Raw genomic sequence first — 144179 nt, forward strand, 5'->3', positions numbered from 1 at the left:
GCGTATTATCTGTATGCTAGGGTTGTGTAACGCCAGTCCTTGCTGTTCGAAAGACCATGATGGGACTTGGATATGTTCGTGAGTTGCACAACGCTTGGGACTTTGCAGGATCCCTGGACTAAAATTACATAATGGTATCTACTTTACTCTGTGCTATTTGTTTGCTCTTGCGCCTCATTTGCCTCTGAGGGAGCTCCCTGTAATTCCAAATTCTCCTGCCAGGAGCAGCGGAGATCAGATAGTATCGCATCCCATGCTGCTGTCAACGGCAATGTACGTATCCCTATGGCGTCTTCAGGGCGGAGCGCTACACTCTCTGCCTGAGCACAACATACTACGGGGTGTGTTGTAAGAACTTGCCTTGTAATATGTTGCATTCTTCAGCAAGCATGTCAAATGGCATCAGTTGTTTATCAAGGTACAAATCCCCTAAGGTTTGGAGGTCTGCTTCTTCCCATAAGCGGAGCTCTGCCGCAGTGATTACTTGAAGCTGCCTGGGCGTGCCAAGTATGGGCAGGGAAGGTGCTTATGGGGTGACAGCTTTCGTGAGTCTTAGGCTACAACGGAAACAGGTGTAAGCCACTTTTTCCATCATTTGGGTAGGTACTACTCCTTTCCTGCCAGGGTGAAATAGTGTTATGATTTGAGGGTGGGTATCAATCCCACCAATGTCCACAGCACACAAGCTTGGAAATCTTGTGCTTGGAGTGAGAGGGTCGGTCACGTGGGGGAAGGAAGATGGCAGTTTGATTCCGCCATAGAGAGCTTGCAACCTCGGCTGCTCCCGCTGTTGTTATCATGGATGTTTTGTACCCGCCGAACGAGAGATGCTTGGAAAGCCACTGATGCAGATTTACGCGACTCAGTGTTCTCTTCGACTCTTTAGGGCTGCTTGGTGGTATGCGGGGGCGACTCGCTTGATATAGCACTATAGCTGCTCTTTAATACGGAGGCCGCAAGGTTCACGAGGCCTGTGGACGAGTATGGCTCCACCACAGGCCCGAAACCAGCACACACCCGCAGGACGTCGCATAACTGGTGACCTGAGAGGGAGCTTCCAACTTGGTAAACCCGTGCTCAAACTTTTTCAGACCGGAAAGGCGTCAGGCATTATCCAAACGTGTGCCGCTCCCCCGCTGGAGCAGACCATGGCGGCGGCTTTGATGGAGGCGGCGCAGCCGGATTGAGACAATGTTGCAGTTTCTTCTTTTCACGAAGGTCAGAGTGAGGACGAGAAAAACGCTGCACCGATACAAGGTAACCCGCCAATCTTACAATCTGGACCTGACGCACGAGGAATAAATAGCATGGTTAATGAGGCTATAAACGATACTGCTTCGCATAATTCTTCTGCAAACTTTGCCTTCATCACGTCCCAATTGGAAACAATATTTGCGGCTCCAAGCATTGTTAGAGACACTAGTAGTGAACACGGTAATGAGAACTCTGCAGTGAAGATGATAGATACTGCCCAAGGGGGGATACACTGCTGCACGGGAAAATGGAGCCTAACGGAGCTAAAGGAATTAATGATCAAAGAAAGGGAAGAGGATTCTGAGAATGAGGGGGATAGAGAAGCTGATGGCGCAACAGAGAGGACCCAGATCACCACGCTTCTGATCGGGACATTGATTTAATAGAAAATGATTACGTCGATAAGCCTATGCTGCTCACTTCTCCTTCTATCCCTGCTACGACAGACATTATGGGAAGTTTGAAGTGTAACCCCAGATTAAACGGCGCTCAGAAAGATAAGCAGATAGCTGCAACCAGTGCAATCAATAGGGGGACAAAACTGAAAAAGAAACAGAAAACTAAGGAGCCTTCTACAACACACTCTAATGTGGCAAAATTACAAGATCTTGGTGGGCGTGCTAGTAAGGTCAGCCCGCTTCGAAAATGGGTTACAGCTAAGGGAGAAGTCAAAGCTATTATATCAAGGCTGTCTGGCTCAATATCTATCAATGACTTGTAAACATCTGCTACTGCGAGCCCTGACACTGTCACCCAATCCTGTGAAGCTCCTAGTGGTTTCCACTCGGTGGGTAGCGAGGAAGGCACTTTGACAGATCTTTCCTTTGTTACCTCATCTACCCCTATAAAGGGCTATTGCTAAGGAGCCCTCATTATCTACTATTTTTCAAGCACTTCATGAACAGAGAACTGAGATGCAAAGCAGCTTTAACCAAGCTAGAATAGTTAGTGGTTTGATACAGCAAGGACTGCCTGAGGTCTCGGTCAAAGTAGCTGGCTGAACGTAAGAAATAGCAGAACTACATCAGCGCCTGTCGAACACGGAAGATATCGTAACAACAACTGGAAAGACAACGGAAATACATGATGGCCAACTTCTGTCTCTTAAAAATAAAATTGAAGACCTTGAGAATAGGCAATGTAGGAATGATTTAAGACTCTTTGGTATCCCTGAGGAAAAAGAGGGTACTGACCCTTGGGCCTATATAGTTCAGCTGTTCCAGAAGTAATTCCCAGATCTCTCTGACTGGAACTGGGACTCCCAGATACAGCGGGCTCATAGACTTCCATTAATTTTAAATCAAGAGTCACGAGCTAGTAGGCAACATCCTCGACCTATGATCATTTACTTTGTAAATTTCTTACTAAGACTAGCAGTCTTCTTTCAAACCCGCCCAGGCACGGCTAATCCACTTACATTCTCTGCTAGGTCAGGTCTCTGCAAAGTAACAATGGAGAGGCGTTGGAAGCTGCGCCAACTGATCGATCCTATGGAAGCAGCTGGCGCACAAGCATTTCTTCAAGCACCAGCCCGACTTAAAGTTCTACGTGGGGGCCATACCTGAACCTTTCATGCAGCTAGAGAGGCTCAGCAGATCCTTAACTCTTGAAGGTCACCGGAGGAGAAGGCTCTCTAAAAACTGAATATATATGATGGATTTTTTATATATATGATATCATCTCGTGTTACTTAGCCTTTTTTTCGAATTCATTTATCTATTCTGTCTCTTATTTTCTTGGGGATGAAAATTGGACAGATTAGATACAGGTAGAAATTCACTTATGATTATATTTAGGATTATATGATAACACATGCAGATATATGGTGTTGAATTTCTTGACTTCTTTTGGGCTTTTTTTTGGAAGGAGGGGCTTTCCTTGATAAGATTTAGATCATGGCGGGGTTAAAATCCTGTGGGCAGCACCCAGGGGGTGTACAAGCTCTCTAGTGGCTGTCAGGTCCATCGACAGTCTGTCTGGGGTGATTTCTTCTCTAGGAAACGGGGTGGGATGGGTGGTCTCTTTCCTGGGAGGGCTGTGGGGGGTTTGGGCCTGCCCCTTGGTTGTTTGGGTGGCGGGGGTAAATGTAAAAATATCAAAAGGAGTAAACAGAAGAACTATCTGATATGGATTACGTTACGTACAGTGTTACACTGAGATCAGGAGTCTTTGTGTCTTTAAAAATGTTTCTTCGCCTGGTTACAATTGAAAATATGGAAAATAGACAGAGACATGGAATGGGGCCTCTAGGATACTACATGTTACATATACTATATAAATGGGGTTAATCAAGTACATATGTTGGAATGTGTCTGGTCTAAACTCCGCCAGTAAGCGTCAGATGGTATGTGAAGAGCTGCGAAAATATAAACCTCACATTGTTGCTCTTGTTGCGACGCATCTTTCATATAAAGATAGACAGCTGTTAAAACAACTGGGCTATAAGATAATCGAATGTATTTTCCAGACGGTCTCTATCAGAGGAGTTGCCATTTTAATCGACAAACGGCTCGACTACACCCTGCTTAGAGCTTCTCATGATAACCGAGGTAGGTGGCTAATTGTACAGTTACTTATTAATGGCCATAAATTTGTATTATGCATTCTGTACGGCCCATATTCAGATGAGCCATTTATGTTTGAGATGCTATCATTAGATCTTTTTTATTGGCAGGGAGACTTAATCATTATGGGAGATTTTAATTGCATTATGAATTCGAATATAGATTCAACTAATCGAGGTGCCTCAGCCAGAATGAAGAAAGTAAGGGCTGCTATTACGGAAATGGCTCAACTGCATGGTCTTAAAGATGTATGGCGGGCACTGCATCCCCTACAGCCTGAATATACTTATTATAGTGCACCTCATCGGCAGTATTCAAGAATTTATATGTTTTTGGTTAATGATACAATTTTGAATATAGCCAAATGTGAAGTATGTCCTAAGATAGTATCAGATCATAATCCCATATTGTTGTCACTTATGCTTAGCCCATGTAATAAACAAACATGTCAGTTTTCTTTTCCTCGCTATCTGCTGACGGATATGGAGTTTTTAGCATTCATGAAGGATAGCATTAGGAATTTCATCTTAGACAATGAAGACTCTGCTTCCCTCTTTTCTATCTGGGACTCACTTAAAGCTTACATAAGAGGAGCCACTCAACAATATGTGTTTAGGCAGAATGGCAGCAAGAACTTGGCAACTAAGGCTACTAGGGAAACTATTCGACAATTAGAAATCGCACATGCTGATGAAATTAGACAAGGACTTATTCTACAGGTGACAGCGTCGGCATATTCACAAACTTAATTTTAATTGAGAAACATATCACACTAGGACTCTAAAAGATAAGACGGCGGCTAGCTATAATATAAATCGCTCTCTTCAATATGAGTATGGCGAACAAGTAGGCAAAGTGCTTGCACATCAACTTTCGGATAAAAGGGCGGCACGAGAAATAAAGGGCATTAAAGGCGATGGGGGACACTCTATACACAGCCAGAGAAGATAATAGAGCAATTTATTTGATTCTGTAAGAAACTATATAGTAGCCCCAATGTGTTTGCCGAAATATTTTTTACTGATTACATAGAAAATTTTAATTTTCGTAAATCTATCCAAAGACTTGAAGTAGAACAGGCAAATTCCCTTAATTTAGATATTACGGCTGAAGAAATAGCTGATGCTATAGGGGCTCTCCCTTCTGAAAAAGCAGCAGGCGAGGATACCATACCGGTAGAATTCTATACAACGTTTAAGACAAGCCTGATTCTCCTTATGCACAAAATCATGAACCGTATTAGTGTGTGTGGATTGGTACCTAGCTCATGGGATATGACAAACATTGTCTTCTTTTTAAAAAAGAACAAACCGAAAGAAGAGTGTGGGTCATATCGCCCGAATACTGCCAATGCGTCTCGCACCCTACATGGCCCAATTAGTTTCTGATCAACAACATGGCTTTATACCCGGCAGGGATACGAAAGCACACGTGAACACTACTTTACTTGCTTTTGATGCTGCCTCTAAGCTGAACCTGGATATGGGGATGGTCATGCTTGACGCTGAAAAAACATTTGACCGTGTAACATGGGACTGTCTCTGGGCCATACTTATTGCGTATAACACCATGGCCATTTCTATGGATGGATCAGAGCCTTATATAAATGCCCAAGTGCCAAACTAATTTACTTACACTACCAGTCTGCTTCTTTTATGATACTTAGGGGCACTCGGCAAGGTTGTCCTCTCTCCCCTTTACTTTTTGCCTTATACATAGAAACTTTTATTAGATCATTGTTTGCCAACTCATCCATTTTGCCAGTTTTTTTAGGTTCTGGCAAACTGAAATTACTGGCTTATGCGGACGACATAGCTGTTTTTTCTACGGATCCAGTCAAGGCTATCGAGGCAATTCAAACTGAGGCTAGGACATTTGGGAATTTTCCTGGCTACAAATTGAATGTAAATAAGACAGACTATCCTCAATTACCAAACCAGTAGGGAGGTAATTGGGGTCTGCTCAGTAGCAACTTACTTAGGTGTACAGATTACCTCAGACCTGGGACAGATCATAAAGCTGAATTATGATTCCTTCCTAAAACTTATGATCTCCAACATGAAGAACTGGCATAAATTGCCTATTAGTATCTTAGGACACTGTAACATTATTAAAATGATTGTTCTACCAAAATTTCTTTATTTATTTAGCGCAATACCATTGAGAGTCCCGAATGACTTTTTTTTTAAAAACTTGAGGGGGCTATTAGCAGTTTCATATGGGGCTATAAACAACAACGGCGCGCCATAAGATACTTAAAGCTTCCCTATCAATACGGAGGAATTCAATTACCTGACTTTAAACTTTACTTTTGGGCCTCTTTCGCAGGTCGCTTACAGGACCTTCTCTTCCCTAGCATGCAGCACTGCTGCTATAGCCTTGCTATTGGTAGTGACAGATGAATGTTTTTATATAGGATCAATGATCCAAATTACTTCAAAAGAGTATGGTTTAAGACTCTTAAGGACATAGCATATATCTGGCGGGAGATCACAGCAAATGCTCTCTGCCACTGATGCATCTTAGTCTACCATTATGGACCAATCTCATGCTTCCGGAAATATTTCAAGATACTCAAGCTAAACTGTGGGATAGATACGGTATTAGTCAACTTAGGTATTTGTATACTAACAACGGGTTTCGTACGTTTCAATATTCACAGGTGCTATCCGGTATCCCCAAGATTATGTTTTACAAATACCTACAGATTAGAGACTGCTTGTGGGGGCGCAGAGTTATAAGAAAACCTAGGGGATCGGATATATTGACTTATCTGCACTCATATGCGAAATTGACTATCAGCAAGACCTATCAGTTATTCTCTCAATTTTGAGAGAATGATGGTTCAAAGTCGGCATCTACATGGAGTGAGCAACTGGGTCAAGATATTAGTTCTGGGGATATTGAAGATGCGCTAGAGACTTTAGATGAGGCAGTATACTCCACTAATTTAAAGTTGCAACAGTTTAAAACCATATGCATGCTTTATTACACTCCAGAACGAATCGCTAGGTGGGCATCTGTTAATGGTACTAATAAGAGCGATAAAGGCAAATGCGCTAAATGTGGATTGGTGGGCGCAGACAGCTTACACATGTTTGTTACTTGCTTAGACTTGACAGCCTTCTGGATAGATGGTACGCATATAATAGGTGGTCGCTTGAAGATTGACATACAATTTACATAAAAAGAGTGTATGCTTGGCTATAAGATAGAGCTGGACTCTGGATTAAGATCACTTATATTGGTCATCATAGTAACAGCGCGACTATGCATTGCCCGGGCTTGGGTCTCCAAAACACCACCTAGGGCTCTGGAACGGTGGGCAATGCTAAGGGAAATATTTGAAAGAGAAATGGCTATAGCTAAGAGTAGGGGCAATGTTAGGTATTAATGTGATACTTTATTATATGGATCTTCTCACTTATTTTACTTGTGTCTATTTTCCCTCTCCTTCTTCCTGAACAGTTGGACTTTTTTTTATACATGTCGTGAATATTACTGTTACTGATGTATGGTCTCTATGTTTACTCCTGGAGATAAATTAAAAAAGAAAATTTAAAAAAAAGGAAATCTTGTGCTTGGAAAGCAGAGTGCCAATCAATTTAGTGGCAAGTCGAGCCCTTCACTAAAATACAATAAACCATTTCCCCCCCCCCCCAAAAAAAATGATCTGAGGGTGGGTGTAAACTGGTTGTTGTGTAGCGGAATCTGTGAGGTGTAGGCCACTAACCCATTGGGCCACCCACTGCATCTGTGCCGCCAGGTAGTAGTGCTCCATGTTGGGCACGGCTAGCCCGTCACGGTTAGTTGGCAGGTAGAGTTTGGTCAGTGCTACTCTGCTACGTGTGCCATGCCATATGAACTGTCGCATATCATGCTCGAACATGCGAAAAAGCTCCGGTTTGATATATAGGGGAACATTTATGAAGTGAAAAAGGAGCCTTGAAAGCCCCACCATTTTTAGGAGCACAATTCGGCCCATGGTTGTCAATGGGAGAGTGCACCAGAATGTCATCTGTGACCTGACTGCCGTTATAGCGCATGTGAGGTTTCCCTCTAGGAGGTCCGCCAGCTCTCGATAGATTTGGATTCCTATGTAACGCAATGCTGCCTGCTGCCAGCGTACCAGTGTTTTGCTGACCAACAATGCTGGGTCAGGGGTTGACTCAGTGAATGGGTACAGGCTTGACTTCCCCAAGTTTACTCGGAGCCCTAATAAGGAGGCGAACTCTGATAGCGCTTTTTCTATTGCTTCGCACAGCTCCCTGATATCCCAGAGATATATTAACAGGCCATCCGCATACAAGCGTGCCGTCACCCAAGGAGATACCCCAGTCCTCCTTTGTTTTGTGCAGGGACTCTGTTAGCGGTTCAATGGCCAATGAAAACAACAGGTGGGAGACCGGGCAGCCCTGTCTTGTACCATGCTCAATTGGAATCGACTTAGATATGTATGGGCCTGTTTTGATTTTGTCAGTAGGCTGCATGTATAGCAATTTAACGAGGCTTAGGAAGTTGGTTCCTAGACCATAACTGTTTAGAACGGCGAACAAGAAATCCCACTCTAGCGTGTCAAATGCTTTTTCTAGGTCAAGCTCTAGGCAAGCTGAGTGTGCCCAGTACTCCCTTGAGTAGTAAGCTACTCTGAAAAAGGGTCTCAAGTTCAGCGATATACAGCAGACAGGCACAAAACCATTTTGATCTGCGTGCACAAGATGTGGCACTATTGGGGCAAGCCTGTTTGCTAATATTTTGGCTAGTACCTTGTAGTCCGAATTTAATAATGGTAGCGGACGGTACGAACCTAGCATCTCCGTGTTTCTGTCTGGCTTAGGCAGCGAGACGAGCAAGGATTCGAGGGGCGTCGCCAGTAGGATAGATGCTTCCTGCGAGCTGCTGTATAGTGAAACTAATTGCGGGGCTAAAGTTGTCTGGTATTCTTTATAGTATTCAGCTGGTAGCCCGTCGGGCCGTGTGCTTCACCTGTAGCTAATGCCTGTATTGCCAGCTGTACTTCTAGGAGTGTGATCAGCTCATCACGTTCAGCTCTCTGCGCTGCGAGCACTGAGGGCATGGACAGTGGGGACAAGTAGGATTCTAGCACTGCAGCTACTACGTGGATAGCTGACCTATACACCCTGGCGTAATGGGCGGTGAACTCACAGTGAATGTCATGCTGGCAGGTCAGCAGCTGGCCCATCGTGGATCGCAACTGTAGAACCGGTTGTTGTGTGCATTCTTGCCTGATCAGTCTTGCTAATAATCTGCCCACCCAGTCGGCTATTGTATGAGTGTATGCTGAGTGCGCGGCATAGTTTAAACATCACAGTCTTTCTATAACTTCAGCGTGTTTATTTGTCCAAAGCCTGCTGTGTGCCAGTGTTTCATGTTAAGTCAGTTTCTAGGCTGGTGAGTGTGTCCTCGATGCGTTGTGCCTCTTGGTCTAATTGGCGGTGAATACTCCAGCTGAGTCCTAGGCACTGCCCTCCGACTACAGCCTTGCATGCATCCCATAGCAATCCTGCATCAGAGACCGAGCCTACATTTGTTTCAAAGTAGGTATCTATGCCGCACCTACCGAGGCCCTAAAGGGGGGGCTTCCAGCACTATAGGTTTTAGCCTCCACAACTGAGTTGTGTATTCTGTGTTGTCCATTTGTAGCTGTAGTATGTGAGGGTTACGGTACGAATGTGTGTGGCCAAGGTAGTCTGTACTTGTGCAGATCTATGCGGACATGTAATCCGTGTGGGTGAAAATAGTATGAGTAAAGGCGTGTCTGTGGATTTAGCGTCCTCCATAGGTCTACTAGATCCCAATGGCGCAACTACTCTCCTAAGACCTTAGCATTAGATGTGGCAGTGGTTTGTTGCAATGGTGGGAAGGACCTGTCTAAGCTGGTATCCAGCACTGCATTGAAGTCTCCCCCCAAGAGGCAGGGGATATCACACCAGCGCGACGGTATTTCAGATAACACAGACCAGAAGGCTAACTGCTCCGTGTTCGGGGCATATATGGATCCTAACACTATTTGCCTCCCATTCAGTCGGCCTTTCGTCAACACAAAGCGGCCGTGTGTGTCTATTTCTGTCTCCTTGGGTGTGTATATGGTTCCTGAGCGGACCAATATTAGAGCTCCTCTGGCATGGGAGGAATACCCTGTGGCGAGTATTTGTCCCTTCCACCTGCGTTGTAATCTATGAATCTCAGGTTGTGCTAGGTGTGTCTCTTGCAATGGCGCTATATGGGCTGTTTGAAGCTTGAAGTACGCATAGATTTCGTATCCGCGTTCTGGCGTGTGAATGTCTCTGACATTCCAAGTAATTATGTTAGTGGGTGGCATATGTCAGTCATGTAGGACAGTAGTACGTGCAAGAGGGTGAAACAGCGATTATATTTTAGCATGTTAGATGCACACTGCAACTATGCTAGTTGCGGTTGCATCGGTGTACGAGGCATCAAACAGCAGAGTAAACAGTATGTGATTTAACTGGGGGAGAGCAGAGGGACAAAGTGTGTCTGCCCAAACAATGAACAGTGTCATGTGGCAACTTCTGTCTGCTCGTGCCGCGTTACTCGGGGGGTGGGGGGGGTTAGGCCTACAGGGGGTTGGCATGTGTTTGGGCCCCTAGGTCTGTGCTTAAATGGGCACCATGTGCATTTTTCATCATGCATTGTGGTGCAACTTCGCTGGGGGTTATGACTGTGGATCAGGGGCGCATGCTGTAATGTGTTGTATGCATATATGTTGAGGTGGTGTGCAATATGTGTATGTGCTCAGTTATTCACATAAACAATTTGAAGTCTCTGCTAGCTATCACACATTGTCATCTGCTGTTTGGGGCGTCACTGTTGGGAGCTTCTGTGAATCTTCGCTGATTGGCCATACTGCGGACGAGCTGTCTTCACTGAGGGATCGTCCAGAAGAGACGTCTGTGTCTTTGCTGGTTTGGTGGCCCTGTATAGTCGCTGCCGTTTGCAGGGCCTTGTCGCTCTTGTAACACTTGTTCTAGGTTGGGAACGGCATGGAGCAGTGCTGGAGCCTTCCTGGGTCGCGTACGGTTTCTTCACTGGTTTCTGCTGGCGCCTGAATGCTGTTGCTATTGTGTCGCTTACTCTGTGATGTTGGATGCCCTCCTGCTTCAAGCCAGTTCCACACCTCCTCCACAGTGTTAGAAAAGTGAGTGCAGCCATCTATGGCTACTCATAGGCGGGCTGGGAAAAAAAGGGAATATCTAATGTCCAACTCTCTCATTCGTTTCTTTGTTTCGGTACCCCCAAGGCATAGTCTGGGAAGAAGAGGACTAACGAGTTGTCTACTCTGACCTCCCCCATCTTGCGCACTTCTCGAAGGACTGCATCACAGTCTTTAAAATTTAGTAGGCAGAATAAGAAGGGTTAGGGTCCTGTGCCCGGTGGCGGGCGACCCGTGGGCACCCTGTGGGCTCTTTCTACTGCAAAGAAGGTGAAGTGTGTTTCTGCTGGCATCAGGGACTTCAACCACTCCTCCGTGTATGCCACCGCATCGCGGCACTACCCTCCCTCTGGTAGGCCTACCACCCAGACGTTGTTGCGACAGGAGCGCCCTTCAGCATAGTCCAGTCTGCGCTCTAGCGTGTGCATTCGTGCTGTGAGATCTCGTACTTCGGCGGTCGTGGCCTTGGTGACTAGGAGAATCTCCTCCATTTCTGCTTCTATTTCATTGAAACTTCCTGTTAATTTCCGCATGTAGTAGTGTGAAGTCAGACTTGATCTTATCTATGCGCCTCTCCAGGGTTGTGCGAGTTTGTGCCAGGGAGACTCCAATCTGTGTCACTGCCTGGAGTACTGAGTCTTTCTTGGATTCCAGCAAGGGAGCCCCTGAGGGTTCCGTTGTCTCATCGTCTTGCCGTGGTTGCTTAGTGGTCGCAGTTGGTTGTGTGGCTGCCATGTCCATCCCTGCTCGTTGTCTGCCCATCTTTACGGCTGACAGTGTGAGAGCTATGCATGTCTCCGGTTTGAAGGCGGGCTGGGTTTTGGAGCTTCCTTGCACTGCTGAGCCTTGGAGTGCCTCGCTTTTTGAGCACCCGCTGCTTGGAGGAGTGAGCCCGTGCCGTGCGTGCCTGTGCGCTGTGTTTGCTACTTCAACCGTCCCCTTGGGCTACGAGCCAGGCCTCACTTCGATGCTGCCGCTCTAGTTCTACTTGCAGTGAATCAGGCGACTTCGCTTTACAGGTGCCTCATTCACTGGACTCAATTGTGAACTAAAAGCTCGGAGGGTGCATGGTGCACCGAGCACCTACCCTCCCGAGCTCTGGTGCATCTCCTGCGAGTGGGCCTAGGCTCGACACAGCCCCCGGGCTGCTTCGGACGTTCAGTGCAGAAACAACGTGTGTTGCTGTGACCGGGTCACTTCAGGGTATTGTGCTTCGACCCGCGGCCGCAACTCGGGTTTCTCAACACCTGGGCTCGCGGTCTCTGAGAGGAACCCTTGTCCTCTGCGTATGTCACAGTTAAGGTGCAAGCCTGGATCAATGAGTTCCCAGCTATTGAGCACCAGACCTCACATCATTCTGTGCATCGCCACCTGTTAATTTATTGAATATACTATCACGCATTGCTGAAAAACGCCAGAATATCTTCACCACCTTAACCAAAGAACCATCATTACTGCGGCTCCGGACCCTCCTGAGTCCGCGTACGGCTATCCTTTTCCCGCAAGCACTATCCAGGCTATTTTAATTGATTCAGGCTTGCACCTTAACTGTCCTGATGATGATCCTATTATTGTTTTTAAAGGACCGAAACGTCGATTAATGTAAACAGTTGGCACGTTAATCGCATATGATAAAAAAACGTGCAGTTACTGTTTCTCTAAGCTTGTTAGAAATTGTGCTCAATATTCCACAAGCTACCCCGTCTTGCCTGATATGTTTTTGTTCTAAATGTATTTTGTCATGTGTTCATGTAGGATGCAGGATTGTGTCCCACGTAATTGCTACGTTTGTATTTTTGTTCTTTGACATTTTTGATTTATTAAATTGATTGTCCAGCTAGACACTCACATTATAGTACTGATTCAAGTCTATAATTATCCTATTTACTCAACTGTTGCGTTTAAGGACCACTGTTCTAATACTAAACTGTTACCCAAGGTCCTTATCTACCTTCTGGGTTCCCTTGTTTCTGTAAAAGTCTGAGTCCATTGAAGGCAGCCTCAATGAGCAGACCAAGCTCTTAGTGAGGTTGACCAAGAGATTAGATCTAGAGACCAGACTCATGGCCGATAAAGAGGAGCAGAGATGGATTTAGCTCCCATCAATAGTCACTTAGGGTGAAGTTGAGTTTGCCACTTTAGTGTGTGGCCACCCAACTTAAATAAGTATTCATAATACCCCTGGATAAATGGGACTAGAATAGAAGCCCTGAGAGATACAGGTGCCAGTGGCACCATGGTGAGAGACACACTGGTTTCCCCAGAGCAATACCTGATCTGAACGTTTTATCCAGTCACCAACACTGACAATGTTACTACTAACCATGCCATGGCTGTGGTAACATTAGACGGGGGAGGAGAGAGTGTTACTGGCCTGAAACATGTAGTGGTTTCTCCAAAACCTCCAGCTGCCTGTCTGCTTGGAACTGGCTTGAGACCTCAGCATAGGCTGAGGTAGAATTGAAAACCCATGCAGCAATTCTGGGCTTTCCTGAGATTGTGTGTGTTAAGACTAGAGCACAGAGGCGAAAACAGGGTGAAAAAGAAGTGTTGGAGACTGAAAGAATGGCCCAACCTTCAAAGAGTAAATGTAAGAAGACCGGGAAACCGGCTTCTGAACAGCCAAAGACTCAGGACCCCTCTTCTCAGGGAAAGGACTTGGAAGCCCCCAGAGGGAACTAAGCCCATGGAACTTGAACCGTATCAGGTTGAGCTCTTAGGCCCAGGCAGGGGGGGGGGGGGCACTGGGGAACAGGTGTGCCTTGGACAGCTGACCGGTCCAACTCTTGAAAGCCAGAAGCAGCAGGCTGCTGCACAGGAAAAGGGAGATGTCAGTGGCACCCACAGAGCCTATTTAGAGGAAGGATTCCTGTATACGGAGACCAGCAACCCCAATCCTGGTGCCACTAGGAGAGTGGTAGTGCCTCAAATGTACAGAATAGTTTTTACTAACTTCGGCTCCTGACATCCCCCTAGTAGGCATCTTGGCCAAACCAAGACTTGGGAAAGGCTAGTTAGCCACTTACTGGCCTCAGAAGTGCGCAGGATGGGGGAGGTCAGAGTAGACAACTCGTTAGTCCTCTTCTTCCCAGACTATGCCTTGGGGGTACCGAAACAAAGAAACAAATGTGAGAGTTGGACATTAGATATTCCCTTTTTTTCCCAGCCCGCCTATGAGTAGCCATAGATGGCTGCACTCACTTTTCTAACACTGTGGAAGAGGCGTGTAACTGGCTTGAAGCAGCAGGGCATCCAACATCACAGAGTAGGCGACACAATAGCAACAGCATTCAGGCGCCAGCAGAAACCAGTGAAGAAACCGTACGCGACCCAGGAAGGCTCCAGCACTGCTCCATGCCGTTCCCAACCTAGAACAAGTGTTACAAGAGCGACGAGGCCCTGCAAACGGCAGCGACTATACAGGGCCACCAAACCAGCGAAGACACAGACGTCTCTTCTGGACGAACCCTCAGTGAAGACAGCTCGTCCGCAGTATGGCCAATCAGCGAAGATTCACAGAAGCTCCCAACAGTGACGCCCCAAACAGCAGATGACAATATGTGATAGCTAGCAGAGACTTCAAATTGTTTATGTGAATAACTGAGCACATACACATATTGCACACCACCTCAACATATGTACATATTACAGCATGCACCCCTGATCCACAGTCTTAACCCCCAGCGAAGTTGCACCACAATGCATGATGAAAGATGCACAGGGTGCCCATTTAAGCACAGACCTAGGGGCCCAAACACATGCCAACCCCCTGTAGGCCTAACCCCGCCCCCCCCCCGCCCAGAGTAACGCTGCACGAGCAGACAGAAGTTGCCACATGACACTGTTCATTGTTTGGGCAGACACCCAAAGGCTCCCTTAATCCCACGGTTCCCTTTGAGAGGGTATGTGTGGACATAGTGGGTGCACTGGAACCTCCCACAGCCTCAGGAAACAAACGCGTGGTAGTGGATCATGCCACCAGGTATGCTGAAGCAATTCCCATTAGGACTACTACAGCTCCTGCATCAGCCAAGGCCCTCATTGGTGTATTCACCAGGGTAGGGTTTCCTAAGGAGGTGGTTTCAGATAGAGAGTCAAACTTCATGTCTGCATACCTCAAACACATGAAGAAAGAGTGTGGAGTGCCATACAAGTTTACTACACCCTATCACCCATAAACCAATGGTCGCGTTAAAAGGTTCAAGAAGACCTTGAGGGGCATGATCATCGGGTTCCCTGAAAAACTCAAAAGGAGATGGGATATCTTCTTGCCATGCTTGCTTTTCGCCTACAGGGACGTGCCTCAGAAAGGAGTAGGGTTTTCCCCCTTTGAAACTGTTAGGCCATTCTGTTAGGGGACCACGCTGGCTTGTTAAAGAGGGTTACGAGAAGCCTCTCCAGGATCCCAAACAGGATATTGTAGACTATGTATTATGCCTAAGTACATAGAAAAAGCTTCCAAAAATCTCAAGGCCGGCCAGGAGCTCCAAAAGCACTGGTATGGCCAAAAAGCTGCACTGGTAGAATTCCAACCAGGGAAAAAGTTGTGGGCTTTGGAGCCTGTGGCAAGAAGGGCCCTCCAGGACAAATGGAGTGGCCTTTACCCCATCACAGAAAAGAACAGTGAGGTCACCTACTTGGTGTACCTGGGCACAAGCAGGACCCCCAAAAGGATGATACTGGTCAGCAGCCTACATTTTTTTCATGATTGGGCTGACATGACCATTTTGATGGTTACTGATCAGGAGACAGAGTGAACCTCTCTCGGACCTCCTCTCTTACAACCCCAAAGATGGGTAAGTAGAGCGAGTTGTCTATTCAGATACCCTTACTTCCCAACAGCAGGCTGACAGTAAGCAAGTCTTACAACAGTATGCTAAGCTCTTCTCCTTGACTCCTGGTCAGACAAGCTGGTGTACCCATGATGTGGACACTGGGGACAGTGCACCTGTCAAGAACAAAATCTATCAACCTTCTGATCAAGTTAAGAAGAGCATCAAAGCTGAGGTCAGCAAGAAGCTGGAGATAGGGGTTATTGATCCATCTGAGAGCCCCTGGGCTAGCCCAGTGGTTTTAGTACCCAACCCTCATCCACAGGGTGGAAAGAGAGAAATTAGGTTATGTGTGAACTATAAAAGACTCAACTGTCACCAAGACAGATGCTCACCCCATACCAAGAGCTGATGAGTTGATAGACAAATTAGGTGTAGCTTAATTTCTTTTACTTAACTGCAGGGTACTGGCAGATTGGCATGGCCCCAGGAACCAAAGAGAAAACAGCATTCGCCACACCTGATGGACACTATCAGTTTACTGTTATGCCCTTTGGTTTAAAGAAAGCCCGTGCCACCTTCCACAGGTTGGGGAACCAAGACCTTGCTGGATTGGAGGCCTTTAGTGCAGCATATCTTGACGATATTTCTGTCTTTAGGTCCACCTGGCAGAATCACCTGATCCACCTGGGGAAGGTTTTAAAAGCCCTGCAAACTGCAGGCCTAACTATCAAGGCATCCAAATGCTAGACAGGGCAGGGAACAGTTGTATACGTGGGCCACCTTGTTAGAGGAGGCCAAGTGCAAACTTTACAGCCCAAGATGCAGGCCATCCTGGACTGAGAAGCTCCAACAACCCAGACCCAAGTCAGGGCATTCCTTGGCTTGACTGGGTACTATATGAGGTGTGTGAAAGGCTACGGATCTATTGTGACACCCCTCACAGAACTCACCTCCGAGAAGAATGCCAAAATGGTAAACTGGACAGTTAGCTGTCAAAAGGCTTTTAAAACCCTGAAAGAGGTAATGTGCTCAGCACCAATTCTCAAAGCTCCAGACTATACAAAGCAGTTCATTGTGCAGACTGATGCCTCTGACCTAGGAATAGGAGTAGTCCTATCCCAGACCAATGATGAAGTCCAAGACCAGCCTTTTGCTTTTATAAGCAGGAGGTTACTCCCCAGGGCGCAGCGTTGGAGTGCCATTGAGAGGGAGGCCTTTGCTGTGGTTTGGTCCCTGAAGAAGTAGAGACCATTCTTGTTTGGCACTCACTTCACGGTTCAAACTGACCACAGACCTCTCAAATGGTTAATGCAAATGAAAGGTGAACATCTTAAACTTTTGAGGTGCTCCATCTCCCTACAGGAAATTGACTACAGTAGAACAGAACTGAGACTGCCAATAACAATGCAGATTGACTTTCCTAGTCTCATCCCCTTTCAGGGGGGGGGGGGGGGGGTGTTGTGTAGAAAAGTGACCCTTTTTGCATGGCAGCCCTCCACTCTTTGCATAATGTTGATGTACTTAGACTGAGTGTGATTTGGGTTCCTGCCAACCAGGTACCCAGGGCCTATGTTATTTCCCTAAACTGTATTGTTGCAAAACACTATTAGCAACTCTCTGGCCACATGTAAGTCACTTGTAAAAGGTACCAAGGGCACTGTTACCAGGGAAGGCCTCTAAGGGCTGCAGCTTTTATTGTGCGACCCTTAGAGGGCCCCTACCTACCTACCTACCCACCCACCCACCCACACACACCCCCATTGCAGGCTGTGCGGTTAGGTGCAGAACAAAGTGAAGAGTCGACATGGGGCACATCACTGTGTGCCATGCCTATAAACCAATGCCCTGGCATAGATAAGCCACGCCTCAAGCTGGGTGCGCTATAGCAGTGGTGAGGGTACCAGTGCATGAGCCCCGTACCCCTGCAGTGTCTAAATCCATTCTTAGACACTGTGTGCAGTAATGCCATAAAGAGTATATGGTCTGGGAGTTTGTCATTACAAACTACACAGCTTCATAATGGATTTATTGAAAACGGGGACGTTTGGTATCAAACTTCTCAGCACATTAAACCCACACTGATGCCAGTGTGGTATTTAATGAAAAATGCACTCAGAGGACATCTTAGAGTTGACCCCTGAAAAACGACCTAACACTAGTGTCCTGGCTGAGTGGCTGCTCGCCAGCGCCCACCACCAGACAGGTTTCTGGGCCCCTGGGTCAAGAGCCTACTGCTCTCGGGGTCCTGAACAAAGCACATCCCGGGACGAGGTGCCTCCTCTCCCAGGATGGGCAGGGTCAACAAAGGGGAAGCTTTATTTTTCAGCTAAATTTGAGATTTGCAGGGAATTCTGGATAGGAGAATGTTGGGGAACCCACACAAGCCAAACCTCGCTGGACTCCCCCGGGTATCTAGTTTCCAGACATGTGTGGGTTTGGTAGATCTCCCTAGATGGCCGACGAGCCCCGGGCCAAAAACAAATGGGACCCCCCTTGCAAAACCAGGTTGGTTTGCGATAGGTAATTTTGATTTCACCCCAATAGGTTTTGGGCCCTTGCCTGTCGCAGGTACTTGACCCACTCACGCAAGTAAGGTACTACTTCCGAATACTTCACTACCATGTGATTTCGTTTGTACCCGACTTTTATCTATTCTACTGTGCATGTCACGCACCCAGCCGGGTTGCATTGTTCACCGGCTTTGGGCTGTTCACTTTGTCAACGCGATTAGCTTCAGCCCTGAAGAGTCGTGGGATTACCTTCCCTGACGAAACACGTGTCGGCTGGTTTTGCTTCCGAAAGGAATAAAGGATATTCATTATTACTGAAGATTTTGATTGATCTCGTTTTCTCCACATTATTCACTGGATTTATGTATATGTGTGCGCAGGATTGTACTGTATTGCTTTGTTGTTGGGTTCGCCCCACACACATTAAGGGGTTTTAAGGGTCTCCCCTTCCTGTTTAGCACCATATTTACTCGTCTAGCCAGAACACCCCACACGCACACTTGCTGAGCGCCACCACTAACTATACACTTAATACCTTTCACACAATTTTTGTACAAAAAACAATAAGAATCACTACAATTACAGTGAGACAAACCTACCTACGGCCTACCACTGGCGACCAGGGATGAGGCGCGGGTGGAGGAGGGCCTCAAACTCTCCTCAGCAGCGGCAGCTGGGGCTGAAGGGTAGGACACACAGGCGGTGCTGTGCGGCGAGGGGAGCGACCTGCCTAAGAAGGGTCAAGGGTCGCTCTCCTCACCGCGCAGCGGCCGCCATAAGAAGGGGCGGTGGGAGGGAGGAGGCAGCTGGATTCCCCTTGGTGGCTAGTTTAAAAAAATTTATAGGTTTGCTAGGTTTCCCTAGGTGCCGGCAGAGCTAGGGTTCAGAATATAAAGCTAGGCACTTTACAAAAAAGGGTCAGTTTTCACTGTGAAAATGTGGTGTGTCCATGTTGCGTTTTGGGACGTTTCCTGTCGCGGGCACACGGTCTACCCACACAAGTGAGGAACCATTTTTCTCGGAAGACTTTGGGGAACGCGGGGTGGGTGGAATTCTGTGGATCTACACAGATTCCAGAACTTTCCACCAGAGAAATGCGAGTAAAAAGTGTTTTTTTCGACACATTTTTAGGTTTGCAAGGGATTCTGGGTAACGGAATCTGGTGAGAGCCAGTCAAGTCACCCCCTCCTGGATTTCCCTGGGTGTCTAGTTTTCAAAAATGTATAGGTTTCCTAGGTTTCCCTAGGTGCCGGCAGAGCTAGGGTTAAAAAACTACAGTTAGGCACGGTGCAAAAAAAGGATCATTTTTCACTGTGAAAATGTGGTGTGCCCACATTACGTTTTGAGCCGTTTCCTGTTGTGGGCACTAGGCCTACCCACACAAGTGAGGTACCATTGTTATCAGGAGACTTAGGGTAACACAGAATTGTAGAACAACTGTTATTATCTATTGACTTTCGATGCATTTCTGCCTTCCAAATAGAAGACAATGTGTAAAAAAGAAGTCATTTTGAAAAAAAATGACCTACAATTCTCATGCTAGTATGGGTACTTCCAATTTCGGAAATGTGCAAATATCTACTGTTTCCAAACTCTATATTTTGTTCTCAATTCAGAAATACACAGGTGTCTTTCATACCGATTTTTCCATGTATACATTTCCCCAAAATAATTGCTATATACCCGGTACATAATAAAAAACCATTGCAAGACGCTGATCAGTTATTGGCTCTGGGTTCATTGGGTTCTTGGTGAACCTACAAGCCCTATATATCCCCACAACCAGAAAGGTCTAGCGGATGTAAGGGTATATTACTTTCAAACAGCTGTCATAATTAGATGAAGTTACAGGTGAAAATGTTGACACAAATGGCTGTTTTTTCAACTAATTTTCAATTTTTCCTATATTTAACTGTTAGTTTCTATAAAGAAACCTTGAAGGTTCTACACAAATGACCCCTTGTTGAATTCAGAATTTTGTCTACTTTTCTAAAATGTATAGCTTTCCAGGATCCATTATTGCTTTCAGACCCATTTCTACCATTAACTGGAAGGAGGTTGAAAGCACCAAAAAATAGCAAAAATAGGCTATGTCCCAGAAAAATGCCAAAACTGTGTAAAAAAATGTTGGTTTTCTGACAAAAGTCTGCTTGTCCCTGAAAGCTGGGAAGATGGCGATTTCAGCACCACAACCCCTTTTTTGAAACCAATTGCAGGGAAAAAACCAGACACTTTCATCTGTAGCCCTTTTTTCCCATTCTCCACCAAAACACGAAATGTAGCTGTATTTTGGCTATTTTCTGGGTCCCCTCCAGGGAAATCCACAATCCTTGGGTACCTATACAATCCGCGTGATGGTGAAAGAAAGGACGCAAATTTGGCATGGATACCTTATGTGCTCAAAAAGTTACAGGGGCCCAAGCGCGAACTACCCCAAATAGCCCAAAAAAATCTTAGCGCGGGGGGGGGGGGGGGGGGGGGGGGAAGGCATAGCAGCAAAGGGGCCCACATTGTGATAATGTTTCTTCCTCTGCGGGATTTTGGGGAGGGGGGGGGGGGATTCTGCTGGGTTTCCCATCATCCGTACTGCTTGGCAGTGATTTTAATGTATGTTTGGGTGAAGTGATGGATAGATGATCCCAAAGACGAGGGGCAGGACACACTGTGGTGAGGACGTTTTTGAAGTATCTGATGACAGGCTTCAATCTGTGTGATGTGTGGCGGTAAAAGCGTGCGGGCATGAGGTTATACATTTTATAGTAGTAAATACCGGAGTTCTAGTAGGATTGACTACTTTTTAATTGATAAATTATTACTTACCAATGTTAAAATGATAAAACATGTTCCAGTTCACTGCTCCAATCATACTAGTTTTGTTAGAGATAAGACAATGGACAGAGTGCTTTTGTCAGATCTGGATCTAATACATGCATTAAAGGAGGAGAGTAGGTGTTACTTCAGTGTTAATTTGGGCTCAGCTCCCGTGAGGATAGTCTGGTACTCATATACGGCTGTGTGGCCTGAGAGTTCTTGCGAAATCAAGGCTTCATTAGGTCGAGAAAATTTAGAGAAGAGGATAGGGGCTTTGAAGAGGAGTTAGTGGCTATGGAGTGGGAGCGCCTGGTTTGCCTCCAGGAGCTGGTGCAGAAGTAGTTAGAGGCTGGTAAGAAAATGAGCAGAGGGTTTTCAGGTCATTGAGAGTAGAGTGAGGGCAAGATAGCATGGTAGCAAGCATGCTAATTTTGAGTATGAGGAAAGTAGTTGCAAGTAGCTAGTCTGGAAGGCGGGAGCGGATAGAGAACTGCATTACATTGAAAGTCCGATAGTGGATAGTAATGGTACGGTGTTAGGATATTCTGAGGAAATATTGGAATGCCTCTATAAAATGTTTGAGGACCTTTATTCTGAGAGGGACACTTTAAGGGCATCAGATTTAAGGGTTGATAGGGTTTAAAGTACCATTCCTATCAAGCTTAGAACAAGAATAAATATTGGAGGATATTACAGAGGAGGAAATTATTTTGCAAATCGATAAACCCTGGAATGGAAAGGTGGCAGGTCCTGACACCTTTCCTAGGGAGTGCTTTACAGCAATGAAGGAAATGATAGTTCCAATATGCAAGGTTCTGTTTAACCTACTATTAGCGGGGCTATCAGAAATTCCTCCATCTTGGAACGATGCCCTAATTTCTCTACTTCTGAAACCACAAAGACCCCAAGAGAGCAGACTAATACAGACCCATTTCCTTACCCAATTTTGGTTATAAGATATATACAGGCATTCTAGTGAGGAGGCTTTCCCGGGTTGTCAGCAAGACAGTGCACCCAGATCACAAGGGTTTTGTGCCAGTTCTGCAGTTGCATGGTTCAGGGGCGTAACCCCCCCCCCCCGCAGTCCCCAAGGTGCGGGGGGCCCCCAATGTGCTCAGGGGCCCGACTCAGAGAGAAGGAAAAGAAAACTCTAAAGATAAATATCTTTAACAAAAAAATTAAGTAGAAGGCTAACTTTTCATGGAATCCATGGAAGGTGAGGCCCTCTGGAGTGGGGCACCTCCAAGGGGAGGGGCAGGAGCCCATCTCTGCTGACAAAGAGCACCCTGCAGTCCTATCCGGTGCTCTCCAAGAGCAACAGCAGCAGCAGCAGCCTAGGTTTCACTTTCTCTGCTGCTGAATTCTCGCGTGCTGCCCAGAGCTTCGCCCAAGTCTCTCTCATTTCGAGTTTGTGTTTGGCCCTGGCAGAGCCATCGGCAAACTGCAGCCCTAACCTGGTTGAGATCCCTAGCAGACTTCCTTCAGTAGTTCTTTCTAGACGCGTTATTTTTAAACAAGATTTAAATGACGACCTTCAAGGGTCGAACTGGGAAAGAAACTCTCCGGCACCAAAGTAAAAATATCTATATTATGGAACCAGTTAGTTAGAAAGTGGCCCACAAGCCGTGGCAGTTTGGAACTTGAAGAGACACGCCATACAGGTTTTTAAAAGGGTATGAAAGGTTGAATTCACGAGCATAGCTTCGGGAGGAGAGTTTGGGGTGTTACACCCCCCAATAAATGTTTTTTTCTGATGCATAGTTGGGCACTGGTGCTTTCAGTCCGTTATGGTGAGGTGTCACTTGGATTTCCCCATGAATATTTACATACACACAGACAAAATCACACACAATCTCTATCCCTCTCTCAGTTTTGAAAGTATTTCAAATGTTTATTTTACAAAGTGTTGTAGTTTATCTCACTTAGGACCCCAACCAATCTGCATTCCTCCCTTTCAACTGCCCCTTAAGCCCCTTTCATGCGCTGTGCATGTCATAAAATGTATTGTAATATTATATGGGCACCTTCCTGCACAAAACCAATCTTGGGAAGCATATTCCTTTTTCCAAGTGTGCTGCAGAATCCAGCACACATAGAAAGAGGAAGAAACGAGAAAATAAATAGATATTTCTCCTGGTTACGCCTCCCCTGGTAAGGTGTATGTTTTTGCCACATCCCCAGTTCCTGTATATCTTGGAATGCGTCAAAATATATGGGAGTTGCGGGGGAACACCATACAATGCCCATAAAACACCTACCCAGGGCAGAGTATCGCAAACTAGCGATGTGCACAGCATTGCGGTACTCCAGAATTTTGAAGCCACTCAGAGCCACCCAGAGCGGCTTTGCGCAGCTTAAAAAAATCTGACTTGGAGGTGTGTGTCACGCATGTACCATGCTTCATGGTGCAAACATGACGTACACCTCTCATAAAGGAGGCTCTTAGTATTAGAAAGGCAGAGGTATGTTCAGCTAATTTCTGCTTAGTAATGAGGTGGTTTGAAATGAAATGAAAATTTATCCTAAACATGCACTACTACCCTGAGGTGTCTAGGCGCGCAAGCTTGCAAACTGGGCAGTACCAGGTTATGAGGCTGGCCGAAGGTTAGAAACTCCTAGAGATTGAAAAGTCAGGTTTTTTGTTTTTTCCTAAAGCAGAGAAGGTCTGATTCCTTTGTCAGGAATAAAGGGAGGCTGTTCCAGAAACGGGAGGTGCTGCCAATAAAACTTCTTGCGCCCCATTTTACTCTTTTTACTTTGGGAACAGTGATATTGCATGCTGTTTCTGAGCAAAGAGATCATGGCGGAAAATACCAGCGGAACCAAAGCCTAAAACCTTGTGGCCCTTCCTCATGAAGAGCCCTGAAAGCAATGCACAACGCCTTAAACTGTGTATGCTGCTCAATAGGTAACCAATGGAGAAGCGGAAGGGCATCTGAGACTGATTCTCTTTTTAGGTATGTCTAATAACAGGCGAGCGGCTGAGTTCTGTAGGACCTGCAGCTTATTTGTCTTTTTTTCTTATACTTACAAAAAGAGCATTTGCATAGTCAATCTTCGAAAGTATCAAAGCAGAAATTACAGTTTTTTGCAGGTCCTTCGGAATGAAAGAAAAGATCTTCCGCAAGAGTTTCATCGTAAAAAAGGAGGTAGATGTAATTGTATTCACATGCCCTTTGAAGGTTAGCTAGTTATCAAAGATAACTCCAACATTTTTTACCTTCGTGACTAGTGGCGGAAGTTGTCCAAGTTCAGGTGGCCACCAGTCTTGGGACCAGAAGAAGGTATCCTTCACAAAGAGCAGCACCTCGGTCTTGCCTGAATCCAACTTTAAGCAGTTTAGGGCTATCCATTTTCTGATCTCTTGCATACAGTTGTAAAAGCGCTTTGCTGTCTCTGAAATATTAAATGATATGGAGATCACTAATTGTGTGTCATCTGCATAGGTAAATGCAGAGAAGCCAAATGATCTAATGAGTTTGGCCTAAGGAGCCACGTAGATGTTAAAAATGGTCGGACTTAGCGACGAACCCTGGGGGACGCTGCAATGGAGAGAGGAGGGGGGATTTGAAATTATCAGCTGCGACAAGCTGGATTCTGTCTGACAGAAATGATTTGACTAAAGGGGGGGCTTTATCCTTCACCCCAATGTCCTCCAGTCACTTCAGCAGGGTTTGGTGGTTTACGGTGTCAAATGCCACTGAGAGGTCTTGTAGGACCAGCACTGCACTGCCCCCTACAGCCAGTGTCCATCTAATCTGTTCCGAGGCACTTATCAAAGACAATTCTGTGCTGTGAGGTTTCCTAAATCCAAATTGGCAAGGGTCTAAGTGGCTCTGGTCTTCGATGAAAGCTGTCAACTGTGAGTTAAGAGTTTTTTAAATTACTTTCACCGGAAGGGGCAATCTGGAAATGGGACGGTAGTTCCCAAGTTCTAAAGGATTTAGGTTAGCTTTTTTAATTAAAGAGAGAATATGGGCTATCTTCCAGACACTAGGGAATTTTCCTGACCTAATCATAAGGTTAAAAATTTCTTAGGTGGTCTGAAATAGTGCAAGCTACTAAATTAATGTTTTTCGGTGGGCATGGATCCTGCGGAGAGCCTGATTTAGTTTGCAGGGGGATGGTTTTAGTTTGGTACTGGGAAAGTTCAGCAAAAGAGGTTAAATGGACCTTACATTTATTATTAATAGTTTGGGAGTCACTGTGACATTCAATAATTTTAATTTGGATGTAGTTATGATCATCCAAAGAATTAGAGGAGAAAAGATTAAAAATCGACTTGACCTTATCTTGAAAAAAGGAGGCCAATGAATTGCAAAAGATTTGATCCATTCCCCGAAACCCCTTTTCGGGAGGTTTAGATAGCTGTTTAACAGTTGCAGAAAGTTCTTTTGTAGAATGTTTTGCTGCTTCTATCTTCTGAGTAAAGTATTTGGATTTTTCTTTAAAAATCAAATTTTTGTATGAGGCTAAGATAAGCTTATAACTATTTTTTTCTGAGTGCTCATAATGACGCCTCCATTTCCTTTCCTGCCTACGACATGCTTGTTTAAGCAGTCTTAGGCTTTCTGTGAACCAACGTTCAAAGGGGGGTTTCCCAGTTTCTTCTAAGGGGTTTGATCGGTGCAATTTTTTCTGTGGTGTTCTCCAGCCAACCCCGATATAGGTTAGTTGCTTTGTCGGGATCTGTGTTTATGCAAGGCAGTGTTTCTGATAAGATAGCGTCTAGTTCTATCTCCTTTATCAGATGCCAATTATGTGAGAGCCTTCTTGGATGAATGTTATTCTGAGGTGTCTTTAAGTGGGCTACATTAATATTAAACATAACTGTTCGATGATCTGACCATAGCAACGCTAGGACTGTTGATGTGGATAGATGTGGGCAGTCTGAAAAGATCTCATCAAGTAGATGGCCTGCCTGATGCGTTGGTTCATTTACCTGTGGTTTTAACCCGAGGCTAAGTAGCATGTCAGTGAGACATGCCGCGTCCGTGTTCTCAGAATTTAAGAGCATATTAAAATCACCTAGAATTGTAAGATCTGGTGAATCGATTTTTAAATCCAAAAACTGAGAGGAAGTGGAAAAGAAACCAGAACAGGTGCCTGGGGGCCGTTACAAAAGTATTCCATTAAAGGAATAATGTTTTGAAAGCTGAAATTTAAAGCAAAGCACCTCTACATCTTTTAGGCTATCAAGTTCAGAGAAGGAGCCTGTGAAGGACTGGGTTTGGCAAAGCAATGTGTTGGATCCTAATACTGGAATACCAAGGAGCCCTGCAGGTCACGAATGAGGTGCCATGAACACTTTCTGGGGTACCAGTGATGTTAGAATTGAGGAGCGCAAGGATAAAGAGCCTGTTCATGCACCATCTCCTTGTACAGAGCTGCTGTGAGTGTTCTGGACAACCACATACTTGATGAAGTTACTGGTTAATTCATTAGCCTACTGATTTATTTTCAGCAGTGCTACTGTACATATATTATTTTGCTCTCCTTTTGTAAACCTATTGATTAAACTTGTTTAATGCTAGCTTCATGGTCAGGACATGAATAGGTAATAACAGAAGATCACACAGTGTTTGAAAGAAGCGCCTGACAACTGCTGTTGGAAATGTTGACAGACACTGTGTTGGGAAGGTACGTCTGGCCAGTGACCAATAGGCTTATTTTTGTATTGTTAGTTGTTTCTCATGATGTCATCATGGTTACAAGCCACACAATCATTTCCACTCGTCAGTATCCATTTCATGTTATTTAATGTAATATAATTGTCTGCTTAAAGATCATGTAATATAATTTCAGGTGATGCCTTTAATTGGCAAATTAGTGCATTATATGTTATCTATGAGGGAGAGGTATGACTCTTTTCTGTACTGCACATATTTTGTGGTGAAGGCCTGCACTGATGTCTACCATGAAGTATCAACAGAATTTTGTGAAATGGAGACCTCCAGGCATATTTCTGCTTTGTATGCTCTGTTTGATAGGGCGGCCAGCACAGCTCCGTTCCATGCTAACCTGTTTGAGAGCAGGGAAAACACTTCTACTAATCCTGGCCATATAGGATTTGTCCAATGTTTGTTCTCACAGTTACTTATTTTGTCACTATATGTCTATACATAGCTGTATATGGATATGTGTGTGCGTAATTGACATTATTATGTATATACTTCTGCTTTTCAATAAAAAATAATGTAAAATAAAAGATCATTGAAACTCGAGCTGATAACTTCGGACATGTTGCACGGGTCATTACCGATCCATGATGGGTTTTAGGATTAACTTTATTGGGGGCCCCTAAGGTTTTGTTACGCCACTGAGGTTAGGATCCAAGTCACTTGCTAGAGGTACAGTAAGTACGAAGCTGGAGTATAAACGAAAGAACGGTTAATCATGCCCATGGCTGAAATGAAGGACAAGGAACACAAGATGTGTTCTTTACACATGGAAATGAAAAGCCCATTCAAATCACACTTTTCTATTTAATGGACAGAAGAATCCAATATATACAAATGTTGCGTGGAATTCACAAACACAAGAACTTGGGACACTGTTGCTAAATTGTTAGGCAGAGATGTGGAAAAGTGCACTTGTTACCACTTATGCCTCACTTCAAGTGAAACGTAGCAGAAAATTAGAAATCAACCTGTCCTGCATATTTACATTATCAAACGGGAGGCGTGATGCAATTTGTGAATTGCCAGTACATAAAAACTCAACTGCCCTCATAAATTACAAGCAGGAGTGTTTGTCAAGTGGGCACAGGGCTTTCAGGCTCTTGCAGTCTTTCAAATGCCAACATACGCTACCTCAGATGAACACACATTTTCTCAATTTTTGAAGACTTTCCCAGGGCTCTTGTTATTTTGGATCATTTACTTGAGTAACAGCCGAAATCATATCACCAATCCCATTTTAGTCATACATGAAGCAAGCTAAAAAACGGGTTAAAAAGAACTCGTCCATTCGTTTTATTGCAGCCTGGACATTAGAAAACAGGTGCTTGGTTTTCAATTCACTCTTGGAATTCTCTGGGTAATCAGTTTCATAACTCCACCACCAACGACTGAACTATTTTTTGCAGCCTGGACATTAGAAAACAGGTGCTTGGTTTTCAATTCACTCTTGGAATTCTCTGGGTAATCAGTTTCATAACTCCACCACCAACGACTGAACTATTTTCACAAGAAAGTGTTTTTTAGCTAAAAAAGACCCCCACAAAATATATTTCAACTGAAGTATTTGCGTCTTCCTCTCCTGGCACATTTGACCGTGTGCTGCATGTCCTTGTATGAAGAAGTCCATTGAAAGACGGGTCAGTGAGAGCCATGAACATGGAACCGCAAAAAAGTATCTCGAATGCCGTATTGTGTTGTGCTCAGAGCTCGTCGTGTTTCCCAGCCCCAGGTTCAGTGCTTGGCTTGATGAAGACCCCTTCCATTACTTTCCAGTAGTTGTTTGCATTTGGTGTGGACATCCCATGGACCTCTCTCTGCCCCCTGATGGGGTGGCTGTATTGTTCCCCTGTAATGGTCAAGTACACGTCCGTCCCTATATGCTTGAAGCGCACAGCTTCTTCCCGTTCCCAGTAGGTGTCGCTGCACTGTACAGTCCAGGAGTCCAGGTCATCTCCTTCCCCGTTGTCACCAAAGGCGCTGACTTCCTGCAGACGCAAAAGAGCATCATTAATGTGGGCAATACACTTATGCACCAGATCATAAGCAAAGGAAACATGGTCTTCAACACATTGCCACAGACCCGATGATGTTTACTATTAAAACTACTTCCATATTTCATGGCAGCACCTTGAGGTTGTGCCTTTCACTGCAAGAAATAACTCCGAATGAAAAAGGTGAACCGTACGTGATCATGAAGTTCTCGTTGTCTCTCCAAGATCAAAGTAATCTGAGTTAGGATCTATAGTTTACAACTGTAAAGTTCATACACTGGGCTCTAGAAACTGTTCAAGGTGCAACGGACTTGATCCTTTGCCAGTTTATATAGTCCTCTGTGAGTCTTTACTACTTAGAGAAAAAAACCATCCTACACAATCTTAAAACATCACAGGCACAATACCTTTCCCTACATGTCTAAAGTCTGCACTAAGTGTTTAGAAAAATTATAACTGAATTAATCAGAAGTTGTACCTATAGTTGTAGCTAATAAGCACATCCAAAAGGTTTCACCCAATAAATTATAAATTAAAACTGCCCATCCATTTTAACACATATACATACATATATATATGTTACAATTAATTGTAGTCAAACAAATCCTCACAAGGTAATCATTATTATTATGTAATACTTAATTGCCTGCAAAACAACAGATAAAACTGTACTAAGACAGAGTACCCACATAAATACAGTTGAAGATATTCAGAGAACTATTAGTCACAATTGTCATCCGCTATATCAAAAATAAGCAATGCCGACTCTTGGAGGCCAGCCTCTTAAATTTAACCATTAAGATTCTATCACTTTTAGAGACCCCACATAAAATGACGACAGGAGCAGTATATACATGCTGGTTTTCCAATCTCCTCTATAAAGTTGTGCAGTTGGTCTTCACAGTTTTGAGCCATGCCTTGTCCTTTGATTTTTAACATCAGACAGGAAAGTGGTTCAAATCTAACGAATTCTATTTTTATTTTGGCTGCCAGATTGGAGTCAATAAACAATTGTCTCCACTGAGTATACAGTCCCATGTCCCATTCGGTTTTGATTCCAAATACTTAAGACAGATCAGTCACATAGAATCAGGAGTACACTCTGATCCACCCATCTAGAGGGCTTTGACATCTTGGACCCTTGGCAGCTAGGCTTCTGCTTGATTTAATAAAGAGCAATGCAGATAGAGATGACAGAGCAGGGGTTATATTGTTAAACCTTTCTACTGCATGTCAAACCAATCTTTAGAACAGGCGCACGGAAATGTTACTCTCTGGTTTTTGGCAACCTGGTTTGGCTTCTTGTTTAAGGGTTCGCTCACAGGTCCTGTTCTAGCCACCTTTTCACTCACATAACTACCAGGTACAGTGTGGAGTTTTACAAGGTCCCTAGCTCTTGTATGAGTGTAATAAAATCCATGCCCATCCATTAACTTATGCAAAAACAACAGTTGATGGACAGAATGCAGAACAATGTCATACATTCACCTCAGTACAGAGATCTGGACCTAAATCCATTGTTTTTTTGCTCACCATGCCATTCCAGGTTGAACCCAGCCATATGCAAATCAGTCTTGACCCTGTGCCTCATGGGAACAGTCAACCGAACTGCCAAGCCAGGTCCTCCCTGGACTGGAAACAAGCATCCTAGGACCGGTTTCAGGGTTTCACCCCTCTTCAGCCAGGATAGCTGGATTCCAGTGGCATGGAGAGCACGGGACCCACGTCTGGGCATACCCGTCCCACTCGGGGTGACAAATGCAAAAACAACAATTGATGGACAGAATGCAGAACAATGTCATACATTCACCCCAGTACAGAGATCTGGGCCTAAATCTATTGTTTGCATATGGCCAGGTCTAAACTGGGGTGGCATGGTGAGCAAAAGAATGATGGATTTAACCCAGATCTCTTGACTGGGGGAGAAGGTTTTGATTTGTTCTGCATTCCGTCCATCAATTGCGTGACTTTTGCTTTCTCGCCCTAAGTGCGCCGGGTATGCCTAGACGTAGGTCCCGGGCTCACTGTGCCACTGGATTCAAGCTATCCTGGCTGAAAAGGGGTGAAACCCCGATACCGGTCCTAGGATACTTGTGTCTGGTCTAGGGAGAACCTGGCTTGGCAGTTCGGGCTGGACTGTTCCCATGAGGCACAGGGTCAAGACTGATTTGCATATGGCCAGGTCTAAACTGGGGTGGCATCGTAAGCAAAAGAATGATGGATTTAACCCAGATCTCTTGAATGGGGGAGAATGTTTTGATTTGTTCTGCATCCCGTCCATCAATTGCGTGTCTTTTGCATCCATTAACTTAGCTCATCGGATTTTATAGTAGCTCTACTGTGTCGTAAAGGCAATGATAAACTGACAATTGTTTGTTTAGGTCAGAATGCTCCAGGCTTCCTAAACAATTTCAACAACTGCCTTTTGGGTATCCAAAGATGGATGAATAATGGTATCCTCAAATTGAATGAAATAAAATAGAAGTGAACTGCAACTCGTGGCAAGAAAGAAGATTGGTAGCAAAAATTCATATGGCCTTCACACCGGAGAGCTTCTCCTATTCAACACGAGGTTAAATTGTCAGGCACACTCATCGGTGAGAACATTTCTCTTGCAGCGCAGATTGACCGAGTGTCATCCTCATACTTTCACAGGCAGCAAGAGACTAAAAAGGCTCCCATTTCTGCTCAAAGATCTTCATTTTCAGGGTTGTTTCAGCCTGCATACTTTCATATATTAGACCACTGAAATAGTTTGCAAATATTTCTTTGTGCTGAAGCTGCCATTAACAAGTTGCAGCAAATTTAAATCACAGAATTTGATAATGTTTGATAATGAAAACGTTTGATATTTTATGATGAGAAAACAGCTTTATGGCTCTACAGCAAGCAAAGCACAGACTTTAAAGTCTAGTACATGATCCATAGGATTTACTGAGGTTCAGAAGCATCTAGCTGAAAAGATCGATTTGCAGATCTGTGGAACTAGAGGAGTGATTCACGGTCATTTGCTTACAGGAGATGATCCAACTAGAACAGACTCTTATACAATTAAGCAACACACTAACCCCATACAGAGCTATGTTAATTGGCAAATAGAAAGCATAACGCCGGGGGCTATTTTTTAACCAGTTGGTATATAAAGCCAACCACAATGAAAAATCTTATATCGACATGACTGCGACCATCTTTACCCATTTCTGCACTTCAGCAGATGGTGAATTACAGCTCACCCAGAGATATGTCATGCCAATAGTTTGCTCAAGGACACCCTCCTGTTAATATTGGTTAGAAAAGGTGCAGGGTAATCATCTGAAAAAAATCTTAGATAGCTGCTTTGAACAAGGAACCGTCTCTATACTCAAGAAAGCAGCACTTAAAACCTACCTCCTCTCCATTCCAGACACCACACCAGACACTTTTGACGCAGGTACGAGAGAGCCAGCAGGGATACAACACAGGGTACAGTGAGACCACTATGCTACGGGACCAACATAGAAGTGGTGCACCGCTGGAATTTAGCAAGCGTAAACAGGGGGGATGTAGGGTGCTGTTGGACCATCCCCACAGATAGACCCGCAAGGATAGTACGCGTCTATACTAATCAGCACATGAGTTGACCTTTATATAAGACAATCAGGAAATGTTTCATAAGCAAGGTTGTCGCCAATGCTTTATACTTTCTTTTCTCACAAGTGCTCCTTTCCCGTATGATGAAAACGTTATGTAACTATGCTAACATGCTATGAAAGTAAGATGTAATGCACAGACTTTCATGTAACTTCTATGTATATTATCTCATCATATGATACATCAGGTATGATTTACGATGTACTGACTGTACGAAAATATTGAGAAATAGATTATTTTTTCAAAAAAAGGAAAGCAGTACTTGCACTGCTTAAAAAACACTTTTCTGGATGTTACACATTCCGGTCAATTTCAGGCTAGTTTCACAACTGTTTCCGGGGAACGTAATGATCATTCTATACCCTTTGCAAGAAACAACATCCCAGGACAAGCAACGAGTTGATATTTATCTCAGTTCTTGGTTGCATTCAAAGACTGTCCATCCGTGGCACTGCATGAGCCCTGATCCACTGAAGCGGTTAGTGACAGTCAACAGGACTGACAACATTCCTTGTTAAATCTTCTGGAACGGACAATTGTTGAGAAGGTGATCTCAACAATAGGGACTCAGCTTCTCCGGTAGTAGCAGTTACATTTGAAACATGTATGCTGGAACTTTCTGCGTTGAAGAATCAAAACATTAAATCCCCTCTAAGAGGGACTTGTTGAAGGTTCACAAACTCCCCAAACCAGGTATGCAGCTTTCTGGCCAGATTCAATACGCAAGTGCCCTGGCCTACACATCCAGAGGTGCACCCTTTGATTCTATATTGAAGTCGAACTCAATGGAGTCATAGTCCAGCAACTTTTTTTTTTTTTTTTTTTTTTTTTTTTTTAGGTACATCCGCCACGGAAAGAGGCTTTTTAAAAATGTTTTACCCTAACACCTGCTTTAAAGATATGACCAAATCACCACAGCTCTACGCTCATTGACCTGACTTACTCTCGAATAGAGGATCCACTTGTAGGCGCGGAGAATCAGACACAAATCCTATTGTGAAACAAGTGGCTCATTTCAAAACATCAAGTTTCTCTTTCTCCACCACATTTCAAGCCACCCACATTCAATCAGCTGCTAAACATCTCTTGGTGATCGCTGGTTCTCAATGGAAGAGACTCCTTTTTTAGCAGGTAAAATATGGATCTATCACCTATATGATCCAGGTATCAAAGACCATCACAGACTCAGTAAAGTTATGATGACGTGGCTGTGCCCACTCTAAAGGTCCTTCAACACACTACTTACTCTACCTGAACGTTCAGTCACATTAGCTTCTATGCCTCCTGGGTGAATGATGCCATAAATAGGTCAATAAAATAATCAAATATCTGCAAAGCTCTTGTTTATACTTTCACAGATTCAGGATTGCCATCATATCTTAATTTTTTAGGTTGCGCCGGGGCAGCCCTTGCGCTGTCTGGAAGATCTGTTGTATGTACTTTGTGGGATGTGGAGATCAGCCCTAGGACTGGTCTGCTTCAGTCTTTACTTAGGGACTTTTTTTCTGTTGAACTGCCTCTATTTAACTGTCTTGATAGAAAACGAGCAGTAGAGGTCAGTAAAATACCAGAATTGCTTTCTGCTTGTTGAACTTCCTATAATTGACTGCCTTGATAGAAAACGACCAGTAGGACACCAGAACTGCTTTCTACTTAGGGACTTTCTTGTTCTATTTTGCTTGCAACTGCCTCTATTTAACTTTCTTGATAGAAAACGACCAGCAGAAGTCAGTAAAATACCAGAATCACTTTAGCATTCCCTAGATTCGAGGCCATAGAAACTTGTATTTAACGAGCACCCGTAGACAATAATATTTTTTTCAAATCTTGTATTTTCAGTGATCTGATCACCGAAGAGGCGTAATTTTAAATTAAAAATAGAGCTTTGGACAAAACAATTTCCCACTGATAGGCAGTATTTCTCACCATGTGTTCCCATACCTGGAGTGTTCCGCAGTTTGGTGCTTACTTTCCCTCCATGTTAAAGAACAGTAGGTGTTTCAGCACCCAAGCTAATGTGTTGTATAGCTAAATACATATAAGGTCCCAAAGGCGAAACCTATTGCAATGCAAATGCTTGTATCAATTGGAGCCAATCACTGATAGGTCTATACTCAGATTCTGGGTTGCTTTTTTGTAGTCTCGAAATTAAAACAAAGTAAGACATAGGTTTTAAACAATGAAATGATTAATTTTATTCTCTGAAACCGCTACTTTTGTTCATATGAAGTTATATTTTAAAAACCTCACTTAAAAAAAAAAATAAAAAAAAAGAAGAAGTTTTGTTTAGATTTTTGGACACTATACCGGAAATGGATAAGAAATTGCAGATTATGTAATCTTGGTTATATTTAGTCAAGTAATACCTGTTGAAAAGTGGGTGCTTCATCTAGTTTCTTATAAATTAAAAGACGCCTATTTTGGAATTTCAGTAGTGTTTTATAATGTACAAGACGCTTACTTGAGCGAGCAACTGATAACCATACTTCAAAGTCAATCTCTGTTCAGACAACTTCTGGATCTCTTCTGCACTAGACAATCATACTTGCTCGTGTTAACCCTTTTGGTACTTGCATCAAGCCAATGGCCGACCAAGCACTACCTCCCTGGTTCGGCACACGTCTAATGGCCGACACCAGTTACGGCCCTCCTCTATTCCTCCGCTGCAAAGCACCAGAGTTTTCTTAATTGTTTTTTACTGGGGGAGACGTGGAAGGCTTTTCGCATCCCTCCCCATCATCTGTGACGTCAGCGCGCCGCAAGGTCGACTCTGTTGGTAATGGGCCTGCCCCTCACTGGGGGGCTTATTTTTTAAAAACAATTTGTGTGGTTTCCCTGGGGGGGGAAGAGGGTGATCGCCCTCCGAAATAAAAATAAAAAAATAGAAAAAAGGTAAAAATAAAAATGGCGGCAAAATTGAGCGGGAATCGGTCCTCCTGCTCAGTGGACGACCACCGGTGGGAGCAATTTTTTTTTTTTTTTTTTTTAATAGACAGGTGCTTTCAGTGGGGGCCACGATCGGCCCCCAGGGAAGTCATAACTATAAAAAAAATAGAGAGAAAGAGACCTTAAAAAAAATATATATATATATATATATATATTATATATATATATATATACATACATACACATACATACATATACACACACACCTAGATGTTGCTTATTTATATTATGCATCTAGCAAGCACTGACAAAGCCAATAGTGCTGGCTTGTAGGGGTAATGTTGCTTGTTGTATTATACCTGAATGGCATGACAGAAGTCGCAAAATACCAGTCGGGCAGAACCCTAAGCTAAGCACAGATTTTCAGCTTACGTGTTTTAAAGGCACACCCTTAATTACATCAGCCACACCTCTTACCTTCTCCCCCCAGCTGTTTTCATCCCACACAAGGCCCTGACACAGATCACCGTGCCGGCACAAATGTCCTACCATCCAGCGTTCCCCTTGTTCTCCCGAGTAAAATTATACCTCACTTGTGTGGGTGGGCCAAGCGCCTGTGATTGTTAAAGGCCAAATACATAGGTATTAACGGTATAGCAGAGCGAATACTAAGCGCTAAATTGTTTTAAGAATACGTTTTTCGCCGATTCTGCATTGGACAGCCACACAAGTGAGGTATCACTTTACTCGGGAGAACAAGGGGAACGCTGGGTGGTAGGACATTTGTGCCGGCACGGTGATCCCACACAAAAATGTGAGGAAGAAGTAATTTTTTCAGCTAAATTTGAGGTTTACAGGGGATTCTGGGTAGGGAAACGTTGGGGGATCCAAGAAAGCCTTACCTACATGGACTCCCCAGGGTGTCTAGTTGTCAGAAATGTGTGGGCTTGGTAGGTTTCCCTAGATGGCCGTGAGCCTGGGGCCAAAAACCCAGGTGAACCCCCCCGCAAAACTAGGTCATTTTGCGATAGGCAATTTTGATGTCTCCTCAATAGGTTTTGGGCCCTTGCCTGTTGCGGGTACTTGTGCCACCCACACATGAGGCCATTTTTTATCAGGAGACCTGAGGGAATGCTGGGTGGTAGGAAATTTGTGTCAGCCCGTGAGCCCACAACTTTCCCACACAGAAATTTGATAAAAAAGTGATTTTTTTTTTCAGCTGAGGTTGGCAGGGGGTTCTGGGTAGGAAAACGCGTGGGGGTCCACGCAAGCCATACCGCACTGGACTCCCCCAGGTGTCTAGTTTTTCAGAAATGTGTGGGTTTGGTAGGTTTCCCTAAGTGCCGGCAGAGCAAGGGTTCAAAGTCCACAGCTAGGCACTTTGCAAAACAAGGGTCAGTTTTCACAGTAAAAATGCAGTGTCCACGTTGCTTTTTGGGCAATTTTCCGTTCGCAGGCACTAGGCCACACAAGTGAGGTACCATTTTTATAGGAAGACTTGGGGGAATGCGGGGTGGGTACAATTTTGTGAATCCACGCAGATTCCAGAACTTTCCATCACAGAAATGTGAGGAAAATTAGTTTTCTTTTTTCTTTTACAAATTCAGGTTTGCAAGGTATTCTGGACAACAGAACCTAGTGAGAGCCAGACAAGTCACCCCCCTGCTGGATTCAGCTTGGGTGTCTAGTTTTCAAAAAGGTATAGGTTTGCTAAGTTTTCATAGGTGCCGGTAGAGCTAGGGTTCAAAATCTACAGCTAGGCACTTTGCCAAAAATGTGTCCGTTTTGACTGTAAAAATGTGGTGTCTCCACGTTGCATTTTAGGCTGTTTGCTGCCACGGGCACTAGGCCTACCCACACAAGTGAGGTACTGTTTTTATCGGAAGTCTTGGGGTGGGAGGCAAATGTGTTTTTGTTTGTTGTTTCTTTTTACAAAGTTTGAGGTTTACAAGGGATTCTTGGTAACAGAACCTAGTGAAAGCCACCCAAGTCACCTCCTGCTGGATTCCCCTGGGTGTCTAGTTTTCAAAAATGTACAAGTTTGCTAGGTTTCCCTAGGTGCCAGCTGAGCTATGGTCTAAAAACCACAGCTAGGCACACTGCAAAAAATAGGTGAGTTTTCACTGTAAACAAATTATGTGCCCACGTTGCGTTTTGGGCCGTGTCTTGTCGCGGGCACTATGCCTACCAACACATGTGAGGTACCAATTTACTGGGAGACTTCGGGAATTTATCCCTTCCAAATTCAAGACAGTGTGTAAAAAAATATATTTTCCAAAATGCCCTCTAATCCACATGCTGGTATAGGTATCCGGAGTTGTGTAAATCACCACTGCTTCTAAACTCCATATGTTGTTCCCATTTCGGAAATGCATAGTTTTCCTTGATACGTATTTTTCACTCTTTATATTTTACCAAGTGAATTGCTGTATACCCGGTACACAATGAAAAACCATAGCAAGGCGCAGCTCAGTTATTGACTCTGGGCACTTTGGATTCTTGGTGAACCTACAAGTCCTATATACCCCTGCAACTATAACGCTCCAGTGGACATAACAGTATATTGCTTGTAAAATCTGTCATACTTAGAAGAAGTTACACGTGAAAATGCTGACACAAATAGCAGTTTCTTTTTCAACTCATTTTCAATATGTTTTCATTTGAACTGTTACACTCTATAGGAAAACCTTGAAGGATCTACACAAATGAGCCCTTGCTGAATTCAGAATTTGGTCTACTTTTCAGAAATGTATAGCTTTCTGGGATCCATTATTGGTTTTACATCACTTTCTAGCACCAACTGAAATGAGTTTGAAAGTACAACAAAATAGAAAAAAATAGGCCATGTCCCACTAAAATGCCAAAACTGTGTAGAAAATTTGGTTTTCTATCAAAGGTCTGCCTGTTCCTGAGAGCAGGGAAAATGGCGATTTTATCACTTCAAACGTTTTATTGATACCATTTGCAGTGGAAAAAACAACACTTTCTTCTTCAGCACTTTTTTCCAATTTTTAACCAAAAACCCTATATTTAGGTGTATTTTGCCTAATTTCCGAGTCCCCTCCTGGAGAATCCAAAAACCCTGGGTACCTTTAGAATCCTCAGGATGTTGAAAGAAAAGGACGCAAATTTGACATGGATCTCTTATGTGGACAAAACGTTACAGCGGCCTAAGCGCAAACTACCCCAAATAGCCAAAAAAGAGCTCAGCACTGGGGGGCCTATGGCAGCAGATAAGGCATTAGACAAGCATGAACAAAAACTACTATGAAAAACTAGACGGTGAAAGAAAGCATTCATAATCAGAAAAAAAAACCCTATCAGCTGATCTTCACAGAAAGTTATCTCTGAATTGCACCAAGGATGCAACTGCCAGAATGAATTGAGCCATAAAATGCACATCCAGACCTAGGACATTTCCACCCTGGTGATTAAGGGATTATCCAATAATTGGCAAATATATACTTTGTGTTTCATTAACAAAATCTACATTTACTTTCTGAAGTACTACAAGCAACTGCAAAGGCATTGCAAAGCAGTCGAGGATGTCCAGTGGAACAGTATCGACACTGGCATAAGTGTAACGCATCATTTTCTCATTAAGATCATATTGGATCAGAGTAATACGTTTCAATTGAACCTTGCGGTGGCTGTGATAACACCAATTGTTTTTGTCGGCAAGAATCTTCTCCAGTATCGTTGTACACTGTTGAGAGATTTTAGCAGGGTGAAACCGCAGAGGTCATGTTGGTTTTAAATGGTGCAAGGTATTTTTTCAGTGTATATGTAACCTCTTACAAACAGATGTATGGATGAAGCTTAAAACGTTTTCACAACACTTTGTGCTGGGGTTGTAGGCTTGATAGCTACCCTCAGATCTCTTAATAGCCTGGCTACATATTCTGAAAGAGCTACCATTTTGAGATCTAGATCGGGTGCTCCTATGGAAATTACATGGTAGACATCAAGGATTTATTCTTCATACGGTTTGATCTTTAGTGAGGCATATGAATTTCATGATAAGCTGTAGTTGCTGCTGTAAATTTCATTTGGGGCAAAAGGATAAAGCAGAATCAAAGATCAACCACAAGTTTTTGGTAGTTTGTATGGGGGGGTGTGAACACCTAGGATGGTGGGCAAGCAAATGGGTATGTGGTACACATCTGCAAGTACATGAACAGCATGACCAAATGTCGGTAAGCCAACATTTAGGTAATTGATACTTAGCAGGTCACCACAACAATGTGAGGCAGGGTCGAAGTTCAACAGAACAGGAGCTAATGCACCAAACCTCCCACTTAGTTTATTTATAGCGCGAACATGACCAGAGCGGGTATCAGAGCGCTCTACAGGTGATACATAGTAACGTGATGAAAAGAGGAACAAACTGTGAAAACAGAACTTGTGGAAAGTAACCTCAATACATAAATTCAACAAGGCAAATACTATACATATGGGAGGAACAGGAGCCATGATAATTCAATTAGGGTAGCAATTTGTTCATAAGAAATGATGTAACTTTTTTTTGTTTTTTTAATGATGCAATAGAAGGAATCAGTCCAATTTTAGGTGGGAGTCCCAAACTTTCAGGGCAATACCCAAGAAGTCTCAGCTGCAAGGTTTCTTTGTATGGAATATCTGTGGTTTTAGCAGCAGGGGGCGGATACTTCTAGAGCATCTGTCTCCGCCACATTATTCTAATTTATGTGACAAGTATTTTGGCATGTTGTAGTGTATGGCTTTGTGAGTCATGCAAGCAAGCTTGAGTTGTATTCTTGCCTCATAAGGTAGCCAGTTCAGGGATTTTAGATCCGGGAAGATGTGCTTGTTTCTTTTAGTTCCATGGAAGAGTCTAGCAGCAGCATTAAGCGAGGGACTTAGAAGCGCCAACGTGGATCTAGGAAGTCCACCAAGAGTTGCGCTTCCATAATCCTACCTTGGAATGACTAAGGCTTGCTCCACTGATTTGAAGCCATCATGATGGAAGAAATGTTTTAATTTCCTTAGAATGTTCATTTGGCCGTTTGCTCCTTTGGTGGCAGCACTGATGTGTGCCTGCCTGCAAAGAATCAGACTACCATCTTTCCTCTGCGAACCCACGGAAATCAACTGAGAAGTGCCCCAAGGATCATCACTCAGCCCCACGCTCTTAAACATCTACATTGCTCGCCGCCATCGTCAGACAGCATGGACAAGCATAGTATCCTACGCCAACGACACCCAGCTCATCTTCTCCCTCACCAAGGACACAATCACCACCAGACTCAACTTCCAGGAAGGAATGAAGGACATTGCATCCTGCCTGAAGCTCAACTCTGAGAAAACAGAAGTCCTCGTCATCTGACCCACCCCCTCGGCATGGGATAACACCTGGTGGCCTACCGCCCTCTACAGTACCCCACACCCACAAACCACGCCTGAAACCTCGGCATCATACTCGAATCCTCCCTCTCCATGACACGACAGGTCAACGCCTTTGCCCCCTGCTGTTTCAACACCCTCCGAATCCTCCGAAAGACCTTCAAATGGATCCCACCCAAATCAAGGAAGGCAGTCACCCACGTACTCATAACCAGCATACTGGACTACGGAAACACCCTCTACGTCGGGATCAACAAGTCTCTGCTCCGTAAGCTGCAGACCATACAGAACACCACAGCCAGACTCGTCCTCGGCATTCCTCAGCACGAATGCACCACCCAACACCTACAGAACCTCCACAGGCTCCCCGTTGAGAAGAGTCACTTTCAAGATACTCACCCACGCCTACAAATGCCTCCACAACACCGGACCCCAATACTTCAACGAGAGAATCTCCTTCCATGTACCCAAGATAAACCTCTGATCTGCCGACCTCGCCCACGCAGAAACCCCGCACATTTCCAGAGCCAGAACAGGTGTAAGAACCTTCTCCTACAATCGCAGCCAAGACCTGGAACGAGCTCCCGCTCAACATCAGATGCGCCCCATCCCTGAACATCTTGAGTACATCTTCAGGAAGACGCTCAAGACCTGGCTTTTCGGCTGAAATGGAGCAACTTACCCCCATCCCCCCCACGTCTTGAGACCCTCACAGGTGAGTAGCACACTTACAATTCCCCTGATTGACTGATTTTTCAATTCCTTGTCTAATGTTATCCCTAGAGATTTAGTAGAATCAATAATGTGAGGAGAGCAGTTGAGGGCCGTTATATGCTTTATCAACAAATCAATCTTCGGTTTGTGGTTGGGTGGGACGATGAGGAGGAATTCTGTTTTGATAACATTTAGTTTGAGATGGTTATGCGTTAGCTAGTTCTGAGTATTTTGTAGAGTTGCGTTGAGGGACCTGATGTCATCTGGGGAGGAGATTTTCAATACAGTTGGGTGTCGTCTGCGTACCAGTGATATAGAATGTTGGAGGCTTTCAAGGATTCTGCTAGAGGCTCCATGAAGAGGTGAAGACAGTAGGTGAAAGAGGACCCTTGTGGAAACCTTAGGATGACCGATGTTACGACGGAAAGGGATTGATTAACCTTAACTCTTTAGGATCTGTTGGGGGAGGGGGGGGGGGGGAAGGAAGTGAACCAGTTTAGTATGATTCCTGACAGCACCATCCTATGCTCAAGTAAATCTAGTAAACTGTTGTGTTTATCAGTATCAACCGCAGAATATAGATCAAGAAGGATGAGAAGGCACACTTCATTTTTATCCAGCATTTTTAGAGCATCGTCAACTATGTGCATGAGAGCTGACTCGTCGGTGTGGCCTTGGCGGGCGCCAGATTGGAATTGGTCTAGAAGTTGGAATTGATCTACATGTTTGCAAAGTTAGACCCGAGCACATTTCTCTAGGTGATTCGCCAGGGTGGGAATGTTGGAGATGGGCCTGAAATTGTTATGGTCCAGGCCATCTGCATTAGGAAACAAATCGATGATGGAAATGATCCTATTATGGTTAACACAGCAGCCAAGAAACGGGATGGTCAGGATTAAAAAGCCATTTGATGGGTCAAGATAACGTACAGTGACGCACAAGTTACTTACCTTCGGTAACGATATATCTGTAAGAAACAATAGTAGTGATAGATTCCTTACCTTAGAATTACCCCCAGGCGTCAGACTGGATCCGGAAAGTTTTCGTAAACAGTACCCCTGCGCGTTGGTGTTGTGCGGCTCCGCGTGCATCGTTGGCGCCGGGATGACGTCGCTGGAGCTACTTAGATGCGCCCACGCGTGCTGACGTCAGTTCTGTACATGAGCCATGCAAGAAACTGACCACTGGTGCCATGAAACTAGGGCCCTGAAAGGGATGACCTTAACCCTAGAAATCAGTTCGCAGAACAGGGAGGATGGGTGGGGCGGTAAGGAACCCATCACTACTAATGTTTCTTACAGATATATCGTTACCGAAGGTAAGTAACTTGTGCAGCTGAAAGAAAACAGATAGTGATAGAAGCCTTACCTTAGAATAGATACCCCAGCAATACCAACCCCGGTGGTGGGTCTGCGAACTAAGATCACACCAGAAAGTCCTAGAGAACAGAAAGGCCAAAGAGGCCGTCTCGCCGAACTTGGCTGTCCAGGCAGTAGTGTTTGGTAAACGTGTGCAGCTAGGCCCACGTAGCTGCCTGACAGATGTCATGCAAGGGAACACCCTGTCCCAAAGCAGTAGTGGCTGCCGTCGCCCTGGTAGAATGGGCGCTCAGCCCCACCGGATGGCTCTTTTTAGCCAAACAATAACAAGCCTTTATGCACAGAACGACCCACCGAGAGATGGTCCACTTCTGCACGGGCCGACCTTTCTTGGCGCCCACGTAGCCAACAAAGAGCTGGTCATCCACCTGGAACTGTTGAGTGCGGTTCAGACAGAATGAGACCGCGCGTTGTGGGTCCAGACGGTGGAGCCTCTCTTCCTCTTTCGAGGGATGCGGAGGCGGAAAGAAGGTAGGCAAAGTGATGGTCTGCCCGATGTGTAAGGCAGTGACAACCTTCGGCAGAAAAGATGGACGGGTACTTAGAACTGGGGTGGCAGAGTGGGCTAAAGAACGGTGATGGATTAAACCCAGATCAGTTGACTGGGGGTGAGTGCTTGCAATGTTCAACACTCCGTCCATCATTCCCTTTGGTTTTCCCGGGTACTTAGAACCACTTTGTCCGGTTGAACAGAGAAAAGAAGGTTTAGAAGAAAGAGCCTGGAACTCACTCACTCTTCTGGCAGAGGTGATGGCCACCAGGAAAGCGGTCTTTAAAGCGAGAAGACGAAGAGGACAGTTGTTAAGTGGCTCAAAGGGAGCCCACATCAGATATGTCAGAACCAGGTTCAAGTCCCACTGAGGCATTATGAAGGGAAGAGGAGGGAAAAGAGGAGTAATGCCTTTTAAGAATCTATTTACAACAGGGGACTTGAAAAGGGAAGGCTGATCTGGAAGCCGTAAAAAGGCTGAAATGGCCGAGAGATAGCCCTTGATAGTGCCCAGAGCAGAGCCCTGCTGGGCCAAAGAAAGAAGGAATAGAAGGACCTCTGAAAGAGGGGCAGAAAGGGGATCCACGGCCTTTGCTGTGCACGATGTCACAAACTTATTCTACCGACTTATTCCACCGACAGGCATATACCGTCTTAGTGGAGGGACGCCTGCCTGCCAAGCTTACATCACAAACTTCAGAGGCAGGTCAGAAGAAGTCACCTGCCGCCGCTCAATCTCCACGCAAGGAGGTGGAGGCTGGACAGGTTCGGGTGGAAGACCGTGCCCTGTTGTTGCGACAGAAGATCCTCCCGAGGAGGCAGTCGTATCAGGGGATCGATAGCCATGCTGGATACCATACTCTTCGAGCCCAGTCCGGAGCCACAAGAAAGACTTGGGCCCAGTCGCGCTTGATCTTCTTCAGCTCTCTGGGTAGAAATGGTATAGGCGGAAAGGCGTATAGTAGACCGCAACTCCACTCGCATCGAAAAGAGTCACCTAGGGAGTGCCGCCTTGGAAATTCCAACGCGCAGAACTGATGACATTGCGTATTCTCTTCGGTGGCGAATACATCTAACCAAGGCTCTCCCCACTGCTGAAAGAGACCTTGCGCCACGTCAGAGTGCAGACGCCATTCGTGATCCTTCATGCACTGGCGGCTGAGTTCATCCGCTCTGGCGTTCAGAAAACCTGCCAGGTGTTGAACCACCTGGAAAATGCCCTGATGTTCCAGCCATGTCCAGAGACGCAGAGCCTCCTGACATAGGGTCCACGACCCCACCGCGCCAGGTTTGTTGCAGTACAACATGGCGGTGGTGTTGTCCGTGAACACCTGCACTACTCTCCCCTTGACAGAAGGAAGGAATGCTTTCAGTGCAAGTCGGATCGCCTGAAGCTCCAGAAGGTGGATATGAAGTCGGGACTCCGCCGGAGACCATAGTCCTCTGATCTCTGCCTCCCCCATGTGGCCACTCCATCCCAGAAGGGACGCGTCCGTCACCACTGTGTGTTCCGGGTGGGGAAGGGAGAGTCACCACTGCAATTGTTGTGCACTGCCCTCCGAGATCTGGACGTGATCGGACAGGTTGCCCTGATGCTGTGCCCACTGGAACTTCAGGTCCCACTGCAGAGCCCGCATATGCCAACTGGCATGATCCACCAACAGGATGCAGGAGGCCATCAGGCCCAGTAGCCGGAGGGTCACCCTGACCGGAACCCGGGATAAAGGCTGAAAGATCGGAATCATAGCCTGAATATCCCGGGCTCGCTGCTCGGGAGGATAAACCCAAAACTGTGCCGAATCCAGAACCGCTCTGATGAAGAGGAGCTTCTGAGAGGGAATCAGGTGCGACTTCGGCATGTTGACGGAGAATACCAGCAAATGCAGGAGGTCGGCTGTAGTCTGGAGGTGGGAGACAACTGCCTGGGGCGAGCCCGCCTTCAACAACCAGTCGTCGAGATAGGAGAAGACTGGGACCCCTTGATTTGCGCAGATGAGCTGCGACCACCGCCATCACTTTCGTGAACACCCAAGGGGCGCTGGTAAGGCCAAAAGGGAGCACGGTGAACTGAAAATGCTCTTGGCCTACCGTGAACCGCAGGTAACGCCGGTGGGCCGGCAGGACGGAATGTGGAATTATGTGTCCTGCAAGTCCAACGCTACCATCCAATCTTGCGGGTCTAGGGCAGACAAGACCTGAGCAAGTGTTAGCATCTTGAACTTCTCCTCCCAGAGGAAGCGATTGACATTCCGAAGGTCTAAGATAGGACGCAGACCCTTGTCCTTCTTGGGGACCAGAAAGTAGTGGGAATAACAACCACAACCTACTTCTGGCCCAGGAACGCGTTTGATGGCCCCCTTGGCCAAGAGAGCCGTGACTTCCTGCTGAAGAAGCGCATGATGGTCCCCCGACATGCGGTGGTATTGAGGTGGAGGCTGGAGGGGAGGGAGTAGCTCCTGCGGACAATTTGCAGCAACGACTTGTCCAAAGTGACGTCGCGCCAGTGGGGGAGAGGATGGCGAATTCTGTCACCCACTGGCGTTTGATGGGCCTGAAAGGTCGGACTAGGAAGGCTTTGCAGTGGATCCTGCGGGGTGGAGATGGACTGACCCGCCCGCTGGCCCCCTGAACTGCCTCGACGGTTCCCACGTCTGCAGCCGCGCAGTTGTTGCTGCTGCGCCGGCCAGTGGCCCTGAGAACATAGTGGGGCACCCCTTCCGTGGCCAAGGCAGAAGGCGGAGGAGGCCGAGTGGCCGACAGGCCCAAGGACTTGGCCGTGGCCCGCGAGTCCTTAAAGGACTCCAGCGCACTATCTGCCTTATAGCCAAAAAGGCGAATGACAAAGGGCATGTCCATCAGAGTGTTCTGGACATCCCCAGAGAAGCTAGTTGTTCTCAGCCAGACGTGGCGCCTAAGCGCCACCGTCATGGAAATCGCCCTGCCCAGCGAGTCGGCGGTGTCACGCCGACAACGGATGGTGAACTTAGCTGCGTCTCTCCCAGCAGCAATAGCTTGGGCAAGTACTGTTTGGGTCTCCTCCTGACAGCCAGGCAGCACCTGCGCAACCGCATCACACACAGAGTGGCCCTAGAGGTATGCGGTGTTCACCGACCACAGCCCTAAGCTGGCAGATGAAAACAGATTCTTGCCAAACTGTTCCAGCTTCTTGGATTCCATATCCGGAGGTGCGGAAGGGAACGCGCTCTGGGACGCAGAGGCTTGGACAACCAAGCTCTCAGGAGTGGGGTGTTGGAAGAAAGGGTTGCCCGGAGCTGGGCGATGGCGTCGGGCCACATTCCTATCCACAGGAGCCCCTGTGTTGGGCCTGGACCACATGCCCCAAAAAAGTCAGACAGTGCTTCATTAAAGGGCAGCAAGGGCTCCGAAGAGGTCGCCGCCGGCTGGAGCACTTCTGTCAGGAGGTTAGACCTGACGGCCACTGTAGGGAGTTCGAGGTGGAGGGCCTCGGCCGCCCTATGCAACACCACTGCGTAACTGGCTCCCTCCTCTGTGGCCACGGTAGGAGGAGACAGCATGCCACGATCAGGTGAGGTGTCAAGACCACTGGCATCCCCCAAATCCTCTGCCCAGTCCGGGTCATAAGCACAGTCTTGTGCGAGAGGGTCCTGTGGAACAGGCTGAAAATACGGAGGACGGACATAGGGAAAAAATGGTCACATCGGCTGAAACTGGGGAAGAAATCGTCCCAAGGAGCGGGCGACGTCGGAGGTGGTGCCGGTGGGGTCAGTGGAGGCGGTGCCGGTGGGGTCAGTGGAGGCGTTACAAGGTCAACCGGGGTCCGATGACACCCAGAGGGACAGGACCCCCAGTCGGGCCCGTGGGACCCGTAGGTGCACCGGCGCGGCCAGATGGCCCAAAGAGTCGGGCCATGGCAGAAAGAAACTCTTGCACCTGGGCAGGCGTCGCCAAAGGACCCGGGAATAGCGGGCAGACCGGCGGCGACGTGGCAGGCTCCGCCGGAGCAGCGGGGGTGGCACCACCCGCACCCTCAGCCACGTCGCGCGATGGGAAGGCGAGGAGCGACGATGCTTCTTCGACTTCTTTTTGGAATGCTTCGACTGACCTGACCCAGAGTGCGAAGACTTAGATCCAGAAGAATGAAGGTGACGGTCCTTCGACCTCCCATGGGACCGGGACCTTGAGCGGCGCGGAGCCAACTGCCGGACTTCCAGCAACTTTCAGGACCGCTCCCGCAAAGTCTTCAGCTCCATGGCCCGGTAGTCGGGGCACGACTTGGAGTCGTGGTCGCGCCCCGGCAGTAGAGACACACGCGGTGTGGGTCCGTCACCGACATCATGCGATGACAGTCCCCACAGTTCTTAAACCCGGGCATCTCTACGACACCAGGAGTCGATCGACTCGCGAAAAAAGAGACAAAAGACCTAAAAAAAAACTCAGTCAAAAAATTACTGGGGGTACTAGCTCTTCCCGGATCTGCACTTACTGGCGTGGAAAAAGAAAGAACGGACGTCAGAGAGAGCGTGCACGTCTAAGTAGCTCCAGCGACGTCATCCCAGCGCCAACGACGCACGCGGAGCCGCACGACGCCGCCTACCAACGCGCAGGGGTACTGCTGACGAAAACTTTCCGGATCCAGTCTGACGCCTGGGGGTAATTCTAAGGTAAGGAATCTACCACTACGTGTTTCTTTCAGATACAGTACTACAATACTCCGTACCGAACAGAAAAGGAATATGCTACTTACCAGTATGCATCTGTTCTTGGCATGTAGAGCTGCCAAGAACAGATGCTCATGACGGAACGGTTCCGTCATGAGCCACGGTTGAGCTGTGCTCATGACGGAACCGTTCCGTCATGGTCCCGCCCGCGCTCGAACCCTTCAGCACCGCGGCGGAATTCGCCCAGCGCTGAAGGGGTTAAAAAGGGACAGGTGTTGCCTATTTTGCAAGTAGGCTGCCAAGGCTGCTAGGTGTAAACGTATAGAGGAATAAGCTAGATTGCATCTTTGCAAGTGTAGTAGATAGCAAATGATGTTTTGGATGGAAGCATCCAATGGATGTATGTCATTATTAGCGCAGTAGATGGCAAATCGTTTCCATTTAGCGGCATAACACGCTAAAGTAGTAGGTCGTCTGGCTTCCTTTATGATATTCATACAGTCTGGAGGGAGATTGAGGTATCCGAACTCTAAGACCTCAGGAGCCAGATCGCTAGGTTCAGTGTTTGAGGATCTGGGTGTCTGATTTCTCCATGGTTCTGGGTTAATAGATCCGGGGAGAGGCGTAGCCTTTGATGTGGAACTAAAGATAGTTCCAGAAGTGTGGTGAACCACGGTTGACGTGCCCAAGTGGGAGCCACTAGTATTAGTGTTAGTGACTGTTGTTTCAGTTTGCGTACCACAAATGGAACTAGTGGGAGAGGCGGAAAAGCGTACGCAAATCTGCCTGACCAGTTCATCCATAGGGCATTGCCCTTCGACTGTGGGTGTGGAAACCTGGCGGCGAAGGTTGGGCATTTTGTGTTTTCTGGAGTGGCGAACAGGTCTATGTCTGGTTGTCCCCATTTTTGGAAGAAGGGGAGTAGAACCTTGGGGTGTAGTTCCCATTCGTAGATCTGCTGTGTGTGGCGACTTAGGAGGTCGGCCACTTGATTGTGGATCCCTGGGAGATGTTCTGCTAACAGGTAGATGTTTTGGGGAATTGCCCATCTCCAGATTTGCTGTGCCAGTTGGAGAGAATGTGTCCCTCTCTGTTTCTGTATACAATACATTGTCGTCATGTTGTCTGTGCGTATGAGGACAGTTTTGTTCTTTAGGTGAACCTGAAAGGATTTTAGTGCTAGGAACACTGCTAAGAGTTCCAGGTGGTTGATGTGGAGCAGTTTCTGTTGACTGGTCCATCTGCCCTGAGTGGTATGGTGAAGGAGGTGGGCTCCCCACCCTGTGAGAGATGAGTCGGTAGTTAGCACAACTTGTGGAAGAGGCTCTAAGAACAGTCGTCCTTTGGACAGGTTGATGGTGTTCCACCATTTCAGTGAGCGAAGCGAGCGACTGTCCACCAACACCAGATCGGTAAGTTGTCCGTGAGCTTGGTTCCACTGTTGTGCTAGACATTCCTGTAAGGGACGCATCTGAAGTCGTGCGTGTGGGACTATGGAGATGCAGGACGCCATCATGCCTAGGAGCTGCATGAACACTCTTGCTGGAAGAGATGGATGAGTTTGAAATTGAGAGACGAGATTTTGTATACTGGCTATCCTGGCAGTGCTGGGATAAGCAATGGCTTTGGATGTATCTATGGTTGCTCCTAGATACTGATGTAAGTGGGAAGGTTGTAGATGGGATTTGGGGTAGTTGATAGTGAACCCCAAATTGTGGAGAGTTTGAATTGTGCGATGAGTGTGGAGAACGCATTTTTGGTGAGTATTGGCTTTTATGAGCCAATCGTCCAGATAGGGGAAGACATGGATCTGTTGTCTTCTGAGGTGCGCTGCCACAACTGCTAAGCACTTGGTGAACACTCTGGGTGCTGTTGTTACTCCGAATGGGAGAACTGTGAATTGATAGTGTTGCCCATCTACCACAAATCGTAGATATTTTCTGTGAGCGGGATGCATAGGGATGTGAAAGTACGCGCCCTTGAGGTCCAATGTGGCAAGGAAGTCTCCCTGTTGTAACAGTGGGAGGACTTGTTGGAGGGTGGTCATATGAAAATGATCTGAATGTATATACTGGTTTAGCAGTCTGAGATCCAGTATGGGCCGTAATGTTTTGTCCTTTTTGGGAATGAGGAAGTATAGAGAATACACCCCTGTTCCCTGATGTTGAAGAGGGACTGGTTCTATCGCATGTTTTTGTAACAGGGATTGAACTTCTTGTTTGAGGTGAGAGAGATGATGTGAGGACATTGGACGTTGTTTGGGTGGTATGTTTGGGGGGGATTGTATAAGTTCTAGGCAGTAGCCAGACTGGATAATTTGTCTTACCCATCTGTCTGTGGTGATGGAAGTACAGACAGGTAGGAATTGTTGGAGTCGCCCCCCGACCGGAGTGGAATGGTCTGGGGGGAGTGGTGGCAAGTCACTGTTTGGTGGCTGGGGAGGTGCGGGTGTTGTTGTTGCCCCGCCCTCGACCTTTGTTATTGATTCCCCTATAACCTCCCCGGAAATATCCTCTGTTAGGGGATGTTTGTCCAGAATTTTTAAAGGTGGACGTGGTCTCAGTTGCTGTGTTTTTGGAGCCTCCTCTATAAAAAGGAGCGACGAAAGGAACCCCGGTTTTGAGGAGACTGCAGTGCTCCCATGGACTTGGCAGTCTCATTATCCTTTTTCATTTTTTCTAATGCAGTGTCCACTGCAGGGCCAAATAACTGCTCTTGGTTGAAAGGTTGAGCTAGAATTGCGGTTTGAACCTCTGGTTTAAAACCGGAAATACGGAGCCAGGCATGTCGTCTGAGTAAGACGCTAGTATTGACCGCCCGAGAAGCAGTGTCTGCCGCATCTAAGGCGCATTTAATGGAGGCATTAGATATTAACTTGCTTTCTTGAATGAGGTCAGCGGCCTGGGATTTAAAGGGATCAGGCAGGTGTTGCATAAGGTCCTCAAGTTGGTCATAATGCGCCCTGTCATACCGGGCTAACAGGGCCTGGGTATTGGCAATACGCCAGTGGTTCGCCGCCTGTGCGGCGACTCGTTTGCCTGAAGCCTCTAAAAGCTTAGACTCCTTGTCTGGGGGGGGCGTTTCTCCAGTTGTCTGTGAGTTAACGCGCTTCCTGGCATTTGATACGACCAAGGAGTCTAAAGGGAGCTGGGCTTTAATGTATGCAGGGTCCTGCGGGGCTGGTCGGTAATTTTTTTCGATGCGGGGGTTGAGAACCCTCGCTCGAACAGGGTCTTTAAAGACCTCAGTGGCATGCTTTATAACCCCTTTAATCATGGGCAGTATGTGAATAGTTTTTTGTGACTGCTCAAAAGTATCGAGGAGAAAGTCCTCTTCAAGGGGGTCCGTGTGCATAGTGACACCATGGAATGTTGCTGCCCTATTTATTAGTTGGCCAAACCCCAAATGGTCATCAGGAGGGGAGGGCTTGGAGGGGTAGGTAGTGGGGTCAGGCATGTCAGGTATTGGAAAAGACCAGTCATCTACTGGTGCTGTGCCTGGAAATGTAAAAGGGTCGTGTGGATCAACAGGATCATTAAATAAATCAGGGTCCGCCCCTCCCCCCAAGTCATTATTATCATCCTGTGGAGGAGGTGAATGATAGGGAGATGGTAAAGGTAAAGGAGAAGGAGGAGGAGGAGGGGGGGGGGACGGGTTAGGAGGTAATACAGGAGAGGAAGGACGAAGTGGTGAAGTGGCACAGTCCTTTTTCCGTATGGGAGCTGGAGGAGGTGTGATGTCCAGCTTCCGCTTTTTATATGGGACGGCAGTCACATGTCCAGTGTCGGGATTGATGTAGATCCGCTTTTGAGTAGGATCTGGGCGAAAAAGTTCATCTGGCTCTGAAGGTGGTGGCGGCGATGGCCGTTTCGGGTCTTTATGAGCTTTTTTCGGTGTGGACGTAGTTTTCGGTGCCGATGATGTTTTCGGTGCCGAAGGATGTTTCGGTGCCGAAGGATGTTTCGGTGCCGATGTAGGTTTTGGTGCCGATGGCTTCGGTGCCGAGGGACTTTTAGGCATCGATGTCGAAGAACGTTTCGGCGCCGGTGGAGACTTCGGTGCCGAGGAACGTTTCGGTGCCGAAGGAGATTTCGGTCTTCAAGCCTGTGTCGGTGCCGACAGTGGTTGTTTCGGTGCCGAGGGTGTTAAAGGCACAATCACATGAGGTTTGCTCGAGCCCGAGCTACCTAAAGGCTTAGATGTCTTCGGCGCCGGGCCCGAGGGCGGGGCTTCTGAAGAGGATTTCCGGTCGCGACTGGGCCCAGCCAGCGGAGTCTTGACCACTGTCTTTTTGGATGGGGCAGGGGCAGGGGGGGGTGGTACTCACACGCTGCCCTGGAGTGATGAGGTCATCGGAATCGTCGGCCTCGGACACGATCTCGAGATCTTCGGTGTCATCTTCAGGAACATCTTGAGCAAAGATGTCCTCCGGTTCTGGAGCTGGTTTGGCCATAATATGGCGTCGAGCTCTTCGGTCCCGGAGGGTCTTCTTCGAACGGAAAGCGGCACAAGCTGGACAGGTCGATTCGTTGTGTTCCGGCGACAGGCAGAGGTTACAAACCTCGTGGTGGTCACTGTGGGGGAACTTCGCTCCACACTGGGGGCATTTTTTGAAGGGTGTCCGGTCCATCAGCCGCTTCCGGAACCGGTCCGAGTTGATTTCGACGTCGATGGAATGAAGATTAAAGAGTTAGATCGATTGCTAGAAGTTTTCAGCTGGAGCGGAAAAAAGTTCATCCGAACCCAATGGCGGAAAAAAACAATCTGACGATGGAGTGGATGCCCATGCGCACTGTTGTCCAGGGGAGGAGTCACCAACCTCGTGACCAAAGGCTTCTTCCGAAGACAACAACAACCTGCAATCATCCGAGCCCAACACCAGATGGCGATCTTATCCTCAGTGTGTGATCTGCAGCTCATATGCCTCGAACTTGCTTTTATAAGAGTTGCCTTGTTAGGTCGTATTGAGTCAGTTTCTGATGAATCTTTCAACAATTTTTGGATGCAAGAGGAGACTTGATATGGCTAAGAGTTCGACCGTGTTCAGTCAGTTTCCAATTTTCAAGATAGAAATGACCATTTGTTGTGGAAGGACCAGTGGTTGTGGAGGTACAACTTTATTACAGTTTTAGCCCTTTCAAAAATTATGTGATCATTAAATAATGACATAAACAACATTTTGCCAGCACATTAAAATGGGACGACCTGTTTAGTCAAAGCTCCTTGGGGGTCTGAAACAGTTTACACGCGAGACTGCATATTTTATTAATCACATTTCTTTTCAAAACGCAGTAATCTGATTTATTACTTAAGTACTCAAATTGTAAGTTCTGGTCAATTCGTTTATCCCTCCCCTTTACAAACTAGTCTATGTACTCTCTTCCCAAGCTAAAACCGTGATTTAACTGTTAAAGTTATTAGTAGAAATCTTTTTGTCACCGGTACCCAGCCACATTAAAGTCAAAGATTTGTTCCCCCTAGTTCGTTTTGAACTTCTCCACATTACTATTATGTACGCAACATATTCAATCTGTTCTAGTAACATTCTAGATTTCATTTTTCTACTGAATAAACAAAAGCGATTAAGAATATTTTCCTTTTTGGTGATCATAGCCAGTGCATGTCATGAACCAAGAACCCCAATGTTATGCCAGTAACGCATTAAAATTTGAGGCTTTCTAAAGCATCAATAAACCAATACATGAAGCTCTGACAATTCTTAAACTTAAATCAAAAGTAACTCTCCAAAATCCTCGCAGATGCCAACAGCTTGAGATCATATATTATCACCTATCCTCTGCCTAATGGCATCTTTATCATAGATTATTAATGAAAGGTGCAACAAACTTGATATAAAAGACTGACTGTGGCAAAGAATCAATTCCAAATGACTGTGTTGTACAACAGAAATGTTTCCACTTCTCAAAACTCCGAAGGAACCATTGGCCTTCCTCCAAACTGCCCTTATGTCCTACATCTGTGTTTCCTTGTCCAACTGACACACTTTATCCACCCATAATTTAGCAAGAATCAAATGGTCAGTTATCTTGTATGCTCAATAATTTACACTCCAAAAAGTCATGCTTCTGTAGATATTGAAGGAAAGTCCTCTTCCTGCGAGCCCTAACACCTTGTGGTAAGGCTAACTATGCACATAACAGCAATTTAATACATCCCATATTCTTCCAGTTATCGAAACAAATTCCTGTTCGTTCCATTAGCCAATCTGGTTCTCTCCGCCATTTGGTTTTGTTACACATATGTGAGCCACCAAAAGACCTGGAGCAAGCTCTGCATAGTCTATACAGGTCTACAGCTCAAAGGGGTTGACGGCTACACACCCCCCTCCCCCACAATACTCCTCCACATGTACCGTCCGACTTTCACACTCTTATACATCTGTTCATATGCCTAACTGGACATTTTCCCTATTAACTTGTGCACGGTTTGAGGTTTCTTAGTGAGGCTCACGGTGTTTCCGTGAAGTCACACTTCAGGGGCCTAGCGCTGAGCACTAACTTTAACCTAACAGTCTCTCAGTGAACAAGCATGGAAATCGCAACAGTGTACGTCTTGGATTCCTCTTCCCTAAGAGTTGAGATGAAGCCTCAAAAGGTACAATGTGCTTTACAAAAACACTCAAATTATTCAAGATAAAACACAAAACAACTAGGTATGGGTCCCTTGCATGTCGCATTACACTTAACAATGGGTCATTACCCTGGCGATATTGTTCCAATCTATGTTCAAGAGGGAAATGGGGTGACAGGATTCCAAGACCTGAGGCACTTGCGTTTGCCTCATGTAAGTCTTGGCGGGCTTATAGAGTGAAATAAAATCTCGTTTTTCTGGATAGTAAGGGATGTGGTGGGAAAGCAAACAACTTTGAGGTTTTGCCTGCTCTCAGGAGAAAGAGTGGTGCTCCTCATGCTTTACATCCATGTAAAAGCTCAGGACACAAGCCCGACTGAAGAACGGTTCACATTCTTCTATTTCTTTTTCATCCTCAATGTAGTCCGCTGACAAATGGGTACAGATCTAAATAGGATAAATAACTGAACGTGCAGGTGGTACATGCTGGCTCTCCAGAAATGCTGAATACTGTAATTGTAACAAAATTCATTCAATGGGCAAGAACTGCCTCCTATGTTTTATGGATGAATAAATAGTGAGCACGGACCACAGTTTTTAATATATCCTATACTATGCTTATCTCTGAATACAGAGATTAGCGGAGATAAACTGACTAGTTTCTACGCACGAGCAAAGGTCTGTTTCCTGGAACACTGTGAAGGTCCACCATATTGCTTTACAAGATAGCCAGTGAAAGACACAAACCGATCACTACATGATTTGTAATTGTGATATCTGCAAACAAATGCACTATTTCCTCAGTCATTAAAATAAAGTCAATTATGGAATGGGTGTCATGAAGACGTGAAAGGTAGACACATGCTTTCTCAGAATTTGGCCTGCTAGACATCAATTAAACTGAATACTTTCACAGGCAGAAATGTCTGCTTGACCATGCCTCTGCTCATTAAGACTATTTTTTGCCATGCCTCTGAATATTAAGAGTGGGTCTGTTGTGAACGAGCTCAAGAATGACATTGAAGCTCCGCCTCATTTAATGGCCTCCTTGAAAATGACAAGTTCTATCAATAAAATCAATCGATAAAAGCTTAGCATGAAGCCAATAGGACGAGCTGACAAAAAAAAATATCCTGTGATAGCAACACTGCTAAATGACCCACCAGGATCTGTGGAGCGTCTGGAAGTAGAATTCTCTTGATGACGAAATACTAAAATTCTGGCCTCTCTCATATTTGAAGTTTGTGAGGTCTCCCAGAAGTTTTTTTTTTTTTTACTTGCCACTGCTTTTATAGCAACCTCTTTCCATAGAATAGGTGAGTTTCCCACAGAAGAAGAATATCATAACTGTAAAAAGTTTTAAGATGGCGGAGGACCTACTAGCCCTTATTTGTTTTTTAAGGCCACTGATATTCGAATACAAAGCATTTAACCCTGGGAATCATTTATGATTTACACATACATACATACATACACGAGCTAAATATGTGCGATACCTCCAAACAGACCTAGCCTTGCAAACTAAGGGCCTCATTTTGATAGCAGTTGGTCGGACCGTAGTCCACTGTTGCTGTAGTCACGAGACCGCCCGACAAGCATGCAGTGGTCCAACTACTACATTATGATATAACCACCAGGCTGGCGGTCAGAAAGTGCTTCGTACCAAGGTAAAGGGGCTGCAGTACAAGTCGCAAGGGTATAAAGCACCATGCCATGCATGACACGCGGTGCATGGAGTGGAGTTGGGGCACTGCATGTGGCCCATGATGGACGTGGGCCCTGTTTGGGGCCCCCAAATCCCGTTTTCAACGGCAGTTCTTTCCAACATGCAAAGGCTGTCGGAAAGGGATATTGTAATTCGGACAGCGGTGCCTGCCTCGGCACAGCTGCCAATCGGTTATACGATTCCAACCGCCACCTCGTTGGGATCACTGATCCAGGTGGAGGCACCGGTCTTCCCTGCGACCGCTGTGGGTCCGACTGCTGGGACTGTAATCTGGCGGTTGGACCGAAGGGCTGTAGGCGGTCAGACCCCCGCCGACAGCCCATCGGTGTGCAGTCCGACTGCCATCAAAATGAGGCCCTAAGTGCCTGTTCTAGCCTGAACATCTTTTAAAGCAAGGGAACAAAAAGGGCAGAAGAGACCCTCAAACATTTGTAAGTGGACCCCTACTTGTGCTTACAAATGCCATGCTTACATGACAGTTTATCACAAGAGTCTGTGCCAGATGGAGGAGAAACCAAAATTAATAACATGGTTTATACATTATTTTGAACGTGGCTGAATGTTGCTGATACATTTGGTCAAGTAGGATAGATAAGGGATCAAAACATTTCTTTAAAAAAATGGGAGCAGATTTCAGCAGCCTCGTGGCTAATATGTTTGGAGACTAGAGTAAGATGGGAGATCATGCAGGTAGATGCTTTGTGGAGAAATTACTGGGAACTGGCTTCAACAGGGAGGTGGTGGGCTTACTTGAGTAAGAGGAGGTTCCGCAGCAGATGCTATCCAGGTAGATGATAATGAGTAGAGGTATTATTGGGACTCCGCTCAACAGGGAGGCAGTGGAGTTGCTCTATTTTGCAGTAGAAAGCCCAGGTAATCAGCTAAGGAAAGGTAACAGTCTGCAATTCGGCCACTATCTCCTTCCTAGACCACTGGGATTCTGTACTATTTTAGATTAGACCAACAACAGAAATCTTAGAGGCCCTGGGTTTTCCTTAATAAGAAAATGACTTGTGTATGTGAACCTATTGTGGCGTACGGCCAGACACCCATTCCTCATGTTCGTCCTGCCCCTCCTACAGCTCGTCTAGTCACTCAGTTCATTTCACTAGATAGGATCCCAGAAAAGTAACTTGCAGAATGTTTGTATGGTCTTGCCCAAAACTAGAGATTGCAGGGAGCAAGGCTCTGCTAGTGGTGGGGCAAGTGTTTCAGAACTTGAACTTGACCCCCTCCTTGCCTGGAATTGTTCCTAGTCTACATTTTGACTGAAATGTGGTTAGGGCTGCTTTTTCCAATCTACCCATCCCCTCTAGATTGATCCCACCTTCAGATTAGTGGGAGAAGGGTGGAGAAGTAGCACTAGCCTTTGTTGCTTTTTTGGTAGGTTAATTGCTTCCGTTTCTCTTCAGAAAACATTGATCTTGCATTTCAAGATCTTTTTTGGTGTTGTTCGAAAGGCTCAATACGAGTTCCAGTACTGGCAGAGAACATTAGGCTAAATCATTTCCTGATAGAGTTCCAGTATAGTGCTTCCGAAAAATTGGAAATGTGGTCTCGGGGAAGTTGAAAACTCAACAATAAGGAGGACTCCTATGGCAACTGTAGGGGCTGTGGAAGCAAGGTTGCTGGTGAATCCTTAGGACAGGAAACCAGCAGAGCATCACACCCGGGGGAACAGGTGGCTTCCTACAAGAGTATGTTATTAAAGATATTGTCCAAGGTTGACATGTGAAATAGAACCATGATCTCAAAGAGAGGAAAAGCAACCATACTGTGGTACTCCAACCACATGCAAGGCCAAATTAAGTAACTAAGGCAAGGTATGATAGCCATTTTAAGGAGTATCCTCTGCTGTCCAAAAACGCAGCCATCGTGACCAAGACAAACCTATTAAACTGTCTAAGTTAAAAGCTAAGAGCCCTATTCACTGCCAGTCTGAAGTGACCTTTCTGCCTGGGAGGCAGGATTTAAAAGAAAGAAAGAAAAAAAAAAAGAGGGGGGTGGAAGCAATATGGACGGGTGAAAGCAGAATTTCAGTATTACTTCAAGGACAAAGATGGACTGGGTTCTTCAAATATTCTTGCTTTAGTGAAATGTTATGCAAAGTTTATAATAGCACGAAAAGGCCCAAACTTCCCTCTAGGGTGTCTGCCATCTCGTTTCTCCTAACCGGTTTAGGTAATTCATCGTCACTGTTGTCTTGACCAAAGTTGTATTGCCTTCAAAATGAACATTAAAGGCCTTTAAGAAAGATGAATGGCCCTGCATTCCAGCATGGGCAACCAGGTCTCTTCAATCTTAAGTATGGTCAATTGGACACCCCATTTTAGCAGGTATGCATTCATAACCATGGTATGAGATGGAAACAGCAATTGAAACTGGAAAATCTTTAAATATTCTCCAGTCTTTTGTCCACCACAACTACTGTAGAGTGGCCGCAAAAAGCATTACTGTGCCTTCAGAGATCCTGAAGCGTCGATTCCACTGGTCCTCGATGCACACTTGCCTAGTTCTCAAAAGCCTCATAGTGGGTATTCTGAATACACTAAAGGTGAAAGGCAGAGCACTGCAAAGGGGAGAACACTGTACAGAGAGAAGAAGATCTGATGAACAATCAGACAAGGCTTTACACAAGGTGCAACATTTCTTGAGAATAGAAAACGGTCTCCCTACAAAGAAAAATATATATATTTTTTTGTAAACCAACTTTATTAGTCATTTGTAAAACAAGGCATCATACAATACAAGCGCTTGCTCACTCGGCAAGCCAGCTACAGTACCTCTCTTACACATGTATAGTTCAAGATTTCTATGTTAATGTCCATATCCTGATTCCATGTCTTCAGGAGCTCCAGTAAAAGTTGTTGGCCAACATATGTCTACAAGTAAAGCAATAATGAATACAACCCCCCGCCCCCTCCAAACAATAACTCCCACCCCCCTCTATCCCACCCCCCTCCCCCCAGGCGTGTCTTGGGTTATTAAGCACTTGTGTCTCTCTCCAGGACAACTTCCAGAACTCCTATCTAATCCCCTTGGTCTCTGAAATTCCTGTCAGGGCTTCCACTGGGGATGCACTCCTCATTTCTCTCACATCGCTACACATGCATCTCAATACAGGGAATCAATCATCCACCCCCGGCTATTCTCGGTCTTACTCTTCTGAAATGTCATTGAGCTGCTTTAACTGCAACGTCATAGCCTCCCACGCCCTGGCTGCGTCTAATGTCTTCTTGCTCCTATTACGCTTAGCGTCCCTCAAGCGAATCGTTCCTTCACAGCCTGCCCAACGCTCAAATTCTCTTTTCCATCTTCTTATGCTGGGGCCCCCCCTTGCCTTCGAGTGGCTCGTGATATCTCGCTTTGCTAATATTAAGCCTAAGTCCTAAAATTTACTAGTGACCTTGTTCTTAACAGTATGTGGAAATCTGTGTAGTAAGCAATAGTCTGCTGTTATGTTCACTTACTTATCCGGAATTTCCGCTAACATTTCCGTCACCTCCTGCCAGTAATTCTTTATTTCCGGACAACTCCAGAACATACGGAGGAATTCCGCTCCCACTTCACCACAGTGAGGGCACACGGCCGTAACTATGTTAAAATACTTATTGATGGGTCCTGAAGTAAGGTACGCCCTATGAGATATGTAAAAATTAACCAGCTGAAACCGGGCATTTCTAGTGACCTTGCTGACCCTTTCCGTTAGCTCTCCCCATGTTTTTTCCTTCAGGGGATCTCCGAAGACTTCTTCGCCATTTCTGTTGTGGTTCACTAAGTGGGATAAGTGTTGCACGGTTAAGCCTTCTATACAAACAGGTGACCGCCTTAATGGTCCCCGCCGCCTTTTCCACGTACTGGAAGCCTTCATCTAATCCAGGTTCGGTAAGGCCAACCCCCAGTGCTTACGTATTGCTGCAGTCAAGGCCACATGTAGCAGGAAGTCACCCCTCGGTATCCCATTCTGCTCACTAAATTCTTTAAAGGGTAATAACATGCCATCCTAATTTAACTGCCCTATGGTGAGTACTCAAGCTTCTTCCAATGTTTCTAGTTTCCTCCAGTCCGCCCTATGTGGCAATGCCATACAATACTTTAATGGTATCTCCGGTGCATAAGGGCGTCTCACTCCAGCTCTCTGCGACCTTCTGACCTAGTATTTGTGGGCCACATGCGCTTCCGCATTCATTTCTCTCTCGGATACAGCCAATTTCAACACAATTCAGGGAAGGAGGTCTAGAGCAGGGCATCCATCCCCCTGCTGCACTGTTCCCCTAAATTGGCTGGACACCCATTTTGTCAGCCATTGCAGTTGAGCTGCAATATAATAGTATTCAAAATTCGGCACCGCCAGTCCCCCCCCTGTCTTGGGCCTCATTAGGGTCGCCAAAGCCACTCTCCTCCTTCCTGCCCCCCACAGGAATTCCGTCATCATGGTCCGGAGCGGTTTTAACTGATCCGCAGGGATCCATATTGGCAGAACCCCAAAAATGTAGAGGTGGCTCGGAAGAGTCACCATCTTTAGCAAGGACGTTCTGCCTGACACTGAAAGGGGAGGCTTCCCCAAAATTCGAATTTGGCTTTCGTTCCCCGTATGATCTACCCCACATTGCCCTCTAGGAGATCCGTTTTATCATGGTATATTTGAACCCCTAGATATGGGATGCATCTCCCTTCCCATTCAATCCTCTCCACCGTCTGAGGTTTCTCCCACCCCTGCATAGTAGGGAACAAACTTGACTTCCTCCAATTCACCTTGAGGCCCGCTACTCTTTCCAGTTCTAACAATAGCCTCCTAGCACCCTCCAATTCGGTTTCCATATTTCAGAATCATATCGTCAGCCTACAAAGCTATATGATGGATATGCCCCTCTACTTCCAGGCCGCGGTACCAATTCCCAGACCTGGCCTTAGCAGCCAGCGGCTCCATGGCTATCGCAAACAACAGGGGCGATCACGGGCATCCCTGCGGTGTCCCTCTCTCTACTTCGTATCCCTGTGAGATAATCATTCCTGTCCTAACCCGGGCTGTTGAGTTTCTATAGAGTAGGGTTGTCCATGCCCCAAATCCATGCCCTAAGCCGAAACTGCGCATCACTCTAAATAGGTACGGCCATTAGAGACTATTGAACGCCTTTTCGATGTCTGTCAGAATAGTTGCCTCTTCCTAGCAATAGGATTCAGCCCCTAACACTCTTAATGATCTCCTCACATTAATTGCTGTATTCCTTGCTGGTATGAATCCAGCCTGGTCCCAATGTATGAGACTTGTCATGTTATTGTTAATTGTGACTTATAGAGCGCTTAATACCTACAGGTCTCTAAGCGCTGCAAGAAGATCAGCTATAGTCCCAGAGTGAATGTTGTCTCTAAGTGGAGAGAGCTATGCCCAGGCTTCTGTGGAGAGTAATTTCTTCCTGAACGGAAGGAGGGCTCTTTCGGAGCGAAGCTGGCCTGGCAGCCAATTCCATAGTTGCGGGATGCGGACCGAGAAGGCTCGGCCACCTTTGGTGGTGTAGTTAAACCGTGGACATTTTAGTAGGCCCTCCATGGTTGACCTTAGGGTACGGCCAGGGACGCATTTCACCAGGCGTTCTTTAATGTATTTTGGTGCTTGACCATACATGGCCTTATGTGTGATGCAGAGGCCTTTGAATTTAGCCCTCTGTTTGACGGGAAGCCACTGCAATTGTTGCAGTAGGGGTGAGGCCCGGGTGAATCTTGGCAGCTTGAAAATTAGCCTTGCAGCATCGTTCATCATCACCTGGAGTTTGCCCAGCAGTTTATCTGGCATTCCGATGTAAAGTGAGTTCCCCTAGTCAAGTCGTGACAGGATCGGGGCGGCCACCACCGTCCGCATAGTTGAGAAAGAGAGGATGGGAGATAGTTTCCTCAACTGTCTAAGTAGACCCACACATGTCCCGAACACGGTAGATAGTTGATTGACCAGTGAGTTTGGCATCTATTTTAATGCCCAAGCTTTTTACCACCAGAGCTGGAGACGGTGTGTCTCCCAGTTCATGTGGCCAGTACTGTGAAGTCCATGGGTTACAGTCCGTAGTGACAGCCAATACCTCCGTTTTATCAGGATTGATCTTGAGAGAGTTGGCAATCATCCAGTTTACCACAAATCTCAGTAGGTCTTTCACCCGTGTATGGGCTTGTGGGGTGTTTTTTATTTGTAGGATGATTTGTGTGTAGTCTGCATAGTTGAATACTTGGTAGTCCATCTGGGCCAGGTCCCTCACTAGTGGTCTCAGGTATATGTTGAACAGTAGTGGGGACAATGCCGACCCTTGCGGGAATCCACAGGTGATTGCCCCCCTATCTGACACCCAATCACCCATCTGTATTTTTTGGGTGCAGTCAGTCAGGAAGGATGTGATCCACTGTAGGATTGTCCGCCCAATGCCAATGTCCTGGATTCTTTCCAGGAGTTGGGAGTAGTTGACCGTGTCGAACGCTACCGACAGGTTGAGGAGGACTAGCGCACATGTTTTTTTGCCGTCTGCTGTGATCATAATTTCATCTAGTACTGACAGCATCACTAGCTCGGTACTATGGTGGGCCCTAAAGTCTGCCTGCCTGTCCCCGAGGAGTTTGTGTTCTTTCATGAACCTTGATAGAGTTTGCAGAACATATTGTTCCATGATTTTGGCCAGAAAGGGAAGTTAAGATATGGGTCTGTAATTTTTCATGTTGTTGATATCTGCTTCTGTCTTTTTGAGCAGAGGGATTACTCTAGCTTCCTTAAATTTCCTGGGGACCTTCCCTGTTTCAAGCGAGAGGTTCATCACGGCGAGGATTACTTCTTCAATCGCCGGGAGTGCTAGCTTAAAACCCTTGGTGGACATTGATCTGTGGATGAGCCTGATTTTATTCTGGTCGCGATGCGGCGCAGAGTCTCCAGGTTGAGATTTTGGAAGGAGGTGATCAACTCTACCCTATTTTCACATGGCTCATCCCCTACCACAACATTGTTTAAAGGGGGAGTTGTCAATGTCAGCCAGGATATCTTGTACTTTGTCTGAAAAGGACAGGAATTTGTTGCATTGTTCCTGGCTGGTCGGCGCTTCATGAGTCTGCTTTTGACTCAGTTCCTTCAGTATTTTAAATGTTTCTTTTCTTGTGGTAAGAGCCGTGTGGCCAGTATCCTGCTCAAGATTTTATAGTCAAGATTTAGCATTGACAGTGGTCTATATGCAGTCTTATCGTGTGCCTGGCTACCTGGCTTCAGCAATGGGACAATCAAGGTCTCCCTAGTGGTCCCCGGCAATGTCTCCACCCGTTTTGCTTGGTTATATAACGCGACCAGTCGGGGGCCCGACAAGTCTATGTATGTAGCATAGAATTCTATAGGGAAGCCATCCGTACCTGGAGTCTTATTTCTAGTCTTAGCCTTAACAGCACCCCGTACCTCGCGTAGTTCTATCTCCCGTCCCAGGGCTTCTGCCTCTTCTTCATCGATTGTTGGCAACTGAACGCTGTCTACATATTCCTCAAGTTCTGTGGCCGTAGGGGAAGCTTTACTTTTATATAGTTTGGCATAGTAGTCACAGAAATGCTGATTGATATCTTGCTGGCGGTATAAAGCCCTTCTCGGTCATCTCTCAGTTCCAAAATAGCAGATCCCCTCTTGGCCGGATTAGCTAGCCAGGCCAACAAAGCCTCAGGTTTGTCCCTTTCTGCATGGGCCCTTGTCATTTAGCTCTTGTAATCGAAACAACGCAGTCTTTCTACGCTACCTCCTCTCTGGCCTCTAATATGTCCCTCTGTTTTTCTGCATTTCCTGGCCTTTCACGTTCAATCTGTCGCAGCCTCTGCTCTGCATCCAATGTTTCCCTTATAAGAGTCCTCCTCACTCCCACCTCCTCGGAGATACACTCCTAAGCACCATCTTGAATGCCTCCCACTCCGTCAGAATATTGGAGGCCGTTCCTTCGTTTACCGCAAAATACTGTTCTATGGCTGTGCAGATCTCAGATTGGTACACATGATCCTCCAATGCCTCTGGTTTAAGGCACCATGTAGGGATATTTGCTGTAATCCTGGAGCAGCTAAAGCAGACCAAACAATTGTGGTCAGAGATCGTGCGTGCTAGATATTCGCTACTCAGTATATGCCCGGGCACATCAGGGATGCACAGAATAGCACCTAATCTGACGTGCAGGTCATGCATAGGGGAGAAGAACGAATAGTCCCGTTCTCCAAGGTGGTGAACCATCCAAGAGTCTATCAATCCCCACTGCTGTTGCCAATCTTTTCTTGCCATCCTATGAGCAGGCGAGTCGTGCAGGGGAGGGTGAGATCTGTCAAGCCCAACATCTTCAACACTATTGTAGTCTCCCCCCAGGAGTACCGATCCAGTCAGCGCATGTGTGTTAGAGACCTAGACATATCTGCCAAGAATGAAGCTTGCTCCATGTTTGGGGCATATATACTCCCAATCGTTACATCTCGTCCATCCAACTTACCTAGGACTACCACATAGCTCCCATTCGGGAGGACGAGTTCCCTGGTGCATTGGAAGGGAACCCCTGCTCTCACCCGTACCAGTACTCCTCTAGAGAATTTGTATAAAATAATTGTCCCCTCCACCTACGTTTTAAAGCAGCCCCTTCTTTTGCGTTGATATGAGTCTCCTGCAATAATGCAATTTGCACCCCTCTGCGCACCAGGAATGCATGTATTTTATGCCGTTTTGTCAAGGAGTGCATCCCGCGCACATTCCAGGTGATGCATTTATAATCTATGGGGGGTCCCATTGAAGAGTCATTGTACCACTCTTAAACACATACGTACCCCAGACACGCCCGGTCCCCATTGCACAACCCCAAGATAACTGAACTACCCAACTCCCCTTCCACGGGACAGGTAGAAGTAACCCCCCTCCCATCCAAACTTTACTAACTATATTGATGATGTGGGTGTAGTGGCTGTCGCCCAGCCTCAGAGCCCCCGCCACCCGGACCTCCCCCCATGAACAATTTGTCGGTTCCCCCACAACTCCTCATTTATAACACTCAGAGGGCATCAACCACTGCCCTCCTCCCCCACAGTCTGCACAGTGGATGTTCTGCAAAAGGATATAGTTCGCCCAAGGTTGTAGTCTCAGAGTGCCGGATCCCCCAGATCAACCCAGATCAACCCAGCTCATCCGCGGTGTGGAGTGTCACAACAGGCATTTCTGTTTCCGAGTCTTCTGTCGCGCTCATACTTGGGAAACTTTCTGACCGGCCATCCTCTTCGTCGCTCCTCGTCGATCTAGGGCTGGACCCCAGTTGGCTAAGCTCCACCACCGACTTGATGACCTTGCTCCTTTCCACTTGAACTTCTGCCGGGGTCGGCACTCTCGATTGTCCTCGGTTCGGTCCACCATCTCCTGTAGGCAATCTCAGCGAACTACCTCCCAACTTCTGTCCAGGGATAGTGTCAAGTCAATCCCAGGCCTCCTGCGGCGTTAGAAAGAATTGCACTCCTTTAGGCCTACAACTCGCAACCTAGCAGGAAATAGCATTGCATATGAGAGCTGCATTTGTCGTAGCTTTCTCTTCACTGCCAGGAACATGGATCTTTGCCGCTGCACCTCTTTAGTGAAATCCGGAAACACCATCACTCTGCTATTTCCAATTTTTAAGTCCTTCGCTTGGCAGGCCTGCTCGAGTATATGTCTCGATCTCGAAAATGGAGCAGGCGAGCAATAATTGGTCTCGGGGGTACTCCTGGCCTGGGAGGTCTGGCCGGCACCCTATGTGCTCTTTAAATTGCGTAAAACTGCGAGAGTCCCTCAGGGGCCACCTCCTTCTTAATCCAATCCTCCAAGTATTATATCATATCTTTTCCCTCCTCCTTCTCAGGCACCCCCTATTAAGCGCAAATTAATCGCGACGAGATATCCCTTCGCTATCTTGTGTGTGCATCTCCAAACTTTTAACTGTCGCCGCAACCTCCGAGAGAGATTGCTTTAGTCCTATCACCTCTGCAGAGACGTCTGCAAGTACTTTTTGCGCACCAGTGACCCTCTCCGCCAGCCGGCGGTGGTCATCCTTCTGGAGATTGAGATCTGTGCCTATGGAGTCTATTCTCGTTTTGAGTGCCTCTCGGAACGCTGTAATGGCTTCCATTATGTCCGCTAGAGTAAGCTTCGAAGTGGGTGCGACCTTTTCTGAATCCAGAGTCTCATCCTCTTCGTCCGTTGAGACGCTTCCCCTCCCCTGCTGTTGCGGCGCCTTGCCCTTTTCGCCTGGCCACTCTTCCCATGACGATCGCTCACTCAGGCATTCTATACGCAACTGGTGTGTTGTATATGCAGCACCTTACGTGCGTGTCACCTCTCAGGTCAGGCCCCCAATGGTCTGAGTGGCACTACTCTTCCGCGGGCTGCTCAAAAAGCCAGTCTACTGGCCTGCATGTACGGACTTGCACTCTCGCTCAGTCACCGCTGTGCCCCACAGTGATCTCTCTGCCTGGTCAAAGTTCTACTCTATCAGAGTATGGCGTCTTCTCGTCTTCGGGGCATGCGCCTACTCTCAGGGTCCACACAGCTCACGTTCCTCTAAATAAGTCCCCAGTAGGTGCCCTGCACTGGTCTCTCAAACGCCTAGGCCGTTTATCACAGGCCTCTTCCTCCCACTAAGATGGCCTCTAACTGTGCTCTGCAGCACTCACACCAAAGCTCCCATCAGCGCACGCCTTACGGCTCAAACAGGTCATGGAATAATACTTGCGTGGGCAGCGCCCCCTCTATACGCTCCCTGGCAATCCATATGTCGCAATCAGGTGTGGGCTCTCTGATATGTACCTCGTCGTGTTCTCCTGGCAGCCCATCTCCTTCCAGGCTGTGACTCTAGCAGGAGACTTCCTCCATAGGTCTGACATGCCCCCAAACAGCCTCATCCATCGGCAAGGCATCCCCGGCTATTTTCTACCGTGTTTCACTATGTTCTGGGGGCCTGAGCACACGCGGCTCCAGATGCTTCCTCTCCCCTCTGATATGGCCTCCCGCTGCAGCTCAGGTTAAACTTTCCTCAGTGACCAAGCAGCTGCACCCCTCTACGTACCCTCATTCCCGTTTCTCGTCTCAGGCCTCAGGCAATCACGGAAATATCAGCTGGGCATGCATTTCTCTCCTCGCCCATCCTACCGTTATGGGCATACGCCGCCATTCATCGCCACGGCTGGATGTGGCGCCTCGCTCCGCACATCTCCTTGCTCGCTCTCGAGTCCATCCACGCCACTGCCAGCTCGCAGTCAGATGAAGCTCCACACATGGGGTGGGTAGTCAGCCTCCACCCCCACTGCTTGCTGCCTCTCAATGCGAGCGCTCCTTGCCTGCCACACGGCTCGGTTCTCCGGGTCAGGTATCAGACAGCGATCTCCGCCTCACACCGAAGGCGCCATTTTAAATCCCGCTCCTTGGGATCACCGCCCCCTCGTCGACCACGCTGTCGGCTGGACCCTGCCAATTGCCGCCTCAGTTCACAGCCACTGCTTCCCAAGGTGGACAGCTGCCGATTTCCCTGCTTTTCCGAGGTCTGGGGGCTCAGGATAGTGTTACCGGGAGTCCAGGGCTGGAGCTCCGAAACTCGCTCCAGTCTACAAGGGCACCAAGCCACGCCCCACTAAAAATATTTTTGGGGTTTGTGTCAGTCTGTGCTCCAAAGTAGTACATTTCGGAACCATTGAAACTTTGGGTTTGTCAACGTTGAATTACATATTCAGTTTGTTACTGCTGTCTTGAAACCCTACCTAAAGTTAACACAAAAGCCATCCTTCAGTAATCATTTCCAAAAAGACTAGGATAGAGTATGCCTGAGCGAATTCACGTGTTCGACTACTAGCTAAAAGAAACATGTTGCAAATCATTCAACATTTCTTGATTCTGGGAATGTTAAGCAAAACTTGATTGGTCGCGTGTAATATGCAGGAAGGGCAATAAAATGAAATTCTGCCCTTCAAACACACTGGACCATTACAGTGGATTGCTTTAGGACCCAAACAAGCGGCTTAAAACACAGACAATTTGAGCCACTATAGCTCATATTGTTTCAGGCACAGTAGAACTTCAGTTTTTGGAAACTGGAACGTGGGAATAGTAGTCTTCCAGGTCTATGACACAAACAAACTCTAAAAATGTATCTCTGTTTTCTTTACTTCTCTTCAGGATTTAAGAAAGCAGTTGAAGACCAAACTAGGGATGGAGAGTGAAGTGAACCTTGTATGGACTGCATTAAGGACAGAGGGGTACAATGAAGGGGAGTAGGGCCTTGACATGGGTGAGAACAACATTAAAGACAAACACTTGGGGGTAATCATAACAGAATAGCACAGAGGGGCAAGTCAGCACAACATTGGAGGATACGTCATGGCAAGGATAGTGAGACAGAAGGCTTAGGAATAGAGCAGTGTGGAAAGTACAGGATGCATAAAATAGAAGCATGAAGGGAACAAAGGCTAAAAAGAGCTGCCATGGCAAGAATAGTGAGAAGGAAGGCTTAGGAAAAGAGCAGTGTGGAAAGTACAGGATGCATAAAATAGAAGCATGAAGGGAACAAAGGCTAAAAGGGCTTACAGCAATCTTCTCTGTACCTCTGCTGATCCCAGCTGCCCTGCACTGTTATTGAATGCATCAAGGCAGGCTGCAGAGGATGCAATGGTGGTTTGAGGGCAAACAAGACCTACTGTTTGATTATCTACCTGACTCGAGCAGGGAGAAGTGGCACATGTGCACACAGAGAGTCTAGTGTTTGTTGTAATAGATATCTCACCTGATTGTTGGACAGTGGCGAAGAGAAGTGGTGCGTATGCAGGTTCTTTCCGGTATTAACATGTGTTAATCGTATTGCCTGCCCACATTTAATAGGGGTTCCTCTGAAGCAAGCACCATCTATTTTCCCTCGAATTCTCCAGTAACTGTTGGCATCATCAGATGCTTCAACACCAGTAACGGACTGCTGCCCACTTCCTAGTTCAAAAAACAAAAGAAGCAAAAACAATTAGGTCTACAAGATCTAGTTGTTCTAACTTGAGTCCCCTATGCGACTAGTGAGTTACTCAATTTGAAAGTTCCACAGGTCTCCCAACTCACATCAATCAGCACAGCTACAAAGTGTGGAATAGCACCTGTGTCATACAGAGCTGGGCGCTTGATAGAGGAGCAGAGGGGAAATATTCAAGTCAACTTGTGGGCTTTCACCCACAGTTGTTTTGCCTGTTTTCTTTACAAAATGAACTGCTTAGTCTTCTTTGAATGAAAAGAGACATGTAATGCACACTGACCAAACTTTTTATTGAAACAACAGGCAACAATCTTTATGAGCTCCAGTACTGGAAGCTTTTATAACACAACCACCTGTGTAATTTACTTGGAGGTTTGATGAAGAAATTACTAAAAGGGTCATCTTAAAAAAAAAAAAAAATCTGAGCTCCTCTTGTGTAGCAACATGTAAAACGGAATTTTAATCTGACCGTTGCTAGCATACACAAACTATGAACTAGGCTGCCACCTGCCCTGCAAATTGAGTGAGCAGAGTAAAGAGTACCTCAGAATAACGCCCACATCAAAATATCCAATTCCAGTAAATTCTGGCATTTATCATTAGTTCTAATTTAAGCACAGGATTTCAAATGGGTTTATTTAAAAAAAAAAAAATAATAATCCTATTCCAGTCAGGAGAGTATCAATCAATACTTTATTGTTTAAGTTAATAAAAACCATAAAAATATCATGATAGAACTAGAGGTTCAACAGTTTACAAACATAAAAATGATTTAAAATAACGAAAAAGAGCATGTTACTATTTTATCCTGAAAGCAAAACACAGTATCCTTATCATGCTAACAATTAAAAGCAAAGCATGATTCTGTATCATAAAATTGTTGACAGAATTAGTTTTTTTCAGATATTAGCATTAAAAACATTTAGCATTTCAATGGGGTTGCTAGACTGGAAGTGTCGAATTCCTTCGGCCATTTGATTTTTTTCATACAGTAATAAAAATGTCATCAGCTTACAAGTCAACTGAGGGTCTGTTGTACCAAGTCCTTTGATGATGGCCTATCTGCAAGTTCGAATGCCCCTATCATTAAAAGTATTTTTAGAAGCAACACTCGGTTCGATTTTAAGAAGGGGCAGACACAGATGAGGTGATTGAAATCTTGCCATGCTGCACCACATAAGCTACATTTTGACACCTTTATACTTACATGCAGGTTGATCGGCCAAACTCGGTAATACCCCAAATCTAATCACCATTAACTTTCGTTTCAAATGAGGCGAATATGTTGTACTGACGTATTCCGCCGGTCGTAATGATGTATAGGATTGGAGAACCATCCGAGCATGGGATCTTTTGGCTAAAGTGCATTTGTCTTCTAATAATGATTGAAGCTTGGCTGCTTTCTTTGTTATTCTGCGGAAGACTTGGAAGGAGGGGTACTTATTCCAGTCTTCTGGATCATTTGTACACAAGGACAACTGTTGTGCCTACTGGGTGATTAATGATCAGCGCCACTAAGGATCAATGCATTTTTCAGGCAAGGATGCTATACCGAAGAGACTATAAAGTTCTGGCTGAAGAATCTCCAACCCTTTTGCCCGAAGGTCTCAAGATGCACAGCTCGGAGATTTCATCCTACCCAGTAAGTCCTGAACTACAATAATGTGCCTAGATTATACATCAGTATTGGAGGAGGAAGTGAAGCACGAGTAGATCTGAACAACTGTTTTAAACTGTTTAACTGAACCTCTTTTTAGTGTGCCTCCAGACAGTAGTGCCTGGTGAAAGTATGTACAGCCATCCAGTTTGCTGCCATTTACTGATACATTACCAATGTATGTTTATTTTGCCTCCTTTCATATAGAAGGTTCCCTTGGTTGTAGTTCGAGGGATTTCCAGTTCATGGAGAAGCACAACAGAACACTTTGCATGATTCACATTACTAAAGTTTCTTCAGTAACTGGCAACTCTCTAACCAGAGGCGAGTGTGCGTGACAAAATGTGTTCTGTCGTAATGTCTTTGACTCTTGCATGTTGTCCATGACTGCCATCCTAACATCCAGTGTATGAAAATCCCTTTCAACTGGTGTGTTAGGCTGTTGGAAAGAAAAGATGGCAACTGTATTGACTGACTAAAATAACAATTAAATACTACCTTGAGACGAATCCTGGATTTCTTCACATAACTCCGTCCTCATGGGTGTATAAATATGGCTGTTGTATTTTAAGGCTTTGATCTCACACTCTAGGGAATGAAGGTTGCAATCTTAAGAGATAGATATTTCAGAAAGTGGGGCACCTCCACCCATATAACCTAATTTCAGCCCCAGTGGGCTAGCTGGGGCCTTTAACGGCTCTAGGAGAGGGGGCACGCAGTCCCCCCTTCCCTTTATGAATACAGCCCCGTGGGTGGGCTCCCCGGGGGCATATACTTACTAAATGCGGCCCGCCACTATTTCTTTCTCCCAATTTTGCAGGAAACCAGCAGAATCGCACGGTTTTTGAGATTTCTTTTTTTGTTTTCGGCACTAGGGGGGTGGTCCCTACCCTGCCTCCTTATATTATTTTTCATTTTTTACTTCAGGACAGGAGACTAAGTCCCAGAGTCCTGGAATGGCTGCCAGCAACATTTTTCTCATGTTGTTGGCAGCCAATCACAGAGCTCGCTCCCACAGAAGTCAAACTCATGCGGAGCGAGATGGCCCTAGGAAAATATACGTATACACACGTACACACACACTTTTAATGCAATTACCCATGCACTGAATACAATATGTAAAGCATTTATGACATATAGATTCAAATAAATCGTTTGCTGGATTAATTGCAGGCACTAGGGATTTCAAAATGCTAAAGGATTAAGGAGCTAAAGCCTAACCTTACACTGGAGATGTTGAAGGTGAAGAACAAGGGAAGGGAGAAAGCATGCTGTTCTGGTCCTTCTCCGATAAGATGGTAGGTACATAGATGGCTTGAACTAATTTCTGCAAAGAGTCAGAAAGGGCTGAAAAGGGTTGGGTGTGATCTTGTAGAGGTTGCTGCATTTTGTACCAGGGGGGCCACTAGATTGAAGTCATGGCATATGGCCCTGTGAGGGTAGGGGTGGATGAGTCTGATCCCGAAAGAGGGATCTTGAGTGTCTCTAAAAGCAGGTGCCCGCTATGTGATGTCTCCGAAAGGCTGTTAGCCTCCTCTCTATGAAGTGCACAGCTCTTGGCTTCAGCTTACTTGAGAAACGCACAATGCCGTGCTCCAAAGGAGGAGAGTGATTTGGCCTTCTAATGGGAGATTATGCACTGTTTTGCGATGATGGCTATATTGGCAAAAGGGGAGGCCGATTAAACTTTTTTTGGACCTTTTGTAAGTTGATGGGCTACTAATGTCTAATATGGAGGGATAGATTTAGCTGTGAGGGTTGATAGCAACTGTAAGATCTGAGACTAGTAAGTTAAGTAAGCAGTTAAGCAAACAGAGGATTTTTGCTGTATAACATTTTATGAGTAGCTGGGTTCCTCACCTCCGTTATGTCTAAACATGTCCATGTTATACTTACATTTTACAATTCTTCAACTTCAGGAAGTATGCAGCTAAGTTTGGACTTTTTGCTTCTGGGTTTAAAATCTTTGCATCTCCTATAATTAGTAATTCAGACAAAATTGGCAGCCCCCTGACAACTTTGCAACACATCATCATCATGAGACGGGAGTACAACGGTTGTCTGGCCCGCAGAAGTTGTATAAAAATTGTTTGGGGGTATAGTATCTTTATTGTTTTTCATATATAACAAGCGGTAAGTGTATGAGCACCACATTAACACATGAGCAGATTATTCAAACAGTACAGTTCTGGTGTATTTCACTCTCCCTTAAATTCCCCCCTCCATTCATAACAAAGTCACCCCATCTACATGTGGTCTAAATGTAGATTCTCATAATAACGCTAAACCCGAGGTGTGCCATCCCATCACCCGTCCTTCCTCCCTCATCCCTTGTGCTACTTATAGCATGCTATCCAATAGTCACCCTCCTATTCCCCTACATTTCCTGTATTTCAGATGCCCCAAATCTTTTTTTCTCGCAGCTCCTGCCTTATAGACCTCTTTATTCAGTAGTTTTACATATCATACCTTCTTCCCATTTCCTGAACGATGGGGATGTCTCACATCCCCGCTTCTGAGCAATATCACTTTTCGCCAAATATACCCCATGTGCACCAAAATCTTCTGGTATCGCGCGAGGTCCCAGAATGGACTTTTTCCAGGGTAGTGCCGCCAAGTATGAAGGTATCAGAATTAAGGCCATGTGCGAGACCCTGTATTTCGTGATGACAAATGCATCACTGGAATTGAGAGGAAAGCGTAAGCAAATATGCCAATCCAATTGACCGAGAAGAGTGCTTTCCCCGAGGCTAAGAGTAGAATACCTATGGGCAAAGTTTGGGAATTTTTATTGCTTAGAAACAGATTGGTGTGTAAGGTTCCCATGCTCTGAAAAAAAGCTTTTCAAGAACCGCAAATTTAGCTCTCTTGTCAAATGTGCAATTTTCTCCACTTAACCCGTCTGCTTCTACATTTAAATCCCCTGATAAGTGCACTACTACCTGTGAAAGTTGATATTGACTGGCCTATTTACAAATGCCTTAAGCTAACTTTGACAATACACAACTTTTTGTTCTCCTTGTTTAAAAAAACATTGCTGTGGTGTTATTGCAACAAACACTGCGTTCAGTTCTAACAGATGTGTTTCTGGTTGCATTAGTGTATTGATTCCAGTAGCATTGCCTGCTTTGGTTTAGATGGACACTCCCTCTGGAATGGGATGCATTTGTCACTATGGTTACAGTTGGGATTTCGTACTTGGATTTCATAACCTTTGTAATGTGATCTAGTGCCAATTAAGGGCCATGGAACATTTAAAAACGGGTGATTTGTACGTTATTAATTTAACACATAAATATCTTGTCCCTACAATTAAGAGAGAATATAGGCAGGCGCTGCAGGGGCCATTATTACTGTCTCATCACAAAATAGGAGCTACAGAGGGTAAGTGCCAAGCCGCCCTCCACTCAAAATCAATATATCAAGCAAGGCAAGGCACCAAAGAGGGGTATCAACTTTTAGCATAGGACCAAAAAACTGTTTAGAGAGAAAAAACAATTTTTCTTCTACTACTGGTATTCTTATCCAGAAATTATTTAGGTCCAGCCACCCTCAATTTATCAAACTTCAAACAACAAACAGCCCTTCACTACCCATCACCTTCACAAAAACAAATCAAAAGTATTTAAGCAGAAAAGAAGGTGAAGCATGAGTGGGCCCCTCACGTACGCACCACCAGGGAGGCTGCCAGCCGGTTCTCGCTAGTATGCCCACGTTTTCACATCATCGGGTACCCACTCATGGGAGAAAGAAATTAGAGTCCAGTGAAGAGAAAAGAGGGAACAGGTCGCAAGAGAAAGCTGTGTTCCTGTTCCCAGCAGAAAAAGAAGAAAAGACAAAACCCGTGAATTGCAAAGAACGACTGTTCAAAGCAATCTTTAAAATTGAGTTGTAGACTCACGTCACAGTCACCCTCTTTATTCAAGACAGTGAGCCCACTCAAAAGTAAAAACACAAAATGTTGTTACCCGTTTCAAAGAAGGCCAACATGTTTCATTGCCACTTAACTTTGTTCTGGCAAATTCATCAGGGCAAGGGTTTCAAAAGGTTTCAATCACCTCACTGGAATTGTAATTTTGGGATTGCAGAAGGGCTGTTTAGAGAATAAAAACAGAACCAAAACAGAAATAGAGGTTCCTGTTTAATCATCAAATGGCACACACCAACCTATCGTGGTTATAATCAAAGATTCCTGCACTTAGGGTAGTATGATATATTTACCATGTAGAGGCGGAGGGCATTCGTACCTGCCTCCACTATGCCACAGGGGGTTATAATAATTACTGACCCCCGAGTGAATGGCAACACTATTATTTGCTCATACACCGCCTGTGGAAAAAGGAAAGATACAGCAGTCATGCTGTGCTTAGCACACTCTTGCGTTATATATCTCCACTCAAGTATGTCATACTGCAATTACACCTGAGTAATTGCTTATTTCAACCACATCATTAAAAATAAGTTTTAACCACTGGGTACTGCTTTAAAGATGGTATATTAGAAGCACCACTCGTAAATACAGGACCACGAACTCCCAGGCATTGTCTGTTAATACCATGATCACCACAACGCCCTTTCCGGCATCCTTTAAAATCAAAATACACTTAGCCTGAGCCCAGGCTATCAACGCTCTCATCCCAGCAAACATTGGCTACCACTGCTCGCTTTCTCGAGCACAACATTCAAGATTTCGTTGAGGCAAGTCCCACTGGACTGTGATTAACTGTTATATACAACCCCCTCAATAGAGAGCGCCCTGTACCATCCTGTTTCGGGTCGCTATGTCTGCCACTCAATGTAACGTCAAGTATCCCTTTTCAGAGTCAATAACAGTGCCCCCACCAAGAGCCCAGGCGTCTGCCCTAATCCGCCCCTCTCACCGCAACCGTAGGCTGACAGAGCCGTGTCTCGTCCCTGCTTCATTGTCCGCGTGTGAAACGGGAACTCATATTGAGCCGAGCCGAAGACACGCCCCTCATTTTTTCGATTGAAGGAAGTCACACGGCTCACAGCGCGGTATATTGAAACCACGGCGGCCATCTTAGAGTGTGTGATTTCATGTTTCAGTGTGCATATAACCACCAGCTACATTAAAAGCTGCACACTATCACCCAAAGATCTCCTTGATTATATGTCTAATTATATGTCTAAGTTGCAATGAAAAATAAATAAAGAAGGGGGGAAAGGAAGGACAAAATGACAGTACAGACTAACGCCTTTTTGAATGCCTATATTGTGTGTGTGTGCTCATGAATAGCGCCTATTCTACCGGGACCAGTCAAAATCATGCCAGTTTGTTTTTCACACAGGTATAAAGGAACCTGATAAAGAAAAGGAACGAACCCTTCACATGGCTACCTCACAGTGTATAAACCTGCCATGCAATTTCAACGACAAGGGAGTAAGATGCCCTGACTTCCCTGTGCTTCAACGTGCTTACAGACCTTTCAAGGGATAATGTTTTAATGCCTGATTTTATTCCACTCAATACGTTCATTTAGCCCCTTCTGGTCCACTTTTTCTGAAAAAATCCAGCGTGCCTCCTTAGTGGCTAAAACCTGATCAATGCAATCACTACTAGCCACCACCTTCTCTAGGACCACCCATTTCAAGGATTTTAGGTCATGTCCAGTTTCGCAGAAGTGTTGCACCAGGCGTGTGGACAATTTACCAGATTTAATCGTACTTAGGTGTTCCTGGACTCGGATTTTTATTTTCCTTGTCGTGAGGCCAACGTATTGAAGTCCACATAGACACGTGAGTCTATAGATGACATTTGTGGTGTTGCAATTCGAGAATTTGTTCAAATACCAAATTTTACCGCTATTCAATGTTACGGATTTGGTTTTGTCAGTCAAATGACAGACCGAGCAACTGCCACACGGATGGTGTCCTACCGGTATCGAAGAAGGCCCTTGTGTCACTTGTAAACGCGAGTGAACCAACTTATCTTTCAAGTTGGTGGCCCGTTTGAATGCAAACCTGGGTTGAGGCATCTTAAAATCAGCGGTAGACAACAATGGCCAGTGCCTCCTGATTAGCTGTCGTATTTTAGTTGCCAGGGGATCGTACGTCATCACTACTGTTAGACATTCATCTGACTTTTTTTGGCTCCTCTCAAGGAGAGCTTCACGTGGTGTATTTAGGGCCCTCTTACGTGCCCTGCTAACGATCTTCTTAGGGTATGATCTTTGAATTAACCTCCCCGTGAGTTCATCTGCTTGATGAGAGAAACTCTCTGCAGTGGAGCAATTGCGGCGATACCTAAAAAACTGACCAACCGGTAAGTTATCCCGCAAAGCTCTTGGATGATATGATTGATAGTGGAGTAAGGAGTTCCTATCAGACCCTTTTTGATGAACCGTGGTGACCAGTTGATTACCCTGTACTTTAATATCAAGGTCCAAGTACACTGCATGGTCATTACTAACTGTCCAGGTGAATCTAAGACAGGGGTCAAGATTGTTAAGCCACTCAAGAAATTGTAGGAGGACCGTCTCAGTGCCCTCCCAAATGCACAAGACATCATCAATATACCTTTTCCAGAGACAAATGTGTCTCTGGAAAGGATTAGATGACTGGTACAAAAAAAGCTCCTCAAACTGGCCTACATAAATGCAGGCCAGGCTCGGCGCAAAGGTAGCGCCCATAGATGTACCAGACACCTGCAAGAATAACTCGTCCTTGTAGCAAAAATAATTGCGAGTCAGGGCGAGTTCGATGCATTGTAGCACGAATGTTTGGGGCGTGTCATAGAACCAATCCTGCTCCCCCAGGGCCCTCGCTGCTGCCACCAGCGTGGCTTCCTGGGGGATGTTGGTATATAAGGATTCTATGTCGATGGTCAGAATAAATTGCTGTGTGGCATCAAACTCCAAAGTACTCAAGATGTTCAATACATCTGTAGTATCCTGTACATAGGATTGTTGTTTGAGGACAGACTCTCTCAAGAAGAAGTCTGCGAATTGGGAAAGGGGCTCAAGAATGGAGGAAATGCCCGATACTATAGGCCGGCCAGGGGGGGGCCGTTGGGCTTTATGTACTTTAGGGAGTACATAAAACGCCGGTGTTCTCGGTTTGGTGTTTACAAGAAATTCAGCCTCCTTACTCGTGATCCAGTTCTTGCTCCGAGCCTCCGCTACCATGGTTGTAATTATGGTCAGAAGCTCGGGCGTGGGATCTCTGGCGAGGGGATGGTAATTCTTCCGTTCGCCCAGGAGTCTGCGTACTTCAAGGTCATAATCTGAGGTGTTCATCACCACAACAGCTCCTCCTTTATCGGCACTTTTTATGGTGATCAAGGTGTTATTTTGAAGTGATTTAAGGGCCACCCAGTCATCCTTGCTCATATTGCTAAAGGCCCGCCGTTGTTGATCGAGTTGTTCCAGGGTAGACATTTCCTCTAGAACCTTTTGTTCAAAAACTATGACCTCGGGGCCAACCATCGAGCTCAGGGGGCAAAAATGAGAGGGACGTCGTAAGTTGGTAGAGAACATCGATTCTGGTTCGGATTCTCTATTGGCAAAGAACTTCTTGAGTTTGATTTTTCTCATGGTTTCATGGAACTCAGTTCTGCATTTGAAGGTGTCATGGCGTGGAGTGGGAACATATCCAAGTCCTTTGTTAAGAACACCCAATTCATTAGGTGATAATGTACAACTGGATAAGTTCATCACTATGTTGTTTACAACGGATTCCTGCCTCGGCTGCGGGTTATCCGTGGGGAGAACATCGGCCATTGTTGTCCTTGATTGTAACCCTGCCGTGCTCGCCCTCTGCCTCTCTGACCTCCCCCTCTGTTGCCTCTGTTGGTCTGTCCTAAAAAAGAACGTACCAGAGCCCCCAGATCTTCGTTGGTTTTAATTTGGGGATCAAAGCTCACTCTCCCTTGGTTAGATGCTGGTGCGCCCTCTTCCTCTTCACTGGAGGTATTCTCAAAAGTCCAGTTCTGGGGGGTTCTTTTCTGATATTGTCTACCCCCTCTCCCACGATAACTAGCCTGTGGTGCTGTCTCACTTCCCTGTTGGTAGTGTTTGTCCTCTACATAGGGAAAAGCCCACTCGTGAGTGTATCTCTCAAGGTTCCTCTTCAACCCCTTAATTTTCTGATTAACCATGTAATGTTTATACTCTGCCAGATCTTCCTGTATGCGTGCTAGTTGTTCTTTAGCGTCTACAATTGTAGTATCTTTTTTAATATTATCCTCCAGTTCTAGGATCTCTGCTAATAATTCGTCACTCAATCTTTTTGCGGTGTTAATAATTAATATTAACCAATCCCTAGTGCATTTGTTGGCAATGTAACTCCAATCGAGTCTGAATTTTTTGTCCTCTAAAAAAATGCGGGGTTCGATTCTAACTAGTAGACTTGCAGGGGCTGCTCCAGCACGGAGATACTCTGTCATCAGAGCTCCATGAAGAGCAACCCTCACCTGGTGTTTCTTAAGGTTACTTAGTTTCTCCCACTCTTCCCTTGCAGAGGTTATGGTTGAAAAAGAGGAATCAGGGAACAAAGAAGGGCCTGAGAGGATTGCGGCAATCTGATCGTCAGAAAACGCCAGACAGTTTGTCCATTACTAATCTAGGAAATAACGAAGATAGTTTCCACAGGTGCTCTTTCAGCAAATAAGTGCGTCTCCGTGATCAAAAACTCCACTCAAATAGTTGGTGTGTCCAGATGAACAAAATTAGTTTAAATGTATGTATAAAAAAGCTCTCACGGCTGACCCGCCGTTCAATGCCTCATCACAAAATAGGAGCTACAGAGGGTAAGTGCCAAGCCGCCCTCCACTCAAAATCAATATATCAAGCAAGGCAAGGCACCAAAGAGGGGTATCAACTTTTAGCATAGGACCAAAAAACTGTTTAGAGAGAAAAAACAATTTTTCTTCTACTACTGGTATTCTTATCCAGAAATTATTTAGGTCCAGCCACCCTCAATTTATCAAACTTCAAACAACAAACAGCCCTTCACTACCCATCACCTTCACAAAAACAAATCAAAAGTATTTAAGCAGAAAAGAAGGTGAAGCATGAGTGGGCCCCTCACGTACGCACCACCAGGGAGGCTGCCAGCCGGTTCTCGCTAGTATGCCCACGTTTTCTCATCATCGGGTACCCACTCATGGGAGAAAGAAATTAGAGTCCAGTGAAGAGAAAAGAGGGAACAGGTCGCAAGAGAAAGCTGTGTTCCTGTTCCCAGCAGAAAAAGAAGAAAAGACAAAACCCGTGAATTGCAAAGAACGACTGTTCAAAGCAATCTTTAAAATTGAGTTGTAGACTCACGTCACAGTCACCCTCTTTATTCAAGACAGTGAGCCCACTCAAAAGTAAAAACACAAAATGTTGTTACCCGTTTCAAAGAAGGCCAACATGTTTCATTGCCACTTAACTTTGTTCTGGCAAATTCATCAGGGCAAGGGTTTCAAAAGGTTTCAATCACCTCACTGGAATTGTAATTTTGGGATTGCAGAAGGGCTGTTTAGAGAATAAAAACAGAACCAAAACAGAAATAGAGGTTCCTGTTTAATCATCAAATGGCACACACCAACCTATCGTGGTTATAATCAAAGATTCCTGCACTTAGGGTAGTATGATATATTTACCATGTAGAGGCGGAGGGCATTCGTACCTGCCTCCACTATGCCACAGGGGGTTATAATAATTACTGACCCCCGAGTGAATGGCAACACTATTATTTGCTCATACACCGCCTGTGGAAAAAGGAAAGATACAGCAGTCATGCTGTGCTTAGCACACTCTTGCGTTATATATCTCCACTCAAGTATGTCATACTGCAATTATACCTGAGTAATTGCTTATTTCAACCACATCATTAAAAATAAGTTTTAACCACTGGGTACTGCTTTAAAGATGGTATATTAGAAGCACCACTCGTAAATACAGGACCACGAACTCCCAGGCATTGTCTGTTAATACCATGATCACCACAACGCCCTTTCCGGCATCCTTTAAAATCAAAATACACTTAGCCTGAGCCCAGGCTATCAACGCTCTCATCCCAGCAAACATTGGCTACCACTGCTCGCTTTCTCGAGCACAACATTCAAGATTTCGTTGAGGCAAGTCCCACTGGACTGTGATTAACTGTTATATACAACCCCCTCAATAGAGAGCGCCCTGTACCATCCTGTTTCGGGTCGCTATGTCTGCCACTCAATGTAACGTCAAGTATCCCTTTTCAGAGTCAATAACAGTGCCCCCACCAAGAGCCCAGGCGTCTGCCCTAATCCGCCCCTCTCACCGCAACCGTAGGCTGACAGAGCCGTGTCTCGTCCCTGCTTCATTGTCCGCGTGTGAAACGGGAACTCATATTGAGCCGAGCCGAAGACACGCCCCTCATTTTTTCGATTGAAGGAAGTCACACGGCTCACAGCGCGGTATATTGAAACCACGGCGGCCATCTTAGAGTGTGTGATTTCATGTTTCAGTGTGCATATAACCACCAGCTACATTAAAAGCTGCACACTATCACCCAAAGATCTCCTTGATTATATGTCTAATTATATGTCTAAGTTGCAATGAAAACTAAATAAAGAAGGGGGGAAAGGAAGGACAAAATGACAGTACAGACTAACGCCTTTTTGAATGCCTATATTGTGTGTGTGTGCTCATGAATAGCGCCTATTCTACCGGGACCAGTCAAAATCATGCCAGTTTGTTTTTCACACAGGTATAAAGGAACCTGATAAAGAAAAGGAACGAACCCTTCACATGGCTACCTCACAGTGTATAAACCTGCCATGCAATTTCAACGACAAGGGAGTAAGATGCCCTGACTTCCCTGTGCTTCAACGTGCTTACAGACCTTTCAAGGGATAATGTTTTAATGCCTGATTTTATTCCACTCAATACGTTCATTTAGCCCCTTCTGGTCCACTTTTTCTGAAAAAATCCAGCGTGCCTCCTTAGTGGCTAAAACCTGATCAATGCAATCACTACTAGCCACCACCTTCTCTAGGACCACCCATTTCAAGGATTTTAGGTCATGTCCAGTTTCGCAGAAGTGTTGCACCAGGCGTGTGGACAATTTACCAGATTTAATCGTACTTAGGTGTTCCTGGACTCGGATTTTTATTTTCCTTGTCGTGAGGCCAACGTATTGAAGTCCACATAGACACGTGAGTCTATAGATGACATTTGTGGTGTTGCAATTCGAGAATTTGTTCAAATACCAAATTTTACCGCTATTCAATGTTACGGATTTGGTTTTGTCAGTCAAATGACAGACCGAGCAACTGCCACACGGATGGTGTCCTACCGGTATCGAAGAAGGCCCTTGTGTCACTTGTAAACGCGAGTGAACCAACTTATCTTTCAAGTTGGTGGCCCGTTTGAATGCAAACCTGGGTTGAGGCATCTTAAAATCAGCGGTAGACAACAATGGCCAGTGCCTCCTGATTAGCTGTCGTATTTTAGTTGCCAGGGGATCGTACGTCATCACTACTGTTAGACATTCATCTGACTTTTTTTGGCTCCTCTCAAGGAGAGCTTCACGTGGTGTATTTAGGGCCCTCTTACGTGCCCTGCTAACGATCTTCTTAGGGTATGATCTTTGAATTAACCTCCCCGTGAGTTCATCTGCTTGATGAGAGAAACTCTCTGCAGTGGAGCAATTGCGGCGATACCTAAAAAACTGACCAACCGGTAAGTTATCCCGCAAAGCTCTTGGATGATATGATTGATAGTGGAGTAAGGAGTTCCTATCAGACCCTTTTTGATGAACCGTGGTGACCAGTTGATTACCCTGTACTTTAATATCAAGGTCCAAGTACACTGCATGGTCATTACTAACTGTCCAGGTGAATCTAAGACAGGGGTCAAGATTGTTAAGCCACTCAAGAAATTGTAGGAGGACCGTCTCAGTGCCCTCCCAAATGCACAGGACATCATCAATATACCTTTTCCAGAGACAAATGTGTCTCTGGAAAGGATTAGATGACTGGTACAAAAAAAGCTCCTCAAACTGGCCTACATAAATGCAGGCCAGGCTCGGCGCAAAGGTAGCGCCCATAGATGTACCAGACACCTGCAAGAATAACTCGTCCTTGTAGCAAAAATAATTGCGAGTCAGGGCGAGTTCGATGCATTGTAGCACGAATGTTTGGGGCGTGTCATAGAACCAATCCTGCTCCCCCAGGGCCCTCGCTGCTGCCACCAGCGTGGCTTCCTGGGGGATGTTGGTATATAAGGATTCTATGTCGATGGTCAGAATAAATTGCTGTGTGGCATCAAACTCCAAAGTACTCAAGATGTTCAATACATCTGTAGTATCCTGTACATAGGATTGTTGTTTGAGGACAGACTCTCTCAAGAAGAAGTCTGCGAATTGGGAAAGGGGCTCAAGAATGGAGGAAATGCCCGATACTATAGGCCGGCCAGGGGGGGGCCGTTGGGCTTTATGTACTTTAGGGAGTACATAAAACGCCGGTGTTCTCGGTTTGGTGTTTACAAGAAATTCAGCCTCCTTACTCGTGATCCAGTTCTTGCTCCGAGCCTCCGCTACCATGGTTGTAATTATGGTCAGAAGCTCGGGCGTGGGATCTCTGGCGAGGGGATGGTAATTCTTCCGTTCGCCCAGGAGTCTGCGTACTTCAAGGTCATAATCTGAGGTGTTCATCACCACAACAGCTCCTCCTTTATCGGCACTTTTTATGGTGATCAAGGTGTTATTTTGAAGTGATTTAAGGGCCACCCAGTCATCCTTGCTCATATTGCTAAAGGCCCGCCGTTGTTGATCGAGTTGTTCCAGGGTAGACATTTCCTCTAGAACCTTTTGTTCAAAAACTATGACCTCGGGGCCAACCATCGAGCTCAGGGGGCAAAAATGAGAGGGACGTCGTAAGTTGGTAGAGAACATTGATTCTGGTTCGGATTCTCTATTGGCAAAGAACTTCTTGAGTTTGATTTTTCTCATGGTTTCATGGAACTCAGTTCTGCATTTGAAGGCGTCATGGCGTGGAGTGGGAACATATCCAAGTCCTTTGTTAAGAACACCCAATTCATTAGGTGATAATGTACAACTGGATAAGTTCATCACTATGTTGTTTACAACGGATTCCTGCCTCGGCTGCGGGTTATCCGTGGGGAGAACATCGGCCATTGTTGTCCTTGATTGTAACCCTGCCGTGCTCGCCCTCTGCCTCTCTGACCTCCCCCTCTGTTGCCTCTGTTGGTCTGTCCTAAAAAAGAACGTACCAGAGCCCCCAGATCTTCGTTGGTTTTAATTTGGGGATCAAAGCTCACTCTCCCTTGGTTAGATGCTGGTGCGCCCTCTTCCTCTTCACTGGAGGTATTCTCAAAAGTCCAGTTCTGGGGGGTTCTTTTCTGATATTGTCTACCCCCTCTCCCACGATAACTAGCCTGTGGTGCTGTCTCACTTCCCTGTTGGTAGTGTTTGTCCTCTACATAGGGAAAAGCCCACTCGTGAGTGTATCTCTCAAGGTTCCTCTTCAACCCCTTAATTTTCTGATTAACCATGTAATGTTTATACTCTGCCAGATCTTCCTGTATGCGTGCTAGTTGTTCTTTAGCGTCTACAATTGTAGTATCTTTTTTAATATTATCCTCCAGTTCTAGGATCTCTGCTAATAATTCGTCACTCAATCTTTTTGCGGTGTTAATAATTAATATTAACCAATCCCTAGTGCATTTGTTGGCAATGTAACTCCAATCGAGTCTGAATTTTTTGTCCTCTAAAAAAATGTGGGGTTCGATTCTAACTAGTAGACTTGCAGGGGCTGCTCCAGCACGGAGATACTCTGTCATCAGAGCTCCATGAAGAGCAACCCTCACCTGGTGTTTCTTAAGGTTACTTAGTTTCTCCCACTCTTCCCTTGCAGAGGTTATGGTTGAAAAAGAGGAATCAGGGAACAAAGAAGGGCCTGAGAGGATTGCGGCAATCTGATCGTCAGAAAACGCCAGACAGTTTCTGTCCATTACTAATCTAGGAAATAACGAAGATAGTTTCCACAGGTGCTCTTTCAGCAAATAAGTGCGTCTCCGTGATCAAAAACTCCACTCAAATAGTTGGTGTGTCCAGATGAACAAAATTAGTTTAAATGTATGTATAAAAAAGCTCTCACGGCTGACCCGCCGTTCAATGCCTCATCACAAAATAGGAGCTACAGAGGGTAAGTGCCAAGCCGCCCTCCACTCAAAATCAATATATCAAGCAAGGCAAGGCACCAAAGAGGGGTATCAACTTTTAGCATAGGACCAAAAAACTGTTTAGAGAGAAAAAACAATTTTTCTTCTACTACTGGTATTCTTATCCAGAAATTATTTAGGTCCAGCCACCCTCAATTTATCAAACTTCAAACAACAAACAGCCCTTCACTACCCATCACCTTCACAAAAACAAATCAAAAGTATTTAAGCAGAAAAGAAGGTGAAGCATGAGTGGGCCCCTCACGTACGCACCACCAGGGAGGCTGCCAGCCGGTTCTCGCTAGTATGCCCACGTTTTCTCATCATCGGGTACCCACTCATGGGAGAAAGAAATTAGAGTCCAGTGAAGAGAAAAGAGGGAACAGGTCGCAAGAGAAAGCTGTGTTCCTGTTCCCAGCAGAAAAAGAAGAAAAGACAAAACCCGTGAATTGCAAAGAACGACTGTTCAAAGCAATCTTTAAAATTGAGTTGTAGACTCACGTCACAGTCACCCTCTTTATTCAAGACAGTGAGCCCACTCAAAAGTAAAAACACAAAATGTTGTTACCCGTTTCAAAGAAGGCCAACATGTTTCATTGCCACTTAACTTTGTTCTGGCAAATTCATCAGGGCAAGGGTTTCAAAAGGTTTCAATCACCTCACTGGAATTGTAATTTTGGGATTGCAGAAGGGCTGTTTAGAGAATAAAAACAGAACCAAAACAGAAATAGAGGTTCCTGTTTAATCATCAAATGGCACACACCAACCTATCGTGGTTATAATCAAAGATTCCTGCACTTAGGGTAGTATGATATATTTACCATGTAGAGGCGGAGGGCATTCGTACCTGCCTCCACTATGCCACAGGGGGTTATAATAATTACTGACCCCCGAGTGAATGGCAACACTATTATTTGCTCATACACCGCCTGTGGAAAAAGGAAAGATACAGCAGTCATGCTGTGCTTAGCACACTCTTGCGTTATATATCTCCACTCAAGTATGTCATACTGCAATTACACCTGAGTAATTGCTTATTTCAACCACATCATTAAAAATAAGTTTTAACCACTGGGTACTGCTTTAAAGATGGTATATTAGAAGCACCACTCGTAAATACAGGACCACGAACTCCCAGGCATTGTCTGTTAATACCATGATCACCACAACGCCCTTTCCGGCATCCTTTAAAATCAAAATACACTTAGCCTGAGCCCAGGCTATCAACGCTCTCATCCCAGCAAACATTGGCTACCACTGCTCGCTTTCTCGAGCACAACATTCAAGATTTCGTTGAGGCAAGTCCCACTGGACTGTGATTAACTGTGATTACAGACCCGTTAGTCTGTACTGTCATTTTGTCCTTCCTTTCCCCCCTTCTTTATTTATTTTTCATTGCAACTTAGACATATAATTAGACATATAATCAAGGAGATCTTTGGGTGATAGTGTGCAGCTTTTAATGTAGCTGGTGGTTATATGCACACTGAAACATGAAATCACACACTCTAAGATGGCCGCCGTGGTTTCAATATACCGCGCTGTGAGCCGTGTGACTTCCTTCAATCGAAAAAATGAGGGGCGTGTCTTCGGCTCGGCTCAATATGAGTTCCCGTTTCACACGCGGACAATGAAGCAGGGACGAGACACGGCTCTGTCAGCCTACGGTTGCGGTGAGAGGGGCGGATTAGGGCAGACGCCTGGGCTCTTGGTGGGGGCACTGTTATTGACTCTGAAAAGGGATACTTGACGTTACATTGAGTGGCAGACATAGCGACCCGAAACAGGATGGTACAGGGCGCTCTCTATTGAGGGGGTTGTATATAACAGTTAATCACAGTCCAGTGGGACTTGCCTCAACGAAATCTTGAATGTTGTGCTCGAGAAAGCGAGCAGTGGTAGCCAATGTTTGCTGGGATGAGAGCGTTGATAGCCTGGGCTCAGGCTAAGTGTATTTTGATTTTAAAGGATGCCGGAAAGGGCGTTGTGGTGATCATGGTATTAACAGACAATGCCTGGGAGTTCGTGGTCCTGTATTTACGAGTGGTGCTTCTAATATACCATCTTTAAAGCAGTACCCAGTGGTTAAAACTTATTTTTAATGATGTGGTTGAAATAAGCAATTACTCAGGTGTAATTGCAGTATGACATACTTGAGTGGAGATATATAACGCAAGAGTGTGCTAAGCACAGCATGACTGCTGTATCTTTCCTTTTTCCACAGGCGGTGTATGAGCAAATAATAGTGTTGCCATTCACTCGGGGGTCAGTAATTATTATAACCCCCTGTGGCATAGTGGAGGCAGGTACGAATGCCCTCCGCCTCTACATGGTAAATATATCATACTACCCTAAGTGCAGGAATCTTTGATTATAACCACGATAGGTTGGTGTGTGCCATTTGATGATTAAACAGGAACCTCTATTTCTGTTTTGGTTCTGTTTTTATTCTCTAAACAGCCCTTCTGCAATCCCAAAATTACAATTCCAGTGAGGTGATTGAAACCTTTTGAAACCCTTGCCCTGATGAATTTGCCAGAACAAAGTTAAGTGGCAATGAAACATGTTGGCCTTCTTTGAAACGGGTAACAACATTTTGTGTTTTTACTTTTGAGTGGGCTCACTGTCTTGAATAAAGAGGGTGACTGTGACGTGAGTCTACAACTCAATTTTAAAGATTGCTTTGAACAGTCGTTCTTTGCAATTCACGGGTTTTGTCTTTTCTTCTTTTTCTGCTGGGAACAGGAACACAGCTTTCTCTTGCGACCTGTTCCCTCTTTTCTCTTCACTGGACTCTAATTTCTTTCTCCCATGAGTGGGTACCCGATGATGAGAAAACGTGGGCATACTAGCGAGAACCGGCTGGCAGCCTCCCTGGTGGTGCGTACGTGAGGGGCCCACTCATGCTTCACCTTCTTTTCTGCTTAAATACTTTTGATTTGTTTTTGTGAAGGTGATGGGTAGTGAAGGGCTGTTTGTTGTTTGAAGTTTGATAAATTGAGGGTGGCTGGACCTAAATAATTTCTGGATAAGAATACCAGTAGTAGAAGAAAAATTGTTTTTTCTCTCTAAACAGTTTTTTGGTCCTATGCTAAAAGTTGATACCCCTCTTTGGTGCCTTGCCTTGCTTGATATATTAAATATAGCCATTATTACTGTGCCTCATTAAGGCATCACTCGCAATGCCCTGCGCACCTCTACCTCCTCAACGTTCCCTGACCAGGGTGTGTGAGTCAGCTATGACTATGATGAATATCCATGATGAGGAACTACCATAACATAAAAGTGTATTTTCCTGCTCAATCCTGCCTCTTAATTGTTGCCTACAACTATCAAGACAAAATGCCGAGCAGTTCACCAATTATTATTATTTGGAGGCTCTCCAGAAAAAAACTGCTTTATCGAAATATATTCTGGAAGACAATTTGGTAAGATAGAAACCTGAAACAACTTTCAGAAAGAAAGAAGTGAGTGTAAGGAACTACCTATGCAAGGTTGGAACAGTATCATGACTTTAAAAAGACAGAATCGTGCACTACCCCTGTACCATGTTAAGACATCAAGAAATCCAGAATCCATGAAATGAAACTCAGTTCTTCCTCATCCAAAGGCTCGAAATGGTACACGTCAGTTACCTGTGCGGTATAACAGGTCCACTTTCTTTCTCTAACTAGACGCCCCTACTTCTCAGGCCCTACGATCCGTGCTCTTCGTTGGTTCCATCCTCCCCTTCAGCCCATCTGCCCTTCCTTCTGGGTTCCCTCACACGGCCAGACCTCCCGTACCATGCGAGGGGCCCTCTGTCCGCCGCCGGTCCGCGTGACACTCACCTGAGCCGTACTTGACGTCGTGGGAGTGCAGCCGCACTCCGTGCCGCTGGTTCAGCAATTTGATGACTGACCCGCAGGTTACGTACTCGTAAGACTCGGATGCGCGGACGGGTCCCAGGCACAGGAGCAGCGACAGCAGCACGCCGAGGGCTCCAACGGGAGCCGCCATGTCGCAGCCCATAAGACGGTGCACACCGGCAACGGAATGAGACTCGAAGCACACTTCCCTCAACAAGAACAGACCAATCACAGGACGACACCGGTAACTGGTAGGAGTTTCCGGAAGCAAATGAGAGCCCGCCCGCTATCAACAGAGTATCCTCATTCGTTGATTCAGATGCAGGCGTATCTTGGGACACGCATGTTAACAAGACTGGGGTAGCAGACTGTCACTCAAACACCTACTTTGACAGTAACACTGGTAGCCACGAAGGCGCATACTATAGGTCCACGGAGGAACTCATACAACAACTGCCAACCAATGAGAGTCGACTGATTAGGGTCCGGATGGCATTGAACTGGAAGAACGAAAAGACAGCAAATCCCAGAGCTATGACGTCCGTCAACGTGCTTTCTGTTTATTGCATCGAGGGATACGAGGCACGCGCGCGCGCGCGCACATGCGCATTCACTCCCGTGATAATGGTTCCTTGTTTCTCGGTTATAGTGCGCACGTGTAGTCCTTTTCCCGAACTTCTGCACTCTTCCTTTTACAGTGATTCACGAGGCCGCAAGAGGGACGCTGCAAGTCTCTGTGTTGTGTTGCACTGTAATCCACTTTTCCCCTTAGCTTGTTCACCCCAGGCTTCCGTCCCTCTCCTCTTGCTACTCCTACCCTCCCGCTGGTATTGTTGTGTCATCAGCTGCATTCTAATGCCAGCTGATAATTGCACCCTTGGGATTTGACAGTTGACTTATGTCCTGACCAGCAGCTCATGCGGACCCTGATTCAGCGGAAAGGGGAACATTTACATACCCTCTCTATGTCACAGATCCGTCACCGCACTTACTCATTCACACACGCATTCATTGGTGGGGCCCATAACACCCAACACTCACACGTCCTGTATCTGTACACAGGAGGATGAGGAATCCGCTGGACATGTGGGGGTACCTTATTACCTATAGGGAAGGAAACTTGTTACAATGTATACATATTTATATCAATACCTATAGAATCCTAACTTTAACATCAAGGCACTCCACCACTTGGTCGACGGACCAATTAGTTGGACTGGTTGATGGTGATCTAGAACCAGCTAAAACACATTAACGCTTCGGAATCCTTATTTAATGCCCTGCTTAAAGAACCAAAAACTCATTCTCTGTTAATCAATGTTTAGTTTATCTAATTACTTGCTTGCAGTTGCATAATTAGCATTTCGGTCAACAAGGTTCAAATTTAATGTATTCAGCACAATTTAGCATGACATTTATATTTACCTATTCAAGATATCGGGGCTCTTTTCTCTAACTCTGTTAGCTCTGCATAACTCAAATCCCTTCTGATAAAATCGTCCCAATCGAATGCAGGCCAAAACTCAACAAGTCCGAAAAGTTCCTTTGCTCAGCACGGCACAGTCCCAAAGATATCCAAAGGACCAAGCAATCGTGCAAGCAAGTCGATCACGCAAGTTCGGGACACCTCTCCAAAACGCACTAACCTCCTCTCTCTCTCTCTCTCTCTCTCTCTCTCTCTCTGTTCCTACTCTACTATCCTTTTATAATAAATTTTGGGGAATGTGTAACATTTACTGAATTGGGAATGTCTTGTGATTGGTTGAACCCTTTAAAGTTGCAATATGGTCCTTTATTTCTCATAGTCCTGGGTTCTCATAGAATTTGCTATGTCATTCTTTTAGCTCATACAGTTCTCATGCGAAAAGGTCCGATGTATCGACATGTTGACCTTCCGTTATAGGTGGTTATTATTCTTTCTGGACATTCACATTAACTGAAATCTGGCAGTCCTCCACGTTCCTATCCTTGACAAGGAACCCTGTACTCTGAATTGAGGATGCCTGGAGATCTTCGGAGCCATCCGAGTCTGCGCAGTAGACATCGCACTCACAAGACAGTGGCCACTTCTGAACTCCATTTTGAATATTATGGCTTGGTAGGCCCGGATGCCAACTTAAGCAAAACAAACATAAAACATAATTAATATATGGAAATGAAGATTCTAATGTTTAAACCCACACTAATCTCATTATATATTAGTATATTCCTAGCTGATAGCGACAGTTAAAGCAATAATACTCACCATTTGGTCCCATCAGGAATGCAAAACGTCACAAAAGCAACACAAATCATGAAATTTCTATCACCACACCTTCTATTGTTAATATGCGTACCACAGTTAGTCATTAAAGTTATTCTGCCATGTAATTAGCATTTAGACCCGCGTGTAATTCGTGTTTATCAAGGTGCACTTTGTTGATTAGTATACCACGGCATACAGTCAATACAGGTTAATATGTAAATTGATTACGTCATTAGTATTTTCATGCAAAATAGAGAAGGTATACAACATTTTGTTTTACCTGCTCCATCAATCCCCCCTTTGGTGATTTTTAATATCACCACAAATTTCACAAAACCTGGATTACAGAAATGAATTCAGTTCTCTTAAGTTTTGTTACGTCACATCATAGTTTCCCCCGTCTCATCCTCTCTTGTTTTCATATACATATTTTCTTTCCATTCTTCCAGTTCTATGTCTCCCATTTCTCTTTCCTTTGTTTCTTTCTCTCTTTTCTTAGCGACTTCTCTTTTTATTTTATTTTGTAACTTTCTTCTTTTTATACATACACATCTTAACCTCAGAATTAATACTAATTGTTAGACCTGGCACCATTGGCGTGAGTCTCCCTTCCTTTTTTCGCTGTGTCTCCTCTGTTTTTAGGTCTCGGCTGAGACAGCGCTTTAGCGCTGTTCTGGCGAGACTTATAGTAAGCGAGTTTTGGAAGTGCAAACAGTGCTTTTCAGGCCTCCAAATACAGTGCATGTGCCCTGGGCGCGCGCACCATTTGGCAGCCTGAAAAGCACTGCCTGATCACTTGCTTTGATGTCCTCAGTGAGCCGCGTGGCCACTGAGGACATCAAAGTGCACACCATTTGCCACCCCCTTTTTTTTCCCTTTGATCCCTATCTTTCCCTTCCTCAATCTCACCCTCTCCCTGCCTTTTACAACTGCGGCCCGCACCACTGCGCCCGCCCCCACTCCCCCCTCCCACTCCCTCCTCGTCAGCTTCAGTGCGCTCTTGTTACTTGGAGACGTCAAACACTTCATTAGTACCGCAGCCCAAGGGATGTTGATTTAGGCAGTAATCCAACTTAATATTTAAACTGAGATTTAGTCACATGTATTTTTCCGTCTCCTCCTTTTTGTACTATTAATAAGTACATTTGACGGATGGATTAAGATGGTACCTCTAATCTACTTCAAGAATTCACTTCACCCCCCTTCTGTTGTTTATTGCTGGATTTCGTTGTTAACCTGGTTCTAATGCGGCGAAACCTCTCCCAGACTGCGTTAACTTGTGTGGAAATGATAAAATAAGAAAGGAATAATCACAAAATGTGCCGCATTACAGTGCATAATTTGCCTTTTCTTACTGTATAAATTAGTCAACCCTGCAGCATAATTTGCTCGTATTCTGCTGCGTAATTCCAGTGACCCTGTCTGTACCATGCATAACATACCTGGTGTACAATTACACACATGGAGAGCCCTTCACATGCAACCCAGTATGGAATTTACAAGTATTTCCGGTAGTGCGCTTGGAAAGCATTGTGAGTTCCTAAAACGTGTAGGTCTGCACCCAGGCAGGGCCGTAAACGTGAAACCTCATATTTACGAATTATTTTCGGAATCTTCCATAGCGCCTCGAGGAGCTTCGGCGCTTTCGTCAGTTTCCTGCCGCCAGCGTCGGTCCAGCGTGCTCCAGTGTGAGGTTAGGTAACCTGCTAAGGCCCCTGCTGTCAGTGGCTCTCCCACAGGGGGATTACCGCCGATGCGATTTACACAGATTAGAACAGATCCCTTTTCAAAGTTAACATGTGAGCGAGCGGGGCCTCTGGTGTCCCAAGGGCCTGGGAAGCCCTGGAGGGCAGATCAGGTTAAAACCCCTCCCTTTCCCCACTCTGCACCCTAGAGAGGCCACACTGCTCTCGCCGGTTCACAGAACAGAGAAAACGTATTAACGTACCCCGAATATAGTGCTTAACGCAGCTGCCTGTTTCTGACCTTTCTATAGCCGGTGTAACTACTAGTTAATATAACGCTACTCAAGGCATCGACCCCCGAAGGATGAAAGGCCAGGTTTACCTTGTCAGGACACGAAACGTGACACATGCAGGTCACGCAGATGTCAGAGATGGGCGTTCCACCCGCCCAGCTACTTGGTATGTTTATCAGTTATTTGTATGTTGGCGCTATTTAGGAATGCTAAAACTGGCTAACCCCGCCCCCACGCACCAGATCCCTCCACATAGGAGTGATTTCCGAGACCTCAACATAGCACGTTATTGACATTTTAAAGATGTCACAGAGACTATCTCAGATCCCAGGCAGGAGCACCGGTTACCTCACAGACACAAATCCAATCAGGACACGGGACTTTTTTTAATTCAAAATATGGAATTACAATTTAATGTACAGTAGTAGAAACACTGTTAAGGAACAACATATGTATATAAAGTGCAAATAATGTTGGTAAAAATGATATTCATATCTATAATAGAGTTATTATAAATATAAAATCACAAAAGAAGATTATAGCGTGCTACCCATATTAAGTCAGGGCCACTGGAATTATGCGGTGTTTCAAATGCGGTCATTTTCGCATAGTTATACATTTGTCGCATTTGCCTCATAATCCACCTTCAGCCGCACAATCTGCTGATTTCAACAAAATAATATTTTGTTTCTAGCTCAAATGGTTCAAAAGTTACTAAAAATGCAAAAAATGCAGCGACACATGTTGCCGCTCAGTGAAAGGGCCTTGGCAAAGGTTGACTGGTCACCTTTCTGTTGCTTATTGCTATATTTGGGTTTGAAACTGGTACCAATGAGGTTCAGCCAATTCCCACACAGTGTTACCAAGTTTAAAAATGAGAAACTAATCAAGTAATGTGCCACATTCTGCCACATAATTTACCTTTTCTTGCTCCCGTAATTTAATCTACTCTGCCACATAATTTGGCTCTCTTCTGCTGAATAATTCCAGTGGCCCTGCCTTAAGTGAAGCAAAATGAGTGATTAACATTTGTTAAGAACACGCGGCTCTCAGTGGAAAGAATTAGCATCACCTGCCCAGATCTCATAAATGAAGGTCAGTCAAGGAACACACAGAGGGCTGTCTCACATAAAGTGAGCCCTTGAAGTATTAATTTAAGACAAGTCTCTTCCACTGCTTTGATCGGATTGGAGTCTTAATTGTTAAAGAACTGAGGGGCGGTATTTTACCACCTGGCTCTGGTACATGGTTGTCACTGGAAATGTAATCTGCTGTTTATGGCTGGAAACGTAGCAGAATTTACTGTCGTCTCGACAGTAATTACAGAGCACCGCTGAACACAGCACAACATACCACAAAACAAAAATAACAAGCATTTGCAATGCAATTGGTCACGCAGCTACACGAGTTAAAACTATTGGCATTGTAAATGACAATGCCAATAGGCACTGTCATTTACAATGCCAATAGCTCAAACTCGTATAAATGCGAGACCTATTGCATTGCAAATGCTTGTTGCTGGTTATAGATGCTCTGGGCGCTGTGCCACTGCCATTCAGTGCCACAGGGCGAATGGTCCCTTTGTAAAGATGACACATGAATTGGTACATCCATGATTGGCTTATTTGGTTTACCTGTTAGTCCCTAGTAGCGTGGCCTGTGTGTGCCCAGGGCTGGTAAACCGAATGCTGCTGGTGGGCCTGCAGCACTGGTTTGTGCCACCCACAGAAGCAGCTTGTAAAGTGCGTCTCAGACCTGCCACTGCAGTGTCTGCGTGCAGTCCAGAAGTGCACCCACTTCCCAGCCCCTAAACCTTCCCTTGGCATCCTGTAAGCCCCCCTTATGATAGGGCGCATTGTATGTGTAAGGTACGACATGCCCTGTTGTATGTAGCATGTCCTAGTAGTGAATTACACCCAATTTCGTTTTTCACTACTGTAAGGCTACCTGTTCTCCATAGGCCAGAATAAGAGGTCTGGGCTATTACATTCTATAGTCCTAACTGACCCACAGAACATGGTAGAAAAACGAATTTAGTATGCCTGAGCTCAGAATATTAAAATACATCTTTTAGTGAAGGTTATTTTTATATTCTGTGTTTGAAACTACCACTTTTAGAGTATAGGTACTTTCTTGCCTAAGCCTTCCAGTTTGCTCTGCTATTATGTGTATTGGCTGTCTGGTTTTGGAGGGACAGGGCAGGCTGAGTCAGACCTGGGTTGAATAGAGCGACCTGCCTTGGTGTGAGGGGAGGGGTAGCTCCTGCACTTGAATAGGGCTGTGCCTGGCAAGGGGAATGCTAGCTCCACCTCCCACTGTGCGTCTGAGGCAGACCCCCTCTTTCTGAAAGGAAGGATGCAGCCTGATCAACAAAGTGCTCCAGGGCTGGGCAGAACTGGTTCTGGCTGGGTTCAGAGACTTGGGACCCCTAAGAACAAAGACTTTGGGGGTATACAAATTTGTGCACAAACCCCTACAATTTGTATTGCTCCTGGACAACAAGAAGAAGAACCTCTGTCCGTGTGACTACAGGAATCTGCAGGAGAAGGACTGTCCTTGTGCTTGTGTGCTGTTTCTGGGACTGGCCTGTAGTTGTTACTACTGGACTCAAGAGAAGAGGAAAGAAACTTGGATTGAACTTTTATTTTAGCTACAGCAACTACCCAAGGGCTAGAAGAGAGCTAGCCTCCTGCTGGAGTCTCAGGCACATCAGACTCCACCATCAGCTTCCTGTTTCCTCCCAGCGAGGATTTCTATCGGCAGGTGAGGCTCCTGTGAGTTCCAGGGCCTCTAGTTTACTGTTGAGAAGAGAGCGCTGAAAATCGACGCTAACCCCCGTTAGCGAGCCGCTGCAGCTGGTGAGCGTGAGGAAAATCACCGCTCAACTGTCGCCGAGTGCTCGCTAACCCCGAAGATCGTCGCAGCACCTGTCTGCGGGCCTGAAAACGCCCGCTATCCGAGGATTGTCGCATTGTTTGTTAGCGGGCCCCAAAGCGCTCGCTAACCCCAAATCATCGCATCAAGCTCATCGCAGCGCGGACGCCGAGCGTTCGCCATTTTCCCCGCATCGTATCCAGATCGTCGCTCCCTCGCGGAGCGCCATTTTCTTCAACGCAGCAGAATCGCCCACGCAACAGGCTCGGTGCATCATCCTCCCTTCGCGGCAAGGATTTTATCGCATCACCGGCTTAGCGTGAGGAAGTTTGTCGCTTTGTCCTGCCCGCAACCCAGCGCATCATCCTCCCTGGCGGTAAGGATTCAACGCATCGCTGGTTAGCGAGAGGAAATTTCTCGCTACAACTCCTTAGCGACATGTTTGTTGCTTTGCTCCAGGAACCAGATACTTTGTGAGTAAGAGGGTCGCAGAGACCCCTGCCTTGAACTAGACATCATTTTGTGCATCCTGAACTATTTTTCCTTGCAGCATTTCTAAAGTAATTATATTTTTATAGTATTGTGGATTTTTTACTGTTATTGGTCTTGTGACTAAGTCTATATAAAAATACCTATTTTTCATAACTACTTGAGTGGTGTCCATTTGTAGTATTCCTCATTATATTACTGTGTATGGTCATAAATGCTTCACACACTGCCTCTGAGATAAGCCTAGCTGCTCGTGCTACGTTACCACAGGGTTGAGCAGGGGTTGTCAAAGGGTGTAGGCTGCTTACTCTGACTTAGGAAGAAGGGTCCCTACTTGGACAGTGGCCAGCCATTGCCAACTAGAGACCCCCATTTCTAACATTGGTGGCAGCGGTGGGATCTGGACTTGCATTTATGATTGCATACAGTAATTATAGTGTACACTACTAGTGAGTGCAGACCATAACATATCCACGTACGTTTTTGAGATTTTTTGATTCTATTTTTGATCGTTATTGCCAGTTATTGCTACAATGGGCAAGCCCAGATCCAATGCCTCTGAGGATCTCTCCTGGGAAGCAGAGAAATTAGAAACCTACAATGCCAAGCAGCTCAAATATTTTTGCAAACGCTTCACAGTCCCTATCACAGGTCTCACTAGAAGGGAAGAGTATTACAAGGCGCTGAAGGCCTGGTTAGAAGCCAGGGATGCCCTTAGGAATATGGAAGGGCCTGTGGAGGGGGGAGAGAATGCAGGAGAGCAGCAGGACGAAATTGTAGATTTGGTAGGGGATAAAGCAGTTTCCATCCCGGGCACTAGTGTGTCCTCAAGGGGCCTGACTCCAGAAGAGATGGAGGACAGGGAGAGAGATAGGCGGCATAATATGGAGATGGCTAAGCTTAAATTGGATGGTCAGAGAGACCTAGAGAATAAGAAGTTGGAAGTTGAGATAATGAAGATGAAATTTGAACATGAGAAAATTTTGAGGGAGTTGGAGATTAAGGCCAAGAGTATTGAGATCTCCCCCTCTGGTGGCAGCATACCAGTAGTGCATACTGAGAGTAGAGTGTATATACCTAAAGAGGTTATTAAGGATTTTCATAAAAGTGAGGATATTGGGCAATGGTTTGCCGCTTATGAATTAGCCATGGTGTCCCACCGGGTCCCTGAGAAGGATTGGGGAGCGGGGTTGTGGGGACGCTTTGTGAGTGAGGGGAGGGATACCTTGTTGGACCTACCCCCAGAAAGTAGGATGATTTATGCCCACATGAAGGAAGCTTTGATTACCCGCTATGGTTTGACCCCTGAAATGTACAGGCAGAGATTTAGAACCTGCAAGAAGATAGAGGGTACCACGTGGGTTGAATATGTGTCTTTTTTGGAGCGCTGGGTAAAAGGCAGCAAAGTAGAAACTTTTGAGCAACTGTATGACTTGATTGCATGGGAGCATTTTTCTAGTAACTGTTTTCCTGAGCTACGCCAGCATCTGATAGAGTGCAAGCTGACTAACCCTAGGAAGCTTGCTGAGGAGGCGGACCGCTGGGTGAGCACCCGGGTTCGCAAGGGTCCAGTGGGAGACTTCGCCAAAGGTGGGCAGGGTCCCCAGCAGAGAGGTGGGGGGGACAGGGGTAAACCAAGGGAGTTCCACCGAGGGCCCCAAGATAATTCCCAAGGGAACCAGGCAGTGGTGTCCCAGCCTCCACAAGATACGAAGCCAATGCCCCCAACAGGTAGGCCTGTTCCAAGGAGGCCCCCTACTTGTTTTACGTGTGGCCAGGTGGGCCACAGGTACTTTGATCCCCAGTGTCCCCAAAGGGATACTCCTGCACCATCCCGTGCACCACCCCGCCAGCTTGCTAGTGTAGCCCTGGGGGAAGAGATGGGTGCCCAAGGTGGGTGGGATCCCGTAGAATTGACCCTTGTCTCACTAGGAGACTTTGAAATGGTTCCTAAGCCTGCACTGCCTGATAACACTAAAAAATACAGGCAGTGGGTAACCATCAATGGCCATAGAGTGGAGGCTCTGAGGGACACCGGAGCCAGTGTAACTGCTGTCAGCTCCCGGTTGGTGTCCAAAGAGCAGGTTGTGCCCCATGCATTCTACCCAGTAGTGTCGGCAGACAACACAGAGAGCCAATGTGAGGTGGCTCAGGTTCCCTTTGAGTGGGGGGGGGGGCGGTCTCAGGAACTCTTCAGGTGGCTGTGAGGCCCGCCATGCCTGTGGACTGTCTGTTGGGCAATGATTTAGAGAACTCACCGTGGGCTACAGTGGAGAGGAGAGCTCACTTGCAAATGTTGGGACTGCCTGAGTGGGCATGTGCTACCACTCGGTCCATGGCAGCCAAAGAGAGTGTTGAAAAAGACCTGGAGCCTGAGAATATGGCCCAGGTCCCTGCCTTAGAGGGAGGGGGCAGGGGGCGCGGGAAACCGGCCCCCTTGGTTCCCACGGCCCAGGAGGGAGCAGACCCTGAGGGGGATGCCCTGGAGCCTACCGGGGAGCAGAGTACCGACCTGGGGGACCTACCTGAGCTGACCCAGTGGCAGCAGGAAGGGGGGCCCACCAGGGAGGAGTTTTGTGAACAGCAGAGAACTTGCCCCTCTCTTGAGGGTATGCGGCAACAGGCTGCAGCCCAGGCAGCAGGTGATATGTCCGGTTCAAATCTGATTTATTGGGAGAACAGTCTCCTGTATAGCGAGCCTAAGGTTGCTGAGCCGGGGTCAGCCCGTGTGCTGGTGGTACCCGAGTGCTTCAGAACCTTCCTACTGGAGTTGGCTCATGACATTCCATTGGCAGGACATCTGGGGCAGACCAAGACCTTTGAAAGGCTGGTCACCCACTTTTATTGGCCCCAGATGCGCAAGAGTTCAGATACGTATTGTAGGACCTGTGAGACTTGCCAGGCAAGTGGGAAGAGTGGGGGAAGATCAAAGCCCCACTCCAACCCTTCCCAGTTATTAGCACCCCATTCGAGCGAGTGGGCATTGACATTGTGGGGCCTCTGGACCCCAAGACAGCCATGGGCAACAGGTACATCCTGGTCTTGGTGGACCATGCCACCCGGTACCCTGAAGCCATCCCGCTCAGGACAGTGACGGCCCCCGTGGTTGGACGTGCACTGATGGGGATCTTCTCCCGTGTGGGGTTCCCCAGAGAGGTGGTGAGCGACAGGGGGACCAACTTCATCTCCCAGTATATGAAGTCTCTGTGGAAGGAGTGTGGGGTTACTTACAAGTTCACCACTCCTTACCACCCCCAGGGTAACGGTCTGGTTGAGAGATTCAACCGGACCTTGAAGGGCCTGATCATGGGCCTAGAAGAGCCCCTGAGGCGTAAGTGGGACGTCCTCTTGCCATGCCTGTTGTTTGCATACCGTGAAGTGCCACAGAAGTCCTTAGGGTTCAGTCCCTTTGAACTGCTCTATGGCCATCCGGTAAGAGGGCCTCTGAGTTTGGTCAAGGAAGGCTGGGAGCAATCTCCCAGGAAACCTCCCCAGGATGTGTTTAGCTACATCCTGGCCTTCAGGAACCAAACTCGGCGTTTCAGAAACATTGCTGAGGCAAATCTGGAAGCCTGCCAGGAGCAGATGAAACGTTGGCACGACCAGAATGCCACTCTGGTCGAGTTTCAACCTGGTCAAAAGGTTTGGGTACTGGCCCCAGTGGAGCCTTGTGCGCTCCAAGATAAGTGGACCGGTCCATTTGAGGTGGTGGAGCGAAAAAGTCAAGTTACCTATTTGGTGGACTTTAAATCTCCCAGGAACCCCCTGCGGGTCCTGCATGTGAATCGCCTAAAGCCCCACTTTGAGAGGTCTGAAGTGGGCATGCTTCTTGCCACAGATGCAGGGATGGAGGAGGAGAGTGAGCCTCTTCCTGACCTCCTGTGTACAGGAGAGAAGGATGGGTCAGTGGAGGGTGTGGTCCTCTCCACCACACTGACCCCAGAACAGCAGAGAGATTGCCACCAGCTGTTGGAGCAATTTCCAGATTTATTTTCCCTGGTACCTGGTGTCACTGACTGGTGCGTCCATGAGGTAAACACCGGGGACAGTCCTCCTGTCAAGCACAAGGCTTACAGAGTGACTGACAGGGTAAGGGCCTGCATTAAGGAGGAGGTCTCCAAAATGTTTGCCCTGGGGGTAATTGAGTCCTCTAGCAGCCCTTGGTCCAGCCCCGTGGTCTTGGTACCAAAGGCTGCAGCGCCTGGTGACACCCCAGAACTTAGGTTCTGTGTGGACTACCGAGGTCTCAATTCGGTCACGAGGACCGACGCGCACCCCATCCCCAGAGCTGATGAGCTCATAGATCGGTTAGGGGCTGCCCGGTACCTCAGTACGTTTGATCTAACGTCTGGGTACTGGCAGATCGCCTTAACTGATGGGGCAAAGGAGAGGTCAGCATTCTCCACCCCGATGGGCACTACCAGTTCCGTGTGATGCCCTTTGGAATGAAGAATGCCCCTGCCACCTTTCAGAGGTTGGTCAACCAGGTGTTGGCTGGGCTGGAGGATTTCAGTGCCGCCTACCTGGACGACATTGCCGTATTTAGTTCCTCGTGGGAGGACCACTTACACCACCTCTGGGAAGTGTTGATGGCGCTGCGCAGAGCAGGCCTCACAATCAAGGCCAGTAAGTGCCAGATTGGGCAGGGTTCTGTGGTGTACTTAGGACACCAGGTAGGGAGTGGCCAGGTGGCACCTCTACAACCCAAGATTGCAACCGTCCTGGCTTGGGAGCCCCCAAGGACCCAGACCCAGGTGAGGGCCTTCTTAGGACTCACAGGTTATTACAGGAGGTTTGTCAAGGGGTATGGCAGCATCGTTGCCCCCTTGACTGAGCTGACTTCCAAGAAGCAGCCAAAGATTGTGAACTGGACTGACACCTGTCCGCAAGCTTTTGATGCCCTCAAGACTGCCACGTGTACAGCACCCAGGCGCCCAACTTTGCTAAGTAATTTATTGTCCAGACAGATGCTTCAGAGCATGGGGTTGGGGCTGTTCTGTCACAGATGAATGAGGAGGGACTAGACCAACCTGTAGCCTTCATCAGTAGGAGGTTACTTCCACGGGAACAGAGGTGGAGTGCGATTGAGCGAGAGGCATTTGCTGTGTTCTGGGCACTGAAGAAGCTGAGACCATACCTGTTTGGGACTCACTTCCGGGTTCAGACCGACCACAGGCCCCTCAGGTGGTTGATGCAGATGAGGGGTGAGAATCCCAAGTTGTTAAGGTGGTCCATTTCCCTACAGGGTATGGACTTTACGGTGGAACATCGCCCTGGTACAGAACACGCCAATGCTGATGGTCTGTCACGATTTTTTCGCCTTAGTGATGAGAACCTCCCAGGGGATGGGTAGTTCTCCCCACATTTCAGCTGGAGGGGACGTGTGTTACACCTGGCACCATTGGCGTGAGTCTCCCTTCCTTTTTTCGCTGTGTCTCCTCTGTTTTTGCTGGTTATAGATGCTCTGGGCGCTGTGCCACTGCCATTCAGTGCCACAGCGCGAATGCTCCCTTTGTAAAGATGACACATGAATTGGTACATCCATGATTGGCTTATTTGGTTTACCTGTTAGTCCCTAGTAGCGTGGCCTGTGTGTGCCCAGGGCTGGTAAACCAAATGCTGTTGGTGGGCCTGCAGCACTGGTTTGTGCCACCCACAGAAGCAGCTTGTAAAGTGCGTCTCAGACCTGCCACTGCAGTGTCTGCGTGCAGTCCAGAACTGCCATCTTGGCTGTGAAGTGCACCCACTTCCCAGCCCCTAAACCTTCCCTTGGCATCCTGTAAGCCCCCCTTATGATACGGCGCATCGTATGTGTAAGGTAGGACATGCCCTGTTGTATGTAGCATGTCCTAGTAGTGAATTACACCCAATTTCGTTTTTCACTACTGTAAGGCTACCTGTTCTCCATAGGCCAGAATGAGAGGTCTGGGCTATTACATTCTATAGTCCTAACTGACCCACAGAACATGGTAGAAAAACGAATTTAGTATGCCTGGGCTTAGAGTATTAAAATACATCTTTTAGTGAAGGTTATTTTTATATTCTGTGTTTGAAACTACCACTTTTAGAGTATAGGTACTTTCTTGCCTAAGCCTTCCAGTTTGCTCTGCTATTATGTGTATTGGCTGTCTGGTTTTGGAGGGACAGGGCAGGCTGAGTCAGACCTGGATTGAATAGAGCGACCTGCCTTGGTGTGAGGGGAGGGGTAGCTCCTGCACTTGAATAGGGCTGTGCCTGGCAAGGTGAATGCTGGCTCCACCTCCCACTGTGCGTCTGAGGCAGACCCCCTCTTTCTGAAAGGAAGGATGCAGCCTGATCAACAAAGTGCTCCAGGGCTGGGCAGAACTGGTTCTGGCTGCGTTCAGAGACTTGGGACCCCTATGAACAAACACTTTGGGGGTATAAATATTTGTGCACAGACCCCTACAATTTGTATTGCTCCTGGTCAAGAAGAAGAAGAACCTCTGTCCGTGTGACTACAGGAATCTGCAGGAGAAGGACTGTCCTTGTGCTTGTGTGCTGTCTCTGGGACTGGCCTGCAGTTGTTACTACTGGACTCAAGAGAAGAGGAAAGAAACTTGGATTGAACTTTTATTTTAGCTACAGCAACTACCCAAGGGCTAGAAGAGAGCTAGCCTCCTGCTGGAGTCTCAGGCACATCAGACTCCACCATCAGCCTCCTGTTTCCTCCCAGCGAGGATTTCTATCGGCAGGTGAGGCTCCTGTGAGTTCCAGGGCCTCTAGAGTACTGTTGAGAAGAGAGCGCTGAAAATCGACGCTAACCCCCGTTAGCGAGCCGCTGCAGCTTGTGAGCGTGAGGAAAATCGCCGCTCCGCTGTCGCCGAGTGCTCGCTAACCCCGAAGATCGTCGCAGCACCTGTCTGCGGGCCTGAAAACGCCCGCTATCCGAAGATCGTCGCAGCACCTGTCTGCGGGCCTGAAAACGCCCGCTATCCGAGGATTGTCACATTGTTTGTTAGCGGGCCCCAAAGCGCTCGCTAACCCCAAATCATCGCATCAAGCTCATCGCAGCGCGGACGCCGAGCGTTCGCCATTTTCCCCGCATCGTATCCAGATCGTCGCTCCCTCGCGGAGCGCCATTTTCTTCAACGCAGCAGAATCGCACACGCAACAGGCTCGGTGCATCATCCTCCCTTCACGGCAAGGATTTTATCGCATCACCGGCTTAGCGTGAGGAAGTTTGTCGCTTTGTCCTGCCCGCAACCCAGCGCATCATCCTCCCTGGCGGTAAGGATTCAACGCATCGCTGGTTAGCGAGAGGAAATTTCTCGCTACAACTCCTTAGCGACATGTTTGTTGCTTTGCTCCAGGAACCAGATACTTTGTGAGTAAGAGGGTCGCAGAGACCCCTGCCTTGAACTAGACATCATTTTGTGCATCCTGAACTATTTTTCCTTGCAGCATTTCTAAAGTAATTATATTTTTATAGTATTGTGGATTTTTTACTGTTATTGGTCTTGTGACTAAGTCTATATAAAAATACCTATTTTTCATAACTACTTGAGTGGTGTCCATTTGTAGTATTCCTCATTATATTACTGTGTATGGTCATAAATGCTTCACACACTGCCTCTGAGATAAGCCTAGCTGCTCGTGCTACGTTACCACAGGGTTGAGCAGGGGTTGTCAAAGGGTGTAGGCTGCTTACTCTGACTTAGGAAGAAGGGTCCCTACTTGGACAGTGGCCAGCCATTGCCAACTAGAGACCCCCATTTCTAACATTGGTGGCAGCGGTGGGATCTGGACTTGCATTTATGATTGCATACAGTAATTATAGTGTACACTACTAGTGAGTGCAGACCATAACATATCCACGTACGTTTTTGAGATTTTTTGATTCTATTTTTGATCGTTATTGCCAGTTATTGCTACAATGGGCAAGCCCAGATCCAATGCCTCTGAGGATCTCTCCTGGGAAGCAGAGAAATTAGAAACCTACAATGCCAAGCAGCTCAAATATTTTTGCAAACGCTTCACAGTCCCTATCACAGGTCTCACTAGAAGGGAAGAGTATTACAAGGCGCTGAAGGCCTGGTTAGAAGCCAGGGATGCCCTTAGGAATATGGAAGGGCCTGTGGAGGGGGGAGAGAATGCAGGAGAGCAGCAGGACGAAATTGTAGATTTGGTAGGGGATAAAGCAGTTTCCATCCCGGGCACTAGTGTGTCCTCAAGGGGCCTGACTCCAGAAGAGATGGAGGACAGGGAGAGAGATAGGCGGCATAATATGGAGATGGCTAAGCTTAAATTGGATGGTCAGAGAGACCTAGAGAATAAGAAGTTGGAAGTTGAGATAATGAAGATGAAATTTGAACATGAGAAAATTTTGAGGGAGTTGGAGATTAAGGCCAAGAGTATTGAGATCTCCCCCTCTGGTGGCAGCATACCAGTAGTGCATACTGAGAGTAGAGTGTATATACCTAAAGAGGTTATTAAGGATTTTCATAAAAGTGAGGATATTGGGCAATGGTTTGCCGCTTATGAATTAGCCATGGTGTCCCACCGGGTCCCTGAGAAGGATTGGGGAGCGGGGTTGTGGGGACGCTTTGTGAGTGAGGGGAGGGATACCTTGTTGGACCTACCCCCAGAAAGTAGGATGATTTATGCCCACATGAAGGAAGCTTTGATTACCCGCTATGGTTTGACCCCTGAAATGTACAGGCAGAGATTTAGAACCTGCAAGAAGATAGAGGGTACCACGTGGGTTGAATATGTGTCTTTTTTGGAGCGCTGGGTAAAAGGCAGCAAAGTAGAAACTTTTGAGCAACTGTATGACTTGATTGCATGGGAGCATTTTTCTAGTAACTGTTTTCCTGAGCTACGCCAGCATCTGATAGAGTGCAAGCTGACTAACCCTAGGAAGCTTGCTGAGGAGGCGGACCGCTGGGTGAGCACCCGGGTTCGCAAGGGTCCAGTGGGAGACTTCGCCAAAGGTGGGCAGGGTCCCCAGCAGAGAGGTGGGGGGGACAGGGGTAAACCAAGGGAGTTCCACCGAGGGCCCCAAGATAATTCCCAAGGGAACCAGGCAGTGGTGTCCCAGCCTCCACAAGATACGAAGCCAATGCCCCCAACAGGTAGGCCTGTTCCAAGGAGGCCCCCTACTTGTTTTACGTGTGGCCAGGTGGGCCACAGGTACTTTGATCCCCAGTGTCCCCAAAGGGATACTCCTGCACCATCCCGTGCACCACCCCGCCAGCTTGCTAGTGTAGCCCTGGGGGAAGAGATGGGTGCCCAAGGTGGGTGGGATCCCGTAGAATTGACCCTTGTCTCACTAGGAGACTTTGAAATGGTTCCTAAGCCTGCACTGCCTGATAACACTAAAAAATACAGGCAGTGGGTAACCATCAATGGCCATAGAGTGGAGGCTCTGAGGGACACCGGAGCCAGTGTAACTGCTGTCAGCTCCCGGTTGGTGTCCAAAGAGCAGGTTGTGCCCCATGCATTCTACCCAGTAGTGTCGGCAGACAACACAGAGAGCCAATGTGAGGTGGCTCAGGTTCCCTTTGAGTGGGGGGGGGGCGGTCTCAGGAACTCTTCAGGTGGCTGTGAGGCCCGCCATGCCTGTGGACTGTCTGTTGGGCAATGATTTAGAGAACTCACCGTGGGCTACAGTGGAGAGGAGAGCTCACTTGCAAATGTTGGGACTGCCTGAGTGGGCATGTGCTACCACTCGGTCCATGGCAGCCAAAGAGAGTGTTGAAAAAGACCTGGAGCCTGAGAATATGGCCCAGGTCCCTGCCTTAGAGGGAGGGGGCAGGGGGCGCGGGAAACCGGCCCCCTTGGTTCCCACGGCCCAGGAGGGAGCAGACCCTGAGGGGGATGCCCTGGAGCCTACCGGGGAGCAGAGTACCGACCTGGGGGACCTACCTGAGCTGACCCAGTGGCAGCAGGAAGGGGGGCCCACCAGGGAGGAGTTTTGTGAACAGCAGAGAACTTGCCCCTCTCTTGAGGGTATGCGGCAACAGGCTGCAGCCCAGGCAGCAGGTGATATGTCCGGTTCAAATCTGATTTATTGGGAGAACAGTCTCCTGTATAGCGAGCCTAAGGTTGCTGAGCCGGGGTCAGCCCGTGTGCTGGTGGTACCCGAGTGCTTCAGAACCTTCCTACTGGAGTTGGCTCATGACATTCCATTGGCAGGACATCTGGGGCAGACCAAGACCTTTGAAAGGCTGGTCACCCACTTTTATTGGCCCCAGATGCGCAAGAGTTCAGATACGTATTGTAGGACCTGTGAGACTTGCCAGGCAAGTGGGAAGAGTGGGGGAAGATCAAAGCCCCACTCCAACCCTTCCCAGTTATTAGCACCCCATTCGAGCGAGTGGGCATTGACATTGTGGGGCCTCTGGACCCCAAGACAGCCATGGGCAACAGGTACATCCTGGTCTTGGTGGACCATGCCACCCGGTACCCTGAAGCCATCCCGCTCAGGACAGTGACGGCCCCCGTGGTTGGACGTGCACTGATGGGGATCTTCTCCCGTGTGGGGTTCCCCAGAGGGGTGGTGAGCGACAGGGGGACCAACTTCATCTCCCAGTATATGAAGTCTCTGTGGAAGGAGTGTAGGGTTACTTACAAGTTCACCACTCCTTACCACCCCCAGGGTAACGGTCTGGTTGAGAGATTCAACCGGACCTTGAAGGGCCTGATCATGGGCCTAGAAGAGCCCCTGAGGCGTAAGTGGGACGTCCTCTTGCCATGCCTGTTGTTTGCATACCGTGAAGTGCCACAGAAGTCCTTAGGGTTCAGTCCCTTTGAACTGCTCTATGGCCATCCGGTAAGAGGGCCTCTGAGTTTGGTCAAGGAAGGCTGGGAGCAATCTCCCAGGAAACCTCCCCAGGATGTGTTTAGCTACATCCTGGCCTTCAGGAACCAAACTCGGCGTTTCAGAAACATTGCTGAGGCAAATCTGGAAGCCTGCCAGGAGCAGATGAAACGTTGGCACGACCAGAATGCCACTCTGGTCGAGTTTCAACCTGGTCAAAAGGTTTGGGTACTGGCCCCAGTGGAGCCTTGTGCGCTCCAAGATAAGTGGACCGGTCCATTTGAGGTGGTGGAGCGAAAAAGTCAAGTTACCTATTTGGTGGACTTTAAATCTCCCAGGAACCCCCTGCGGGTCCTGCATGTGAATCGCCTAAAGCCCCACTTTGAGAGGTCTGAAGTGGGCATGCTTCTTGCCACAGATGCAGGGATGGAGGAGGAGAGTGAGCCTCTTCCTGACCTCCTGTGTACAGGAGAGAAGGATGGGTCAGTGGAGGGTGTGGTCCTCTCCACCACACTGACCCCAGAACAGCAGAGAGATTGCCACCAGCTGTTGGAGCAATTTCCAGATTTATTTTCCCTGGTACCTGGTGTCACTGACTGGTGCGTCCATGAGGTAAACACCGGGGACAGTCCTCCTGTCAAGCACAAGGCTTACAGAGTGACTGACAGGGTAAGGGCCTGCATTAAGGAGGAGGTCTCCAAAATGTTTGCCCTGGGGGTAATTGAGTCCTCTAGCAGCCCTTGGTCCAGCCCCGTGGTCTTGGTACCAAAGGCTGCAGCGCCTGGTGACACCCCAGAACTTAGGTTCTGTGTGGACTACCGAGGTCTCAATTCGGTCACGAGGACCGACGCGCACCCCATCCCCAGAGCTGATGAGCTCATAGATCGGTTAGGGGCTGCCCGGTACCTCAGTACGTTTGATCTAACGTCTGGGTACTGGCAGATCGCCTTAACTGATGGGGCAAAGGAGAGGTCAGCATTCTCCACCCCGATGGGCACTACCAGTTCCGTGTGATGCCCTTTGGAATGAAGAATGCCCCTGCCACCTTTCAGAGGTTGGTCAACCAGGTGTTGGCTGGGCTGGAGGATTTCAGTGCCGCCTACCTGGACGACATTGCCGTATTTAGTTCCTCGTGGGAGGACCACTTACACCACCTCTGGGAAGTGTTGATGGCGCTGCGCAGAGCAGGCCTCACAATCAAGGCCAGTAAGTGCCAGATTGGGCAGGGTTCTGTGGTGTACTTAGGACACCAGGTAGGGAGTGGCCAGGTGGCACCTCTACAACCCAAGATTGCAACCGTCCTGGCTTGGGAGCCCCCAAGGACCCAGACCCAGGTGAGGGCCTTCTTAGGACTCACAGGTTATTACAGGAGGTTTGTCAAGGGGTATGGCAGCATCGTTGCCCCCTTGACTGAGCTGACTTCCAAGAAGCAGCCAAAGATTGTGAACTGGACTGACACCTGTCAGCAAGCTTTTGATGCCCTCAAGACTGCCACGTGTACAGCACCCAGGCGCCCAACTTTGCTAAGTAATTTATTGTCCAGACAGATGCTTCAGAGCATGGGGTTGGGGCTGTTCTGTCACAGATGAATGAGGAGGGACTAGACCAACCTGTAGCCTTCATCAGTAGGAGGTTACTTCCACGGGAACAGAGGTGGAGTGCGATTGAGCGAGAGGCATTTGCTGTGTTCTGGGCACTGAAGAAGCTGAGACCATACCTGTTTGGGACTCACTTCCGGGTTCAGACCGACCACAGGCCCCTCAGGTGGTTGATGCAGATGAGGGGTGAGAATCCCAAGTTGTTAAGGTGGTCCATTTCCCTACAGGGTATGGACTTTACGGTGGAACATCGCCCTGGTACAGAACACGCCAATGCTGATGGTCTGTCACGATTTTTCCGCCTTAGTGATGAGAACCTCCCAGGGGATGGGTAGTTCTCCCCACATTTCAGCTGGAGGGGACGTGTGTTACACCTGGCACCATTGGCGTGAGTCTCCCTTCCTTTTTTCGCTGTGTCTCCTCTGTTTTTGCTGGTTATAGATGCTCTGGGCGCTGTGCCACTGCCATTCAGTGCCACAGCGCGAATGCTCCCTTTGTAAAGATGACACATGAATTGGTACATCCATGATTGGCTTATTTGGTTTACCTGTTAGTCCCTAGTAGCGTGGCCTGTGTGTGCCCAGGGCTGGTAAACCAAATGCTGTTGGTGGGCCTGCAGCACTGGTTTGTGCCACCCACAGAAGCAGCTTGTAAAGTGCGTCTCAGACCTGCCACTGCAGTGTCTGCGTGCAGTCCAGAACTGCCATCTTGGCTGTGAAGTGCACCCACTTCCCAGCCCCTAAACCTTCCCTTGGCATCCTGTAAGCCCCCCTTATGATACGGCGCATTGTATGTGTAAGGTAGGACATGCCCTGTTGTATGTAGCATGTCCTAGTAGTGAATTACACCCAATTTCGTTTTTCACTACTGTAAGGCTACCTGTTCTCCATAGGCCAGAATGAGAGGTCTGGGCTATTACATTCTATAGTCCTAACTGACCCACAGAACATGGTAGAAAAACGAATTTAGTATGCCTGGGCTTAGAGTATTAAAATACATCTTTTAGTGAAGGTTATTTTTATATTCTGTGTTTGAAACTACCACTTTTAGAGTATAGGTACTTTCTTGCCTAAGCCTTCCAGTTTGCTCTGCTATTATGTGTATTGGCTGTCTGGTTTTGGAGGGACAGGGCAGGCTGAGTCAGACCTGGATTGAATAGAGCGACCTGCCTTGGTGTGAGGGGAGGGGTAGCTCCTGCACTTGAATAGGGCTGTGCCTGGCAAGGTGAATGCTGGCTCCACCTCCCACTGTGCGTCTGAGGCAGACCCCCTCTTTCTGAAAGGAAGGATGCAGCCTGATCAACAAAGTGCTCCAGGGCTGGGCAGAACTGGTTCTGGCTGCGTTCAGAGACTTGGGACCCCTATGAACAAACACTTTGGGGGTATAAATATTTGTGCACAGACCCCTACAATTTGTATTGCTCCTGGTCAAGAAGAAGAAGAACCTCTGTCCGTGTGACTACAGGAATCTGCAGGAGAAGGACTGTCCTTGTGCTTGTGTGCTGTCTCTGGGACTGGCCTGCAGTTGTTACTACTGGACTCAAGAGAAGAGGAAAGAAACTTGGATTGAACTTTTATTTTAGCTACAGCAACTACCCAAGGGCTAGAAGAGAGCTAGCCTCCTGCTGGAGTCTCAGGCACATCAGACTCCACCATCAGCCTCCTGTTTCCTCCCAGCGAGGATTTCTATCGGCAGGTGAGGCTCCTGTGAGTTCCAGGGCCTCTAGAGTACTGTTGAGAAGAGAGCGCTGAAAATCGACGCTAACCCCCGTTAGCGAGCCGCTGCAGCTTGTGAGCGTGAGGAAAATCGCCGCTCCGCTGTCGCCGAGTGCTCGCTAACCCCGAAGATCGTCGCAGCACCTGTCTGCGGGCCTGAAAACGCCCGCTATCCGAAGATCGTCGCAGCACCTGTCTGCGGGCCTGAAAACGCCCGCTATCCGAGGATTGTCACATTGTTTGTTAGCGGGCCCCAAAGCGCTCGCTAACCCCAAATCATCGCATCAAGCTCATCGCAGCGCGGACGCCGAGCGTTCGCCATTTTCCCCGCATCGTATCCAGATCGTCGCTCCCTCGCGGAGCGCCATTTTCTTCAACGCAGCAGAATCGCACACGCAACAGGCTCGGTGCATCATCCTCCCTTCACGGCAAGGATTTTATCGCATCACCGGCTTAGCGTGAGGAAGTTTGTCGCTTTGTCCTGCCCGCAACCCAGCGCATCATCCTCCCTGGCGGTAAGGATTCAACGCATCGCTGGTTAGCGAGAGGAAATTTCTCGCTACAACTCCTTAGCGACATGTTTGTTGCTTTGCTCCAGGAACCAGATACTTTGTGAGTAAGAGGGTCGCAGAGACCCCTGCCTTGAACTAGACATCATTTTGTGCATCCTGAACTATTTTTCCTTGCAGCATTTCTAAAGTAATTATATTTTTATAGTATTGTGGATTTTTTACTGTTATTGGTCTTGTGACTAAGTCTATATAAAAATACCTATTTTTCATAACTACTTGAGTGGTGTCCATTTGTAGTATTCCTCATTATATTACTGTGTATGGTCATAAATGCTTCACACACTGCCTCTGAGATAAGCCTAGCTGCTCGTGCTACGTTACCACAGGGTTGAGCAGGGGTTGTCAAAGGGTGTAGGCTGCTTACTCTGACTTAGGAAGAAGGGTCCCTACTTGGACAGTGGCCAGCCATTGCCAACTAGAGACCCCCATTTCTAACATTGGTGGCAGCGGTGGGATCTGGACTTGCATTTATGATTGCATACAGTAATTATAGTGTACACTACTAGTGAGTGCAGACCATAACATATCCACGTACGTTTTTGAGATTTTTTGATTCTATTTTTGATCGTTATTGCCAGTTATTGCTACAATGGGCAAGCCCAGATCCAATGCCTCTGAGGATCTCTCCTGGGAAGCAGAGAAATTAGAAACCTACAATGCCAAGCAGCTCAAATATTTTTGCAAACGCTTCACAGTCCCTATCACAGGTCTCACTAGAAGGGAAGAGTATTACAAGGCGCTGAAGGCCTGGTTAGAAGCCAGGGATGCCCTTAGGAATATGGAAGGGCCTGTGGAGGGGGGAGAGAATGCAGGAGAGCAGCAGGACGAAATTGTAGATTTGGTAGGGGATAAAGCAGTTTCCATCCCGGGCACTAGTGTGTCCTCAAGGGGCCTGACTCCAGAAGAGATGGAGGACAGGGAGAGAGATAGGCGGCATAATATGGAGATGGCTAAGCTTAAATTGGATGGTCAGAGAGACCTAGAGAATAAGAAGTTGGAAGTTGAGATAATGAAGATGAAATTTGAACATGAGAAAATTTTGAGGGAGTTGGAGATTAAGGCCAAGAGTATTGAGATCTCCCCCTCTGGTGGCAGCATACCAGTAGTGCATACTGAGAGTAGAGTGTATATACCTAAAGAGGTTATTAAGGATTTTCATAAAAGTGAGGATATTGGGCAATGGTTTGCCGCTTATGAATTAGCCATGGTGTCCCACCGGGTCCCTGAGAAGGATTGGGGAGCGGGGTTGTGGGGACGCTTTGTGAGTGAGGGGAGGGATACCTTGTTGGACCTACCCCCAGAAAGTAGGATGATTTATGCCCACATGAAGGAAGCTTTGATTACCCGCTATGGTTTGACCCCTGAAATGTACAGGCAGAGATTTAGAACCTGCAAGAAGATAGAGGGTACCACGTGGGTTGAATATGTGTCTTTTTTGGAGCGCTGGGTAAAAGGCAGCAAAGTAGAAACTTTTGAGCAACTGTATGACTTGATTGCATGGGAGCATTTTTCTAGTAACTGTTTTCCTGAGCTACGCCAGCATCTGATAGAGTGCAAGCTGACTAACCCTAGGAAGCTTGCTGAGGAGGCGGACCGCTGGGTGAGCACCCGGGTTCGCAAGGGTCCAGTGGGAGACTTCGCCAAAGGTGGGCAGGGTCCCCAGCAGAGAGGTGGGGGGGACAGGGGTAAACCAAGGGAGTTCCACCGAGGGCCCCAAGATAATTCCCAAGGGAACCAGGCAGTGGTGTCCCAGCCTCCACAAGATACGAAGCCAATGCCCCCAACAGGTAGGCCTGTTCCAAGGAGGCCCCCTACTTGTTTTACGTGTGGCCAGGTGGGCCACAGGTACTTTGATCCCCAGTGTCCCCAAAGGGATACTCCTGCACCATCCCGTGCACCACCCCGCCAGCTTGCTAGTGTAGCCCTGGGGGAAGAGATGGGTGCCCAAGGTGGGTGGGATCCCGTAGAATTGACCCTTGTCTCACTAGGAGACTTTGAAATGGTTCCTAAGCCTGCACTGCCTGATAACACTAAAAAATACAGGCAGTGGGTAACCATCAATGGCCATAGAGTGGAGGCTCTGAGGGACACCGGAGCCAGTGTAACTGCTGTCAGCTCCCGGTTGGTGTCCAAAGAGCAGGTTGTGCCCCATGCATTCTACCCAGTAGTGTCGGCAGACAACACAGAGAGCCAATGTGAGGTGGCTCAGGTTCCCTTTGAGTGGGGGGGGGGCGGTCTCAGGAACTCTTCAGGTGGCTGTGAGGCCCGCCATGCCTGTGGACTGTCTGTTGGGCAATGATTTAGAGAACTCACCGTGGGCTACAGTGGAGAGGAGAGCTCACTTGCAAATGTTGGGACTGCCTGAGTGGGCATGTGCTACCACTCGGTCCATGGCAGCCAAAGAGAGTGTTGAAAAAGACCTGGAGCCTGAGAATATGGCCCAGGTCCCTGCCTTAGAGGGAGGGGGCAGGGGGCGCGGGAAACCGGCCCCCTTGGTTCCCACGGCCCAGGAGGGAGCAGACCCTGAGGGGGATGCCCTGGAGCCTACCGGGGAGCAGAGTACCGACCTGGGGGACCTACCTGAGCTGACCCAGTGGCAGCAGGAAGGGGGGCCCACCAGGGAGGAGTTTTGTGAACAGCAGAGAACTTGCCCCTCTCTTGAGGGTATGCGGCAACAGGCTGCAGCCCAGGCAGCAGGTGATATGTCCGGTTCAAATCTGATTTATTGGGAGAACAGTCTCCTGTATAGCGAGCCTAAGGTTGCTGAGCCGGGGTCAGCCCGTGTGCTGGTGGTACCCGAGTGCTTCAGAACCTTCCTACTGGAGTTGGCTCATGACATTCCATTGGCAGGACATCTGGGGCAGACCAAGACCTTTGAAAGGCTGGTCACCCACTTTTATTGGCCCCAGATGCGCAAGAGTTCAGATACGTATTGTAGGACCTGTGAGACTTGCCAGGCAAGTGGGAAGAGTGGGGGAAGATCAAAGCCCCACTCCAACCCTTCCCAGTTATTAGCACCCCATTCGAGCGAGTGGGCATTGACATTGTGGGGCCTCTGGACCCCAAGACAGCCATGGGCAACAGGTACATCCTGGTCTTGGTGGACCATGCCACCCGGTACCCTGAAGCCATCCCGCTCAGGACAGTGACGGCCCCCGTGGTTGGACGTGCACTGATGGGGATCTTCTCCCGTGTGGGGTTCCCCAGAGAGGTGGTGAGCGACAGGGGGACCAACTTCATCTCCCAGTATATGAAGTCTCTGTGGAAGGAGTGTGGGGTTACTTACAAGTTCACCACTCCTTACCACCCCCAGGGTAACGGTCTGGTTGAGAGATTCAACCGGACCTTGAAGGGCCTGATCATGGGCCTAGAAGAGCCCCTGAGGCGTAAGTGGGACGTCCTCTTGCCATGCCTGTTGTTTGCATACCGTGAAGTGCCACAGAAGTCCTTAGGGTTCAGTCCCTTTGAACTGCTCTATGGCCATCCGGTAAGAGGGCCTCTGAGTTTGGTCAAGGAAGGCTGGGAGCAATCTCCCAGGAAACCTCCCCAGGATGTGTTTAGCTACATCCTGGCCTTCAGGAACCAAACTCGGCGTTTCAGAAACATTGCTGAGGCAAATCTGGAAGCCTGCCAGGAGCAGATGAAACGTTGGCACGACCAGAATGCCACTCTGGTCGAGTTTCAACCTGGTCAAAAGGTTTGGGTACTGGCCCCAGTGGAGCCTTGTGCGCTCCAAGATAAGTGGACCGGTCCATTTGAGGTGGTGGAGCGAAAAAGTCAAGTTACCTATTTGGTGGACTTTAAATCTCCCAGGAACCCCCTGCGGGTCCTGCATGTGAATCGCCTAAAGCCCCACTTTGAGAGGTCTGAAGTGGGCATGCTTCTTGCCACAGATGCAGGGATGGAGGAGGAGAGTGAGCCTCTTCCTGACCTCCTGTGTACAGGAGAGAAGGATGGGTCAGTGGAGGGTGTGGTCCTCTCCACCACACTGACCCCAGAACAGCAGAGAGATTGCCACCAGCTGTTGGAGCAATTTCCAGATTTATTTTCCCTGGTACCTGGTGTCACTGACTGGTGCGTCCATGAGGTAAACACCGGGGACAGTCCTCCTGTCAAGCACAAGGCTTACAGAGTGACTGACAGGGTAAGGGCCTGCATTAAGGAGGAGGTCTCCAAAATGTTTGCCCTGGGGGTAATTGAGTCCTCTAGCAGCCCTTGGTCCAGCCCCGTGGTCTTGGTACCAAAGGCTGCAGCGCCTGGTGACACCCCAGAACTTAGGTTCTGTGTGGACTACCGAGGTCTCAATTCGGTCACGAGGACCGACGCGCACCCCATCCCCAGAGCTGATGAGCTCATAGATCGGTTAGGGGCTGCCCGGTACCTCAGTACGTTTGATCTAACGTCTGGGTACTGGCAGATCGCCTTAACTGATGGGGCAAAGGAGAGGTCAGCATTCTCCACCCCGATGGGCACTACCAGTTCCGTGTGATGCCCTTTGGAATGAAGAATGCCCCTGCCACCTTTCAGAGGTTGGTCAACCAGGTGTTGGCTGGGCTGGAGGATTTCAGTGCCGCCTACCTGGACGACATTGCCGTATTTAGTTCCTCGTGGGAGGACCACTTACACCACCTCTGGGAAGTGTTGATGGCGCTGCGCAGAGCAGGCCTCACAATCAAGGCCAGTAAGTGCCAGATTGGGCAGGGTTCTGTGGTGTACTTAGGACACCAGGTAGGGAGTGGCCAGGTGGCACCTCTACAACCCAAGATTGCAACCGTCCTGGCTTGGGAGCCCCCAAGGACCCAGACCCAGGTGAGGGCCTTCTTAGGACTCACAGGTTATTACAGGAGGTTTGTCAAGGGGTATGGCAGCATCGTTGCCCCCTTGACTGAGCTGACTTCCAAGAAGCAGCCAAAGATTGTGAACTGGACTGACACCTGTCAGCAAGCTTTTGATGCCCTCAAGACTGCCACGTGTACAGCACCCAGGCGCCCAACTTTGCTAAGTAATTTATTGTCCAGACAGATGCTTCAGAGCATGGGGTTGGGGCTGTTCTGTCACAGATGAATGAGGAGGGACTAGACCAACCTGTAGCCTTCATCAGTAGGAGGTTACTTCCACGGGAACAGAGGTGGAGTGCGATTGAGCGAGAGGCATTTGCTGTGTTCTGGGCACTGAAGAAGCTGAGACCATACCTGTTTGGGACTCACTTCCGGGTTCAGACCGACCACAGGCCCCTCAGGTGGTTGATGCAGATGAGGGGTGAGAATCCCAAGTTGTTAAGGTGGTCCATTTCCCTACAGGGTATGGACTTTACGGTGGAACATCGCCCTGGTACAGAACACGCCAATGCTGATGGTCTGTCACGATTTTTCCGCCTTAGTGATGAGAACCTCCCAGGGGATGGGTAGTTCTCCCCACATTTCAGCTGGAGGGGACGTGTGTTACACCTGGCACCATTGGCGTGAGTCTCCCTTCCTTTTTTCGCTGTGTCTCCTCTGTTTTTGCTGGTTATAGATGCTCTGGGCGCTGTGCCACTGCCATTCAGTGCCACAGCGCGAATGCTCCCTTTGTAAAGATGACACATGAATTGGTACATCCATGATTGGCTTATTTGGTTTACCTGTTAGTCCCTAGTAGCGTGGCCTGTGTGTGCCCAGGGCTGGTAAACCAAATGCTGTTGGTGGGCCTGCAGCACTGGTTTGTGCCACCCACAGAAGCAGCTTGTAAAGTGCGTCTCAGACCTGCCACTGCAGTGTCTGCGTGCAGTCCAGAACTGCCATCTTGGCTGTGAAGTGCACCCACTTCCCAGCCCCTAAACCTTCCCTTGGCATCCTGTAAGCCCCCCTTATGATACGGCGCATTGTATGTGTAAGGTAGGACATGCCCTGTTGTATGTAGCATGTCCTAGTAGTGAATTACACCCAATTTCGTTTTTCACTACTGTAAGGCTACCTGTTCTCCATAGGCCAGAATGAGAGGTCTGGGCTATTACATTCTATAGTCCTAACTGACCCACAGAACATGGTAGAAAAACGAATTTAGTATGCCTGGGCTTAGAGTATTAAAATACATCTTTTAGTGAAGGTTATTTTTATATTCTGTGTTTGAAACTACCACTTTTAGAGTATAGGTACTTTCTTGCCTAAGCCTTCCAGTTTGCTCTGCTATTATGTGTATTGGCTGTCTGGTTTTGGAGGGACAGGGCAGGCTGAGTCAGACCTGGATTGAATAGAGCGACCTGCCTTGGTGTGAGGGGAGGGGTAGCTCCTGCACTTGAATAGGGCTGTGCCTGGCAAGGTGAATGCTGGCTCCACCTCCCACTGTGCGTCTGAGGCAGACCCCCTCTTTCTGAAAGGAAGGATGCAGCCTGATCAACAAAGTGCTCCAGGGCTGGGCAGAACTGGTTCTGGCTGCGTTCAGAGACTTGGGACCCCTATGAACAAACACTTTGGGGGTATAAATATTTGTGCACAGACCCCTACAATTTGTATTGCTCCTGGACAAGAAGAAGAAGAACCTCTGTCCGTGTGACTACAGGAATCTGCAGGAGAAGGACTGTCCTTGTGCTTGTGTGCTGTCTCTGGGACTGGCCTGCAGTTGTTACTACTGGACTCAAGAGAAGAGGAAAGAAACTTGGATTGAACTTTTATTTTAGCTACAGCAACTACCCAAGGGCTAGAAGAGAGCTAGCCTCCTGCTGGAGTCTCAGGCACATCAGACTCCACCATCAGCCTCCTGTTTCCTCCCAGCGAGGATTTCTATCGGCAGGTGAGGCTCCTGTGAGTTCCAGGGCCTCTAGAGTACTGTTGAGAAGAGAGCGCTGAAAATCGACGCTAACCCCCGTTAGCGAGCCGCTGCAGCTTGTGAGCGTGAGGAAAATCGCCGCTCCGCTGTCGCCGAGTGCTCGCTAACCCCGAAGATCGTCGCAGCACCTGTCTGCGGGCCTGAAAACGCCCGCTATCCGAAGATCGTCGCAGCACCTGTCTGCGGGCCTGAAAACGCCCGCTATCCGAGGATTGTCACATTGTTTGTTAGCGGGCCCCAAAGCGCTCGCTAACCCCAAATCATCGCATCAAGCTCATCGCAGCGCGGACGCCGAGCGTTCGCCATTTTCCCCGCATCGTATCCAGATCGTCGCTCCCTCGCGGAGCGCCATTTTCTTCAACGCAGCAGAATCGCACACGCAACAGGCTCGGTGCATCATCCTCCCTTCACGGCAAGGATTTTATCGCATCACCGGCTTAGCGTGAGGAAGTTTGTCGCTTTGTCCTGCCCGCAACCCAGCGCATCATCCTCCCTGGCGGTAAGGATTCAACGCATCGCTGGTTAGCGTGAGGAAATTTCTCACTACAACTCCTTAGCGACATTTTTGTTGCTTTGCTCCAGGAACCAGATACTTTGTGAGTAAGAGGGTCGCAGAGACCCCTGCCTTGAACTAGACATCATTTTGTGCATCCTGAACTATTTTTCCTTGCAGCATTTCTAAAGTAATTATATTTTTATAGTATTGTGGATTTTTTACTGTTATTGGTCTTGTGATTAAGTCTATATAAAAATACCTATTTTTCATAACTACTTGAGTGGTGTCCATTTGTAGTGTTCCTCATTATATTACTGTGTATGGTCATAAATGCTTCACACATGCCTCTGAGATAAGCCTAGCTGCTCGTGCTACGTTACCACAGGGTTGAGCAGGGGTTGTCAAAGGGTGTAGGCTGCTTACTCTGACTTAGGAAGAAGGGTCCCTACTTGGACAGTGGCCAGCCATTGCCAACTAGAGACCCCCATTTCTAACACTAATATTATCACACAAGTTACTGGAATTAGAATCTTATCTACAAATGAGCTGCCTAATTTTATCAGAAATTTTTTAATAGTAGAAAATCCTTTCCCAATCTTCTCCCAAACACTCACAACCTCCAATGGAACAATTTCCTCATGCAAATCCGTAATATTTCGAATATATTTCTTTAAATCATGACTCTCGTCAGGAATATAAATACAACAATGTTGCACATTCAACATTCCACAGACTCCTCCCTCCTTTGCTAAAATAATATCAAGGGCAAGTCGATTTTGCATCACCATGGCTCTCATGGCAGCCATTTCGGTATTCACCAGCAAGAACCCTCCAGCAGTGCTCGTCGATAAGCAATCCACTACTGTAGACAATTTTCTAATTTTGTGTGCATTCAGAGATATTCCAACGGCTGGTATCAGTGCTCCAAAAATATCCCCTACAATTTCTGACCAACTTTCCATCCTTCTACGTGTTAGTTGTCTACCTATCTTATGCGTTCCATCTTTTCCCCTTCCCACATGAAATATCTTTGGGAAGACCAGGCCTAGGTAACATGTGCCATATCAATGGTCCGGTAGTCGATAATAAGCTTTGTTCCCACAGATAAAATATAATCCGGGGAATACCGGATCATTTCCTCCTTTAAATCCCCATCCTCCCATGATTCTATACGTATCATGGCATTCACTCGCACCTATAAAATAGTTATCATACACAGTTTCATTTCTTCTAATACACAATTTCCCTCTCTGAGGCCAATCTAAAGCCATAGCCGGACTGGTTTCTCCTTTCAAATGTTTTTCTCTTTCAATGTCTCAGACCGTCTTTTCTCCCTTTCCCTCAGGTATCTTCCTTTGCATCTTGATTCTCCTCTCTTCCACCATATCCAAAAAGGTCTTTTCTTCCCTCTTCAGACTACAAGTGAGATTATTCCTAAGTACTGCTTCTAAAGTTAATTCTCTAGTTTCTAAGAAATATTCACCTAAAACTTTACCAGCTTTTATCTTATTCAATTCAGGAACTACAGGTACTTGTAAAAAAATGTTATCTACATCAGAGAAGTAATATTCCAGTTTCCCTGTTTTATAAAACAAACTTGCTAATACACTACATGTTTTTCCATATGTCACAGGAAGGTGGTGGTACGTAACACTTTCAGACACTGATGCAGGTAACTGCATGCAGACGTAACAATCTCTCACATCCATAGTTTTTACGTATTCATATAATAACTTTGAGGAAACGTTGTTAGAAAAATCAGTTATGGACCTATCCTTATGTAAATCAGTTCTATCTATCACTCTAGTTGGATGAGTATCATGAATCTTTTCTGTATTAGTCTTATTCTCACTATGACCCTCTATCGTTTCGAACGTTACTTTAAATGAAACTATTAAAGCTAATACACTCCGCAGAAGCATTAGTAATCCTGTACAACAACAACACACCCTGCACCATCTTCGAAGGAACACACATGTAGATTTTCTACCTTCTGTGTTTGCCATTTCGGAAATGATCAGTGTCTTTTGACTTAGCCTCGTCTACTCACAACTAGTTTTGTCTAAACCCAAGGCTCTGAGCGCCTACTTGGTTCCTTTCGGGTATGTGTCTTACTCAGTAATTCAATCTCTCTGTAACACCTTCATGTCTCTTCAATCTGGCATTTGATAGTTTTTCACTTCGTTCTCACAGTCTTGGTTCAGAATTTCCTGAACATCTGTGTCTTCTCCGATGTCGGACAAGATAACTCTCAGGATCTGATTCTGAGCTAGTGTCAGAAATCTCCAATCTCCTTCTTAAGGGCAGATTCTCTGGTGCTATAACTGGACTTGATTCCAACTCCCCCCTTCCAGGAGTTGGTCTTGTTCTTGCTTCTTCTGAATCCTAATTGGAACTGATATCAGATTCTTCCAAGTATTCCTCTTCAGGGTTATTCACTGGACTAGGGATTTGCAAGGTATGACTCGCATGAATCCAATTCTTCACTCTGTCACATTTCACAGCTGTCGTCGTGGTCAAGATCACTTGACGTGGTTTTCCCCACCGTGGGACCAGACAATTTCTTTTTCTATGCACTTTGATTCTCACCCAGTCTCCTGGACTTAAATCATGAGCTGGCTTCTTTTCAAGAGTGGTTGCATTGGATCCAACCCGATGAAACACAGAATGAATGGAATCAGCCAACCCCTTGCAATAATCCAACACTAAGTCATCAGATATAGGCAGTAGTTTGTTGACAGGAACGAAAACATGTCTCATTGCCCTCCCCATTACAATTTCGTGGGGACTCAGTCCAGTATTCCTATCAGGGATAGATCTAATAGTCATGAGCACTAGAGGCAAGACATCAGGCCATTTCAAACCTGTGGCCAAACACATTTTCCCCAATATATTTTTAATGGTGACATTCACTTGTTCTACCACTCCAGAAGCCTCTGGGCGATAAGCACAATGCAGTTTTTGCTGTACATTCATTGCTTCACAAATCAGTTTCATGATTTCATTATGAAAATGTTTCCCTCTATCTGATTCGATCGTGACTGGGAAACCAAATCTGGGAATGAATTCTCTCAATAGGAGTTTTGCTACTGTAATTCCATCACTCCTTCTAGTCGGGTACGCTTCCACCCAACGTGAAAATAAGCAAACTTCTACTAGAACATACCTCAGCCTATTGCAGGAGGGCATTTCAACGAAGTCAATCTGCATTCTGGCGAAAGGCCCTCCTTCCCGTCCTATCGTTCCAAGACTCACTACTGTTTTTCTTCCGGGATTGTATTGCTGACATATAAGCATCTCGGACACAGGCTCTCAGCTACAAGCCTAAATTTTGCATTATACCATGTCTGTTTGAAAAGCCTAATCATAGAATCCCTTCCTACATGTGCCTGTCCATGATACATCCGTGCCATGGTAGAGACCATGCTATCAGGCATGACTGGTCTTCCATCCCGATAAACCCAAACGTGGTCTGTCTCTCGGGGTGCGCATCCTGATTTTATGCACTGTTTCCTTTCCTCATCCCCTGCCTTCGATTAACCGAATTCTGGTTGCGCGCACAATATTGCACCATGTCATTTGCAAACTCGTTCCCAGCCGACACATAGTCAGCGGTCTTCGAATGGGCAGCACATTTTACTACTGCCAATTGCTTAGGCAGCTGTATCGCCTCAAGCAATTTCCCAACCACTTCAGCATTCCTTATAGGAGTTCCACTTGATGTCAAGAACCCTCTTTGGGACCATATCTGCCCAAAGTCATGCACCACCCCAAAACCATACAGACTATCGGTAATCACAGTGACTCTCAGATTCTTTCCCAATTTGCACGCTCTTGTTAATGCAAACAATTCAGCAACCTGGGCTGATCTCACTCCTTTCAGGCAAGACGCTTCCAGTACAGCCTCTACAGTACATACTGTGTATGCTGCACTCAAAATCCCTTCGTCTGTTCTCAAACATGATCCATCCACAAACATCACATAGTCACTTTCTTTCAGAGGCTCATCTTTTATGTCAGGGCGTGGTTTAGTGCAAAAGTCAAGTACTTCCAGACAATCATGATCCATGTCATCCCTTACTTCCACATTCTCAGCATCAGGCAACAATGTCAATGGGTTCACATTTAGACATCTCACAAGACTCACATTTGTTGCACCTAAAATGACCTTCTCATACTTACTTAGACGACTATGCGTCATAAACTGGGCGCGACTACTAGTTTAAAGGATCGCCACATCATGAGGCACGAACACTCTCACAGGATATCCCATCACAATTCCTTCACTCTGTTCTAAGCTCTTACAGGTAGCCGCTACAGCTTTCAAACAACCAGGTAATGCCACAGTTACAGGATCTAGTATAGCCGAAAAATATGCAATTGGTCGCCTCAATTTTCCATGTTTCTGTACCAGCACAGAAAGTGCACACCCATTCCTCTCGCTGCAATAGAGCTCAAACTCCTTTTCATAGTCAGGCATGCCAAGAGCTGGGGCTTCACACAAACCGTCTCTTAATTGTTTGAAAGCCTTCAACTCCTCCTTATTCAATTCAAGGGGGTCTTTCACATCACTCTTTGTCAATCGTACCAGAGGTTTTGCAATCAGTGAGAAGTTGCTGATCCACTCACGGCAATATCCAACTATTCCAAGAAACATTCTCACCTCTCTAAGTCATTGGTGCTCTCTTTCCTTTGATTATCCTTATCCTATCTGCAGTCACCTTTCTCAGCCCTTTTTTAATTTTATGGCCTAAATACTGTACTTCCTTTTGGCAAAATTGTAATTTTGATGGGGATACTTAAGTCCTCCATCCGCCAAATGATTTAGCAACGCAACAGTATCCACTACACAGGGTTCTCGGGTTCTCGATGCCACCAGTAGGTCATCGATATATTGGACTAGTACTGAACTTTCCGGCATTTTTAAATCTTCTAGGGACTTCTTCAGAATCTGATTGAATATCGATGGACTTTCTGTATACCCCTGTGGGATTCGGCACCATGCCAAAGTACGTTCGCCGAACCGGAAGGCAAAAATCTGTTGTCTGTCAGGGTGCAATGGAATGGAAAGAAAGCATTACACAGATCAATGACTGTGTACCATTCTGCAGCATGAGGAATCTGGTATAGGATCACAGAAGGGTTTGGTACGATGGGACAACATGACACAACAATCTTATTAACTTTTCTCAGGTCTTGTACTATCCTGAAAGCTCTGTTAGGCTTTTTCAGACCCATAATTGGCGAATTGCATGGACTACTCATTATCTCTCTCAAAATACCTTGTTCAATCATTCTGTCTATAATAGGAGTTACTCCTGCAATTATCTCAGGTGTCAGTTTGTACTGAGGAATATTTGGGTAACTCATTCCTTCTTTTACAGTAATTTTTACGGTATCTACATTTCTCATTAGTCCCATGTCTTCTCCCGTGAAATCCCATACCTCGGGTCTCACCGTTTTCTTCAATTCTTGAGGCAATTCCTCTGGGTCAAATACAACAAATGCCTCAGTAACCTCAGGTTCCGTATTGGCCATAGTCATTTTGTATAATACATCCTCATCAGGAGTCTCAAAAGCTATGCCATCAGGAGTACAGAAGATCGTACAATTCATCTTACACAACAATTCCCTCCCTAACAAATTTACAGGGCTGGTGTCGCATACGGCAAAGCGGTGCATGTCGGAAAATTTCCCTATTTTAACCTTAACTGGTTCAGTAAGATATGTTTTTATCTGTCTGTTTGAGACTCCAACTACTTGGATTGTGTCATCCGAGAGAGGAAGATTTTTAACGTCAGCTGATCTAACAGTTGAGTGAGTAGCACCAGTATCTACTAGGAAAGTAATGTTTTCATCATTTATCTTTCCGTCCACAAAAGGACCTCTCTGGTCTACTTCCAGAGTTACGCCAAGTACGCACTCTTCTTCCTCTCCTCGGCACCGTCAATAACTCTCTTCTGACTCACTCTCATCGCGTTGCAGCCAATACTGCGAAACAGCACTAGTGTGCGGCAGCTTAGTTACCTGTTCCTCGGTGTAGAATCCAATGAATCTCTGAGGGTTTACGCTCTGTGGAAAAGGTGGTTTTGGCACCTGACACTGTTGGGCAACAACCTGCTGCTGTCGCTGCGGTTGACAACTCACCTCATTCTGCACCTGTGGATTTAATGATGCATTATCGCCATTAGCACTTGGGGGCAATTTACACTCGGATTTCCCATGCCCTACCTTTCCGCAGTTATGACATGGCCACTTCTTTTTGGCTTTGTCTAAACTAATCTGTCCTTTTCCCTTCCCAATATTGGGTTTTTGTTTCACATGGCTCATGCCATTTGCCTGTTCAGTCAGTTGGGCTTCCTGTCTTTCCGCCACCTTAACCTGAGCCCACATGGCCTTTTCTTTTAGCTTACGTTGCTTGGCTTCAATCTCGTCACTAAAATATTTTGCATGCCTCAATACTTCGTCTATCTTTTTATTCTGCCAATCCACAGTATGCTGTTTTATCATTTCGCTTACTTCAGGAGTTAATCTTCCTGCGGTATTCAAATTCTCAATGTCTTTTTCAGCAAAGTCTACTCTGTATGGTTTCAGTAACGATTTTATTCTCTCAAAATCAATACCCATTTCACTCGCCACTTCTTCCAATTTCTCATGCAAACTTCTCGCCCTCCATGTTATACTTTTACATAGAAACATTAGCTCTTCATCCTGATATGCTTTTAACTTTTCTGTGGGAATAGTCCCTACTATCAATTCTTCCAAAGTTATTTTTAATTTTGCCACATCTAAAGGTCGAGGTTCGGCATCTCTTCGCTGTAGGCTACTTAACCAATCACTTAGTTAATTAGAAGTGGGACCTACAGGGATTGTTTCATTCCTTACTCGCTCTAGACTCCTCTCTGGGGATTCTGGTGCCGATTCTGTTGTCATCAATGTTTTACTTGCTGGACTTTGATTTATTGTAAAATTTTTAGGAGTACTTAACCCAGAAGTTCCTACCAATTTTCCCCATGGATTTTCTCCTGAATCCATTTTTCCCCATCTCAGTTTGTTTATTACTATTATAAGGAATCGTTAGACAACGCTCACTATCCTTCTGCTTATCAAAGACAGGCATCACTGGTCCTATTGTTACAGGAACAGTTACGGCTTCCATATTTTTGGTCAATTCCCTAATCTATTCAGTTAACTCCAGGGTAGTTCTAGCTAATTCAGCGGAGTTTTCATTTGCCACCCTAACGGGCTGTGTATTTTCAGATTCCCTAAATGGATTGTTTTTCCCTAAATCAAGTGGCGGCTCAAAATTCTTATTTCGTGGTGCTTCTTTTACTGGCGCACTTGGCGTCAGCAACGTGGAATTTGGTTGGTACGGGGGAAGATGTTTATAAAACATGTCCTCGAGTACATCATCCTCCGACTCATTCACACCATACTTGTAGCCTTCTGGCCCTGTATTGTTTCTCTTCTCTGTACACTTTCTACTACTAGTCTCTTCAGCATTTCTCATAGGGAACATCCCATCAGCCATATTTGCACTCCGCTATCTCCTCATCCTGTCATCATGACTCTCCTGTCCACACGATCTCCCAAACATGTATTTATACCTTCCACCACTCCGCTGTCGCTCCCTTTCATACATCTCATCTTCCCATTCTGTTAAAGCTTCAAACTGAGTAGGTCTAGGTTTCGGTTCTAGTCTCATCATCCTTTCTCTTAAATTTCTTAATACCGCTAAACTAAAGGATCCATTTTCTGGGAATGCTAACACTCCATCTTCTTTGGTATATTTCGCCCAATTATCTAACCAAATACACGTATGATACCCATATTTCGCCACCATAAAGGATGCGGGTGATTTCGACGGGGGAAGTATCTGTCCTTCACTAGTCACAATTGGCTTATCCTTTTTAAATAAGTTCTTGATTTTTCAAAACCATGATTTTTTCTCTTTCTCTGGCAGACCGTAATACATAATTTTCCTTATCCTGTATCGCTAGCTTTCCTCTACGACTATTCTGTGGTCTTATCCAATCGTAGCACGACTCACACTAACGCACCAATCCGGAGCGTTTACGTCACCCTGTAATTCTCCAATCCCAGCGCGACTCACACTAACGCACCAATCCGGAGCGTTTTACTTCTCTTGATGGCTGGCCAATCCCAGCGCGGTCTTTCTGACGTCAGCTTTTCTCGCTACTCCTGCTTCTGCTGACCCCTCCTTTACAATTTTTATCGGCTAACTTTCTTCACGTTCTCTTTCACTCAAAATCTGTTAGTAACGACATAAAACACCACCATTGTCCGCTTCGCTAAACCAAAGAAATAGTTTTTACCTTTTACCCAAGAATTCCATATTTCTCGAGAGCAGTGCTTACCTCTGCCCTTCCACAGAATTATTCCATTTGCCGATAAAGTAGCTCTTCTCTCTACTTTACCCTTCTAACAAGCAAAGGCTAACCGTTTCTCTGGGGATAAAACACATGTGGAGACTACAATGCTCCTGAGAATTAAGGCCAGAGTATCACGAGAAAACCGAGTGCTATTTCACTTACACACATTCGTACGGAAAATGTATTCCATTTGCACAATAATTCTGTATTTCCAGTAGGCAGCGCTTACCTCTACCCTACCACAGAATTATTCAGTTTCGTCGATATAGTAGCACTTCCCTCTACTTTACACTTCTTACAAGCTTACGAGAGACCTATTACCTTTCCAGTGATAAGTGTAATCAGAGCTCACAATTGACTCCTATTTCACAGGTGGCCTTCGCTATCCATACACTACTTTCACACAGAAAATATCCCTACCGATAACACACAACGATGTTACCAATTTGAACCCAGACAATGCGTCGTGCGACTCCAATCGTCACACATTTTCCCCGTGTACCTACAGGGCAACAAGACAATACACTGTGCGACTTCACTTGCCACACGTTTTCCCCGTGTACCTACAGGGCATCCAACTTCCTACATACCGGAAGTCTTCAAAAACAACATATAACGCAATGCAATTCAACACAGAATGTTAGAACATAAATCAACAATCAATCAATCATAAATAATCAATAATCACCAAACCAATACAATAAAACCATCCTAATCGCCAAACTAGCCAAAAATAACCATCAATCTGCTACCAGAAAAACTGATCCAGCGGAAAGGGGCACATTTACATATCCTCTCTGTGTCACAGATCCGTAACCGCACTTACTCATTCACACACACATTTATTGGTGGGGCCCATAACACCAACACTCACACGTCTCACTCGTATCTGTACACAGGAGATGAGGAATCTGCTGGACATGTGGGGGTTTCTAATTACCTAGAGGGAAGGAAACTTGTTACAATGTATACATATTTACATCAATACCTATAGAATCCTAGCTTTAACATCAAGGCACTCCACCACTTAGTTGACGGACCAATTAGTTGGACTGGTTGATGGTGACTTTAGGACCAGCTAAAACACATTAAAGCTTCGGAATCCTTATTTAATGCCCTACTTAAAGAACCAAAAACTCATTCTCTGTTAATCAATGTTTAGTTTATCTAATTACTTGCATGCAGTTGCATAATTAGCATTTCGGTCAACAAGGATCAAATTTAATGTATTCAGCACAATTTAGCATGACATTTATATTTACCTATTCTTGATATCTGGGCTCTTTTCTCTAACTCTGTTAGCTCTGCATAACTCAAATCCCTTCTGATAAAATCGTCCCAATCGAATGCAGGCCAAACTCAACAAGTCCGAAAAGTTCCTTTGCTCAGCACGGCACAGTCCCAAAGATATCCAAAGGACCAAGCAATTGTGCAAGCAAGTCAATCACGCAAGTTTGGGACACCCCTCTGGACCGCACTAACCTCCTCTCTCTCTCTCTCTCTCTCTCTCTTTCTCTCTCTCTCTCTCTCACTCTCTCTCTCACTCTTTCTCTGTGTTCCTACTCTACTATCCTTTTATAATAAATTCTGGGGAACGAGTAACATTTACTGAATTGGGAATGTCTTGTGATTGGTTGAACCCTTTAAAGTTGCAATATGGTCCTTTATTTCTCATAGTCCTGGGTTCTCATAGAATTTGCTATGTCATTCTTTTAGCTCATACAGTTCTCATGCGAAAAGGTCCGATATATCGACATGTTGACCTTCCGTTATAGGTGGTTATTATTCTTTCTGGTCATTCACATTGACTGAAATCTGGCAGTCCTCCACGTTCCTATCCTTGACAAGGAACACTGTGCTCTGAATTGAAGATGCCTGGAGATCTTCGGAGCCATCCGAGTCTGCACAGTAGACATCACGCTCACAAGACGGTGGCCACTTCCAAACTCCATTTTGAATATTATGGCTTGGTAGGCCCGAATGCCAACTTAAGTAAAACAAACATAAAAACATAATTAATAAACGGAAACGAAGATTCTAATGTTTAAACCCACACTAATCCCATTATATATTAGTATTTTCCTAGCTTACAGCGACATTTGAAGCAATAATACTCACCATTACCAGCAGGAGCGCAAAACGTCACAAATGCAACACAAATCATGAAATTTCTATCACCACACCTTCTATTGTTAATATGCGTACCACAGTTAGTCATTAAAGTTAAAGTTAAAGTTATTCTGCCATGCAATTAGCATTTAGTCCCGCGTGTAATTTGTGTTTATCAAGGTGCACTTTGTTGATTAGTATACCACGGCATACAGTCAATACAGGTTAATATGTACATTGAGTATTTTCATGCAAAATAGAGAAGGTATACAAAATTTTGTTTTACCTGCTCCATCAACCCCTCCGGTCATGAGAGTATAAAGGATTACATTTCTGTACTTAAAAATGTAGCACTTACATTTAAATTTGGGAACCTGCCTGACAACTTCATAAGAGACCAGATCGTCATGTGTGCAGCTAACCCCAACTTTCAGGATACGTTGTGGGCCAAAGGTGAAAAACCCCTAAATGACGTAATTGAAATAGTGAAATGCGCAGAAATGACGGGATGATGTGCTAAAGCAGTACTTAATGAGAGCAAAACAAAAGCAGAAGAACCGAACGTAGTGGCAAAAATAGGTGGAAGCAAGATAAGGCACCAGGTTCAAAGTAAAAGCAAAGACAGTGTGGAGTGTGATCATAAAGGGGGAGTTAAAGACTTTGCGTAAAGGAAATGTTATCGCTGTGGAAGTTACAGACATTTAGCCAATGACTGGAAATATCCTGCACACAACAGCAAATGTACGAAATGTGGCATTGTGGGGCATTTTCAGAAAGCGTGTCAGAGAAAAATTAGTGCAAGAGTCAAGTTGGTTGAGGGGAACACTGAATATGAGCAGGATTCATATGAAGAGTCAGAGTACAACTTGTGTGTGCTTAATGTGATAGAGGCATCTGAGACCAATGTTAACGAGAAAGGTAAGAAGAAGAAACCCAGGTGTACGGTTGCCATAGGAGGAGTGAGCATTGAAATTGTCGCAGATTCAGGCTCACCCTGTACCATTATCAACATAGATGAATGGAGAGAGAAATTCCAGAACACACGAGGACAAGTCATGGAATCTCCTAATATCACACTAAAACATTTACTGGGGAACTCATAGAACTAGTGGGTTACAGGGAATACAAATTTGCATTTAAGGACAGAGAAACCACCAGTAAACTATACATCTCTGCCACGGGTCCCTCAGTGTTGGGATGGAAAGATCAAGGAAAATTGGGAATAACACTTAATCCCAACAGTTCAGAACCAGTGCTATTGACACAACATGATAAGGGCCTTGGGTCTACCATTGCAAGCAGGTTTCCCAAAGTCTTCAATGGCACCATCGGTAAGTTGAAAGGGTTTCAACATAAAATTCAGCTAAAAGAAAAAACGCTGTTCCAAGCATACACAAGGTGCGACACATTCCGTTCACCCTAAGAGTCAAGGCACAACTAGGTGTCCTACTCGATGCAGGCATCATTGATCCCATGGAATCATCCGAGTGGGTAGCACCCTTGGTTGTAGCCCACAAGCCCAACGGCAAGTTGAGATTATGCATAGACTTACGAGACCTCAACAAAAGTATTCTGTTAGAACAGTAACCTCTCCCTAAAATATGTGAAATGCTTTCCCTCACCAAAGACATGAAGGTATTCTCCACTATTGACTTGACCGCAGCGTACCACCAGGTTCCTCTACACCCAGACAGCAGGTGCCTCACCACCTTCATATCACTATTTGGGTGTTATAGGTTCAAGAGAGTACCTTTTGGACTGGCATCAGCAGCGGGATTGTTCCAAAGACTTATGCATGAGATTTTTAAAGGTGTCAAAAATGTGCTCATCTTCCAAGATGACATTCTAGTCTAATGGGAAAAAACCAAGCTGACCATGAACAAAGGTTAGCACAAGTGCTTAATACCTTACAAAAATGTGGAATGACCGCAGAGTATGCTAAATGCAGGTTTGCAGAGAAGAAAGTCACGTACTTGGGACATGAAATCACACCAGAGGGCATAAACCCAAAGAAGGAGTTACTTAATGCTATTAGGAACGCACCTGTACCACCGAACAAGGAGGAACTGAGAGCCTTCTTAGGCCTGGTGGAATTCTATTAGAAGTTTGTAAGACATTTTTTAACTAAGACATACGATATTAGACAATTATTGAAATCTAAGAACAAGTTTGAATGGTCACATTGTTGCAATAAGACGTTTACGGCACTCAAACAGGAAATTTGTGATGCACCACCCCTGCAAGGTTTCGGCCCGAGTCTCAACAGTGAGGTCAATACGGATACTAGTGGCAGGGGAGTAGGAGCAGTCCTTACACAAACAGGTGTGACTGGCGAAGAGGTAACTATTGCTTTTGCTTACCGCTCACTCACCCCCACCGAGGAAAGATACTCAGTTATTGAACGCGAGGCATTAGCTTGTGTGTGGGGTTTGGAGCACTTCTGCCAGTACATTTGGGGAAAGAGAGTAATTTTACGATGTGACCACAAACCGCTCACTAAGGTTCTTACAGTGAAGGGATTGTATAATGCCTCACCCAGACTGGCACGCTTGTCGGTGAGGTTGTTAGACTACGATGTTTAGTACCCGCCTGGTGCAAAGAATCTGGTCGTAGATTTTCTAAGCCGATTACCCCTACCTGACTGTAGTGATGTAGAATGCAGGGAAGAAGAATTTTGTGTGGTAAGCATCAGTGAGGAGTTCCCCAGCATTGAAAGAGATGTATGGTTGAGTGAATATAAACAGGACACAGTTCTACAGGAGGTAAATAAACTCATTATTGATGGTTGGCCTTGCAAGAAACATGTAAAAAAAGAATTGAGACCATACTGAGAACTCAGAAATGAATTGGCAGTGGAAGGGGGACTCATTTTGAGACAAGGTAAGGTAATACCACCTGAGACTCTAAGAGGCAGAATCCTACAGATTTGCCATGAAGGACACCTAGAGATCAACAAAACAAAACACAAAATTAAATGTTGGTACTGGTGGCCAGGCTGTGACTTGGAAATTGAAAGGAAGGTCAGAGACTGTGTCCAATGTAAAAATTCAGACAAATCTCAGGTCACACTAAAACCACAGTTTCAACCTTTGTCCTGCCCTGGAATGCCCTGGGAAAGAGTGGGCATAGACATTATGGCGCCCATATGGTACCAGGGAGAACATGTCTATGTGGCAGCCCTGGTGGATTATTTTTCAAAGTGGCCAGAGGTAAGTCGAAGCAAATAACATTATCACATTCCTTGATAGCGATTTCACGAGGGAAGGGATACCCAAAACTAGAGTTAGTGACAATGGTAGCCAGTTCACCTCTGTGAATTTCAAAAAGTTCCTAGAAAGAAATGGTATAACACACAAGACCACTTCCGTATATCATCCCACAGGTAACGGAGCTGTGGAACGATTTTGCAGGATTGTTAACGGCACTATACAACTAGTTAACAACAATAAGCTTTGTTGAAAGAAGGAAGTGAACAAAATAATTTGGGCGTACAGAATAACACCAGGGCAGAGTACATGCTTCAGCCCCTTTGAATTGATGAGAGGTAGGACACCCTTATCTAAAAACAATGTTGGTTGGCTTAAGACAGCAAGGAAAGCTCAGTGGTCTGCGGAGGAGGTGAGGAAGAATGTCCAGAAGGCACAAAGGGCATGCAAGAGGCGATTTGATACTAAACATGGGTGTAAACCACTTCATCTCAAAGACAGAGACACAGTGAGGGTGAAAAGAGGGTGGACTCATTGAGAAAGGTCAGAATAAATTTTCACAACCGTTGGTTGTAGAAAGAATCTTTTGTAATTCTGCCCTCTTCAGTGATGGCAGAGTGTGGCATGCTTCTGAACTCTCTGCCTGTGAGGGAACAGATGTTAGAAGGAGCGAAAGTGTTTATAATCAGGGCGCTGCCAGACAAGCACATAACTTTGAATGGTAGCTTGACGAAGAGTCCGGGATGGAGGGAGAAGAGAGCAGAACACATGTACGATCCCAAACAACAGAAGCAAACGTCCCTCCCAACCAGGAACTAATTGAATCGATAGGAGAAAACCTAGACATTAGCAGTAGTGATTCTGTAGACCCACCCAGTGCTGGTAGTATCAGCCAGTCTGAGGAAGAACAGGAACCCGTGGACGATTCTGTGATAGAAGAAAGTAGTACAAGTAGATTAGGACGCACTGTTGTGAAACCTAGCAAGTACAAAGACTTTGTGAATAATGACTCTTTGCCTTGTTGTGCACTTACCGCATTTTCTGGGTCCAGCATTTCCTTCCTACTTTCTCCTTCCCAAAGGGAAGGAGATGTGTTGTGTTGCACTGTAATCCACTTTTCCCCTTAGCTTGTTCCCCCCAGGCTTCCGCCCCTCTCCTCGCGCTTCTCCTACCCTCGTGCTGGCATTGTTATGTCATCAGCTGGCATTCTAGAATGCCCGCTGATAATTGCACCGTTGGGATTTGACAGTTTACTTGTGTCCTGACCAGCAGCTCATACAGACCCCTCCAGTCATGCTGGTGTGTTGTTCATTTACCTTCTAAATTAAGTTAATCCACGACTATACCACGCCTATGGAGTCTTCTTAACACTCGGACAGAATGAAAGCGCCCTAGTGAGGTCTTGCTGCGAGGTGCAGCGAGCCTAACCCCATTACTGTGCAAAGTAGCACTATTACACCTTTGGAAGTCATGGACACTTGGAGCACAAACATGTCGGAGGGGTCTGGGGTGTCTTGGGCACTAGGCCCACAGGCTGTGCAAAGAACTACACATACACTTAGTATATGGTACGGACCTGGCCCCGGGCACGTGCACCCCGCCCCTTTTATTAACAGGGTCACGTGACCGGTGACACCTGTGACTGGGTGGTGTAGCGTGGCGGGGCCTGGGTGTAACAGGGCCTACGCAACGCTAAAGAGAGAGACACTCCACACAGTTTGTTACGTGCTGGCGGGAAGACCCAGAGCAGTCTCTTGCCGTTTATTTTATCTCCTCGGGTCGAGCCCGCCCCGAGGAGTGCATGGCTGATACATAGTATGGGAGAGCCTGGGTGGCTCTCTACATCCCTCCTTTTCTTTAGTGATCGTCCACCATAGTCTGCGTGTTTAGGGGGATGTGCACATGAAGTCTTTCAGCTTCTGGCTGGGTGCAGGGTTCGGCCGGAGACCATTCTTTTGGCTCCGGGAGTTGGCCACTGCATCTGCCTGAGTGTGAGGGTTATTTTGAGTTACAGTGTCGATGAGCGGCAATCACTGCTTCTCCAATCTCTGTTCGCAGGTGTCGCTGTGGGGAGGTTACAGGTTCTGGCGAGCTGATGGGCAGGTGATACTGGGCTCCATCCAGATCTTCTGATTCCGCTGAGCCGGTGTCCAGCCCAAGAGCTCTCTTGAAACACGATACATTCCGGGTAACTACTTATTGTCCTCTTTGCGCTGTGACCATGGTCCCTTGCACCCTGACAACGGTCCATTCTTCCGGTTTGTACGGCGTTCTGAACTTCCAGCCCAGGTGTCTGTCTTTAACCACAACACTGCCTCCCACCTTCAGCTGTGGTCCTTTTGCTTCTCGGTTATCACTCGCCTTCTGGTTGGTAACCGTCCTCCTAGCCTGTGTGGCTGTGTTGCCTCTTTCAAGAGGTTTCCACGCTGGATTGGCCGGGATGCTGTCCCTCGGGGCTCTTTTGAAAAGCAGGTGAGCAGGAGCACACTTGGTGGTGCTGTGGGGAGTTTGCCGGTAGACATCTAGAAATTGGTTGAGTGCCGACTCTACATCTTTCCCCTGATCCACTGCAATTCGCAGAACTCGAGGTCCGCATAAAACGTTCCACATCCCAGTTGGCTTGAGGCCACAGAGGGGTGATCTTCCTGCGGCGGATCGCCATATTTTCCATGTACTCTTGAAACTCGTGGCCTTGGAATGGGGTTCCATTGTCTAAACGGATTTCATTCGGCAGCTCTAGGAGGGCGAATGTCTTGTCCAGTATTTTCGTGACGTGAGGGAATGCCGTGTGTTAGAAATGGGGGTCTCTAGTTGGCAAGGGCTTGCACCTTTGTCCAAACAGGGACCCTTCTTCCTGGTCAGGATAAGGGAGTTACACTCCTAAAATAACCCCTGCTCACCCCCTTGGCAAGTTGGCACGAGCAGTCAGGCTTATCTTAGAGGCAGTGTGTAAAGCATTTGTACATAACCAACAGTAATACAGTGTAAGCACTACAAAAGGATACCACACCAGTTTAGAAAAATATCCAATATTTTTATATACAAGACCAAAAACGATAAAAATCCACAATACAGTACCTAAAAATCTACAGTTGTCAAAATAAGCTTTAAAAACAGTTCCTTGATGTCGATAGCTCCGTCCGGGGCTATCACTGCATCGTGAGCAAACAAATCCAAACAGTTCTGGCTGACCGCGATGTCGTGCGCCAGCTACATTGTCGGGAAGACCCGCATACAGTACCTTTTAGAAATGCAGGGCGCCGGCGACCTCTTCACTGAGTTTCCGAAAACACGGCGTCCACAGGCGTCGGTTCCGGAGGTAGGTGCAGGAGTCGTCGGGGCCCTCGAAGTCACACACGTTGCAGGTCATTCTCCTCTCTGTTGGGATCAGGAGCGCTGGCGTTGGCAGGCGTCGGGTGCTGTGGTGTGAAGTGCAGCGGTGCGGCGTGCGGTGAGAGCAGCGGCTTGGTGGCGGTGTCAGATGGCGTCATTGGTTAGACCAGGGTCACGGTGCGAGATGAAGGCGGTGCTCGTCACGTGCTAGCAGGTCACGGTGCAAGCAACGGCGTTGCTGTTGCTGAATCGCTGTCATCGGGTGATGAACTGGAGTCGATGGCGCCATCGTCTGTAGGCCAAGGCTGCGGGGCAGGATGAGGGCGGTGCATCGTGTAACTTTATGAGCTGTGCCCTTGCCGGTGCAAGCAGCGGCGTCGCTCTCGGCGTCGAGCTGCGTCGTCGGGGAGACCAAGGCATCGTCGTGAAGCGAGGCGGTGAGTAGTGTGGTGCCCACAGGTCACGGTGCAAGCAGCGGCTCAGTGGCGGCATCAGCAGGCGTTGTCGGTGAGACCAGGGTCACGGTGTGGCATTGCGGCGGTGCCCTCTGCGATGCAAAGGCGTCGTCGTGAAGCGAGGCGGTGCAGAGTGCAGTGCCCATAGGTCACGGTGCGAGCAGCGGCTCGGTGGCGGCATCAGCAGGCGTCGTCCGTGAGACCAAGGTCGCGTTACGGCAGTGCCCTCTGCGGTGCCGTCAGGACACGGAGTCGGCAGCGGCGTCGTAGACATTGTCGAGTTGCTTTTCCTCTGTTGCAGCACAAAACACACAGTCCCCAGTGCTGCGGGCAGAAGAGCTTGAAGTCTTTGTTGTTCCTGAGACTTCTTGAACAAGGGGTAAGCTCCACCTCAAGCCCTTGAGGAAACTCACAAAGCAGATTGCAGAAAGTTCAGTCCAGTCCTTTCACTGCCCAAGACAGAAACAGCCACTGCAGGCCAACACAGCAAAGCACACAGCAAAATGGTAGGCCCTCCTCACAGCTTCTCCATCTCTTCTTCTTGGCAGTCTTCTTGATCCAAAAGAGTTCTAAAATTCAGGGGTCTGGGCCCCAATATGTATATCCAAAAATCCTTTGATTTCTTAGACAGAGTGTCTGTGCCCAGCCAGAACCAGTTCTGCTTTCTCTGGTGTGATTTCCTGGCAGGAGGTGGAGACGCTATTGTCAGAGGTAGACCAGGCCCTTTGAGGTGCAAGGAAATCTCCTCCTCCTTCCCCCATCGCAGCTCAGGTCTATTCAGCCATTTCCTGACCCAGCTAGACTCTCTGGAGCCACTCCTGCTCCTCAGCCTTCTGTCACCCAAAACTCAGACAGGCAATCCACATTCCAGCAGAGGCACACGGGATGACTGAGAAAGAAAATACCTACTTTCTAAGAGTGGTATTTTCAGACACAGCATGTAACAATCACCTTCACTAAAAGATGCATCTTTAGATTCTGAGTTCAGGCATACTAAATTTTATTTTCCTACCTAGTTCCCAGGGCCAGTTATGTTTATAAGATGTTATAAACAAACTTCCCATTCTGTCCTATGGGGTACAGGTAGCCTTGCAATAGTAAAAAACGAAATGGGCTGTAATTCACTATCAGGACATGCCACACACACCAGGGCATGTCCTAGCTTTCACATATACTGCACCCTGCCCACAGAGGTACCTTTGGCCTACCTTAGGGGTGACTGACATGTAGAAAAGGGAAGGTTTAGGGCCTGGTAAGTGGGTGCACTCGCCAAGTCAACATGGCATTTACCAACTGCGCGCAGACTCTGCAATGGCAGGTCTGAGTTACCTTTTTAGGGCTACTCACATGGGTGGCACAACCAGTGCTGCAGGCCCACTAGGAACATTTGGCTTATAGGCCCTGGCACACTCAGTGCACTTTACTAGGGATTAACAAGTAAATCAAATACCCATTCCTCGAAACACCAATCCATAACACAATTTACCACAGGAGCACTTGCACTTTACCACTGATCAGCAGTGAGAAAAGTGCACAGAAACACTACGCCAGCAAAAACAGAGTCAAAACCGGGAGGGCAGAAAGCAAAAACTCAGATGAAACACGCCAAAAGATGGCAAATCTAACACCGTGGATGACAACACCTCCACAACTGGGAACTTGGAGAGTGAGTCAACGATCACCAGCGTGTGGCGGCCGTCAGGGAAGGTCTCAAAGTCGATGCTGACCTTAGACCATGGAAGCTCGCATGGCTCTATGGTGATGATGGGGGCTGGTGCCGGGTCTCTGCCCGTGATAGTGCATGAGTAACATTGGCTCACCATGTATTCCACTCGGGTATCCATCGATGGGAACCAGACTTTGTTTCGTAGCCGGGCTTTGGTTTTCGCCATCCCTTGGTGCCCCACGTGCTCTAGCTGGATGATGCGATCCTGCAGTGCCCTGGGAATCACAATGACGTGCCCCCTTAGGAAGACTCCCCTTTGCTCAGCTCATGTCGGATCTGTCAGAGCTGTTGCCGAGCATGGCCCTCTTCCGCTCGTAGCGACCGGGCTCCATCCAGGAAATGGGAACACCCATTGTTCATCAGGGCATTCTTCACCCTGGCAAGCGTCTCGTCCGTGGCCGTGGCTTGGCCAATCTCCTCTAATGTCATGGCTTTTGGGCATGCATCGTACGAGACCATCTTCACAAACGCCTCCAAGTATGCTATGTCAGTGGGCAGGGCTTGAGCGATCGGCGGCTCGGGGTGCCGTGAGAGGTAGTCTGCTGTTTTTTTTTACCCCTGGACGAAACACAACCTTGAAGTTGTACGCCTGCAACTGGATGGCCCATCTTTCAATCCTGGGAGGCACCAGTCTTGAGGACCCTGTGAAAAGTGGGAGCTGCGGCTTGTGGTCCGTCACTACCTGGAATTCCTGTCCATACAGGTAGAGGTGAAAATGCTGACACACCCACTTTATGGCCGGGGCTTCGCTCTCGATCTTGGCGTATCTGGTCTCGGTGTCTGGGAGCGCCCGGCTGGTGTAAGCGACTGGCTTCCATGTTTCTCAATCATGCTCCTGGAGGAGGACAGCTCCTAGACCTTCGGGGTTTGCGTTCACCACCAACTCCGTGCGTCAACCCAGGTGGAAGTAGGCCATCACCGTCTTGTCCATGAGGGCCGTCTTGATGGTATTAAACACCGTGTTGGCAGCTATCGTCCATTCCCATTGGCAGGCACTGCGGGTGAGGGCGCGGAGTGGCTATGACAGAGGCCAGGTTCGGAATGAACCTGCCACAGTAGGTGACCATGCCAAGGAAACTGCGGACTTCTGTGGTAGACTTCGGGGTGCTCGCCGCCTGGATGGCCATCACTTTCTTGGGGTCCACTCTCAACCCTTCTCTGGTGAAGATATAGCCAAAGAAGTTGACCGACTCCTGGTAAAAGGAACACTTGACCCTCTGGAGAGTCAGTCCACAGTCTTCTAGCCGCTGGAGGGTGGCTCGAAGGTGGGTGTGATGTTCTTCCAACATGTTTGAGAACACCAGGATGTCGTCACTCAGATTTATGACGCCCTGCAGCCCGGACAGTGCTTCCTGGATGGCATTTTGGAAGACTTGGGCTGCAGACGACACCCCAAAACTCAGTCTTTTGTACCTCCAAAGGCCAACATGGGTGGAGAACGTGGTGATGTACCTGCTCTCAGGCTCAAGTTCCAGTTTGTGGTACCCCTCATTCAGGTCCAGCTTGGAGAACCACTTGGCTCCGTTCATGTCCGCCACGATGTCATCCAAGGTGGGGGTGAGATGACGTTCCCTTTAAACTGCCACATTTGGGAGCCTCATTTCCACACACAGCCATATGGCACCCGGCTGTTTTGACTTGGGGGCCAGGACCAACAGGGACACCCATGGGGTGGGGCCGGACACCTTCGCGATGACGTCGAGGTCCTAGAGTTTCTTCAGTTCCGCCTATACTTGCGGGCTGCGGTTGAACGGCACCCTCTGGTGTCTCAGGGCCGTCGGCTTCACAGTGGGGTCAATGTGGAGCTTGAACGGCTTCCCTTTCAGCTTGCCAAGACCTGTGAACAGTGCTGGAAATTTGTGCAAGATGGCGTTAGCGTGAGAGTCATGGACTTGACGGGCAAAGAAAACCAGGTCAAGGTCATCTGCAGTGTGGCAACTGAGAAGGGTGCCTTTCCTCCCTTCTGTGATGTGAAAACAGGCCCTGTTCTTCACTGGTAACTTCAGCCTTGATGACCCCTCTGAGGGGTAGAGGATGTGTACCGCCATAGGTGTGGATCCTGGCCTTGGTTGGTGCGAGAGGGGGTCGTGGCAACAGCTGTTCGTACTGCTCTGAGTCCATGAGATTGACCGATGTGCCTGAACCTGGACTGCTGACCCTCCAACCAGGACAGAGCACATCGGCGGCGGCCTTCGGTGTTTGTCCGATCTGCTGATGAAGGATATGACAAACACCTTGTTGCCATCTTCTTCAAGCGCGAAGCAGCGCTCACGCGTCGTTCCGTTATCTTGCGACTGTGCATCGTCGAGCAATACCTGGCGTAGATGTTGCGTAATTCCTGGAGACCTGGGGAAGGTCTGTCGAGACTGGCCACTTCTACACACCTTGGCGAAGGGATTCGCCTTTCCGCAGTGGGAGCACGTCTTTCCCCTTGCTACGCACACTGCCGTAGACGGGTGTTCTATCCCACAGTTGCCGCACGCCCCATTTGTGGACAGCTGCGATGCAGGGCGGGCCGTACTCGGGCGCCGTTGTATGGCTTCGACTCTCTCTTCCTTAATGGTCGCATACTTCAGTGGTGAGGGCGCCGTGCCGGTCCTCTGCAGGGCAGCCTCTATTTCGCCCGCCCGGGCGTCGGATAAGTTTGTGGGACCTGGCCAGGATGAGGATCTCTTCAAGAGAGATCCCCGGCTGTCGAAGGATCAGTTTCCGTAGCAGTGCTGAGCGGCATCTCTTGATGACTTGTCCTCAAATTTCTTCCCTTTGGTATGTGAAGGCGCATGAGCTTGCCAGCCTGCGCAGCCACGCATAAAACATGTCCACAGACTCCGTGTCTGACTGCGACGCTTGTCTGGCGTTAAAACACTCGAAGTCTGGGTTGAGCTGGGGATCGAAATGCCTGTTGAGCGCGGCTACCACAGCCTCATAGTCATCATCATTTCCTATGTTGGGAAAAGTCTCAAACAGATCGTAGATCTCGGTGCCACCATAGTAGATGAGTAGCTTTTCACAGCGCCGTCTGCCTCTCTTGTGCCCCTAAAATAGTGGTTTAGTCGTATGATCCACGCTTTCAATCGTGGGGCTGCCATGGCCGGGTTGGCGGTCTCGCTGAAAGGTTGTAGTGGTGAAATGACCACGTGACTGTGGCCTTGTGGTGGGCCGTCGTCACCTCTGTGTGGTCCCCTCGCTCCGGCTTGTTGGCCATCAGCACCTGTCACAGCCGGGGTGTTCATGGCGTCGGCGTGCTCGAGCACAGTAGCGGTGGTGCGGCAACTCCTCTAGGGGCCTTGGACGCTGGTGCGAAGATGCACGTAGCCACGTAACTGGCAGGCCTGAGGATGTGCAACGTACGGGACCCTCCTTCCTGGGTAACGTGGCACTATCGCTCTGTAGGCAGTGTGGCTGGAGGGGGGGTTTGCCTCCGTGCGTGGACTTCCCCGGGCTGTAGCAGTGTGCAGCCTGTGCGGGTAATGTGGGGCCTGCTGGGCCTGCTGGGCCTGGAAGGCTCCCCTTTGAACTGTGCTCGTGGATGTACTTGGCGCCTTCCTTACACAGAAGTACTAGTTATAGTCCACCTATTTTCTTGCAGTGGAGGCCTGCCCGGTCACTCAGATGTGCTTGTCCACCCCTTACTGTACTGGCTTGGGGGCACCAGCCACATGAGGCGATAGCTACTGAGGGTGTGGGCGCCTGAGGCTTGCAGTGTTGCCAGGCGCTGCAAAGGTGGTTCCCCAAAGATGGGTCGACTCACTTAAGTGCAGTTCCAGGTTTTCACCAGCGGGCGCGCGCCTCCTCTTCCTGCATGCTCCCAGTTGGTCCCATGGAGGCGTGCCTGTGGGGCGCTGAACACTTCAGATGTGAAACCTCCCAGAACGAAGTTGCAGCTCGTACCGGCGTTATGGGCTCAGAGGCCACCGCAGCCCGGGCAGTCACCAGGCGAGCAGAAGGCAGCCACACTCAGTCAAGGGGGTGATGAGGGTGGGCTCCACACAGCCAGCAGTCAGCACAGTACTGCACCGGGGTTTGACTGGCCTCATCGCCAATGTAGCGTGGCGGGGCCTGGGGGTAACAGGGCCTACGCAGCGCTAAAGAGAGAGAGACTCCACACAGTTTTTTACATGTTGGCGGGAAGACCCCCAAGGGTCTCTCGCCATTTATTTTATCTCCTCGGGTCGAGCACGCCATGAGGAGTGCATGGCTGATACATAGTATGGGAGAGCCCGGGTGGCTTTCTACAGGTGGTTGTACAGGGTGGGTGTAATACAAAGTGGAACATTAGAACGTGTCCAGCAGGACACTACATCCCTCCCAAACTTTAATGAAAACAAACAAAAAGTCCAATCTATGAAGAAAAACAAACAACAATACGCAGCACCAATGAGTCTCTTCAGGCCATCTGCTGGGCGGTGCTGGAACTCTGGACCACATAGTCAGGAAGCTTTGGTCTGCCGCTGCGATAAAGATCAGACCAGCCTGGTCTTGTGGTGTTGGAGTCTGTGTACACAGTTCAGTTCAACTAGCGGTGCGTCTGGAGCAGTGGTGGAGTTCATTTCGGAGATCTTCTTGAAGGCGCTCAGGCTCCGGTGGACGGCAAACCTGCAAATACTGCGGAGGATGACCTTGGTGGATGAGGGCCTTCCTTGGAGGCAATGATGCTTTCCAGTCCCCGATAGCCAAGCAACTTCAGACTTGCCTCTCCTGCCTGGAATCCCCTCTCACAGGAGTCTCCTGGTGGGCCTTCCTGCCAGGCTGCCATGGGTCCGTGTGGACTGAACGTGCCTCGTGTAGGTCACGCGAAGGCGTCGCTGAGGAACTGCCAACAGGACCACGGCCAAATCGCTCATGTAGCTGCAGAGGGAGGTGTCTCAGTCTGTGTGCTCTCGCCGTCAGGACTCGGGTTCTATGCCTTCTTCAGATGGTCTTTGGGGTGACCAGTCTCCATCTGCGACCTCAACGCTTCCCAGTGCCTGCCGTGGAGCTGATGCCGACGCATCTCTCTGATCCAGATTCCCCTCTCACAGGAACTCCATTGAGGCCCTTGGGCTGTGCAGGCCAATTGTAGGCCGCGCTGAGGGGTCGCTGCAGAACTCCCAACAGGGCCACAGCCAAGCTTCCGGTTACCCCAAAGGTGAATATTCCAATGGTCGGGTATGCCCTCCATCGGCAGGCTTCAGGTTTACGGGGGCACACAGAAGGTTCCTGTGTGGCTAGCCTCCCATGGCGCCAGGACTGCCTCATTGAACTCCAGATGTCTCGAGTATTGGCATCCACTCTGGTGACGCGATGCTCCTCAGATGTTCTTTGTGATCATAATGATGCACCTGGATGATGGATGCAATACTTTTCTTTCAATTGGGCAAACAGGCGGTGACCTCTTGCTCTTGGGGATCTCATGGAGTGAGGAGGACTCGAGAAAGTTTGTGGCCACTTACGGTTCTCTTCAGGCAAGTGCACTTGCTAGATGTGGTGCTATTGATGTCAAGCAGCCGGTAACAGGTGAGTAGACGGTCGCACTGTGAATCGTGGGGCCCAGGCGCAGATAGCGCTTGCTGGCGGCTTACGGTTGGTCCTCCCTCGAAGCTGTCTCCAGTGACGTCTCTGCACCCCGGTGGCTGGCTTGTGCTGATGAACACCTTCTCCAGTGCTGGTACGAGACCTCTGTCCTGTCGCTCTTCTCCTTTTCCTTCTTCAGGGTCATGCCAGTCTCCTTTACTCCTTCGCCGAGTTGCATCATGCCACACTCTTCTCCTTTTTTCGACCAGTTTCGTCACTCGGATGTGGCATCTAATGTTTGCGCCACATGGACATCTCGGTGGTCGTGTCCGGTTCTTTGGACGATCTTTATTTTGCTGCTGTAGGATGTGCTCCTTCTCTTTCAGGAACTTTTGCAGGCCACGTGTCGCCTGTAGTTGGAGCACATGTTGCGGTGGCGCCGGCCACGTGGAGTGTGCGACTCTCCTCTTACCTGTCTTGGGTCACTGGAGATTTTGTCTTGAGGCAGTGTGAGGGAGGACACTCTGTGCTATCTTCTGCCCACTGCTGGGCTTCGCTGGTGCAGGGGAGATGTGGAGGTTCTCCCTGATGCCTTCAGCATTGCTTCTTTGTGGAGAGGTCTCACTCTCTGCCTGTGCTGTCAGGTTTGCTGGTGTGGCCTTCTGTGCACCTCTGGCTTCATGCGCTCGGTTCTCTTCGTGGGTGCCCTCTTCTGACCGTTGACGTTCCCTATTTCTAGGTTGTGGTGGTGTCCGCTCACCACTGATGGTGGGTGGTGCAATTTCATTGCTCGTGGTGGAGTCAGACAGCCACTGGGGGTTTGCGTGCTCAACACATGCCTTTCTTGTGCTTTTCGTGGGGCTTGTTTGGTGCTCTCTCCCTCAGCAGGAGTTCAGTATCTCCACCTTCAGCCCACTAAGCAGTCCACAGGAGGCACTGCGATGCGGGTGTGGGCTTCCTTCAATGCTGGTGCGGCAGGCAGACTTGCCCTTCATCTGCCATTCGCCCAGTCGATGCCGCTCGGTGGTGTCGCTTCAAAAAGGG

At 47.0% G+C, this 144179-nt stretch overlaps 1 protein-coding gene across 1 annotated transcript; it reads right to left on the reverse strand.

Moving 5' to 3' along the window:
* Window positions 1-27574: 27574 nt before the first annotated feature.
* On the reverse strand, window positions 27575-89241 carry SDF2L1 (stromal cell derived factor 2 like 1). Its single transcript, XM_085633408.1, has 3 exons — window positions 88852-89241; window positions 68966-69162; window positions 27575-28775 (listed from the first exon to the last, which is right to left on the reverse strand). Exons 1-3 carry the CDS (start codon window positions 89030-89032, stop codon window positions 28491-28493), a joined length of 663 nt encoding a protein of 220 aa, XP_085489534.1. The 5' UTR covers window positions 89033-89241; the 3' UTR covers window positions 27575-28490.
* Window positions 89242-144179: the final 54938 nt, after the last annotated feature.

The sequence above is a fragment of the Triturus cristatus genome, chromosome 11, assembly GCF_964204655.1.
Source record: "Triturus cristatus chromosome 11, aTriCri1.1, whole genome shotgun sequence".
Classification (NCBI taxonomy): Eukaryota; Metazoa; Chordata; class Amphibia; order Caudata; family Salamandridae; genus Triturus; species Triturus cristatus.

Excerpts from the sequence above, each read along its gene's own strand:
- SDF2L1 (XM_085633408.1), bottom strand. The coding sequence starts at position 89,032 with ATGGGCTGCGACATGGCGGCTCCCGTTGGAGCCCTCGGCGTGCTGCTG. Across the intron at positions 69,163-88,851 it reads CGACGTCAAGTACGGCTCAG|GAAGTGGGCAGCAGTCCGTT; the intron begins GTGAGTGTCACG and ends TTTTTGAACTAG. Across the intron at positions 28,776-68,965 it reads CGCCACTGTCCAACAATCAG|GAAGTCAGCGCCTTTGGTGA; the intron begins GTGAGATATCTA and ends TTGCGTCTGCAG.